General features: G+C 43.8%; 1 protein-coding gene and 1 long non-coding RNA gene across 2 annotated transcripts; one reads left to right on the forward strand and one right to left on the reverse strand.

The window, feature by feature from the left end:
• Positions 1-5,786: 5,786 nt before the first annotated feature.
• Positions 5,787-119,631, reverse strand: LOC132510683 (protoheme IX farnesyltransferase, mitochondrial). The gene is made up of 7 exons (XM_060132873.1): positions 119,028-119,631; positions 113,560-113,693; positions 111,518-111,839; positions 97,103-97,227; positions 41,048-41,118; positions 19,935-20,167; positions 5,787-7,625 (listed from the first exon to the last, which is right to left on the reverse strand). Exons 1-7 carry the CDS (start codon positions 119,629-119,631, stop codon positions 7,222-7,224), a joined length of 1,893 nt encoding a protein of 630 aa, XP_059988856.1. The 3' UTR covers positions 5,787-7,221.
• Positions 119,199-120,382, forward strand: LOC132510685 (uncharacterized). The gene is made up of 2 exons (XR_009537392.1): positions 119,199-119,288; positions 119,568-120,382. It is a non-coding gene; the product is annotated as an uncharacterized LOC132510685 (long non-coding RNA).
• The last annotated feature ends 23,797 nt before the right edge of the window (positions 120,383-144,179 follow it).

Here is a 144,179-nt window from a genome sequence, read left to right on the forward strand (position 1 = left end):
TTCCTGAGAAAACGGAAGTGTCTTCTAAGAAGCACTTTACTTGGAGAAGAAAGGTGCTGAGGCAAATGCTCTTGACAGGAGCTAACTTAGCTCTGAGGGTGGCTCTGCCACCCTGAAGAGGGTGCTGGGCTGGGAAGTCCTGGGGGTGCGGCTGACTTGGCGTAAAGAGCAGGTAGTAAAACGCCCTGGGTTTTCACCTTGTTAATGGTCTTGTAATAAGTGGACCTTCACCCGGGTCTGTATATAAAGGAGGTCCTTCCTTACGATGAGTCGGGGACCACAGGTGTCAGGCGGTCAGGAGAGGCTTATCGTGGTGATGGGCAGTGGCATCTGAGGGTCCGCATAGCCGCTGGGCACTGCCTTTGCTGGGACCCCTTTCCCAGCGCCTCTCCTGGGCCCACTCCCTCATGGCCCTGACCACAAGGCCTCTCCGAGGACCAAACTATGGGGTGGCCAAAAAGCTCACGTGGGGCTTGCCAGAACATGTGACGAAAACCTCGAAGGGACTTTTTGGCCAACCCAGTACAGTGTAATTCCCCTTTGTCCACCCTCGTCTCACCGAGTTCCTCAAACCTTCATGGTGGGAGGGGACGGCTGCGTCCCGCACGCGGGCTGATCCATGTGAACCAGGCCGAGTGGGTCAGGAATCAGCACAAACCCTACATCAGGCCAAACAGGGCCAGCATCTCAATGTCCACTTTCTTTTCCTTTAGGTTTGAACAAGCAGCTGGCTGCAGTCACCCAGTGGCCCACCGAGGAGGCAACCAGTTACCGGGGGCTTTTGTTTTCTTCTCAAGATATCCCAGGCAGGAAGACAGGGGGGGTTGTGTTTTTCACTTCTGCACCCCAGCACCTCACTCGAGGTAAGTAGTAAACAAGTATTTGTGAATAAAGGAATAAATAATTGTTTAAGGGGTGTCTGCTTCTTAAGGGGAGAGAGCCTGCCAAGAGTGGTGACAACAGCAAGTGGAGAGAGATTCTGCCGCCTGGATCGAGCCGTGCCTGATCTCAGCTGGCTGAAATGCGCTAGCCTTTCTCCAGCCAGTGACGTTACAGATGGCTTTCTGGAGCTGATGGGTGACGATGCTTTGCCCCCAGAGTTGGTTTCTTATTTTGAAACACATTGCATTGGAGGGGAAAGAGGCCGAGGACCTCGAAGGTGCAGAGCTAGACCCCCGTTTCCTGTAGGACGTCGGAACGTCGGTCAGAGGACACGTGACACTGTGTCTAGGGCTCCAAGTGAGGAGAAGCTTTCATGGCGCGAGACAGTTCGGGTGCAAGCTGGGACCCCACCGTCTGGAAACAGATACCTCTCTTAATGAAGGAAGAGATTTCAGCAAAACATAAAAAGCATGATGCCAAACGAGGAGGTGAACCACCAAGAAAAAAAAAAAAAAAGTTAATACTATGAATGAAGGACTTGGAAGACAAGCTCTGAGGTCCAACCCACAAAATAAAAGAAGTTATTTGCACAGTACTGCCATGAATCTATACACCTTTTAAGTTTTTTTAATCTTTTAAAATTTTATTTTATTTAGTTTTTAAATTTTTGGCCATGCTGCACAGCTTGCGTGATCTTAGTTCCCCCACCAGGGATTGAACACAGGCCCCTCGGCAGTGAGAGCCCGGAGTCCCAACCACTGGCGCCAGAGAGTTCCCTACACACCTTTAAAATGTATTCAGATATTTTGATTTTGCAATAGTCTTTCTAATTTTGTTATTCGTTTCTCATGTACCATCATGTCCTTTTTAACGTCCCTCTTTTATTTTTTGTTATTTTATCTTTTCAGCAGAGTTGCCTCCCGGCCAATTAGTTTTGTGGCCAAAGTACCTAGAAGCGGAGGACTTTGGGGAAGAAGCTGGAATGCGCCTTCCACTCCCTCTCTGAGAACTCTCCAGAGAGTAAGCTCCTGGGGGTCGCGGCCGAAGCTGGGTTTGTCCCTTTGTCCCACACCAGGCCCGGCTCACGGCACGTGGACGGTCACTTGCTCAGCGGATGACAGAGGGGCAGGTGCCTCTCCCCTCACTGACGCTTTGTTTGGTTTGTGTCAGTCTGTTTGTTGAGGGTGGGAAGGGTGGAGGGCGGTGTTTGTGTTAGCCCAGCTAATGCTCCCAGGATTGTTCGTCTTGTCACCTGGCCCCTCTTTAGGTGTTTGGGGTAGGGTTACTCAGCAAAGCACCCTGCTCTGTCTCCTCCAAAGTTTCCTCTGCTCCCCTCCCCTCCCCCTCCTGCCCATCCCCAGCTCTGTTCTGGGCTTTGCTTTAGAGAGAGGAGCTGTCGGGTAGGAGCTGTCTGCTGAGGACACACTGGCTTTTACCAAGACCCTGGCACTCCATCTTCACCCCCGGCCTGGCCGACCTGCCGTCTCGCACTTGGGATTCTCCCCCTCTTGGCTTCCACTTCCTAGGCAGCCCCCCAGCTTATGCGCCAGGTCGGGGTCCCATTCCTTTAAGCTAACCTGGATGCACGGGCTGGCTCTCACCCGCCGGAGGTGGGTGACGATTAAGGAAGAAGATGGAGCTAGACACTAGATTCTCTGCTAATGCATTTGAAAAAGCAAAAAGAGAGAGCAAGAAAAATCGTGGCCAAGAAGCCGACTTGACTAAGAACTCCTTGCTGCTTCGTCGTTGAGCCAAGACAGCCCTGAAGCCACAGGAAAGAGCGAAAATGTACCACACTTCGGAAAACAAAGACCGAGTAACATCAGGAAGGAACGATAGTCATCATCTTGGCTCGACCCTGGCTGTTTCCTTCACAAGACAGGTCGAGAGCTGCGTCTGCCCTGGATTCAGTCACATGGGGCGTGTGCCCTACTCACCCCCCCACCCCGTGCTGGTCCCAGTGGAGCCGAGACAAGTGTCGCTCCGGCCCCAGCACCTGCCCTACAGCCACCCACTCATTCCTTTGCTCACTGACGGAGCACCCGCCTCATGGTCACTCCCAAGTCCCTTCTATTCTGCGTGCCCGTGGATCCAGCAATGAGCAGCAGACGCTTCTGCCTTACTGGGCTTAGGCTCTGATGGTGGGGCAGGGAGATGGTGCATGGACAGGTAACACCTGCAGGCTGCACACTGACAGGTGCCCTGGGAGACACAGCAGGAACGGTGGGGGGGATGGTCTGAAGTCAGAGAAGGGAGATTCCAGAAACAAGAGAAGCTGCGGGTGCTGGTCTGGAAGCGGGGGTGGGGGTGGGGCTCTGGTCGGTGCAGCCCCGGACTGTCCTGCGGGTGGGGTGGGAACGGGGACTGTCCCAGCAGTGGGATAAGGACGGTTTACAAGCCATTTTCTCTCACAAAACCGCCTGTTATAAACAGCTTTCCGAATCAGTTCCTTCTTGATCCCAGGCTAAGAGACCCTGTCCTTCTGACCACAGGGGCCTCTCGTAGCCCAGATGGGGTTATTCACTCAAAAAGCACTTACTGAGGGACTTCCCTGGTGGCGCAGTGGTTAAGCATCTGCCTGCCAATGCAGGAGACACGGGTTCGAGCCCTGGTCCGGGAAGATCCCACATGCCACAGAGCAACTAAGCCCGCGAGCCACAACTACTGAGCCCACGTGCCACAACTACTGAAGCCCGCACACCTAGAGCCCGTGCTCCGCAACAAGAGAAGCCACCGCAATGAGAAGCCCATGCACCGCAACGAAGAGTAGCCCCCTCTCGCCCCAACTATAGAAAGCCTGCATGCAGCAGTGAAGACCCAATGCAGCCAAAAATAAAAAAAATAATAATAATTTTTAAAAAGCACTTACTGAGCACCTACTCTGGGCCAAGCATTGCTCTAGACACTGGGGAAAAAGTGCCGTGCAGCAGCAGTCAAGTCGATTGTTGGACCCTGTTTGTTTTCCACTTGCTTTTTATTTAGTTGCCTGTCAGTTGACACCATTGATCCTACAAGACGGATGGAGAAAACGTGCCCCGGACACGAAGAGCTTTGTGGACGATCGCTAGCTGGCCGATGATTCCAGAGAAAAAGCAAGGCAACATCCCAACCCAGTTCGTCTTTAAGTCAAAATCTCTTGGGCTGTGAGTATGTCATTAGAAAGGTCAAGAGAGCATTTCCCGAAAACCTTTCTCCCCTGAGTCCCTCCTGCCGTCAGTTACAAGTGTCCTGCAGTAACAGGAGTGTGCTGGGGAGGGGGGGTGGGTGGAGGTCAGAGGACGGAGACCCTGACTCCAACTGAACTCAGAGAAGTGAGTCTCCCATCACACCTGCGTCAGCAAGCAGAAAAACCTTTGCTCTGGTCCCAGCACTGCCATGGGGCAGAGAAGTGCTGAGTCCTAGCTATTTTCTTAACAAGGCAAAAGGAGTGAGGGTGGACTGAGAAAAAATACACGGTCAGAGGGAAATTCAACTCCGTACATCCGCAGAGCAAAGCAGTTTCCGACAGCCTTGTTTTTTCCCTCTAGCATCAGGGCACGGGGCACTCAAAGTGTATTTAAAGTTTTTTTTTTTTTTTTAACATCTTTATTGGGGTATAATTGCTTTACAATGGTGTGTTAGTTTCTGCTTTATAACAAAGTGAATCAGTCATACATGAAGTGCAACAAAGGTGTTTTGATTGGGCAAGACAGACCCTATTTTTATGTCTGAAAACACAAACCAATCCTGGGAAGAGGCAACGAACAGCATCCCCCTCACTGTCGGCCTACAGAGACAGACCCTTTGGTGAAATTTGGTTTTATCCTCAACGGATACAGTGGTTTTACTAAAAGGAAGTTGGTACAATTTTCCCAGAGTCAGAAGGAATAGCGTGTTAAGAATCATGTTTCTTAAAAAGCTAAATAAGGAAACTGGACATGACCCCTTTCCTTGTCATTAGTTTGCCATATTATGAAATAAAGTCCAAGTGCAATCCCGTTTCAAAGCACAGGCGTCTGCTCCTACCCGTGTGGCCCCCCTCCTGAGTCAGGGCCCCCAGCTTGAGTCCTGTCCTTGCAGCCACTGGCCTGACAGGCTGAGTGAAACTCTGCAGATCAGGTCCAGACAGTGCGTCCCAGGCTGGGCTCCTGACATGGCCAGGGAATCACCAGGATGAGCAAACTCAGACCCTCCTGTCTTTAACCTTGGGTCCCTGGGAGGTCCTCTGCACATGCTCGTGCCTCCCCAGTGGGGTGACAGGATTTCCCAGAGACCTGCCGAGGGATGCTTGAAACACACGGGCTTCACTGTGAGGGAAATGCTACTGGTCATTGGCCAGGGTCAGAACACCCAGCTGTGGAGGTGAAGCCCCGGGACGTCAGGAGCCCAGGTGACCGAGCAGCTGTCTGGGCTCTAGGGCTGAGGGGGTCATGGGAGCGTGAATTCCACGTTCCCGCAGGGATGAAGGGACAGGGGTCTGGGGAGGTGGTGGTCTGAGCACAGGCTAGCCCCGGGGAGGTGTGAGAAGCAGCACGGTGGTGGGGTGGGGGTGGGGGTGGCAGTGAGGGGTTCCTGTGGAAGGTTCTCATCCTGGGGTCTGAGCACCAAGGAGCTGAGACGTCATTGGTGGTGCAGACTGCACACTGGGCACACGGGGAACGACAAGTCAGGAGGTCAGAGAGGCCCCAAGGACCATTTCTAGGGTGATGGTTCTGAAGGGAGGGGAAGGGAGAGACTAGGTGATCCAGAGCAGAGGGTGGGTGTCAGGCGGATTCTCTCGGGAGCGCAGCATGCTTGCTTCCACCCCCTCAATGAGAAACATCTCCGGGTGGGACATTCTGCTCTCCTCCCAGCTCATGAAAGTGAGGCAAGTGTTATTGGTTCCACCAGGAACCGGAGATGGAGTGGAATGACGCCACACACACTATGGTTCAAGGTGCTGGTTTATTGCAGCAGGAAGAGAACCGACTCGCTTTACAAATCCGAGGGCTGTGGATGTCCCCACCAGACACACTCATGCCAGTTCCCACAGGGCCACCTGGATGCAGCCAGGAGGTGATGTTTCAGTTAAGCAGAGACAGAACTCAGATGCTACCCGCAATCGCTTTGGAAGGTTTTGAGAGAACAGGCATATTGCAGGCACTGCTTAAGTGTTGCCTAAATTCCCAGATGGATTCCTTCCGGGGCACTGAGTGACTAAAGTATCCTGTTCAGCTTCAAGACCTTCGGGCAAATGGACAGACAGCGGACAAGCAGGTGGGTGTGGGGGCTGAGGAGGCTGCTGGTGACGGAAGCCACCCCTGTCTGCGGGGACCCATGCGCCTCCCAGGACCATTAGGCATCCCCATCCGGAGTCCGGCTCCTGCTTCCGGCTCTCCAAGCCACTGGACGTGTGGAGGCTAATTTCTGAATTTAGAAGATAGCAGGATGGAAATGTGTTCCTCACTAAAGGGACAAGAATGTGAGCTATGTGGGCCGGCGGGCCCCTTTCTGATTTCCCTTCTCACTCAGCCTTGAGCCGAGCTGATGACCGCAGCAGTGACTAACGAGGACGAGATGGATCAGAGCCGGAGGGATTTCTAGTTTTAAGTCTAGCATGACCCTTCCAGAAAGAAACGCTCTGACACCTCTGATATTTTAAAGTGAACTTTAAAGATGCCTTTGATTCCTTGGAGTTTCTGAAATGCTGATACGTGATAGGGTGGGCGGTGGGTGGTCCAGTCTGAGATTCCCCAGACAACCGTTTGGAATTCCTCCCGCAGAGGCTGGGCAGCAGCATGTCCTTGGCGTTCTGTTATCGTCTGAGGGAAAATGAGGCTGAGGATGTGTGTGGGACAGAGGAAGGTGGACCCGGGGGCCCTGGCTCATTCACAGGAAGGGGGGCTGCGACTGGCAGCCTGCATTTCTTCTGACAGCCGGCGAGGGACCAGAGGCCACGGAACCACGGAACCAGAGTGCGAGTGTGCACCTCGTCCGGCCACCCCGGTCGGCAGCTGGGGAGTGTGTGTGGAGGGGCTAAGAAAGGAAGGTGCGCTTGCACTTCTACCCGAGGGAGAGGACAAAGTGGGTGGGGTTAGAGGAAGAGCTCTGTAAAGACCCTCAAAGAGAAATGCGCTGCTCACGTAAAACTGCGGAGCCAACCCAATTCTTATTTGGGGAGCATTTTGGATATCACCGCGGAAAGAGTTGTCGAGTGATCACCGAGCACCAAATTAGTTTACAATCTTGTTCTCAACACAGCGACTTCTCTCCTGGTGCTTTGGAATTACCAAAATATCCTTGCCTAACAGCAAAGGGGGAAAAAAAAACCCTGTGCGTCTCCCTGGATGATTTTTGCTCCTCCCCACACGCCGGTCGCCGTCAACTCTGCGGCCCGCCCGCGTCGCCCTGCGCAGCCGGCCTCTTGCAGGTCAGCATCAGCAGCAGGAAAAGGGGCAGATGCCAGAGGCTGCAGAAGAACAGCTTCCGGGAGCTCTTCCGGTCTGCGTCCCTGTAGAACCGAAAGCTGAGGTAGGAAATGTACAGGTTGATGGGGAGGGCGATGACGGGGAAGGTCCACGTGGTGACGTCCAGGGCGGGGGCCGCGGCGGACATGGCGACCAAGGCCAGGCAGTGGCGCAGGGCGACGCGCCGGCACAGGTCCGGGTGGGTGACCGACATCATGCAGTATCCGCCCCGGGAGTAGTCTTCGCGGAGGCTCCAGCTCAGCGCGTTGAAATGAGGAAACTGCCAGGAGTAGAGGATTCCTCCCAAAAGACACGCTCCTGCACAGAGGTTTGGGGAAGCAAGACACGCCGTCATCAGAGATCTGCAGAGGCACCCTTTCCGACAGCTGCCGGCCCTGGCGGCGCGCTCCCACCCCGCAAGCCAGACTCCCTCGGGTCCTCGCGCGTCTGCGCGTCCCTCTCTGCTCAGAGATGGAGGTGGGCGGGGGCGGGAGGCTTCCCACAAGGCTGAGCACCTGTGGCACCTGACCGCCCCCCGCCCCCTGCGGTGCCAACACCGCGACAACAAAGGGGGTCACGTTCAGGGGCGGCCCAGTCCCAGAGGGCCTTCTGGGTCGGGCTTTTAGCTCTGTTTCCAGCAGCCGGCTCGCGAGTGAGGGGCTTGGGCAGCGAGGTGGAAGGCCGCTCCGGGCAGGTGGCAGCTCCCCGCTCAGCACCGACAGAACCGCAGTCCTTATGGGCGGCACCGGGGACGCGGGGGCAGCAGGCGGGGCGCACGGCCCGCACCGCAGGGAGGGCGGGGGACTCCCCAGCGCAACCTGAATACGCAGAGCGGCACAGGGGCAGAGGCTCTGCTGCTTCTCAGAACAGGTGAACACCTGAGCACCCTTTCTCCGGAACTGGATCTTCCCCCCAACACGGTGGGGTGAAGGCTGCCAGTTACTGAGTGCCTCCTTCTAACAAAGACTTCTACAGTCACCTCACTTAATCTGACTGCAGGACTTGAGGCAGGTTTTATAATCCTCATTAAGCGAACGAATCAGATGATGCTAAGTTCTCCAACAAGAGGTGAAGGAGGAACTCAGCGGGAGCCCGTCTGATTGCAGCCCCGGCTCCCCCGCGGCACTGGGCCGGGTCTCCGGAAGGGGCTGCAGCCATTCCTGAGCGGACGGTTCATCCCTCCTCTCCTCACACAGGGCGTGTTCCCCGAGCGCCCACTGAGAGGCGAGCGCGGCCTAGGCACCACGGAAGCAGCGTGAGCGCCAAGCCACGTGGGCCGAGTTCCCCCAGAGCCGCGCATCCAGAGGCCCGCGGCGGCTGTGCAGAAGCATGTGCACGGGGGACGCAGGGCACCGGTGCGCAGCGCACGGAGGCGCAGCGCATGGAGCGGAGCAGACGTCTAAAGGAGGACGTCTGCGCCCAGAGAGGAGTGACCAGGCCAGTGCGGTAATCAAGGCCCCCGGGCAGGAGAAGGGCAGTCACAGCATGACAAGAAGACTAGGGCGTGTGTTAGGATCCACAGAGCTGTACGTCAGAACAACAAGGTCGATTTTACTGTATGATAATTTAAAAAGTAAATTAAAATAAAGAAGGCAGGCATGTGTCTGGAGTGCAGAGAGCAGCGGGGCCAGGTTCCAGGATCAGCCAGAGGGACGGGCAGGGCCACCCGCCCCCGCTCTGCAGGCGGCGCCAAGGACTGTTCCATCCTAGAAGCAGCAGAAAGCCATGGAGGGGACTTAACGCGTGAGAGTGCACATGTGCGTGTGGCGAGAGGGGCTGAGGAAAGGGGCCCTGGTGAAAGGACACACTGGAGGGGCCCAGGCAGCTCTGGACGGATCACTCGGGAGAGGAGAGGAGAGGAGAGATGAGGGGAGTGAGGATCGGGGCGGTGATGACGCAGCAGGAGAGATGGGCCTGAGAGGGACCAAGGAGGCAAAGGTGACAGGACGTGAGTGCAGAGAAGGGAGGGAGGTGTCGGGAGCGATTCCTGGGCCCAGGGGTGCCCAGAGATCTCGCGCCCTAGAGGACACACCCGGAAGCCGTGCAGGGCAGCTCCTAAGGGTAACTCTGGTGTGTTCGGTCTGACACGCCCTTGGGATATCCACACGGCAAGTCGTGAGGAGGGTCTGGGCTGTGATGCGTCCCCCACGGGGTGAGCCAACTATCCTGTCACTACCTGTTTCCTTTCCCCTCCGGGATGTGAACTCCGTGAGGGTTTGTTCCTCTTTTTTTCATCTCCAGAGAGAAGTGCTGCATACCATGGGGCAAAGGGTCCTCCAGCCCAGCCCCGGAGCCCATGTGCACAGAGAACTGCTCCACAAAAGCCATTCCCAAGACCCCCGTTTCCAGCACTGACGTGTAAACCTTAGGACCTTCTACTGCCCCTGCTTCCTTCCTCCTCAGAGGGTCCCGGACGCGCTGACTCACTCGGGGTTCCCAGTGTCTCAGACCCCCACCTGCCTCTGGGGCCCCTGATCCGAGAACTGGGAGGTTGAGGACCCACTGGAACCCACCCTGGGAAGCACTGTGCTGCAGGGGGCTTGAGCATGTGCACCCACTGTCCTATCTTAGATGGTGATGCAGATCTGCTGAGCCCCTCGTCTGTGGGAATGTGCAGAAAAACAGGGCGGGGTCTGGGGCGGCGATTGCTAACACAGGACCCTCAGCAGGAGAGAACACAGATCACTGAGAGTCCTCCAGAGAGTAAGTGTGGGCTCCAAGTCCTGCCGCGCACCTGCCGGAGAGGCTCAGAGGAAGGAAGCTGCTCTTCACTTTGGATCTTTATTTGTGAGTCAACCGACTCCTCGTCAGCCTTCCAATCCAGGGGGAAAATAACAAAGACTTGCCCTTGGGGTCCCTGTTTTGGTAGGGTGGCTGTCAAATCCCCTGCAGACCATTTTAACCCTGTCTATAACGAGCACATATATACATCTTCATTCATGTAGACACATTCCAATTTGAACAGCAAAAGCAGCAGCTACTGGGACTCCCCTGGTGTCCAGTGGTTAAGACTCTGCGCTTCCACTGCAGGGGACGCAGGGTCGATCCCTGGCTGGGGACCTAAGATCCCGCATGCCGTGGGGCCAGAGAAAAAAAAAAAGAAGCAGCTACTATTTGTTGAATCTGGTGGCAAACAGAGGACGGTGTCAGCCACCCACCAGGTACGACCCTGGAGGCCAGAGAGGCAGCGGCCAAAGCGACAGAGCCCTGCACGGGGTCCAGCGGGAGGCGCACACGACGCAGGCGACACTGACGGCTGCTACTCAGAGAATCAAAAGAGGGCGGCAGGATGGGCGACCTGGGAGTGACTGCTCAGGGAAGGCGTCCCCAAAGGTGGTGTGTGAGCCACGTCTCAACTGCACTGATCCTGGGAAGAGTCACTCGTTGTGTCTCTGGGAGACGTGCAGGCTGTGGGGAGGCATGGGGAGTGAGGAGACAGCCAGCAAGGGCAGGGCCGGGTCTCAGGGTACCTGCACACCCGATGGGGAGGGGCATCTCCCCCAGAGCAGCGGAGAGCAGGGAGGGGGGACAGGCGGCAGAGACCACCGAGGGGACAGGTGGTTGGGGGGCACTGGAGTGGCACACACTGATGCCTTTTCCTCCGGGGGGGACCCGCACGGTTCATGGTGGAGACGTGAAGGTTCTCTCTGTGGCCGTATTAGGTTTGCCCAGCAGACATCCATCCCCACGAAGGCCTGGAGGCTTGTAGGCAGGCCCGCGGAGGGGAGTCACGTCCATGCTCTCCTGTTCCCGGCACCTTTCTACGGGCACAGCTGCTCTCACCTCATAGATGAGAGATTAAGTAACTTGCCCAAGGCTATTCAGCACCCCGGCACCGTGTACCAGCACCTTCTCCTAGAAAGTTGTTGCCGAACAGTAACAAGGGACTGCCAGGTGGTCGTCAGAAGGCCAGTGGAGCAGAGCAGAGGAGGGCTTGCTGGAAGGAGAAATCCCATGTATTAAGATAAGAGTGCTGGTGCCTTAAAAAACAAACAACCAAGGTTGTTCAATTACAAACACACAGGTAATATTTTTCTTGACAGTGAGCACCCTTGGGGAATTAGCCAAGACAGAAGGGAAGGGGGCAGCACCCAGGTACAAGTGAAGTGGAAAACAGACCGACAGAAGGAGACTTCTTCGTATTCCGATGGCAAAATAGAGCCATCTCTGGATGTCAGAGGGGCCAGCACAGAGGAGGCAGTGTGACTGCTTCTCGGGGCACCAGGCCACTCGGAGGCTTTGAACGCAGCCCTAGCCCAGGGGAGCCGACAAGACCAAGCTGTGTCCCCAGAAGAATGGCATCAGGGCTCACGTAGAGACGGGGGAGGGGATGGGTAGGTCAGGGCTCAGGAGCTGTTTTGCTCTTGCAATGGCTGAGAAAGAGCCAATTCAGCCAGGAAACCAGGCTCGAAACGGTTAAGACATCAGGCTCCCACGTGGAATCTTGTCTTTCTCAAAAGCCCTCTTTTTTCCCGTGCCAATTGGAGTATTCTGTTTTGCTCAATACACGTTTTTAGTTACGCTTCTCCTTCAAATAACATAATTTTAAAAAAATCACTTTCGTAAGAGTGGCATGCTGCTTTCTCTGGGAGAGGAAATTGGGTGGGGGTTTGGGTCATGTCACAGATGAAAGAGCTTTAGAAATCACAGCTTAGCCTTCAAGGAGTGTAATCAGAAAACCCCACCCCACACAGCTCTCCTCGATGGGCTGCAAGGCCTCGGCTCCGTAAAAGATGTAAAACAAATGACTGTCTCCATCAAGATAAGGCGAGCTAGAACAGGAAGGCTGGAATTAGTCCAGGGGCCTTGGGGGAACCCACCTTCCTCTTGGGGGGAACATAAAGCCCTCGGTTTCCTGACTCAAAGGCTTCACCTCAGCCTCACCCCCACGAAGCAGTCTGTTTTCACTGGGCCCATGGTCTGTGACAACAAATATTTACTGTTTGCCCACTACAGGGCAGGCACGGTCTACTCTCAAGGCCTCTGCTGGAGTCTGGCCAGGGACAGAGACAACACACAAGGGGTCACAGCCCAGGAATGTCACCTTCGGTGCAGGGCTTCAGGGGAGCACACAGGAGCAAGACCTCAGTCGGCCCTGGAGAGGTCAGGGAAGGCTTCCTGGAAGAAGTGATATGTAAACTGAGATTCAATGATGGTCTCTGAGGTTCAATCCATTCACACAAGCCGTGCGTTTCCTCCTTCTCTGCAATGTGTTTTCTCATTTTCCTACCGGTCTGCAGAATCTTCATACATACTTGATTTAATCGTATCCAGAAGAAATGTCTGCTTCCTTTCTTTTAATCAAATATCTGTTGGTCTATGAATACACAGGATACGGAAACTTGTGAGGTAGTTGGCGTATCTGTGCGAACGGACTCTCCAGAGGACAGCAACTTCCTGAGATCATGATGCCATGATCCCAGCTTGGAGGCAACTCCAGAGAAGGGCCAGGTGTCAGCGGCCTTACTTCCTTCCCTCCACACACAGAAAACAGAGGTGAGCTCGTCGACTGTGCTGTGTGTGGCCAGCTGAGGGGAACCCTTATCTTCTGGCACCCTCTCCGATTAGGGGGACTCCTTAGGTGAGGCAAGGCCAGCCAGTGTCTTCCCAGTGACTCTCGGAAAATACTCTCGGAACATCTCCCAAGCATCTCTACGCCACACCGGCAGGTGGAGACCCTCACCCTTGTCCCCTCTGCTCAGGTCCGTAGCGTACTTCCATCATTTTGTTGGCAAACAAAGCCAAGGCAATCCCAGCCAATGGCTTCCCAACAGGGTGGAGACAAAAATCTCCAAGTTGGAGCTCTGACTCTGTATGGGCTCTTCCAAAACACACTCCTCTGGAATGGAGCTCAGTGGTTTCAGCTTGCTTTCTCTGCTGCCTGGCGGGCTTACGTTCAACCCTTCCCACCCCGACCCCAACCATTCACTGCCCTTCGCTGCCGACGCAGGTCCAGCAAAGCCTGGGCTGGGCTCGGGCAGTCCTCCCTCCGCGGACAGTGGGCTCCCTCTCTCCACGTGGCCCTCAGCAGCTTTGGGGTGTCGTGCTCATGTAAACTGGGGCTGGCTGGGGGAGCACAGCCAAGTCCAAAGCTTCATGGTCAGCAGTTTCAAAGCCCTTCTTTTGAGGGTGAACACAGAGGCGCCTGTGGGACAGGTCAGCCTCCCCCATGTGATGAAATTCCATGGTGCCGTAGAGAAAGGGAAGAGGACGGGGGCCAGTTCATCAACTGCATGGCGACAAAGGGGAGATGAAAAGTCCCCTGGAAATAGGAAATAGAGTCGGCAATGGCCGCCTGCCCTTGAAGAATGCTCTGGCAGTGACTGGGGAATGATGAAGAGGCACGGCGAGGAGAAGGGATGCTCTCCCTGCCTCCCTCCACGGTCCACTCCGCACGGTCCCAGCCCCGCTGTCCACGCCCCACCGTCCATGCGGAGCCGCCCGAGATTTCATTTGAAGCACAGTCGGGGGAAGAGGCAGCACAAAGCCCTGACTCTGAGCAAGGTGACCCCTCCCCTCCTATTCCCCCCGCTCCCCTGGGGGCTCCGAGCCTCTGTGGGTGCTCTAGGAAACTCACCTGCTCCCCACTCGCCAGCTCACACTTGAAGGTCTGTCCGTTTATCACCCGAGCATGAATCTGTTTGTTGAACAGAACTGACTAAATGTGCACTGCGGGCCAGGCCTCACCTACTGTGGTCCAGCTCCTGTGATCCTGCCCAGCTACGCGACCCGGGGGTGACAAGGCTGGGCCTTTTTGTGCCAAACGGTCGCCAATTACACCGCCGACCTCCGGCTCGCTGCGTGTTTCTCATATGCTCCTTCTGACTTTTGTTTCTTCGTCTTTGAAGACAAGAGGGCTCTAAATATCGTTTGGTTTGCTAATATTCCTGTAATGTCTCTTGGTCACTCTGTCTTTAGAAATGTCATTTATCTTAATCAATCTCAAGCTCTAAGACTAGTTATGGAAAAATCGCACACAAAAGGAATTTACTCGTTTTCGAGTTCGATCTCAAAGTGAGGCAGTGTTTTAAAGGAAATCTTCAAAAGGGCTTGGGTTCAACAGTGCCTGGTACTCGTTAGCCCTCAATAAATATTTGTGGAATGAATGAGTGAGTAAATTCTATTCTACCTTCCCATCCCAGAATAAAGGAGGTAAATAAAGTGAAACGGTATTTAACATTTTGTCGTTTACCAGCTGAGGCTAAAAAAACTCATTCTCTTTTTGTTACTAGAACCATCCATCTGTCAAATGTCACTTCCTGATAAGAGTCCGTCTCTGAGTCCTCATTTGTAACTGAATGTTGGCTGACATAATTAATGTTGACCACACAACAACAACTGAATTACAAATCAAAGGCCATTTACAAATCTCTTCAAGGCAGTCACCAGAAGCATGCCCTAAGACCGGGGATTTATTCAAATATAGGAAAGACCCAAGACCGGGGATTTATTCAAATATAGGAAAATAACAAAACAGAATCTGAGCCTTTTTAAGAAATGGGGGTGATGGGAAGAGAGGTGGCTTTGGCATGGGAGAGGGGAAGGGACTTTAACCCGAAGCCTTCGGGATAAACTAGACCGTCTCTGGAGGTGAACGCTGTTGAGAGGCTACCATGTGCGGCTCCAGGCCGGGCCAAGCAGGAGCATCTGCTGTCGGGCACTTATCCGCGGTGTGCCCCCCACCCCCACGCCCTCCCCCGGGCGTGCAGGTCACTTGTCTCCTTGCTGGCCACTGCCTGCAGAATCAAACCAAGCACTTCCGTTCCTAAGGCAGCGAGCTGGCTGCACCATGGGCCAGCCCTCTTATTGGGCCTGCCTGAGTTTTAGTGGCTAAGCATTTTTAATGTTTTCTGCTAACAGCAGTTAAGCTCCCCCGTCCCCCCCCCAAAAAAAAGCAAAGTAATTAGGCAGGTGGGAGGAAAGGTCTAAGCCTGGGTCTCAGAGGAGAATGGACACAGGAGAAAATTCCACTGCACTGATCACCTCTATTGACACAAAAAGCGCTTTTAGGGCTGGGCCCTGGCTGGGGCTGGCACCCGCTGAAACAAAAATTCCACTGGGAGACAAGAGCTAGCTGTTCACAGTTCTTTGTGCAGCTACAAAGCAGCAAACACCAAGAACACCTAATGTTTGTTTAGCTTTTACAATTTCCATCCGCTAGTCTGTTTGTCTTCACCTCACCCCTCCCCCTGCCCACCAATCCGGCCTCACTCGCCCACCCACACTGAGCTGGATTCTGAAGGGTCACATCAAGCACAGGCTTTGGACCCACACCACTGGGGCATCTAGAACAGCGAGAAATTCTTTTCCACTAGTGGTAAAAACAAACAAACAAAACCAACAACAACAATAATGTTGTGGGGAAAAGAAATCAGAACCCCATGGCTGTCTTATGTTTCACGTCTTTACTGGAGGCGGGAAGGCAGCACCATCTCTTCCGTGCTTGGTGCCCTGGAGGTCTTGATTGGCCCCGTGGCCACTACAAAAACCACAGAAAGATCTAGATGCTAAGAAGGGTGCTTCCGAACACTGCATTTCTTCACTCTGTCGGCCGTCTGGGAAGCACACAGTTTTCTGTAGCTACAAATCTGGTATCTTTCCTCCCATCCAGAGTCAGTTCCTTCGAGGCAGGACCCTGAAGGTGAGGCTTCAGGATCCCCATCACACACGGCCCCGAGCTGCTGCCCCCCAATCGTAACCAATGTCCACCAAGCCCCAGGAAAGGGCTTCAGCCCAAGTCCACCTGGTCAGGGGGACGGCGACTGAAATGAAGGCCGGGGCTGGTATGCGGCGTCCTGAGGCGGAGGCACGGATCTCGGTCTGTGTAGACTTGTATGCCTACCAACCCCTGTGCACACACTTTCCGTTTCTTGGAAAGCCCTTTCCCTCCTCAACTAAACGGGCCGCGACTTAACTCAGAAGTCACTCGGCTCCGAAGTCTCCCTGGACCGATTTGGGGGCCAATTTAAGAGAGCCCGGAGCCCCCGCTAAAGCTCTCTGCTCAGGGAAATACTTGATCAACGGCCTGCCTCTCCCTGAAGACTCTGAGACATGAGACACAAGTGAGAACCGGGACTGGGTTTAAGTGACCCTGTATCTCTCAGGGCCCCGCATGCAGTGGCGGCTGGGGGGACGGTTCGGGAAGGCGCGAGCCGAGTGGGCCTCTGTCACCTCTGTCACCCACCTCCCCCTCCCTCCCCAGCAGCAAGCTCGACAGAGTTTTCCAAACACTTCTCTCCTCATGACTGCTCCACAGTGACCAGTTTTTGGAGGTTTAAAGACAAGATGGTTTGGAGATACCACAGAAGAAAGGAAACATTGCTGGCTGTTTTTTCTCAGAAGGGCTCCTTCAAACAAACACGTCCCCAAAGATAAGAACCCAGAAGAGATACAACCACCTCGGTAAATAGTACAGATGACACTGTTAGCGCATCTCTGATAATACCATCTGCCAAGCCCTTGGCCCAAATCCCTCGGTATTTCCAGGGCATTCTAACAGTAAGAGCGCTCGCTGGTTCTGCCTTTTCAGATTGGCGGTTCTCAAACGTAGTCCCTGGACCAGGGGTATCAGCATCACGTGGGAACTTGTTAGAAATGCAGACTCTCAGGCACCTCCCCAGACCCACTGAGTCAGAAACTTTGGGGGAAGGGCCCAGGATCCTGAGTTTTAACAAGCCCTCCATCCAGGTGATTGATATGCACTAAAGTTTGAGCACCATCGTGTTGGACTTTGGCTAGCGGCTGCCACAGTACAAAGTGCAGTTCTAGAAGATGATAAAACTATATAAAATCATAGCTGACTTAGTCCCTAAAATCCAGGAATAAAAATCTTTCAACTACATTCTCTCAGATTCTGCCTTATTTCTTTGAGTCATTTCCTTCTGTACTCATAGGTGATGCTCAATATATACCTGGCAATTGACCTTGGAATACCTTAGAGTTTTTTCATCTTTAAAACGGAAGCTACTTATTCACTGTTTCATTCATCCATTATTTCATTTACTCAATTCATTCAAAGATCTACTGCTTAGCTCAAGTTGGCTCTACCTATCAAATTAATGTCTTGAAACTTTTGAAGCAATTGCAAGCATTATTTAAAGTAGCATTCCTCTTTCTGTATAAACCTCACAAGGCTTTGGGTGTGTGATTTGATCTGTGGTAATTAAGGATTCTGGGGGCAGTAAACCATGTTGTCATTGTGCGCCCCACAATGCACCTTCAAGATTTATACAAAAGGGGTATAATAGAAATCAATCACAACAACTGCAAAAGGACCTTCTTCTTGTGGCTTTACAAACCTTTCAGGCTGCTCTGCTTTACACCAGGGTCAGTTCAGGTAGATGAAGGGTCTCGTTTCTCAAGACAAACGTGCAATTTTCAGGCCGCTACCTATAAAAGGTACAGCCTGGCCCTGAGCTGTTCCTCATTAATGAGTTTGTATACAAACAATTAACTTTGGATTGCAGAAATACTATACCTCAAATTAAAAAAAAAAATTAAATATGCCCATTAGCATTTTAGCCAGATCCGGACTGTGGCTGAACAAATAAGGGCTCCACCTGGATGTCCGTCCTAAGTGGGAGGACCTGAAAAGCTTCTCTCTCTGGCCTCCAGGGAGGCAGCTCGAACACATGCTGAAGCCCAAGCTCTTCGCAGGAAACTGCCAGGGGCCTCCAGCCTTCAGCAAGAACCTGGGTCCGAGGACCCTGCATGACAAAGGTGACTGAGTTCTCCACGGCCCTGGACTGGACAGCCCTCACATACCTCCAAGCGATACCTGTCCCTGGGGCTGTCACACTTGGCCCTGACCCTGGCCCTGGCTGGGATTCCCTGGACAGAAAAGGTAGTTTCTGGTGCCTTGTTCCTTGTGACAGGTTTGAGGAAACTGAACAGGGCTGTGTCCATCCGGCAGGCAGGTGGCTTGGAGCAGGCATCCGAGGGCTTAGGCAGGAGGACGTGGATGGGAACAGAGCACACAGTGCGGGGCGGGCGGGGAGGCAGAGCCTGGGAGCGACCTGCTTGCTTTCCAGTGTCTGGGCGATGACTGGAAAGGCCTGGAGGGCACAGCAGGGGGAGGCTAGCTGGGTCAAGGGTGGGGATCCAGGCTGAACTGAACAGCAGGAATCTGACCAGGAGGTTTGGCAGTGCCCAGGTGGGCTCTTTAAATTTACAACTGAAAACCGGGGGTGGAGGGTGGGGGCGGGAGCTCATTCGTCATCTGGTCCAGGGATGCCAGAGCCCTGCTTTCCCTCCCACTTCCCTCACCCAAGACACAGATCGCTGATGGACCCAGTGCCTTCCCTCTAAGCCGGGAGGCATCTCCCTGTCCCAAAACAACAGCCAGGGAACAATCGGGAACTGCTCAGACTCTGCCAATGAATCAAATCTCACGACCTTCCTTCATCTGTACTAATTAACACCAGCTTTACGATTGAGGGAGATTCAATAACAAGTCAGCAAATCCTCACAACAGCTCCATGAGAAGGGTCTTTCCAGTCCCAGGTGGGAGGCGAGGAGACACCGCGTAAGGAGGTCAAGTTTGGTTCTGAAGGGCAGCCAGCTAAGGGCGGGCGCGCCCCAAACCCAAGCCCCCTCCCCCAGGGCCAAGCCCTTCACCGATGGGCTGACGCCGTCTCCCGCTCGCAGGAGACTGGCTTCAGGCTCATCACAGAACAAACAGGCACATACGTTTCAGAATATTACATTCGCAGATTCATGAAACGCCAACATTTACAGGATATTAAAGCCACTGTAAGAGACAATCCTGGTAAAGGTGCGATCACCTCTGTAAGCTTCCAAATGGGAACGTGAGAGCTTTTACGAAAACGTTTCAGAAACGTGGCTTCTAGGGCAACGGTTTATGGCCAACAGCCTTTTGATCGCTCATGTGAAAAATATGTACTTACATATATTGCAGGAAACCTCACCACTTCCTTCCTAAGCGTCGGTGAAAAACAATAATTACTTGACTAATTAGACTGTGAAACTTCCCTTACAGATGGTAAAAAGGAGCTATTTTCACCCCACAAATTTACTTGTGATATCCCAGCCAAAAAACTGGAGGAATGTTTCAATGGTTTTATTGTAGACAGCATGAAAAATGTAAGCAAATCATATAAAAATAAATTAGAAACTAATGAAAATAGTCTGTCCTCTCCTAAGAGGGGAAAATAGTCTGGTTCTGGGGGAGCGAAGAGCTGGTGCAGGAGGCCTGCTGACGAGGCAGCATCCGCTGTGCCCGGGCCGGCCCTGATACCCACTCCAGGATCGGGACCGACCCCACATAGCACCAGGCCTGCCTTGGCTCCTGACTTTCAGGTGCTTTCTTCTCATTCTACCTGTTGCCCTTTGTTTTCTCTCAGCCCTTCCCTACTGGTGAGAGCATCTGTTCACCCAGACGCCAGGCTGACACGGTCTCCCTGCAGCTCTACACTCGATACTTCCAACGGCCACAACCGCACACGTGCCAAAGGATTGGTACTGAATAGAACGGCATCTACCACCAAGTACCGCAGCTCAGGGAAGGAAGTGGCCTCTGACCAGCGGTGTTAGCGCATGGAAGAGCCCCTGAGCTCGCGGGGCCAGCACCCAGGCCCCGGGTCTGTGGAGAGACGCTGAGACACTCACCAGCATCCAGGCTGCCCGTGGCCGCGGTCCAGCCCATGAGGGGAGGGATGGCCCCCACGACGGCTCCCACCCACGTGTTGGCGATGCTGATCCTCTTGAGCGGGGTGTAGCAGCAGGTGTACAGGAAAATGTTGAAGAGCCCCAGAGCTCCCGTGAGTGGGTTTACGCCCCAGGTCAGAAGGGCAACTCCCGGAACTGCACAGCAAGTGGCAAAGGACACAGCTAGCAACGGGCTGGAAGAGAGAGAGCAGGGGACACAGAGCCATCACTTTCAGCTCCAGGCAATCACGACGTGGGGCACAGGTACAGGGAAGCGAGCTGGGGGGCGGTGCTGGCCTGGCTTCTGCCCTGAACCAGGACATCCTCTGGATGACATTTACAACGAGAAGGGACTGGCTTGCAGGAGCTCGGGCTGCTCCTCCTGGCTTTGCCAGCTGGGACTAACAAAGTGAAGAGAGTGGAGGCCGCCGAGGCCCGGATTCAACAGGAGGCCCTGCCCCACCTCCCAGGCCGCAGGATGTCCCGGCCTCCCTGTCCTTATCTGAGCAGCAGTGACCGCCCCCTCCTCCCAGGGCTGACGCGAGGGCTGCCCAACAAGGCACCTGCTTTGCACACGGTTCTGTTGCACAGCTGGTGGGAAGTTAAGTGATCGTGACAGATGAACCCTTCGGAACCCAGGATTTAGGATTTGGGCAAAAACCAGTATCTTACTTCTGGAAGCAGTTCTGTCCATTTACTTATTCTTTATTTAAAAACATCACCCAGTTAGTACTAATGCGTAAGGACAGTGTGTCTGAGTACCACTATGTGTAATAAATTACAGGCTCAGCACAGCACCAGCTCTGGGCCAGCAATGAGACACCAGGGGCCGCCCGCGGTGATCACGCTGCCCGGCCGAACCGTGGTTTATGGACACACAGTCTTCAAAAGAGGCGGCACAACGCCCTATATGTAAATTGTCAGATAAAAGTCTACAGCGCTAAAGATGACCGCAAGCCTGGTTCTCAACAGAGCCTACTTTATACAGTGGACTTCCTGGGGCCTCTTGTGAAAGGCTTTTCGAAAGTGTGGATAAACTGCATCTACTAGTCCCTGCCCATCTGCATGTTTCTTTCCTCCCCTGAAGAAACCTAAGGAGGGCGCTTGAGCCTGTCTCCTCCTTGGAGAAGCCACGGCTCACTCGCAGGCCCCAGCAGGTGCCCATGGGGACACAGGAGTCATGGGTGCAGCTCCGAGGGGGCTCTGGTTTTAGGGAGGCCGGCTCGCGTCCCTACAGGCACGCGTGTGGGTGCGGCCATGTCCCTGACACTGCCTGCCTGTCCCTTAAGGAAAAGACAAGATGCGGGGGGGGGGGGCGAGGAGCCCCCAACCCCTCAACAGACATCCTTCCCTCTTACTATGAGTGATGGATACCTTCATCTTGACTTCTTCCTCCCATTTTCTCTCTCATTTTTAAAGGTAAACGCTCCAGTTTTGCTCTTGTGTAATCCCCTCCCTGTCTGTCTTTCACCTTCTCCCTCCACTGAGCCACATCCTCACGTCAACGGCCTTGTTCACATTTCTCCAAGGTCTGACCATCCCCTCCAAACCCAACTAGCCTTGACTTCCCCATCCCTCCCTCTGCTATCGGCCCCAACTCTCTCCCTCACACCTACTGAAGCAGATTTCTCTCTGCTGTGACCTGGATAAACACCATGTGATACACACCATGTGACCTGGACCACCTAACTTCCCTGTAGAGCAGACACACTGTTTTCCAGGGGCACGGGGAGGAAGACGCCTGGGGTCACCTCTCACATTGGTCCAGAAAGTGGAACTGAAACGGCTGAGAAGCAGTGCAAAAATTGTAACTGCTGTTCTTCTTTCAATCAGGTACTTTATAGCTTATAAGAACAGATTTTTTTTTCCCTATGGGACTCTGAAAAGCTAGTTTTATTTGGGTGGAAGAAAAATGTGGCTCATAAACATTTTTATTTTTCCTGAATTGGACCTTGTGGGAAGAAAAAAAGGCTGTTCACTCCTTCTCCAAGGACTGTGGAAGCCAGTTGGATTCAAAGGTATTAGTGTTGTAAAAAGCCCTTTTACAAAAGTGCACGTGAACTTAATTTATTGAGATAGGCGATTTTACGTGGAAGTTTAGTTTCTGACCCTTGTCGGAATCACAGAAAATCATGAGACTCAAGTTTGGTGTTTAAATCCGTGCTCAGGGGCACGAATGAAAATTGGGTAGGTTGACAAACCATGTAAACAAAAATGAGGATGTCCACCCTGGTAGGGATAAGCACTCTCAGCGCCCAGACACGCAGGGAACCCATTTCCTTCCTGGTCCAAGGAGCCTGGGGTCGGCTCATGTTGTGGGTAAAAGTGCCCCAATGACTAATTCTGTTAAGTTTATACTCCTGTGCTTTATTTTTCATAAACATATATGTTTATCAACAGAGGAATGGATAAAGATGTGGTACTTATATACAATGGAATGTTACTCAGCCATAAAAAAGAACAAAATAATGCCCTTTGCAGCAACATGGATGGAACTAGAGATTGTCATACTGAGTGAAGTTAAGTCTGACAGAGAAAGACAAATATCATATGATACCACTTATATGTGGAATGTATAGTCACAGATGTAGAAAACAAACATAGTTACCAGAGGATAAGGGGGGGAGGGGTAAATCAGGAGACTGGGATTGACATATACACACTACTATATATAAAATAGATAACTAATAAGAACCTACTGTATAGCACAGGGACCTCTACTCAATACTCTGTAATGGCCTATATGGGAAAAGAACCTAAAAAAAGAGTGGATAGTTGTATATGAATAACTGATTCACTTTGCTGTATACCTGAAACTAACACAACATTGTAAATCAACTATACTCTGATAAAAATTTTTAAAAAATAAAATTAAGGGGCTTCCCTGGTGGCGCAGTGGTTGAGAGTCCACCTGTCGATGCAGGGGACACCGGTTCGTGCCCCGGTCCGGGAGGATCCCACATGCCGTGGAGCGGCTGGGCCCGTGGGCCATGGCCGCTGAGCCTGCGCATCCGGAGCCTGTGCTCCGCAGTGGGAGAGGCCACAACAGTGAGAGGCCTGTGTACTGAAAAATAAATAAATAAAATAAAATAAAATAAAATTTTAAAAAAATTTAAAAAGTACTTACTCTCCCCCCTACGTTTGAGGAAAGGAGGGAGAGAGGGCGGAAAAAAACCCATAAAAGTAACATGTTCATTTCCAAAAATTTGGAAGGACAGAAAATCACACAAAATATTCTAAATTAGCTTTTCAAAGAAACATTGGTTTATAGCTTTCTAGACTTTTTTTTTTTTTTTTTTTTTGCGGTACGCGGGCCTCTCACTGTTGTGACCTCTCCCGTTGCGGAGCACAGGCTCCGGACACGCAGGCTCAGCGGCCATGGCCCACGGGCCCAGCCGCTCCGCGGCATGTGGGATCTTCCCGGACCGGGGCACGAACCCATGTCCCCTGCATCGGCAGGCGAACTCTCAACCACTGTGCCACCAGGGAAGCCCTCTAGCCTTTTTCCAATGATACATCTACTTTAAAAATAACTGAGAACGGGGACTTCCCTGGTGGTGCAGTGGTTAAGAATCTGCCTGCCAATGCAGGGGACACGGGTTCGAGTCCTGGTCCAGGAAGATGCCACTTGCCACAGAGCAACTAAGCCCGTGCGCCACAACTACTGAGCCTGTGCTCTAGAGCCCGCGTGCCACAACTACTGAAGCCTGCACGCCACAACTACTGAAGCCTGAGTGCCTAGAGCTCGTGCTCCGCAACAAGAGAAGCCACCGCAATGAGAAGCCCACGCACCTCAATGAAGAGCAGCCCCTGCTCGCCACAACTAGATAAAGCCCACGTGCAGCAACAAAGACCCAATACAGCCAAAAATGAAGAAAGAAAGAATTACTTTGCTTGGCTCTTTAAAACAAACAAACTGAGAACACAATGAATTGTGGTTTTGTTGCTTATTCTATTTTCAATATATCTTAATAATTTCCCTATGCAGTTAAGAATTATTTCACACCATTATCATTAATAGTTACATAGTGGTCTATTCCGTGGATATACCGCAATTAATTCAATCAATATGTCTTTTTGGACACAGCATTTTTCCAGTTTTTAATTAGAAATAATGTTGGGATGAATACCTCATAGACAGGTCGTTGTTCACAGCTCTGACTATAATACATTCTGAGGATAAGTTCCCAGATCACTGAGTCAGATGACATGAACATTTTTAGGGGTTTTGACTTGTACCCCAGCCTGTACTCGAGAGTTTATACTAGTTTACACTCCAACCAGCAGTATATGAGAAAGCCTATTCCCAGAACCTGTATCAACACTGGGCACGGCGGCATTGAAAACAAAACAAAAATGAACAAAGTCAGACAAGTTTACTGAGATAGATAGTATTATCCCCATTTTACAGATGAGAAACTGAGACTCGGAACCAGGACCTGTACTCGCGTTTCCTTGCGGGCTCATTCAGGTAACCCGGGGTTCACCCTCTAACTGGTACGTGGAGGGCACTGGTCTAATACCATTTACTGACGCTCTCACTTCTGGGGGCTGCAGGGGGCTGGGAGGTTGGGGTCTTCAGCTGGGAGCAGCCTCCTGTGTGCTCACAGCTCCTTCAGTTCACCCCACTGCCCACGTGGCCTAACTTCCTATGCATTCCCTGATGTGGAAATGACTGGGAAGCACTCCATTTCTTTGAAACAAAGGACAGACCTGGGATGTAACACGGTGAGCAAGACAGACATGGTCCTCATGCTGGGGGTGCTTATTCCACAGTGGGCGACAGTGAAACAGGTGGAACAGTCAAGTGAGGGGCGAGCCTTCCGGGAGCAGGAACCCAGTGTGGGCGGAGGTGTGGAGCAGACACGGGAAGTTCGGGGGATGTTGAAGCCAAACCCAACCCAAACGGATGGGAGGCAGGCAAAGGGCGGGGCAGCGTGCTTTGGGGGCCAGAGAGCACAGGTAGGGAGGGCCGTGGGGAGGTCTCTGGGCAGATGCAGAGTCCACGAAGTTCCCTCTGGGAACTTGTTAGGAACCCAGGTGATCTGGAGACCCGCCGCTACACTATCACCAACGTGACTACCTGGCCTGCGTCTGGCCGAGCTGACGCAGGCTGAGCTGACAGAACCCTGCACCCTTGTTCTGCTTCCAGTGCTGACTGTGCTGGCCTGGTAAGTGGCCCACTTTCACTTGTCTTTACATAAATGTCACTGCAGTGGAAAGCACTCAGCGCTGTGAACTAGATCTGTCATCAGCTAACGCAGGAACTCAGCTGTATCCCTCAACCCCTCTGTTCCAAAGACCTTGAATCTAACCTAGTCATGTGGCTTAACGTGTTCTGGCCACTGAAAGGGCAGGATGAAGCAAGTGTGGCAACGTCTTGATAACTGTTGACTCTGGGTGATGGGTGTCCTGGGGTTCAGTGTGCTCTCTCTACCATTGTGTCCCATGGAACGTTTCACAACAAAAATGTTTCCGAAAATGCTTTGATACTCTTTATTCATATTATCATTCTGGTTTCTGTATATGGCATAACTAAGCATGTTGTACAGGAATCAGGTGGTTCCGAGTTCTCTCAAGAGAACTCTGATGTAAACTATCTACATAAAAGTGGGCGGATTATTTAACCTCTCTGGTCCTTAGTTTCCTCAACTGTAAAGTAAGGGTTGTATTAGGACTCTTTTGATGGCAAGATTGCAACCCGAGTCAAACTGGCTTACACATAAGGCTCGGTAACAAGACTACTGGGAAGGCCGGGGTTTCACCCCATGGAGCTATGGGACCTGGAGCAAATTATTTAACCTGCTGGCCTCAGTTCCTTCATCTGGGAAGTGGGAGACACTTACGCCACAGAATTGCTTATGAATTAAATGCAATAATGTAAATAAAGCACTTAAGAGTGCTCACTCAAGGTGTTCATTCATTATTCATTCAAATCTCTCACTGCCTACACAGCCAGCCGCTACACTGGGTGTGGGTACAGCAGCCCTGAACAAGACAGAGAGCAGAGTTTAGTCTAGAAAGGAAGACAGACATTAAACAAACACAAGTACTATGAACTCTCAAGTTGCAACATCAGCTACAAGAAAAAGAACAGGTGATACGAAACAGTTATTAAATAGAGGACTTATTTAAATAGAGCTGGAGGTAGAGGCTGATAAACTTGCAATAAATTGTTTCCCGATTTATTTTTTCAAAATTATAAAGATGTAACGGATATATACTAGAATATGAAAACGCATGTATATATACTCAAGAATGTCAGTTCTTAATCATAAATTATAAATGTATGATGGCTGTGAAGCATGTTTCTAATAATAACAATTAAAATGGCAGAATATTTCTATCTCTAATTATAACTTTAAATTCAGAATTTAATTTTATTACAGCAAATTACAAACAAATAAACCAGAACCAGGAGAAACTGGGTTGATCACCTGCAAAACATTTTTAAAATAAATTTATTTATTTATTTATTTTTGGCTGCGTTGTGTCTTCGTTGTTGTGCGCGGGCTTTCTCTGCGGCGAGCGGGCTTCTCATTGTGGTGGCTTCTCTTGTCGCGGAGCACGGGGTCTAGGTGTGCGGGCTTCAGGAGTTGTGGCGCACGGGGTCTAGGTGTGTGGGCTTCAGGAGTTGTGGCGCACGGGCTTAGTTGCGGGCTTAGTTGCTCCGCGGCATGTGGGATCTTCCCGGACCAGGGCTCGAACCCGTGTTCCCTGCATTGGCAGGCGGGTTCTTAACACTGTGCCACCAGGGAAGCCCCCAAACATTTTTTTTTAAAAATGTGTGCTTACACGTCTACCACAGTAGCTGTCATGGCTTTTATTAAGAACCGAGGAGTTATCTCTGTGAGTGGATGTTGCTGGAGTGAATTTATAAAGGAAAGATCAGAAAAGCAGGGGAACAGGGTGTGATACTGCTGCAAAACATTCCTCATTGTCAATAAAACAGAAAAAACAATGTGTGAATAAGGAAAACAGCACTACTTGATGGGGGCGGGGAATGGTGGCAGGAAAAGATCTAGCAATTTTCTTGAGCTAAGAAATATTCTTTTGTATCCCTTCACTCACTCATGCAAATAGGTTCGCGGCTCATGCTGAGGGTGGAATGATGATTTATTTCCAAACTCACATCCAAAACTGAATTACATTTTAAATTGAGAGATCTTTCTACTGAGCACCAGCGTGAGGTCTTTCTACTTGTGCCTTTCCTGGCCAAGGCTACCGTGGAAAGAAACTAAGAGATACGAGTGGGAGGGGGATTTGTCAACACATTTCTATGAATTATTTATTCCTCCCATAAAATCTAGTATTTCTTTGTTTACTAAGGACCAATCCTTAGTAGCTCTATCAAAGTGGAATCTATAGAAATTAGGAACAAATGAGAAAATACAAGCTTTAATATGATACCTACTTATTACACTTAAATGTAATTTAAATTACCTGACTTTTAAATAATTTACTGGAGAAATGTGGCCTTTCTGTTTAAGTGATGTGTCAGAGAGGTCTATGAAATGTTATATTAAATCAAGAAGGCTTTATATTTTAAGCAGCTCTGCAGGTAATTGGTTTAGACAAAAACGAATCTCATACTTCTTGGTCATTTTTCCAGAATAAATGATTTTTAAATTGTAAAACGAAATTCCCTTTCTTCAAAAACAAAAGAAAACTCAAAACCTTAATCAAACCAAGCCAATTTAACTTTAATTTCCTACATAAATCCCACATTTGAGCTCTGACCTGAGTTTTTGGGAAAAGTGTTCACAAATAACTGTTTTGAAAATATCTCTTCAGAACCTGATTTAGGAGTTTTCTATTTCTGAACAAGTCTGAAGTTACAGATACTGGAAGGTAGCAGGGGACTGATGTAAATTTAGAATTTAAGGAATATGTGATGACAATGAGGACACAAAACATACTTTAAAAGGAAATTAGTTACAGCAAGTTTTGAAAGACTATCAGTTACATATAAAATGATGGTAACCTGCTTCAGGAAAAAATTAAATTTGACAACATGTTTAAGAGAAATGCAAGAATAAGTATGTATTTCTGGCATGATTATATTCAAAATATGGGGACTGTGGTACTACATTAAGTAAAACTTTAAGGAGGAAAACAAAGCAGGTCTGAGCTGAATGAGTTTTTGAAAACTGACTGAAGAATCTTATTAATCTAGGGGGAAGATAAGAAAGATAGGTTAGGGGAAAAAAAAAACAAAAAACACTCAAAGGAACACTGGCCCGCTGTTGACCTCTCAGATTCAGCCTTCTAACTCAGGGAGGAAGTGAATGGTTACCTCTTGAATGACGCTCCATCGATTCAGCTCAAATTAAGAATATGTTATTTGTACGAAGACTCTGGAATTTTCAAAGAGAAGATTCCTATTGTTCGATCTCCTCCATGAAAAGCAAGTTTCTAGTGTAGTGGTCCAATCTCAGTGTTTTCTCACATCCTTGAGGGCGGGACCACCTATGGAATTCCTCCATTACCCCCAGGCCCTGGGGAGGAACACCTAGGCCTGCCTAGGTGGGAGACACATACTTTTCCTTTTTCCTGGTTGAGCCAGATGGTTTAATTCTGACCCCCTCCCTTTTTAATTTATAGGAATCTATTAAAAAAAAGCAGCTTTGTTCACTTACATAAACTTAGGGTCAGTGAATTGTTAGGAGTCTTTGAAAAGCTTTAATAAAACACAATTTATAAAAAATGAAGCTAGGAAATAAAGCTATCCATCCCTACAGCTCTGGAGACTCCTGGGAGCTGCATGCACGTGCAGCTACTTGGACATGAGGGTGCAGATGTGGGAGGTTGCATCTCCTGCACCGCCTGGGACCGGAGCCTTTGGTCCACAGGTCCAAACAGTGTTTGCAAACATGGACATCTGTAGGGACCAGGCTGGCAATGTGAAGCGTAAAGTGGGCGGACTTAAGAAAAAACAGGAGGCGTGATGACTGTGGGAACTGCTGGTCAGGTTGCGCTGGCAGATTCCACGTGGGAGCGAGCCAAAGAAGCCTAGAAATCTGTGGGTTTATGTGCAAAGTCTCTATTTTTAAACGCTGGCAACTGCAGAAAAGCAGTGCACCAAACAAAAAAGTGCCTCCTCGGGATCTGGTCTGGTGGCTGCTGTTCTGCAGTCTGTGGTCTAGGTGGACGGTCTCTGCTGTCGAGTGCGTGCAGCTCCTCTGCCCCAGCGACCCCACACCCTGCCCCCAGCGACACTTCTCTTATCTTTGGTGTGGCCATTTCTTACTCATCCTCCAAATTCAGCCTTGACATCCGAACACGTCCCCCAAGAACATCTTCCCTCACCCCTCTCCTCCCTGTTGGCCCCCCATGGGTGGTCCACGTGCCCTCTGCTGTCACAGCACTTCTTGGTCTCATGCTAACCTCCTCTGCTGCCTTGTCTACCCATCCCCGACGTACACTTTTTCAGTGCGACTCTGTACCATTCATCTTTACATGCCCTGTACCTAAGGCTGGGGCCCAAAATGTTGGCTGAAACAAACCTTTACAAACCAGGCAAAAGAGAGAACACGATCTTAAGACTACTGCTCCCGTAACAGCAGTCAATGGGAGTAGCATTTGATGGTGTCGAGTCTTTTCACATCATCATCTTATTTGAAAAGGGAGGAAATAAAGTGATAGGACATTAGACCAAATGACTCCAGGTTATTAGTAAAAGGTCCTATGACTTATTTCCCACGTGACTGCAAGGTACTGGCTATGTCGCTACGATACGATAGTTACTCTGTATATTCATGTTTCTTACAATATCTAAGTATTGTCTGGTTATACAAAGGGGCCTGGGGGCTGAAGGATTCCTCCATCCCCATGACTGCTGTCAACAAATGCTCACAACTCACGATGCTTTCATAAATGCTTTCTTTTTTTTTTCTTATGACAATGAGAGAAAAGCATGTTAACGTTCAGAAAACTCCCGTGTTCCTCTCATAGAGCCACTGTGATGACTTGTCACAATGACGTGCACACAGGCCTTTTGCTGGTTCTTCCTAGTATGTTTCATACGTTGAATGATTTTATTTTAAGGATAAAGTTCTGTTTGTTAGCACCACTATTATTAAGTTGAGACCAAATCTGTTCTTCCTGCCACTCCAAATGACTGGTTAACACTAAAAAAAAAGAAATTTCTACACTTATAAAATGTTTATGTTCTTATTACATTCGCATTATATACACAACGAGAGACTAATCGTAACCACCCAGAAGCTCTGCAGAGCTTCCCCAGGGCCGGCTACGTGTCTACTAGACCAGCGTGACGGGGGGGAATGAATAACACTCCCAGGTCCCCTGCAGCCTGCAAGATGTTTACATTTGCTTAACTGCTTACTGGTAAAACCTTCAGTAAATGTGAAAAATGTCTCCTGTAAATCCCTATAATACTTCAGCTAAACCCCGTTCTTTAAGTTAATAATGCCAACTAAACAATCCATTAATTTCACTCCGAAAACTCAATCTTCATCATTCATTTCAAAACCAGGTATGGGCTGCCCCCAATTCCAAGTGCTCTGATTTATCCTCTCTGAATCACCTTCCACTCTGCTCTTATCGCTGTCTCTCCGGCTCACAGCCCACACCTCAAGCTTACCAGTTATGGAGCACTCTCATCGGAGCCATTAAGTTGGGAAAACTAATGCTGACATGTAGTCTTTCCCTGTCAACATGACCGAGCTGGAAAATGGATAATTCAAAGGAGACGGAATCAAAATAAAAAAGAAGGCCCAGCCCATGCCTGACTTTTTCAGGAAGCTTTCACTGCCCAGCTGGTCCTTATCCGAATCTCCCCTTTCTGACCTCCCAGAGACCTTCTTGTCTGTACCAATTCATTTATTTCCGTCAACACATGTTCATAGGCTGCCCCGTCTTGTCTGCTAAGCATTTTATGCATTTGGCTAATTTTTCCACCCAGATTATAAGCCTTTTGAGCATGATAACAATAAAACTGACAGTGCTGCTTCCATTCTAGATAATCAATAAATTTTTGATGAATTAAACAAGGGAAGTATGTAACTCTAAAATATAGACAAGATACATTTGGCCTTGACATTCTTAAAAAAGATTAAATTTAATTAGGGTAGACCATGAAAAAAGGTTATTACTTAAAAAAAATATATAAGCTATGTTAGAAATTTAAGTCTGAAGGACTTCAACTCAGAGAAAGATGTATCCCTCTGTCCTCTTTGAAAACAAACAGGAGAGTGAACAGAAAACAGAAAGCTCCAACTCTGACAGAACCAGGAAACCCTCCTAGAGAAGAGCGCCAGATACAGGAGGACAATGAGAGCACACACAGGTCTGTGCCTTGAGGCAAACAGTGAACGTCTAACCTCAGAAGGTCTTCCGGAGGCTCTGCCTACAGGTCACAGAAGGGATCTGACACCAAGTGGGTGCTCTTGGGGTGGGGAGGTGGGCCCCAGTTAGAAGGTGACCAAGTAGAATGAGGCCGAGGGTGGCTCAAGCTGTTGGAAAGCAGCCCTGGAGGCGTGGCCTTGTGCTCTCTGTGCCCTGAATCCGCGCCCCCGCCCCGCTTAACTGCCCCCACAAGCCTTGCCCTTGGCCCAGGGCGCTGGACCAGAACTCGGGCCAGCAAGGCTTCTCACACTGGGCCTGGGAACTGGGACAGAGGACTCGGCCGGAAGACCTGGGGGCCAAGGCTGAGGGTTCCATGTCTATGATGAGTCAGTTTAAGTGGAATTGGGACCTGAAGACCCAACAGGCAGAGAGGAATGAGGTGGAAGCGCAGAGAGCAGCAGCCTCGACACGGGGTGGGAGGGCTGAGGGGTGCCATGCGTTCCGGAAGTCTGGCTGTAAAAAGAGAAGAAAAGCCAGATGGAGGGGCTGATTTAACACTCATCTCTGTGGCAGAAGGACCACTTGTCCAAATATTAAGTCAGAAGGAAAGGCCCTGATGGGGCAGAGGGCCTGGGAGGCCCAGGGAGCCTCTAGGCCAGGCACCCACGCTCTGCAAGCTGCCCTCTAGGGCTGGAGCTTGGGGCCCAGAAGGCAGAAACGGGGCCCCAGCCGCCAAAAACAAGTGTTAGATGCTGACAGCGAAAACCTGTGCAAAAGCACCTGGTCTCATCCTCCTCGGAAGAAACGAGGGCTGTCTCAGGAGGAACTACTGAGGACATTCACTTTAACCACTCATCATCTGCCCTCCCCTCGGCCACCCGAGAACTACGAAATCCGTTTTATCCAATTAGGACCAATGTTGCAAGTAAATACAGAGCTTCATCACACAGAGGGCATTCAAGGACACTGGATACGCATGTGACATGTAAGTGGCAGGCAGGAAGGAAGTTACTGGTGAGAATACAAAACAGCAGAAAAACGGGGGGCCCAGAGGTCTCAAATTCCTTCTTGGTTTTGCCTCGCTCAATCCCGAGTCATCCAGGCTCCCAGAGCCGTGGTCCCCTGGGCGGTGCTGCGGCTGTGCCGACAGCCTCAGGGGCACAGATGCAGGGGTGTGGCCCACAGTTAACAGAGGTCAAGTCTGCAGGGAAGAGCCAGTCCTGGAGGTAAGACAGCGCCATCTGACCCCTGCAGCCCCTCTCCAGACGTTCTCAGAGGCAGACGCTGAGCTCTTTACCAAACACACCGAGACTCCGCGACCAGCGGTGTGCGTAAGGCATGCACCTAAGTGACGTGGGGACAACATACTCAAGTTCACCAAGTGGCCCCCGAGCCATTAAAGACTCTGATAAGTAATTCCACCATAAAGGCCCCGGAGCTGGAGTAGAAAGCAGAAAGCCATGGGGTCAAGTGTCTCCACAGGAAACAGAAGCTGCAAAGGATGTCGCCAGCAACCACCTGCAATTACTGTGAGCCGCAGTGCCCGCTAGACGAGACCACCGGAGTAACTCATAACTGGGTCCCTGAAAGAGTTAAGATGAATTCAAACATGCCATCTAAATATAAAAATGCCTTTTGTTTCCACTAGTGAAAAAGACATAAGAAGCAGTCCCAAATGGCTGACACTTCTTTTTTTCAACTGTAAAAATTTTAGACACACAGAATTGGTATTTTATGTAGGTAACCAACAGATAATTAAAAGTGCTGTCCTCTGTATCCTCCTTGGGAAAATGAAGTAAATAATAATGCAATTTCATAGATTTTTATGGTCATCAAATGGCATTTTAGCTGTAAAGATTTTTTTCCTTTGATCCTCAAAAAAATTAGAGAAAATTTCTATGGCCTAAGATGTAAGGGGTGTATTTTTACTGTAATTGACTTTCAAAAATAGCCAATTATCTTACTATGCCTTGTTTATTTTATTTTTTTTAATATTTATTTTTGGCTGCGTTGGGTCTTTGTTGCTGCGTGCGGACTTTCTCTAGTTGCAGCGAGCGGGGGCTACTCTTCATTGCGGTGCGCGGGCTTCTCATTGCAGTGGCTTCTCTTGCTGCGGAGCACGGGCTCTAAGCACCCGGGTTTCAGTGGTTGTGGCACATGGGCTCAGTAGTTGTGGCTCGCGGGCTTAGTTGCTCCGCGGCATGTGGGATCTTCCCGGACCAGGGCTCGAACCCGTGTCCCCTGCATTGGCAGGCGGATTCTTACACTGCACCACCAGGGAAGTCCTGCCTTGTTTATTAAATATGTATTCAGTGTCACCTTCTCCAATATCTGAAGCAACAGAGACAAACTGCAGCTCAGCAAGAAGAAAGGCAACAGCATGAAGCCTGGCGAGCGACACCTTGGGAGGACTGGGTGCATTTCCCTTTCTTGAGACACAACTGAGCTGCAGTTCATTCACCCTGTGTCGGTCAGCCCTAAGGTGGAAATATATTCTACTCAAAATCATCCTTCCTGACCCGCCGAAGTCAACCATAAAGTACATGCAAGCTTATCTATGTACAAATCTGGAAAATAATGACTAAGTCCACTGAAGTTTGAGAAGCGCTGAGTTAAATTAAAAGAGAGAAGAAAAGAAAAGTCTATATTTAGGTGGCTGGGTGCTCAGAGCATCTGCCTTTGAGACGACTCTCGGCAGAGGGGCGGTGGAGAACTCTACAGGGTTCTGCTTCCCTGTAGGGCGTATGCCCTTCGGTCTTAAGGGCGACTGAGAAGGCATGGATTTCTGCCGCGGTGGTGGGGCTGTGAGGCCGCGCCCTCTCTGGGCTTGTGCCCTAGTGCCTGCCTCGCTTCTCTGCCTGACAATGAACCTGTGGTACTGGTACAGAGGGCTGCAGAATTCAAGCAAAGTGAGAGGTCGAGAGCAGACGGGTTACAGCTCAGGGAAGGGGTGTTAAGATGTCAGACTTCTCTGCCTGGCCTGGTCTCACTGGGGGTGGGTCTGCGGGGCAGCTCAAGCTGTCACCCCGGAAGTGCAACTCCTAGAGTTGGTTTTTGTCTATTGACCTTGTATCTCGTGCACTTCCTAAATTCACTTAACTAGTTCTAGCAGCTTTTTTGTCAATTCCTCTGAATTTTCCAGGTAAACAATCGTATTTGTCTGTTTCATTTCTTCCTTCCCAACAGGGATGACCTCTGTTTCCTCCTGCCTTGCGGACCAGTGAGTCAGGAGCTCCAGAACAACGTGGACAGCGCTCCACTTCCTCCAGGAGGCCCTCACAGCTCAGCCGGCAGGCACATTTGCCTCGCCCTCCTCCCCAGCTTTCCTTCCCTACTATTCTCCTCCAGGAACCCTTCACACTAAGCCCAGCCCGGTCACCTGTCTTCATCCTGAAACACGTATTTGCACTCCTGCTCTGCTCCTCTGCTGGCCACGCCCATCCTGCCTGGCTTGCTTCTCCACCTACCAAAGTCAAGTTGTCCTCCAAGGTCCGCAAGCTCCCTCTAACCTTCGGCCTCACTTTCTCTCATTAATTCTCCACTCCCGTCCTTCTCGTCACCTGATGTCACATGTCATTCACTCCTCGGTGTCTGTACTTCCCTCGCCTGGAGGTCATTTCCACTTCTCTAACGTCTATCTGTCCGTCCACCCACCTACCCATCCCTCATTCAGCACCAAGAGATCTGCCACTGCCACACGTGATGGCGAGCAAGAATGCTCCATGACGTCCGGGGTTTTTGTCTGTTCTGTTGTCTGCTGTGTCACAGCATTAAAAATCATGCCTGGTGCATATTAGGCCCTCAGGATATTCGTGTTATATAAATAATCCTATGCAGTGGACATAAACAGATGGAAGACTCAGTCTTCGTCTTGGAAGAGCCCACAACATGGTAGTGGAAGACGCCCAAGGACAGGTGTGTAGTGTGCTGAGTGGTGCAGTGGCAGACACAAGCACAAAGAACAAGACAGCCACCAAGACCAAAGCCCAGCTCCCCGTTACTGGAGTGTGGACAGAGCGATCCGTCCGGGGGCAGCCCCGCTTGGCTGAAGACCTACCCGGGCATGGAAGGGCAAGGCTAGCACAGCTGGCAGGGCTCAGAGAAAGCAGGGCATTTTGGTGGAAAACGCAGCAATTCCACTTAGTGACAATACAACATAAAAGCGTGAATAAAAAGGAGAACAGAGGGATGAGGCTGGAAGGACTAGAAAGGACCAGACTCTGAAAGGCCTTGTATAACATAGTAAAGAATTTAAAACACATTTTTTCCCCAAATATGTTTGGAAGACCCCAAAAAGTTTTAAGCCAGACACGAGTGTGATGCTTATCTGCCAGCTGAGTGGAAGATGGATGGAGAGGGGTGAGTGAGAAAGCAGAGATGGCGGCTGGGGCACTGCTGTAATTACCCCACAAAACGGAGGATGGTCAAAGGGCAGACGCCAGGGCGATCCAGGTGGTGGAAAAGACACAATATGTTGAATAGTCAGATGAAGGGGATAAGAGAAAAGAGAAAGTCTAGAATGAGTTCCAGGTGCCTGACTTTAGAATGTAAATTAACAAGCATAGAAGGAAAAAAGACAGACTTGGGAGAGAAAATGATGAGCTTACGGAATGTGAGATGCCTCAGGGCACCCAGAAGAGAATTTCAAAGGGTCCAGGCTCGGAAGAGGAGTCTGGGCTGTGGGCACAGCAGTGTGGAGGGCAGCACCTCAGGGGAGAAGTGAGATGGGAAGAGGACCAGTGACAGGGCCCAGACGGGGGAGGGAGGGGCAGAAAGGAGAGCCGGAGGCCCCATGCCTACTCACCCTTCGGTCCTCAGCTCCAAGACCCCACTCCCTGATGGTCGCCCTGACCTCCTCGGTCTGGGTCAGGTTCTCTGCGCTCCCACCTCCCCTGGGCACCCCCCAGCACAGGTTCTACCGCTACCCCTCCAGTGTCTGGCGTGGGGTCTGTCTGGTTGGCAGGTGTATTCAAAAATTACATTTGTTGAGTGAGCTGTACCTTGGACAGCACTTAGGGTCCTCATGCTTGTGTGCCCCGCTCTCTCCAATGGGATTCCACGAATGGAGCCCATGTCATTTGCCTCTTCGTCACTCTAGCAACCAGCACATCCTCTAAGGGACGACATCCTCCATAAATGCGTCCTGATAATGACAGGATGAATGAAGCATTCACTAACCTGCCACTGGCTGGACCAACTTAACCGTGAAAATGGAAGCATGCACTTTCATCTTCTGAGTTCCCTTATCTGCCAAGTGTTTTGCTTCCTTTTCCCCATCCCTTGAAACGAATCTGAATTTCTTTTTTATGTTATTGCCTGGTAAGTATGAAAATATTTGTATTTCAAAGCAGATTTGGAAAAAGATGAAAGTTCTGCAAACAACTCTACGTTCCTCTGGAGTGTCAAACCCACTCCCCAACAATGCACTTCAGTTTACATGGTTTTATCGATCTTACGTTGTCCCCCCAACAACGCTATGAGATGAACAAGGTAGGAGATACGATCTCACCCTGCACGTGAGGAAGTGGTGGTGTGGGAAGAGCCATTCACTGACTCGCCCAGGCTCAGTGAGTGAGATAACGTTTTTTCCTAGACTGCAATGACCACACGAAGAAGATCTGAAGACTGAGATGTTTTCTATTACATACAGTTTTTAAAGATTGCTAATTCACTTTTTCTGATTAAGTTAAAATTGGATTATACCAAATCTGCCTTTTTTCTGAAAAACTGAATGAGTCTTTAAATTCTATAGTGCTTTACAATTTTCAAAAGTTTCACACAGATGTTTTCATTATTTCCTAACGCTATGGGATTATACGACCTTCTTGATAAGAACGTCAGCTCCTCTGACGTCTACCTTCACTCTTGCCTTTGAGTCTGCAGATTCAACCTCCTCAGTGGGTTTCCTCACCAGCAAGGTGAGTTCTCGGGAATGTTCTTTGTCTGAGAATGAAAGGGAGCTCTAAGCCCAAGTCCCCCCCGCACAGCGATGACCAGAGCCATGACAGTCTGGCCAGGAATGTCCAAACAAGTCAGCTGACCTTATTTATCTTTTCCAATTTATAAGACATAAAGATATTGAGAGTCACTGAATAAAAAGCTATTTAAAGGGGTCGGTATGACAATGCCTACCTGCAAACTGATTTAGGTACATCGTACTTTCCATTTATGCTCTTTCTTCTCTTCGAGGCAAAATAAACAATTGGAATTTGTGTGAAACAGCCTTAAAAGTAAGGGAATTCTGTGAACATCACAACTGTCACCGTCACTCCCTTCATGTAGGTGGCATTTGGTCAACACTCAAGCTGGACACTGTTGACAGGGAGAGGGGACACCTCCCACAATTCTGCTGGGACAACAGGTATAAAGCAGGCCCGTCCTGGGTAAGCTGGGAGGACGGGCCCCTTGACTTCAGCCCACACGACGGTCACACTTGTGGCAGAGTGCTGTCCCCGAGCATCTCTGGTCATGGCCCTCACCTGGGACGCACTCACACAGGCAGCTCCTCTCTTCTTTCTTTTCACCATGTCGGTTTAACCCTGGGTCAGGCTGAAGGGCCAGTGAGTCCATTCCCCTCCCCGCTCATGTCGAGGCCACGCATGCACTCGCCGTGGGTCCCAATGGGAGCTGGTGCTTGGTGTCCTGTCTCTGGCTTGTACCCAGCGATGCCTTTGAAATCCATGATTTGCCGCCGCTACAGAAGTCACTGAGGCCGCTCCTCTAATATCATCCAAGTGCCCCTTCTTTCTTACTTTTTAAGAACTAAGAGGCAGAAGATTGGTCTCCCTGGAGTGGTGTTTTCTTCTCATGGACAGAGAGACTTTTACAGAGAGTTATGTGCAGCTGTTAGGAACTCAGGGTGTGGAGTCAAGTGGCCGAGGCCAAATTTATTCATCGTACTTGGATCCCCAGTTTTCTCACGTGAATACTGGGAGGAATTTAAAAGCATCTACCTGGGCTTCCCTGGTGGCACAGTGGTTGGGGGTCCGCCTGCCAATGCAGGGGACGCGGGTTCGAGCCCCGGCCCGGGAAGATCCCACATGCCGCGGAGCGGCTGGGCCCGTGAGCCATGGCTGCTGAGCCTGCGCGTCCAGAGCCTGTGCTCCGCAACGGGAGAGGCCACAACAGTGAGAGGCCCACGTACCGCCAAAAAAAAAAAAAAAAAAAAAAAAAAAAGCATCTACCTCACAGTGCTATAGTGAGACTTAAATATAAATAACGCGTATAATGCTTTTCATTATGATGTAAGTGTGGTTTCACCAGGAAATGTAGAATGACATTTACAGTTCAACCTTATTAACTATGTGAATTTGATATGCTTTTCTTGTGATCTTACCATTTATCCCCATTCTATTTTCTGTAACCCCGACTTTCTTTACATATTTCTCTACTTTACTAATAGTCTTATGAAGCCTCTAATCCTTTCTGGAATAAAGAATAAAATAAGTAAGCAAGAAGGCACTATTTCCTCTGCCAGCTCCGAACCCTCCCTGTCGTGTTTTTCTAGAAGGGAAGCCACCTAGGAGCGCAGAGAAGGCAGCCAGGCACATGCAAACTGCACCGACGGTGCACACAAGCGAAGAGCTCCTTCAGGGAGCTCCCCCAGGTCCTCGAGAGCTCTCAGAACGACCAGTCCAGGCATGTGCTTCTTTCCTTCAGGAGTGCTATATTACTTTAACTCCCTAGAATAGAATTTAGTTCACTTAAACAAAAATTTTCAAAAAAATCTGCAATCACTTGAAAAAGATAATGAAAATAAACGTCTACAGTATGTCTGTCAAATGGATACAACCAAGCTATGGACAAAGGCTGTCATCAGCAAAAGACCTTTAAGGATTTCTTCCCCAGATTCACTTCACCGTTGCCCGTCAACAATGACAGGGATCACACTTTACCTGCCAAATTGTGACTAAGTCTACAAGGTTGTGCAGATTCATACAGGCCCAGATCAAATGGGACAGTAAACACCAAAAGAGAATTTCAGAGCAAACTGGCTAGGCTTTGGACTTAAGGCCCAATAGCCGTTATGAATGGGAGAGCCACCAAAGCTGAGAGATAAATGTCAGTGGTCGTCTACAAGACTTTCTACTATACCCCTATGGCCACTCATTTATAAAATATCTGTGTAGAAGAAAATGATTTACTGAATTATAGTAAACACTAAATGGCAAGATAGTAAGTCTTCAGTTTTAAAACTATGATTCTCAATGCCAGATTTTGCCACAGACTCATAACAGCTCCTTGTACCTATTTAATAGAATACATCCTAGCTAGAAAAATAAGTCTGAGTCTAGATTTTTCAGGCCTATAATTTGCCCTCTAGAAGAGCAATTACGGTTTATTATCATAAATGAGATTCTGCCTCGGTCATCTTGCAAACAAAAGATAAGTTCCAAGTCTATCAAGACTAATAATCTCGTACTGTAGCCTCTTCCTTTAACGCAAGGGCACTGCCAACACCAGCCACCAATGCCGTGATGCTCCTCCCTCCTGGATGTACTGAGAGACTGTGCTTTCCTGGGCGCGAGGAAGTGAGCACGCTGGGCGAAGTAAGACGAGCTACGAGAAGAATGACGGCCTGTATCTGATGACCATGCCATGCCTAATGGCTGTTTGCTGGGCTTATCCCGTTTCCTTGGTCCTAAAGGAGTATGATTTCACTGAGGAAAAAAGCCTGGACAGAAATTCCAAGCAAGTAGGAAGGCACCAGTGATTTCAGCAGTGGCAGGAGCATCGTTTAGCTTTTGAGATGGGTTACGGGGCTTACGTGTGCCCTCTAAAACGACTTTACTCAAGTCAAAGTGCTTCTGACACTTTCTAAACACAAAGACAGCAGAGAGCTGCACCAGATCTCACAAAGGGAAATAAAGGATCAGTCAGATATGAGGTTTCTGTCCTTAGGTGTTTTCATCTGGATCTACTGCCCTTTTCAATAGTTAGGTTCATTTAAGAACTGGATGGCTGAAAGCAGCAAATACTAAAAATTGCGTTTACACAGACATCTGACTGCATCTGAACTTGCTTCCTTTATTGTTTTGCTTGATATGTATGATTATTTGATCCACGGTGTTACGCCAATGAATCTGAAGCTCTGTGAGGGCTCCGCCGGGACAGGTGGACAGGGGTTTCTCTGACTTATAACAGTCATGCAGTATGAACCACTGGTCCTTTCTATTCTTCTCGCCTGTGCTGGCTATTAGACTTTAAAAAATATTTTAAAATGCCGGTTTCGAGGCCTCCAGGAAGTAAAATGTTTAATTATTAACCGTTAGTGGTATTAAAATATTTATATGCCTTTTAGTTCTACTTAGTTGAATTTGGTGGAGAGGAGAGTAAAGGACGCAGTGCTTTACTTGGGGTCTAACGGTGCTCTCAGCTCATCTGAAAACATAAGGATTCAGACATAGCTTGCTGCTGAGACCCGGTATGGATCTGTCTGAAATCACCTGTGTTAATGGAATGTTTTTACCTTTAGCCACTACGAGCAAAACAAGCCCACATCTCAAAACCGAGTCTAATAAGGAAAACTATCGCGTCAGTTATTCCCACGGCAAAACTGCCCATCTCAGATCCATTCTGAGCTCTGAGCCCCGCATTCTGGTTAGAGTTGGAGAGCACTACATATCCCCCTCCCCGTATGTCCCTTTGGGGGTGGGGTGTTCTTTTCACTTTACAACTCAAGGCAAAATACTGGGAAATGATTCAGGATGGACAAGCAAATGAATGTTCTGTAACATGGAGGAGACTGACATTCATGATTTTACCTGATCTGTCCACGAACCAGAGGTCTGTTCTTTGTCCTATTCATGTTTGAATCAAATGGAACCTCAAAAAACTGCAAAAAGATTGAAAACAAAACAAAACATTAAATACAGTGTGAAACAATTATTCTCTCCTGCTTTAATGCTACAGTTTTTTTTTCCACAGTAAATTTCATTTTAATTTTGATACTACAAACTCATACTCTTGGTACTCTTTAGAGAAAAATTCTCTGGGAGAGACACATTTTAAAAAATATATGCACTAATTATCAGGAACATGCACAGTTCTACTTTTACCCACTTTGAAAACCACGTGTTAAACACACAGTTGCATTCCTCAAAGCCAATGTTTCAGCTTTAGAGCATTAGTGCTGTCCACAATTTCAGAACTTTTCGCACATCCCAAAGCCTGTGAATTAACCAAGAACCAGATGACACAGGAAATGGGCTACTAGAGCCAAGGCCAGGTCTGAAGGGAATAAGATGCCAGACGAAACCGTACACAAGTGATGAGGTTACACTGAGACTAAGGCCACATGCCCCTCTGCCTGGGACAGCTCTCCTGTACACCCGAGACCAGGGTGTCACACCTGTCACTGTCTTATGAACACAGCGAAGTGCTCGGGGGATGGAGACTTAGGTGGCTTCTAGGTCTGAGGCTGCAGGAAATACTTAGTGTCTGGAGCCTTAAGAGTTTCCTCAGCAGCAAATGAGAACAGTTGCTCTCACCTACCGACGTCGGGCAGTGTGTGACGACACTGCTGCCATGCAGGCCGAGAGCTGCCGCTTCTCCCCCACACCTGCACCCGTCCACAAGACTCCCAGCCCCTCACAAACCCGACCCTTACTTCAAGACTAAGGTCCGGTTTAATTGAAGCCTGAACCTCTGACCTGATGTGATCCCCTCCTCCTTTCAATCCCCATGGCACCTGCCTGAACCACTTGGAAATGTGGCTGCACCTGAGGTGAAATCGAAATGCTGCAAATACAACAATCACTTGTCAAGAATTACAGAATTTAAAAGGTGATAAGTCTGTTTCTGATTTCACATGATAGCAGTGTCACTCTAGTTGGTAAATGAAAATACAGACTGTCCATTTTTTGGTTCAATCTTTTTTTTTTAACTTTACTGAGGTCCACATGATATACAATAAACTGCATGTATTTAAAATATATGATTTGGTTAAGTTTTGACATCTGTACACACCCCTGAAGCTATCACCACATGAAGACACCGCACGCAACTATCTTCCCAAAAGCTCGGTCATGCCCCCTTGCAGTTCCTCTCCCCCACCCTCCTGTCCACACCTCATCCTTAGGCAGACACGGAACTACTCTGTGCCCCTACAGACTATTTGCATTTTCTAGACTTTTACGTAAATGGAATCAAATAATATGCCCTCTCTTTGTCTGGATTTTTTTTCACGTGGCATAATTATTTTGAGATTCATCCTATCACTGAGTGTATCAATAGGTCATTCCTTTTTACTGTTAATATTCCATGACATGGTAATACCACAATCTGTACATCCATTCACTTGTTGCATATTTAGGTTGTTTCCGGGTTTTACCTATTACGAAAAAGCTGCGATGAACATCTGTGTATAAGTCGCTGCATGAACACATGCTTTTATTTCTCATAGGTAAACACACTGGAGTGAGTCATCGAGGAGATGCATGTTGAAACTACTCAGGAAACTGTTCCACGAGGTGGATTGCCACGTTACCTTCCTGCCCCCAGAGTATAAGAGGTCCAGTCCCAGAGCCTCTAAGAACTAAGCTTTGGGTCATCTCTTGTGGCAAGGAACTACAGCCGTCCAAGGACAAAGGGCACACGGACTGGCCAGCAGAAGAAGGTAGTTATAAACACCAGCTACAACCCTACGACCAGTTGCAGAAACAAGGAATGTAATAGTTCTGAGTATTTTCTCCTTGTTTTACTATAAATATGTTTGTATATATAAACCACATTTTTTATTTGTCTCCCATTCTCCTACCACTGAATATATGCTGATAATATTTATTCTCATGCCTCAGTATTGAAGTTACACAGGATCAGCTGGAAGAGAAGTGAACATTCCCCCAGAGATGAATAAAGGGACTTTGCCTCCTCTTTCAGGGAGTGGATCAGTGAACTGTTGGTTGTAAGGAGAATTTCATCATGTTCAGTGTACACACAACTTTTTGCTATCACCTTATCTGGAAGTATGACTGAAGGGTGTATCCAAGCGCCAGGCCGACAACGACGAGCTGTGATGGGTCTGTGCCACGTTGATTTAGCTCACCGGGAACCATGCTGCCTGGAACGCCCTCTCCCCACAGCTGTAGCTTAGGGGCAGCCACGGAAGCACACATGAGATCTGGAAGGTGGGAATGCAGGAGCGGCCATGTTTACACTTGCAAAACTAGTGTGAGGTCTGGCTCTACTGCGGCTCACAGGTGGCAGCTGGGATCCGTTGGCTCACCTTGCTGGCCTGGAGCGGCACGGGGCCCGCAGCTGCCCCCCGAGCTTGTCCACGTCTCGTGGTCCTGGGCCAAGTCTGTGTGCTGTTCCATGGTCAAGTGCATGCTCTCCTGCAGGTCAACCTGCATCATCAAAGGTGCAGGCTTGGAAGCGGCAGGAAACAGACACGTGGTCCAGTCTTTTCTCATGCACTTCTGCTCCTCCTTGCGGATTCCGGGTCACTCCTGCTCTCCTCTGCTTTCCTCAGGCCTGGCACCAGGTACAGGGGCAAGAGGCTTACGGGACTGCATCACATCCATGGTCCCACCAGGCCTAATCCCTTATATCTCTCAAGTGGTTCCAACATCCTGATCAAACCTTAACTGATACAGGCCTCTTCTCTAATACTTTCAACAGGGCTGCTGTTTAAAAGTAGTTAACTGTCCAGTATGACCATCTTATGATCTCAATGACAGGCTTCCTGAGATATGTGAATATCCCATCCTTAATGTTAAAGAGAACTACGCAAATAGGCACTCAATAAATAATTTATTAAATAAACCATCACTGCAAGTAAGTATATTTGTAGACTGAATTACATGTTGAAACGATTTACAATTTATAAGTGTTAAAAATTCTTTGAATGTGTTCAAGTTACACATAATTAAAATGTTCCGTCTGTCACATTCCCTCCCTTCCCCAATATTCAAACACATTCTATAAGTATTTGACCTATTAATTTAATTTCACAGGACTAATGAGGATTCCAATTACAAATCATGTTATTTAAATGCTGGTAAGGTGTTATCCAATATAACACAGAAACTCTTGTATAAATAACTATCTTGGCAGTTCTCAAGTCTCTGTGCGCGCACAAACACACACACTTAGTTCAGGAATTCTAATGAATGGTTTCATCTGGATGAAAAAAGATGTTATATTTTCTCTGTTTCTGGCAAGTCAGCCATCCAAAGATGGGAACTGAGGTCTAGAACACAGCAACTGAACTGCAGGGTGCCAAAACTTGGCAGTAGCTTCTGACTCCCACGAACGCTCAAATTTATCAGGACAAGCGACATCTGGGTAGAAATACCACGCTGACCAAGACTTCTGGTTCATTCCAGCGAGGGCCAGACAATTCCTCCAAGCACATTATGCTGCTTTACGCTGTTTTTCATGCGTTTCCTATAATGCCTTTCAGTGAGGCTCACTGCTTTGGTTTAGCTATTGAAACCACATTCCCAAAACGTAAAGCAGCGGTGACACAGATGAGAAATTTAAACACTTTAGAACACATAGCTGGCTTGATAATCTACTCACATTTTTCCCCTGTGCTTTGCAATTTTTTCATAATGTTATTATCATTTCAGTTGGCTCCAACTACGTCCGAAGCAGAGAAGTAAAACTGCTACAACTTGTGTTGAAAATAAAATACAAATGTTGTCTTACCAACCCTTAGAACACAGTTCGGCCCGCCTTTTCATATACCCTCGCTGCTTCGAATAACACCCCCAGTGATACGCTTCGGTGAACACACTTGGACAGCCGCTCAACCCAGGCCTGTCCTCTCGGGCCCTTCCTTTAGAAGGCTCTAGTCATTAGGTCTCAAATGGCCATGTCACGCAGTACTTTACCCCACGCCTGGACACAGTGACTGGTTTACTGAGTGGTATCGGATTCAAACAGAGTCTTTCCTGGGGATTTTACAAACCAAAAGCCCAGGAAGGTATGTCCTCCCTTCTCTTGGGTTGCCTGTGGCCACGGAACAGGAGAAAGGGAAGTGGAGGAGAGGCCCAACACTGATTCCTTGGGTCAAGTTACCTCCAAGGCTCCACCTCCGCCCTTTCCAGTTGAAGCCAACACCATATGGGTCCGGGCCTCTTAGTTCCAACGTCCCAATACAGGAAAGGCTGTAAGAACTTCAAACATCAGAGCAGTGCATTGCCCAGGAGTGAATAATACTTGCTTTTCCTTCAGCAAACAACTTATTTTCTGTCTATGTTCATTTCCAAAAGAAGTTTTTCTCTCAGTCTCTTTCCCTCATAAAAATCCGTCGTTCTTCTGGAATTCTTTTCATTTAAAATTTCCCCTTTAATCCCGGCTCCCCACCCCACCAGCCTCCACTGGTGACACTCCTCCTAGTTTCTTGCCCCCCCAGCTATCATATGAGCTGTTATGTGAGTCAGGCTCTTGGGGCTGCAAATGGTAGAAACACAACCCAAACAGTTCAAAGCAAAAATGGGGTTTAATTTCTTACTACAGGGCTGTGCCTGCTTTTAGGAATTACTGGGTCCAGTGCCAAATGTGCTGTCATGATTCTGGCTCTTTCCGTCTCTCACATCTACCCCGAGCACTCCTGCATGCAGGCGCCTTCCAGGAAGCAGGCAAAATGGCACGGGCAGCCCTAGACTCTCATCCTCCTGGTGACCCTAGCAGAAAGTTTATTGCCTGATACCTCCAGAAGAAAAGTCCAGAACCACCATGGCCATGAATCCTCACAGCTAGGTGATGATGCGACTAGCCTGTGACCACGGGGAGGGTGCAGGTGGAGAGACACAGTGATACTGTATCGCCCTCAAATCGTGAGTGTTATTTTCTCGATAGGAAAGGACAATTCTATTACCAGAAGAAAATGGGAAGATGTTAGGCAGACGGATGCAGTGAAATTATTTCTAACTCACTGTAAAGCTAACGGCCCCAAATCATTTCATCTCACGTCATACCTATAAAATAACTTGCCTACGTTACTCCTAGTTTAAGTATCTGAAAGGCATTAATCATTATAAACATAGTAAATAATTTATATTAATCTTTGTCTCATAATCAGTTTGGGGATCAATAGTTCTATTTAACAGAGTAGTAAATGGATTACTTTTTCCTCCTTGTAATCACATGAAGATATGGGTCACTATTACACCAATGGGTAAATATTTATTAGATTCCTAATATCAGATTTGTGCTTTTCTATTATACCATGCTTTTATATTAGTAATTATTATTACTCCAGAGAGATGCTGCTCAGATATAAAATATACTTATTAGCCCTTCTAACGATAACAACATACTTACCACACTACTGAATTTTGTAAGCTAAACACAGACACCAAAAGCAGGTCGAAATATAACTTGGCCCTAGTGATGAACTTCCTATTCCTATTTTGATTAATTACACGCTATGCAAAAAGTAGATGTGTTCTAGAGATGTCTGCAAGTCAGGCTCAGGAAATATTGACTTTGATAACGACGTGCAACTTTTTCTTCCCCTATGCTAAATAATGGGGGCAACGTTCTTCTAAAGACTCAAAGGAAAAACAAACGTGTGAACCCTGTCGGAGTTTGTTTTTCCATCCATCTTCTCAAAGCTGTCAACAAGTGTTTGTCATTCCAGTATGGCTCACAGCCTCCCAGGTCCAAGATAATGTCTCAATCGGTCTCAGTCCAAGTTAAAAGGGATGTTAACAAAAATAAATAAATAAAGCACCAGGAGAGGCACCTTATCCAGCAGGGTTCCACATACCATTACTTTCAGCTTACAAATCAGTTAAGATACGCGGTCAGCCATGGCTCTTTGGTTGTTACCAGTGTTCCACAGCCATACCAAGAATAAACAAATTAAGTGAGACTCGCTGTTCCCATTGATTTTTCCCCACGAGGTATTTGAAATAAGGTGTGTGTGTGCTCAACGTGGTGCTGGGGTAATGTTCTCCTCCAAACATGCTACTCAGGCCGTCGCTCATTAAGCTGTATTTTAAGGCTTCGCCCTAAAAGGTCACCCAGCACTTATCAGGGGCCTGAAGTACCATATCCTATAAGTAAAAGAAAACTCAGAAAGTTGCACTGGTTTTGACGAGCTTCAGAAATGGTGTTATAGGTCACCCTTTCTCCTGCCAGAGGGAACTCAATTTGTAACACTGCTTTCTGAAAAGAGATGGAAGGAAAACACAGCAAAATATTTACAAGATCTGGGTAGAGAGATGTGGGGTGAGTATTCTTTTTGTATTTTATAATTGTCTATAAAGACCATGTATGTTCTACTTAGGAAAAAGAAAAAGTAATAAAAATTTTTACCTAAATGATACAAATATAAAATCTGGACAGACCTTCGTTAGGTTAACTAATAAAGAATAACTAAACTTATCTAGTAGAAAGCCAATATCAATGGAGCCTTAGTCAATTAGAATCCTTTTTTTCCCCCAGAAAGAACCACAGGATAAAATGTTGATCCTAAATATTTCTCAAGGACACCCATTTCCCTCCATCCCTGGTGCCACTCCTTTAACTCAGGCGACCATTTTATTTTGCCTAGATTACAGCGACTCCCCACACTTCCTATCTGCATTATTGATTACCCCTATCAATTTCTCACACAGCAGCCAACACGATCTTTTCAGGTACAGACCTGATCATGTTAGTTCCCAGCCTAAAACTCTTCATGGCTACCCGCTGCCCAGGGAATAAAGTCCAGGCACTCACGTGGCACAGAAAGCCCTTCACAGAAGCTCCGGCCCCTCTACCTCCCGGGGCCTCATCTTCTCTCGCCCCTGATTGCTCCCCTCTAAGGGTCAGAACCTCCTGTCAGGTCCGCAGGGACCCTTCGCGGTAGCTGTGCCGCATCTATCATTAGCGCAGAGCTGACTCACTGGTCTGCCATACATTCTGCTTCTCGTGTGTGCCTCAGCAGTGGAGCTCTGCCCGAACAACCACCGACAGGACAAGAGGGTTCACTTCAAGTTCAGAGTCACCAGTTTCAAAGGGGGCTTGTACCACTCCCTGGTGAGCCCCCTGGACCTCTCTAGCCCACTGGCTCTGCTCCCCTTCACGGGAGGGTGGGGGGCGAGTTCAATCTGGTCCGCTCTCAACCGATGGGTGCAGCCTCCTCCTTCCCTCCACCTGGGTTGGCGACCCTGTTCCCTCCCACCTCCTATGAAACCTAGTCCATCAGGCACCCCTTTTCTCCACAGCATGGTGTCTTTTAGCTGGATCTTTCCCACCCCCACCTCAACATGCTTAGTTTTCTCCCAAGCCCACACATCTCCCCGTGTCGTCAGCAGACTTGAGCACCAGGTTAGCATTTGGAAGAGAGAGGACGTGGTCTCTGCTCCTACCACACATGAAGTTCGGGCCCCTCATCTTAGCCAGCACGGTCAACAGCAGGAGGTGTCCGCGGCGAGGTTAAGAACCCTCCAGAGATCTCGCAATAAGCTCCAAGGGATTTCTATTCTAACACCTGCCAAGGACCATAATTCCATCTTTGCAAAAACCATTTTTAAAACAGGTAATTCTGAAGGCCAGTTTTGAAGAACAATAAGGAAATGCATTAAAGTCCACTAAAGGCGACTAATATGAACAGACTATTTAGATTTCGATTTGTTTTTTCAAACCCAACTTTTTAAAACTTGGGTCTCACAGATTAAAGGAACCTTTCCTCAACTAGTGCTACTTCATCCTAATCTAATGGGGACAAAAGACTAGCAAATTAATAAAGTCGTGTGGATCCCTCCACAACTATAAAAAAACAGGCATGCTTACTGAAACCATTAATGGTGATAAACTAGCAATAATATGACAAGTCTGACCTCTGAAACAGTTCCCTAAAATACTACAAAGAGCTTAAATGCCCCCATTAAAAAAAAAAATAGAACATGAACATTTTAAAAGGCAAGAAATAAGTAAAATCACCTTTATCTGGGATCCATGGCAGAAGAACGAAACGATACTCGAAAAGAAAAGGTTATACCACAAGGTGAGCAGTAAAACTGGCAGATCTACAGAGATTCAGCTGCTGCTCTGATACACATCTGGTCCCATCGGGGCGGGGGTGGGAGCTACAGAAATCATTAAGCCATCGGAGATGTTCCAAACAAAGAAACTGTAAAATTCTTAACTATAAAGCAAAGGAAACACACTTAATCCCTCAGGGGTTGCAGTATGTATTTCAACTGGGTGATCCCCTCCCTCGTGAGGACACGTCGATACACCAAAACCTGGAGTAACACAAAACCTCCCCTGTCGGCATGTGCCCGGAGCCAGCCTGCGCCGGCACCCCGGCCCCTCGGCCCCTGTTGGTTTAATCGTCGCGTTACTCTACACACCCAGGAGGGGGCGGCAGAGAGGAGGAGGCTGGGGGAATGGGGGGAAAAATGTCTCACTCATTCTGCCGATCAGAGAATAAATACCTTAAAAATATAGTTACGCAGGCCTTCTGTAAATGTTCAATAACGTGTTGGAAGATTAACACATTTCTTCTAAGATTACGGTTTATTTTTGAACTTCAGATCCTATACGGCTGCAAAGGGAAATGATTCGTCTTCTGAGGAGACACCAACTACCTACTTACTTACTATGTTATCTTAAGCAAAGTGACTCGAAACCGCTCTTTAATGACCCCATTCCCTTCTGTCTCTGAGATTCTGTGATGGGGGTACAATTATAGTGCATTTTAACTTTAGTAAAATTTTTCTGCTGCCTATTTTCCCCTACAATCCTCAGTCTCTTACTGATTACCTAAAATTATTTTTAAATAACCTTTTGAAAGTCGTCGTGCTGAAAGCAGGTGTATTACAAAATGAGCTTCTTTAGGAACTTAAGTGAAAAAGAAAAAAACTGGAATGGTGAATAAAAACAATGACTATTACATCAAAACAATAAAATAATAATGGAAATAATACTTGAATCAAAAAATAAAATAGCACATAAAATATATTGGGGCATTCTCAAAGGCTTAAGAAGGGAACACAGGTGTTATATAAGTAGTCATTAAGTGGAATACTTCCGACAGCCTTTTATAATTGTTTCTGTTCCTATATTCCCACTGCTTTCCTTTCAACCTGATTACTGGACATGCCTTGATTCTGTGTCTGATATATTCAGAATATGCATCTGAGCATAGAGTTGGGCCTACAGAGAAGGACCTACAGTTCCTTCACTGAAACACAGGAAATGGCGGAAAATTCTTTTGGTAGGGCAAGACATATGTCATGGGCAAGGGAAGGATACTGGGAAATTTCCCAGAACTGAGAAAAGTTTAAGTATATAACTTCTTTCCTGAGAAGCCAAACAAAAACCTGTGCCATGTTATAAGCATGGTTACCGTGTTCTGAGAGTGTAACACGTGCATTGACCACCTTACAGAACGATGCCGAAGTAACACAGTGGTTGATCCACGGAAGAAAAGCTTTCCATCCACACACACAATATTTTCAGTCTTCCTGTTAAAAGCAAACCGGGAAGAAATGTTTCCTTTTCTAAGATATGTGGATAAAAATTCCAAATTACTTGGAGTTTCTAGGAGAGGAAAGATATAATAGGGTTCTGACGTTCACTTTGAGTTTTTCAATGGGAACTTTTTTAAAGTTTTAAATTTAATTAATTAAAAATGACATAAAGAGAACTTAAATATTTCTAACTTTTCTGTCAAATATCAATATAATCCCAGAAAACAGGCAAACATTTAAAAATGCCTATGAATTACAGTAAGTGATATGTGACTGTGAACTTATTAGTATGATCATGCAGCTTAGGTGAATGGCTAAGCTATTTATTTGGTCATCAAATCCCAATACTTAAAGAATTGCAACCGATTACATCTCCACGTAGTTTCTGTCAGCATCACAGTTTTTTGCCTCAGAGGCAATTCTTAGAATATATACGATTTTCTGTGTTTGCACAACTATCCGTGTAAAGTAGCAATCTAGTTTTCTAAAAAATATGAGTTAAACGGACAGCATTAATGTCTTAATGAAATACTTCCACACAGAAAAGGTTCTAATTTTAACGACCACCTTTCTTAACCAGTTTTAATTTTTTTTTTTTAATTTTAATTTTTTTGGCTGCGCCTCACGGCTTGCAGGATCTCAGTTCCCCGACCAGGGATCAAACCCGAGCCCCCAGCAGTGGAAGCCCGGTGTCCTAACCACTGGACCGCCAGGGAATTCCCCTCCAGTTTCCTTTTAAATACACTAATGGGAGGGCAGGCTTTCAAAGAGATGCAAGTACTCCCTTTCTTACTGTTGGTGACAGGAGACAGTGAAAGCAGCAGAAGGAAGCCTCCACACTGAGGATGGGTAAAAAAGCAAATGAGGAGCTGGCACCAGGTTAAACTCTAGATGGTACCCAGAGTCAGATTTTACGGACAAAACATGTAAGAACTTATTTGAGTGCACGTCTAATCAGAGATTTTACTTTAGAAATACCAAGTGGACCACCGTTCTCCTATATTTAAAAAAAGCCTTCCAGGGGCTTCCCTGGTGATGCAGTGGTTGAGAGTCCGCCTGCCGATGCAGGGGACACGGGTTCGTGCCCCGGTCCGGGAAGATCCCACATGCCGCGGAGCGGCTGGGCCCGTGAGCCATGGCCGCTGAGCCTGCGCGTCCAGAGCCTGTGCTCCGCAACGGGAGAGGCCACAACAGTGAGAGGCCCGCGTACCGCAAAAAAAAAAAAAAAAAAGCCTTCCAGATCATGTACTAGTCTCTCTTCTGTGAAGCAGAGAAACCCTGAATTTATGTGCCAGGAAAACAGTAAGTAACTACCACTCCCACAAGCAGCCATAGCAGACAGAAAGGCAAACAGACTTATAATTAAATCTGTAATGATGAAAAACAATGTTGCGTAATGAATGTCTTTATAAAAACACAGTCGGCCGAACTACCTAACCATTAAGACATTTATTTCAGTTTATCCGTTGACAGTGACTTTTATTCCATAACGAGATGTGACTAAAATACTTCTCATTCTTTAAAAGACAGTCTTTACAGGTATAATACAAATTAATAAGACAAGTCACACTGGGAAGAGGGGTTTGGGACTTTGTCAACTGATCTTTAACAGATAAATTAGCACTATAACTTATATATAATTAGGCTTAAAAATCCCAGACAATATCCACATATGAATTCTTGAAAGAATATATGAGGAACAGCAATAAAGCAGAGTCTAGTTTATACTAGTATAATTTTTCAAAATGACAGCTCTTATAATTAAATATATTTGAGAGCATATGTACCTTAAAAATATATAAATGAGAATATAGACCTCATTTTATTTATCATAATGTGATGACTTAAAAATTAATTCTATTAAAAGTTTTTTTAAAAAGAAAACTACCACCACAAATCAAGATTTTGAAAGCTAATGCAACCAAGAAATCAGATGTAACATTGCAATTAAATGAACAGGCTCGCTGAAGATTTACTGACCACATATTACATGATATTTAATAATCTAAATTTTGTATTGCTTCATAACAAGTCAATGAGATTACTATTAAGGATATAAAATGCCTGAAATTAACAAAAACAGGAATATGAAAATAAGAATATATTATTTCAATATCATTTACAAAAGAAAACATTCTTATGAAGGGCAGTAAGGAACTCTAAATTTAATGAGCTTAGTTTGTTTCTAATAAATTCCACTTCTGGAACTACATATCAAGGAAATGATATAGAAGTATAGGAGAAAACTACATGATAAAAATTTAAAACGTCTGCTGCAGGGTTGCTTTTAACAGATAAACACTGGAAGAGCACTAAAGGAACGGTTACAATGTGGTAAGACACCTTAATGGAACATCAGGCAGTCATTAAAGATGATAATTAAGACTAATAATCTGGGAAAATGCTTCAAACACTAATAATATAGTTTATAGTTTATAATTTGTTCAGAGTGGTGGGTCTATGGATTTTTGCTCTCTTTTTCAATTTTGTTTTATTATAATAATGAGAAAAATAATAAGCACAAGGAGTAAATTAAACAGATAGATGTGGCTACATTTAAAGAAAGATTTGCAGATGTTCTGGGAGTATTTTTAAAAATTAAATGTTACATTACATTTTCCAAACCACATTAGATCTTTTAGGTTTTCCAAAACACATTAGAAATGTAAAAGTTTCATCACAAACGCTTTTGAAGGTTAGTTTGAGGGAGAAAGGCCCTTATAAACATGGCAGGTCAAGCAGACTTAAGAGAAGAGGCTTCTTTTAGAAAAGGTTTCTTCACTTTTAAGAAGTCCTCAAACCTATATTTTCCATAGCTTTATTTGTTTATTCATGGCTGTAGCTCGCTAAGGCCATATTTCTCAGAAGTTTTGTTTTAATTTTACTATTATAGCATACTCTGATTTGCTCAAGAATTTACAGACATTTATTAGTCCAGCAAGCTTAGGACTACCAGCTGAAACCATTTCTGATACTAAATATTGGAGGTTACAGAGGGTTTCTTCCACGTAGAAGGCCTCAAGTGTGCACATCTGTAGTTTTTCCACTTTGAGCTGTGATGCTGATGAACAAAATACCTAAGTTTGCAATCACTATGCAATTTTGTTTTACTGCTAAAAAATCCACTGACTTAGACATTACAAAAATATAAAGCTAGGTTATTTCATTTGAAACTGTCTTATGAAACCTTAAATAATAAAATTGTAAAACCTTTTATTTTGATCAGCTTTTTACTTGAAAGACAGTGCACATTCTCAGCTATGGATTTAGTAATGAAGGAAATATATTTCCCATGAGGTGACCAGCAAATTTGCTATGCATAAAATAATTGATGGATTCTGGCTAATATTGTGAGGGTTCATTCAAATGTTAGCTTCTCACAATAACCAGTCACAACTTGAAGCAGGTGAAAATCTATAGTTAGTTTCATGACTAAATGAATGTAACGGACAAGCAAACACAGAAGAGCAATGGGAAAATGCCTTCTTAATACTGATGAGGCTACAGCAATGCACTGACTTATTCTGAACAAATCAGGAATAAGTACCGCTATTAGCTATTACTCACCGAGGGTTTACTATTCCCACGCCTGGGCTCAGTGTTTTGTGTATTAAGCCTTATCTCCTGTAGGTAGGTATTACCATTATCTTCATTTGAAAGTCGAGATAACTGAAACCCAGACAAGTAATTAACCAGGGTAGTAAGGCTTGTATTTGAACCTGGGCTGCCTGAGTCCCTGTGCTCAATCATGGCCCTACACGCCACCCGGCACAGGAGGCTTGAGCGTGAGACATGGCTGGGATGAGGATGCTCTGAGGGGCTGTGAGATGGAGACCCTGGCCCCAGATCACAGCCCAGCTCGGGAGATAAGATACTTAATTTATAAAATAATAAGAGGCAGCATGATAAGATTCACAGAGATGCAGACGAAAACTGCCAAAAATAAGGTTCAGGGGTATAATAATATAAAGAATATGTTTCGGGGCTTCCCCGGTGGCGCAGTGGTTGAGAGTCCGCCTGCCGATGCAGGGGACACAGGTTTGTGCCCTGGCCGCGGAGTGGCTGGGCCCATGAGCCATGGCCTCTGAGCCTGCGCGTCTGGAACCTGTGCTCCGCAACGGGAGAGGCCACAGCAGTGAGAGGCCCGCGTACCGCAATAATAATAATAATAATATGTTTCAAATGATTTTATTTTTTTCCAAAAGAACCACTGACATGCTTAACTGCAGTGGAAACACAAAGTATTGGACACAATTCCAATATCCAACAATATGGGCTTAGTTAATGTAAATTTTGCTTTATTTGTATAATGGCATAATATACAAAATGTTTAAAACCTTTTAAAAGCAAATGATATTGAGTGACTTGGGAAGTTCATGATTCGGTATTAAGAGAAAAAAATAAAATTATGACATGCCATATACAGTATAGTGCCTATCTGTGTATGTGTATTGAAAAAGATTGGGCAAGAGCTATAAACCAATATATTATAACTGAGGGATGCTATTCCCTCTCTAAGGAAATTTTATTCATGAGTGTCCCTTTAATGATCATCACCGTATGAAATATTTGAAAGAATACTTCAAGAACATTTTGGTATTAAAGAGCTCTGATAACAATCACAAAACTAATTGTAAATCTGCATGGAGAAAAACAACATAGAAATATAAGCAATTTGTCTAAGGCATGCCGATGAATCTCGATATAAACTGCATTTGACAACTGAAAATAGCAGTGATTTCCCGATACCGAATTGAAGAGATACCCACTCCACCCCAGCTCCCGGAATGTCAGGACTCAAATCCCTCTGTCCTTTTGACACCCCAGAGAGTGTCCTTTCCAGTCTATCTTAATGCTGTTTATTTTTTCTCCGTTCACCCATTTATTTTAAAGTGATTTGTTTTAGAAAGTTCTTACAGTCTGTAGATAAGCATGCGTCAGAATCCTAACCAGTCTTTTAACACTACCCTTAAGATTTTCTGTATGAAAACATTAAATATATAATAACTCATAGGGAGAATTATTTTTATTCTCCTTATCTTGGTTCAGTGTTTTAAAAGAAGTGTAAATATTTGTTTACTTTCACTTTATATACATTCATTTCCAAAAGGAAAATTACTAGGTTAAAAGCTATAAATACTTTTGGATCTACCACTCAGACATATACATATCGTATTCACTATAATAATCTAATATTTGTTTCATAACACTCACAAACTTACCGTGTCATTAAATGCTATTTGGAAATGTGACTTTTATGATGTTCATAGCATGCCATTATATGGATAAGACATAATTTAACGGAGCCCATTTCTGTATGCTGAAATTATGTCTAACGAATTTTAATACATAAGATACATGCACGTATTTTGATACTTTAAAACATTTCTAGAAATGGAATTGCTGGGTTGAAGGGAATGTACATTTTTAACAATTTTAAACTATACTTCCAAAATTTCCCTCCAGAAAGACTGTCCCAATTTACATTCTCAACAGCCTGAGAGGGCCTGCCTTCCAGCATCCTCACCAGCATTAGGTAAAACAATTAAAAAAAAAAACAAAAAAAACCCTAAAACATCTTTACTCATTTAATTTCTCATTGATTTAAAAAAAGATTTCTCATTGACTTAAAAAAAAGATTTCAACATAGGATGTAAACTAAACCTTACAACTTTACAAAAAGTCTTAAGTTAATAAAGCGTTGATTGTTAAAATGAAGTCATCAGCACATGCAAATATCTGTATGAACAGACTACAGTCATGCATGTTTTTCTGTCTCCTTTCACTATAATTAATTCCAAACACTGTGAATCAAGGTAGAGTTCTTGTTCTGCTAACCTCATAAATAAGATAATCACAAAAAAGAACACCCCAGCAAAAAATGTATTTTGAAGGAGGAGATTCACTCTAAGTTTTGACATGCACATATCAAAAAAACAAATTAAGTACAGCATTTAAACATCAAGAGTCTCAACTGGGCTTTATGGTGAGAAATCTCCTATAACATCAGTATGGTGCAGACAAGCCAGCAGCAAAAAAGGGGGTTAAGCAAACTGGTAATGAAGGAAAGCAAATCTAGACTTTTGGGTTAAGTAGCAAGAAAAACATCTAAAAAAAGGTATATATAATTCCCCAGCTTTTCCTTAAAAGGACGCTTATTACTCAGAGGTCAAGTGAATAAGTCACACCTCATTTTTCTGTCATCTCTGAGAAAGAAAACGATGCACACAAACTAATTTTCTAGATTAATGAAGTAATTTTCTATTTTGAATAGCCAAGTATTTATAAAATGAAAATCAGTTTTGGATGGAAATGTTTCTAAAATTTCTCCTGTTTCTGAGCTTTCAGAACAATTTACTGAGCCTCATCTGACCTCGTTTGCAATGACTCAGGATGCTTGCCTTCACAGGAGATTGCTCGAACTCCTAAGCTTTTAAAAATAAATCACCTTTATTTTTCTTTGTTTTGTTTTACGCCAGCGTTTTCTTCCTCTTTACCTTCATCTCGAATCCTTATTACTTTTAATTTTCTGTCATTACTTAAAAAAAAAGACTAGACGGGGGCGGGGGTGGGGGGTGGTAGGAGAGGACAACCAACCGAACTACTTGATTAAATGCAATCATCAAAGGCAGCGCTTTTAGGGTGTTTGTTCCTCAATCTCTATTCCAAGCCCTTTACTGTGCAAATGCCTTTGCTTCTCTAGGTTTGAAAAAGGATTTCAACTGGAGGACAGAGGTGTGACTGACTTGCAATACTGAAATCTAACCGTTTCAATATGGTTGAAATATGGTGAAGATGGTCAAACGGTACAAATGTCCAGTTATAAAAAAAATAAATCTGGTGATGTGGTGTACAGCATGGTGACTATAGTTAATAACACTGTATGTAGATTTAACAGTTGCTAAGAGAGTAGACCTTAAAAATTCTCATCACAAGAGTAACAAATTTGTAACTGTATGGTGATCATTTCATAATATATATAAATAGCAAATCATTATGTTGTACACCTGAAACTAATATAATGTTACATGTCAATTATAACTCAGTTTAAAAAAAATCTAAAAATTCTAATAGATTCAGTAATAAGACTATGAAAAACAGTAATTCCATATTTGAACAAAAATTTAGAAAATGAAGATGATGTTCTCTATACACATTTAGAGAAAAACATAAACATTCTATTGCTTCTACAATATAATGCTAGAAAGGCTCCATGTCTAGTACAGTGTTTTTCAAAGTGCGGTTCAGGGGCCAAGTGCATCAGAATCCTCTGCGGTACTTAATTACAAATGCAGATCCCTGGGCCCCGCCCCTGACCTTCTAAAACGAAGAACATCTAGGAGTGGGGACTGGAGCCTGCCTTTTCCATCAGCTCTGCAGGTGAGTCTTTATATCCATAAAATTTCAGAACTACTAACCTAGAATCTAAAGCCAGTGGCGTGCTTGCCACATGCTAACACACTTTTGTTCCCAACAAAATAGCTGCATGAGCTCCAAAGAAATTTTACCATTACGATAATGGTTAATTACCAAAATTATTCAAAGATTTCAACTTCTGATTTTTAAAAAAAATCAAAGTAAAATGTGTCAACAGAACCAATAAACTAAACTGTGAAGGAAAACAAAGACCACTCCACGTAAAATCTGCAAGAGGCAACTATTCGCAAATGAACAGCTTTACAGCATGGATCTTTGTGCCCAGAAGGTAATAACAAAGATCTCATCATATATACATTAGGTTAATTTTAAAGATAATTTTTATATGTATAGTTATGCACAGTTGTTCTTTATTCAGAATGAAAGAAAAAACATAGTGCTATGCTTTGGCCTTGTGGACAGACTCAAAAAGCATTTTGAAAACACGAAGGCGAGTTGGTATCCTGGCGATGATGTCATGTGATGTTTTTGCAAGACGCTACCACAGAGAGGAACTGGGTGCAGGGTATATGAGACCCCTCTGTATCATTTCTCACAACTGCATGTGAGTCTCTGATGATCTCAAAATAAACAGTTTAATTAAAAAAAAAAAAAAACCTCCAAAGGCACTGATTTTACCCAGGTCTGGTCAAAGAACTACCGCTTTGGAAGGCATACTTTCTGCTACTGAAGTTCAGTGGCAATGCTGGCTTTATTAGCTTATTAAGCTAGCTGATTTCAAAATTCTCTCCGAAAGTGTACTACACCACACATATTCCTTGGGAACAGGGTTAATTTCCTTTTTATGTGCTTGTGATCCCTTCTTAGAGGTGAAACCATCTGTGTCCCACATATAAAGCAAAATTAGGCATCTTACAGTCATTCTGTGCCTCTGAAACCCTATCTGACAGAGGCGATGCTTTTCATCTTCCAATATGAGCAACCATTAAGGTAATTCTAAGACCCAGTTAATATGTTCCAGAAAACAGACATTTTCTAACACGTAAGTTGTTTACTAAAGCCAACAGATACTGTAACTTTGTATTTTTATCTCGATTTTCTTTAAGAGCACGTTAACAAGCATGTAAGCATATCATCAATAATATTCCCAAAGGTCACAAGTGTCAGAGACAACTCGATGAAACGTGAAAAACTATACTCTTTAAAGATCTAGATGGAATGGATTGTGAAGAATCATTACTTTTTTCCTTCAGACACTAACATTCGTTGAATTTGAAGACATTATGCGGTCTGCATCACGAAGCCTTTTAGTTACAAGTAACTGAAAAACTGTTATTAATATTTATTGTGTAGAAAGGAATTCTTTAACACCAAAGCAAAGAACCGAAGAGAGCTCAGAGACACTGGCTCAAAGAACCGCCGTGAACACCGGGGTTCCTCTCTGTAAAAGTCACGTCATTCAGCATCTAGGTTATTAACATGCTCACAAAAAGAAAAGATTTCTGTATGGTAACACAGAGTCTCACTTACGTCCCATAAAGTCAATGCAGACTAAAACTTCACTAATTAAGACTGTACTAGAATTAATGAAAAATCTGAATTACTAATTTTTCTTAAAAAGGATGTTTCCTTCCTTGATTTCAATTATGATAAAGGTTTCATGAATTTAAAACTTTACTTAATTAGTCATTTTTTTCATCACCCATACTAGAGTCAGGATGAAACTGATTTCCATTTAGAAAACTTTTTCATTCTACAGAATACCATTTCGTAGTTTTAACAATATTTGGTGTTGGTAGTGACAGCAGGCATTTAAAATGCTTGATAACCAACTGTTTAAGTATCTTCAAATATATTTTGTCAAGTACTCTGTATTACACAATGGGTATAATTACAAATCATGTTTGTTAATTCAATGAATTACACCATTAGCTACAATGGGGGCATATAAACATAGACACAGTGCCCACACTCAAAGATTACTCTTAATAAGAAGAAACTCTTCAAGAACTTTATTATTCTGATTTAATTTGAAAAATAATACTGGATTTCTTCAGAAATATTCCATAATTTGAACCTTTCACAAATCCAGCTAGTACAAATTAGTGTAATTTAACTGCGGCTACAGTAATACAGATTAATGGATAACCAGAGGTCCCCTTAAAGCTTCCTTTAATGTATGAGTCACAAAAGTAATTTATTAACAATTCCTTTATTTAGTCCTAAATATGCATTTGTAAAATATTTCTAATTATTTTTAAAAATACATTCAACAAACTACAGTTATTACATTTTTGATTTTTTGTTTTCACGGAAAGTACAAAAGTAAACTGCAGCCCAATCCAACTCAATGAATACAGTCTAATTACTGAAATACTAAGTTTTAAAGTTTTACTCCATCATTTCTAATAAAGAAAACTAGTGAATAAATGGCTTATTTTTAATAAACTGCAGGGAAATTCTAGGAAAGTTTTTCAAATTCACATTAACCCAAGCTTCATCTGGTCCCTGTGTAAAGAACTTCACAAGCATCACACATCCCCTCAATAAAGAAGCTACAAGAGTTACCACATTACAAATTTTTAACTTAAAATGTTCAACAAAATCTCCAACTGACTGAACTGTACTGTTTTCTTTAGGAATTAAATAAATCTAAAAGAAACTAAACTCAAAATCAGAACGGTTAAAAAGTTCTAATGACACAATTCTTTCAACATTAGATTATTAAATTTCTATAGTAACAGTGCATAATTTTTCTCTAATACTACCCGAAGATTTTTTATGCTATGATTTAGCATCAGCATAGGCAGAGAATAAGTAAAAATAACCAGGATTATTCTTTGATATAGTTTCTTAGCACGACAAATTTCTTTTTCTTCTTCTCAAATAATTTAATAGGTTAGAGGTTAAAATACATGGATATCCCACAGAAAATTTAACACTTTATCAAAAACTGTTCTACAATAGGCCAATGTAATTGTCAGATGGGAAAAAATACATAAAATTTTATTTTTTAAGATTAGGAGAACATTATGGTTAGAAAATTTTTAAAAAGCAAACTTTTATGCTCAGATACTATGACCACCATTCATTAAAGTGCTTATAAACCCAACGTGAGAGAAAGCAGAGAATCAAGCTAACGCATATTTAGTAATACAAGGATCATACCTCCATGTTGTTTAAAACTGATATATCAGTTGTTTTACTTCATATAAAACTTTTTCAGGTGAATGGATTTCACCATCTACACTTATTCTCCTTCGGAATTTAAAATAACAAAATTACAGAACCTGGTTTCATATACGCATCTTAGGCACAAGTGATTGAACAGCTGTGGAAATCTACGTCTCAAATATCAAAAATTCCTGATATAATAAAATGGTGTAAACTTAAACCATCCATTTCTAATCCAATTACTTTATCTCCTCATCTCATCTGCAATGATTTCATGATGTTTGGATAAGGAATGATGTGGCATTTTGTTCATGATTAAATTCTAACGTAGAATGTAGAAATATTATGGAAAGGGAAACCCAAACAAAAGCAAGTTCAAGTATTTTTAACATAACCATAAATGATGAAAATGTATAGATCACTAAGGAAATATCTACTTAGAAGGAAGTCATAAACAATTCATTTGTTCATCATTTTATCATTTAATCCCCCAGTTTTTTTAGTTGGAAAATGCTCTGAATGAAAGGGACTTTGTCAAAAAGCTACTGGCTTTGGTTTCAGAATCTCCTTCCTAATTACTCTACTCACCTGATGAATGCCAAGATTGCAACACACAAATCAGCATTCTTTATTATACTGAGTCTGTCCATCTAACACTCCTGTGCATTTGCTACTATCACAAGGTAACAATATAGGCTGTCGTATAATAATTTTAAGGGAAAAATCTGTTTCATAATTTTTTAATAGTACTGCTTTCTAAATTACTGCCATTAGAATATTAGAATATTTGAAATGGAATGTTATCTGTTTTATTTGCTGCATCCAGCGTATTTTATGGTATAATGTGATCACGCGGTCACATTCAGTGACCTAAAACTATCCCACTGAGCAAAGCCGGGGCCCTTCTCTCAGTGAAAATGAGCTGAGAATTGGAGCTTCCCCTTCCTACTCCCTTGATTTTTGCTAAGGGGTCCTGCCAGACATGGTGGCAGTTTTAATGTCTCCCTAGCACCCCAAGAGGGGAGGAAAGGCAGAGGCAGAGGACCTCCCGTGGATGGAGGAAATCAGGCCGGGGAACAGAAAGGAAACACAAGCTAAGTCAGGGCTTTCTGCGTCTCTTCTAACTGATCCCCAGGCTCTATGACAGGCTACCCATACCTGCCTCCCAGAGCTGCTGTAAGGGTTACGGAACCGCACGGGTGCAGCATCTTTGCCTGGCATGTGCTACGTGCTTCCTTATTCCCACCCTTGCAACCGGCATTCAACAGTTTCTTAGTTTGAATCAACCTATTCCCATGGAACGTTTGAAATTTCTCCACCTCACAGACTTATGAATAAATTACCTTTAAACAGCGTTTCACAGCTTACATAATGCTTTCACATACGTTATTTCACTTGAAAGTGTTTTTTCATAGACACAACCTTAGGTAAAATGAGATGGGTAGGTCTGTGCCACTTTTTGCCTCTGTGTATCATATCCTGTTTGGTTGTTCTAGATTTTCTCTTGGGCTAAGATTTAACTGCATGAAACTGAGGTCTTTTGGCTACAGAGACTGTTGATGCAAACTTCTAACCACAACATGTAAGTGATACATAGCAGGGGCCATTCAAAATACTTAACCACCAATAGAGCATGGGCCTGGGGCTAATCCGAAGAGACGTTGCCCCCCCCCCCGCCCCGCTCTCACCCCTGCTCTGATGTCTATGGAGTCTTGGGCGCTGGGTGGGTGGCTGCCTGACTTACCAACCCATAGGTTAACAGCCAGCATCTCCTGACTAGCAGCCCTGCATGTAGGTTTTTATCCTCGTGTTTAAAGTGGACCGTTTAGGTCCAGTGGTATAGACTCTGCACTTCCACCGCATGGGGTGTGGGTTCGATCCCTGGTCAGGGAACTAAGATCCCCCATGCTGCGTGGCACGGCCAAAAAATTTTTTAAATAAATAAATAAATAAAGTGGACCGTTGGGCTATATGGGGGGATGCTAGAATGGGCCCCGAGAACTCATTCTTCTAATCTCATGTACTGTCTTCAACTCCCTAGATGTCCCTTCTTGTACATTATACATGTTCGATGCCCCTAAAAATGGTCTTCTGTGATATAAACACTTGTACATCAGCTGACAAGTAAAATATCTGAGCTATCACAAAGTGTGGTTTTCTACCTCCTCACATTTGAGTTTAGCTGCGCTATTTTTGTCTCAACCATAGTATTAGCGAAATTATTTAAATATTTTACTGAGTCTTCTCTCATATTTACAAAATGAGTAGAAAACAGAAAATGGAAAGCATAGGGACTAGTGATCAGAGAAACTGAAGAGGAAAACCTGCGCCTAAAGCTTGTGCCCTCTGGCTTTTATTTATTGGATTAAGCCGGGAGATGGTGTATTTGACGGTGAAGAAGATGTTCAAAATTTTAAAGCACTGAGAAAATTTTGGACATAGAGTACTGAAGATCATGTTTAATTAGGAACTGGAACTAAGACTTCAAAGATAATCTTAAACTGGACGGGAGTATTCAGAACCCCTAACAACAAGGAAATTGATCTGTTTATACCTGTATATTTAATATATAAAGCAGCTTTCTTAGGCTTTAAAAACCAGTTTCATGCTTTGTTTTCTAATTATAAAATCAGAAAAAAAAAGAAAAATAAAAGATAAACCATAGTACTGATACTCACATACAAAGTTAATATATTTTTATCTCTATCTCCCTACATATTTCTCTGAATATGCTCTTTCACTTAACATTATAGAGTGAACATCATTTGTGTTAAAAAAATTATATATATATATATATATATATATATATATATATATACACACATACACACACACACATACATACACAAATAGATCTACCTCATCACCTATAATGACTGCAGAGTATTTCTTTCACTGGACAAATCAAGATGTATTTAAACAATCTCCTTTTAGTTTTTCTTGAGCAGCTTTTTGGTTCTTCTTCTAAATTACAGTAACTACTTAGAAATGCCTTTTGACTTTCTCTTCAATAAACTGCCCTTTTAAGACATCTATAAATCAATGGCCATTTGGCCCTTCATTTAAATGACTTGAATATATCCAAGCTACACATCACAATGAAAATCCAATTGTTCATTTACTCGAGAAGAATTTTATTAGGCATCTATTATGTGCTGCTGGGGATACGGTAGGGAACTAGGTTCCTGATCTAGGGGAACCACTAGTCAATGAGGGCACAACCAGAGACCAGCCACGGTGTGAGGGCTTTTCAAACACAGCCTAATTCGGGGGTTTTCACACAGTGTTTGAAGAACCCCAAAGTTCTGTGAAGGTCCCTGAAAAGTCTTCTGTTATAGGGAATGCTGGGGGAGAAGAGGAGCAAAGGAGGAGGGAAAGATGGGGGACAGGAAGAAGAGGAGAAAAGAAAGCTGCAAAGGAGACAGAGGGGAGCAAAGATGAAGATGACAACCAGGAAGATGGCCTGGAGGATGCGAGATGGCGAGACGGTGAGGACCACAGAGACGACGGCCAGGAAGACAAACGCGACGGTGAGGAAGACGGCAAAGGAGGAAGTTCTGAAACCAACTGACCTAGCTTAACCCTTAGGGAAAATTCTACAGGGTAGATGTTACAGGCTTCAGTTCCTGGATGAGAAAGCTGGGGTTCAGTGAGATTGCCTGGTGACAAAAATAGTACACCTAGTAAGTGGAGCGGGAATTTGACTCTGGGCCTGTTCTGCTCCCAAACTTCTGACCTTCACCAGGACATTATTTGATGGACTTTGTCTATTACAGATCAGTTGATCATTACAGAGGCAGTGACTGGGCTTCAAATCTTCCAATCATGATGGACATTACTCAGATTTTATCTTAAAGAGGCAAATCTACTTAGTAACAGTAATATATCTAGTGTCTTTCCTTGCAGAAATATTTTACAATTATGGGAGCAATGTCTTCCTAGGAAGGGAGGAATAATCCTGAGGGGGGCACAACACATTCACTCACATGATTCTTACTTCTTCCGTGTAATTTAATTGGGGACTAAAATCTCTCCACTTATGTCCAAAGGCTTTTACTTCCCTGACTTTTGTTGAAGCTGCAGACTGGCAGAGGTTGACTTCAGCACGTCCACTCCAGCCCCCCAGAGGAAGAGATGTGGGAAGATGCTGGGCTCACAGGTGTACACATGTGGGGTTAAGGAGTATCACAAGCTATAACTTATGCACGCTTCTTAATACGCGACTACAGTGTCTCCTGGACAAGTTGGTCCTTAGGCTGAAAAAGGAGAAGGAGGCTTACCACCTTTATTCTTCAATAAATAAAGAAAAAAACCGCCAAGCATATCTGGCTGTATTTTACACATACTCTTCCCGACCTTTTGCTTTCACGGCTCTGCAAAAGTGGGCTTTTCTGCAGGCGTGCTTCCCAAGTAAGGAGGTCTGTTTTTGTGGAGCACAAAGAACCTACATCTTCACATCTTTTGCTAAAGGGACGCATGGATTACAGTGCGATGAAGAAAATGATTGAGGTGATTATGAGTAGTTTTCTCAAGGGGCCTTAAAGAAACAGTGTAAAGGCAAACAAAAATATAGGAGGCTGAAAGAGCTGGTCTACCCACATAAGCCTAAATAAAAATAGCTCTCCTACATAACCACTGAGAGTAAGATCCTGGTAAAGATTACAAAAGATGCAGATACCACAGGAAGTTTTAAGCTGATTCAGACAGTATGTGTATAACTGGAAATCAAACAATGGAATTCAGGTAGGAGAAACTGAGAACTTGAGTTAATAGTTCTTCATGGCAAGGGGCTCATCAGCTGAGGAAAGGTTACATTATTTATACACCAATGCAGAAATATAAAGTACTATTTCATCAAAGGGAAGAAATTTCATTTCTGCAAACTACAACTGAAGCATAATGGACCTGGCAATCTCTTAAATCTAAAGAAAAAGATGTATTTTTACTAACGCAAAACGGGTGTTTTAAAAAAAAATAAATGTAGAAATACAGATTTTAGAAATGTACCTTGAGATATACTCTTCTTGAACACTTTTGTTTGGGTTCTGTACTCCTGCTGTAACTCGGCCCAGCTGTACAATCATAAATCCATCCATAATGTACTTAACTGCCCCCTCTCAAAGCACCCTCTCCCCTCCTCCACAAACCTTTTTATTTAATTATCTAAATATCTGAGGTGAAAGCATTTTTACAAGAAGTCACCACGCATGCAAAAAAAAAAATAGAGAATCCCTACTATATGCACACCCTATTTGGAGAATTCATAATTTGTATCATAAGTCATTCAATTTTAATGGTTTATTCTGACCAAAAGAATATTTGCAAAGAGTTACTTTCTATCCAGAAATATAAAATAGCATAAAAAGAACACAAGTATTATAATCAAGTCATAATTGAAAAAAAAGATATCTGATACTTAGTATTTTTTAAATTAATAACTGCAGGAACAGTTTATTGTCAAATAAGCATGTTCACAGCTAACATGTTGTCGCATAAGTATAGGACAAACTAAAAACAAAAAGATTACAGCTGAAAATGCAAATGCTCAAAATTGCAGCATTAAAATGTAGATGAAACAACACAATTTAAAATCCTTTCATGTTTTAATCTACTCATAAGCATATGAGTAGTTTTTCATATCTTTTTTTTAACTAAAAATTCAGTTCAGTGAAATTGCTTATTAAACTATTAGAGGTACCAAAAGAGCAAAATTAAACAGAAAATGTCTACACTGTAAAAAAAAAAAACAAAAAACGAAAAAAGATAAATCAGATTTATACACAGCATCTGCAACAAATTTGAGGTACTGGCTAGGGCTTCAAGATTCCATGCTATAATTTAAAAACCACACGCACACATACACACACACACAAGATTCAAATTACTATTAAAAATGCAACTTTTGAAAAAATTAAAAACACTTCTGAAGGTGGTGCTAACTTTGATGTGGCTGTGTTACCAGACTGTTTTGGTACCTGAGGGCAAAACAGCAACTTCTCAATAGCGTGTAATTAATAGAATAACAGCTAAGTGTGCAAAAAAAAAAAATTACTTTTTATTTTTAAGTATAGAATGACAGTAACAATATTAACAGTCTAAACGTAGGGCAAATGCATAAATTCTCAATGAAGCACACTCACACACATACAGTTTTTATTTAATAGAAGTCACTAGCTCAAATGCCTAGTTCTTAGTTTTGACTTACCTGAATTTAATAAGTAGAATGCATTTACTGCATTTGAATTTTTGTTCAATAATCTTAAAACTTCCTCTAGGGAGAGAAAATTTAAAGTGAGTATGGCTTATTTTTATTTATAAATGTTAATGCTTTACCTCAGAATATATCTTACCTCTCCCTCCTCACCACCAGTATGTAAATACATGAGAAAACTGAGGTAAGAATAATAAATAGCTGAAATACGCTTATTATGACAGAGCTGTCGCCAACCCCACTATAATGTCTCAGTGGTATAACTTTACTTAGTGGTAGCACCAGGAAAGTAGATACAGGAAGAACAGTCTTCAGAAAATAATCTATTCAAAACATTAAATTTATGAAAACATACACCTAGAGAAGTTGGTTTAGTAAAGAAAGCAAATAGCTTAAATTTACCATTGCTCCATCATCTACTTTAAAACCAACTCTCTTGAAAAGAGCTGAAGTTAATTCAAAAGTTATACCATAGTCTTGGTCAAATTAAACTATTTTCTTTCAAGATTATATTTCAAAGATTTAAATATGAAGCCTCGCACTTTCAGTCCTTTGCACCAGACGTGATTCTATTATTCAAGGAGAGATGAATTATAGTTATAACAATCTATCTCTTCTAAAGTTAAAAACAAGTCAGAAACCAAATCAATACGATTCAGCGTATTTCAGTAATGCTCATACTGATTAATACTTAAATATTTCCTTGTAATTTTAAACACTAATAAAACATTGCAGAGAACAAAAAATATATAGATGTTAATGCTGCAAAAGCTGGAGAGAATTAAACACGGAGTCACCAGAGGAACACTAGCAAGCTCACCCCATGGAATCACACCCCGTCGCATGTCTCCGCCCAACTCCACCCAGCGACACTCCCCTCCTCACACACACTCGCATACCAGTGAGCTTAACAAAGTCGATTTTCCTCAAAACAGTAAGACAGACAGAACTGTAACCACTTTCACCATTAAACACACTTGGTTCAATTAAATGGCTTGAAAAATGTATACTAATAAAAGTGTAGAATACCCTATTAACATATAAACACATCTATATAAAGTCTGAAAGTTGCAAAGAGAAAAAGAGTTACTTTCCGCTAATTAGCTGTGGTAACAGGATGTTTATTAAAGCTTGATTTATTTTTAAAATATACATTATACATCTTTAAAACGAGGAAGAGGATTATAGAAATCAAAAACTTTTAAACCTGTGTTTGAATGCCCTAATTCAAGAGTTTATACTGAACCTTTTATTCAATGGGCTGACTAAAGGAATTTAAGTTAGCGAGACCCAAATGGCTTAAGTTTAAATGGATACTGATGGAGAAGTAAACATTTGGGTACATTTTAAAATAAAGATGAAATGGTAAAGTGCCTTCAAACTAAACATATTTAAAATAATAAATAGAAAGTAATGAAAGATGCATCCTTATAAGGAATCAGAGGGAAAAAAAATCTCAGCAATGAATCAACACAAGTACCCCCTTATTAATTGCAGTGTTTTTTGTTAGAAGCATTTTTCTAATTGACACTGAATTAGCATTTACTACCCCAGAGAGAGTTCTCCGTGGCAAGCACTTTAATGGGGGTTGTCTGGTGGCTTCCGCTTGTATTAGAGGTGTAACAAAATAGATTTCGTGCACCGAGTTCGCTGCGGTGGTGCAGGCGGGCCCGGGAACGGCTTTCCTCCTCGCCCCCAGGACATGCTGGGCGTGGAGCTCTTGCCCTTGACTAATACATCAGGTCCTTTAAAACAATGCATTAATTATGCATTCGCTGCAAGTTCAGACACTGTGCTTAATATGATTAGTGCTGCTGTCTACCCGACTTAAGTACTGACATGTATTTTAAAGACTGAAAGTGAACTGGATGCCTTCAACTACCCAGAACATTCGCTGTGAAGTCTTCTCAGAGGCCTTACAATAAAGATGGAGACACACAGGCCTCAAGTCCTGACACCAGCAGGAGCCCTGGTTCGGTTCTTTAAACTCACAGGCATCCCGTTTGTAATCCGTGATCCAATTTGTTTACCTCCCCGGAGAGCTGCATTTTATCGTCTGGCTCTGAACGCTGGCCTATGAATATGTTTTAAATTTTACAGCGTGGTTTTCGGTATGGAAATAAAACTTTATTTTTCAATAGCCCAAATGTTTTTCTTTCAATGAACCTCTTTGGTCCAAGGCTAATTCAGCAAAGAATGACTTGAACACTGCGAAAATTACCAGTAGCGCCTGAAATCCAATTCTCGACGGTTTCAGGACTTTATTATATTTTTATTAGTAAGATGACAACGTGGAACAAGAAGGGCACGCTGTCACCTCCTATCAGCTGTAGGAGTGGCGCCTTCTGTTTTCAGCGCATGTTGAAAACTACGGCCTCCGTGAAACGTCTCAACTGGAGGTGACAGGATAAAAACATCCCTGTAGTTATTTTACTGATGTGCATTCATCAGTGACAACCTGTGTAAATACATCTTAAAGATGAAGTTCACGTTTCGTTGTTCACATTTCAGGGCGGAAGCAACCCAACCAGCATCTCCTAAATCAATTTGTCACCTGCTTTAACTGGCCATTTTCTACTGGATTTCAAATCAAAGTGAAAACTGATAACGCAATAGGAAGAAAAAATGAGATTTAAGTAATTCTACACGAAAAGGAACATTTCTAAAATTAAGAACACTTGTTTTAAGTATAACTTATAAACTGGTTCTGATTCAACATTAAACAAATAACCTCCAGCATTAGGCCACAGTCACATAATGAAAACACCCAACCCTCAGGAGCCTCCTAAGAGTGGGAAAGGAGACTCCATGCTTTGACAGATAAAGAAACCAAAGCAGAGAGAGGGGAGCCGGGGAGCGGAGCGACACCCAGGGCACAGAGGGTGCTCGGCACTGGACCACTGACGGCAAGACCGCGACAGGCCTTCCCCCCCAGCCACCCCCGTACGTATTCCCACAAGTAATCATCTAACAAGCGGGTGCTGTGAAATGAATACACCATCCTAATTATCAAGAGGCCCATTAACAAATTACATGTGCAACACAGACCGTGAGGGCACATGTCCACCAACAAAGGACAGCGGAACTGGCGGCAGCACCCAAACTCATGTTCTGAACGGAATGAGGAAAAATAATCAACTCTGGATTGTCCTATGGAAGTCTTAACTTCATAATTCTATGTTCATTGAAATTAGGGAAAACAACAACGGGAAACTGCTTGCAGAATACTCTTAGGATATGGCTCACTTCACTAAAACCATCCCTCACTTCTCCATCCTCGAAGGAATGGCAATGGCGTGTAATAAACGCTAAACACTAGTCTCTCTAAAGGGGTTGTCCCCCAATTCACAAATTTTGTGCCAAGTTCAAGAGATGAAGCGATTCCTTCTATGGCTACATAGCTGTCCGAGTCTAAGAGAGTGGTCACCCTGCAGTATTTGATGCAATAACTAACCTATTCACGGCTGAACTGAGCAGAAGACAAGAATCAGGTACCTGATTTATTCTTTAGAGACCCACTGTCACAGTGACAGGAGAGAGAGACGTGAAACCAACAGCATGCAATCGACTGTAACTGTTGTAAATACTGTATCTGCTTTTCAGTAACACTAACCAAGCCTAGTTTCACAGCTGGGTACCACTGATACACGGGGCACCAAAAAAGAAGAAAAGGGAAAAGCACTTGATACTGAAGGGAAAATGGTCCAAGTCCACACATCACATGGTTTGACTTAAAACAGACAGATTAAAGATACTGAAACGGCTCTGAACATACACTGCAGGCACCTGTTGCTCTCAGGCTGCCTGCCCCGCCTCACCCCTGTGAGCATGAGAACACTGGTCCCGCACAGAAAGCCCTGCTCACACCATCTCACGTTGCCTAACTCGGAGAAGAGCGGATTTATTTCTCAATTTCACAGTTTCTTTGGGATACATGATTTACATTAAAATGTAATACCAAATAGACCACAGAAATAACATTTACATTCTCTATCGAATGCCTTTCATTTTAAACTGCCTTCCTAATTTTATGATTTGTAAAAATTTTTCTTTTTAATCAGACAAATTAGTTTCGTATGCTTCCATCATGCTCTGGGCTACTTTATCCACACTAGGAAAAAGCCTGAGTTCTAAAAAAAGTTTTAATTTTCACAGCTCGTGCATCAATAATATTACCTATGTGAATCCATTCTATACTCAAATAGTCTTAAGAAAGTTACTGACTCAAGGCTGCTGAGAAGAGATCTACGATTTGGGGATCCAGATTCTTTATGATGAATTGTAAGCCTGCCGTGTAAAGAAAAGTTCAGAAGCCGTGGCTTCCCCAGATCAAAGGTTTACTGCATGAGCCAGGAGAAGAACCAATAGGTTCCGTGACAGAAGAAAAGCTAGAATTCTGAGTTTGAGCTCTGGCACCCAAGGCAGGGTGATTATTTAACTCTAAGCCTCAGTGTCCGGAGCAGTAGAGCGGTACTCATGTGGTGACCCCTGTTCCATGCACCTCAGGGAACTGCGGGGAAGATCAAAGACCTGGCTCAGGAAAGAGCTCTGTAAACTGTGAGGTACCCTCGAAACGCAAGGCACCGCAGTATCGTCCTCACTGCCAGCCTTCTCTCCACATCCGTCCCCCTGCACATCCTCTCCGGGGGCTGGATGGGCTTGGCTTCTGCTCTCAAGCCCTTTTGGAAGCAGGCAGACCCTGTGTAAAGGCAACTCCCCCAGAGGCAAGTGCTGGAAACCTTACCTCAGTTTCTTAGGATTCAGGGAGGATTTAGCAGGTTTCTGGCAGACACATACTCAGAAAAGATCTTAATTCAACGCAGTTTACTGAAGCAGCGGTCTCCTGGCCAGTGGACTGTCCAGCACTTGGCTTTCGTGAAGACTGAGAGGCCAGTCTCAGCCATCCCAGCACCGCCTGCCGCTTGGCAGGACTTCCCTCAGTTGGTCAAGGGCATTTTTCTTCCTCAGAGCATCCCCACAGCCACTGCCACCAACCAGGACTGCAGTCAGCCCTGTGCCTAGAAAATCTCCGACTGTGGGGTGAGGGGTGGGAAGCTAGAGCAGAGAGAGGTACGGCAAGGCTTAAGGTCAACACGCAGAAAACATCAGAGGAGCAGTCAGGCCCAGAAATCCACTGCTGGTGAAAGGGCAGCAAGAATCTGGGAACAGGTGCCTTGTGTGTTGATGTTTGGTCAAAGCAAGGTTAGGAATCTGGTGGGTAAGTCAGGGTCAGGGGAGAAGGGGCTCCAGAGTCAGATAAAACTGGAAGGACTTCCAGCTCTGCCATTTGGCCAAATAACCGGAGGCAACTCACTTAACTTCTCTGAGCAACCATTTTCTCATCTGTCCAACGGGGAAAGCAAGACCTAGCTAACAGTGTTGCTACGAAGATAAAATCAGATGATGTATGTAAAGTGATGCTATTATTAGCATCATTATGATTACGGTTATTTGCAGTGACTCACCGGGAGGCCCTGCAGGCCGCAAGCAGAAAAATATATATATTTAATATATATATTTGAATACGTATTTATTCAAAGTATAACCCATTTCGCTGGGAACCAGGGGACACAAGCACTTAGGGGTGGAGGGACGCCTGGGCAGACACAGGGGCAGAATCAGGGTGATCCCTGGCCTGTGGCATATGGCATTAATACTGTTTCAGCAGAGGCAGGAAACAACCCAATACAATCAATCCAGGAACAGATTAGACAGAAGATGGAAGCAGATTACTGGGAACACACCCGAATGGACAGAATCATGTGGAGTGAGGAAAGGAGCAGCCTCTAGCAGGCAACTTTTAGCCCTGTATTTACACTCTGATGATTGTGAGGTTCCTACTGGGAGATGAGTTTTCATAACAGTCCAAGCATACCCACACGCACACACCTCCCTTTACAGAAGCAGGCCTCTTACCATCTTACCCCATCCCGCCCTCAACAAATTGGACAACTGCCAATAAAAAATGTCTACCGAAAGAAAAATCAGCCAAAAAGAAGGATGTCAGCAGGCTAGGTTTATTCCCCACTGACATAGCCCACTGCCATCGGGTCAGCAACTAACAAGTTCATGGTCCCATAACCACCATACTGGAACTTCAGATGAGAACAAGAATGTGTAAGAAATGATCTTTAGGCAAGCAAATCTGTTTCACTTGTAATATAACCTAATTTTAACATTTGTGAAATTTCCATGTAGCAAAAGTTAGGGAACTAACTACTCAAAGAGATTTAAAGAGAAAATTTGGCATTTCTTATAATTTTCTTTCAATTTCATGAAAAAGCACTGCTAATCATTTACTCATAGTTAAAAGTTCAGGAAATAGTTAATCAAGTCCAGGAAGCACAGAGAGTCCCATACAGGATAAATCCAAGGAGAAATACGCCAAGACACATATTAATCAAACTGTCAAAAATTAAATACAAAGAAAACATATTAAAAGCAGCAAGGGAAAAACAACAAATAACACACAAGGGAATCCCCATAAGGTTAACAGCTGATCTTTCAGCAGAAACTCTGCAAGCCAGAAGGGAGTGGCAGGACATATTGAAAGTGTTGAAGGAGAAAAACCTGCAACCAAGATTACTCTACCCAGCAAGGATCTCATTCAGATTTGATGGAGAAATTAAAACCTTTACAGACAAGCAAAAGCTGAGAGAGTTCAGCACCACCAAACCAGCTCTACAACAACTGCTAAAGGAACTTCTCTAGGCAAGAAACACAAAAGAAGGAAAGGACCTACAATAACGAACCCAAAACAATTAAGAAAATGGGAATAGGAACACACATATCGATAATTACCTTAAATGTAAATGGACTAAATGCTCCCACCAAAAGACACAGATTGGCTGAATGGATACAAATCCTTACATCCAAAATTCCAAAGGAGAATTCTTAAATTTCTTCTTGGCTATTTAGTATAGAATAAACTTAAAATGTCATTTCTTCTTAAGAGTAGGCAAGTATTTTTCAGTTTCTATTTTTTCTAATTATATTCACTAGTTTGGGGTCCTTTAACAGGCGTGAACATCTGTTATTCCAAACAATAAAAATAATCAAGAAGTATTTAAAACTCAATCCAAGAAAAATATTTAACTTGAGATATTCTGCTTATTTTGTAGAAAAATTCTGGAATGTATGAGAGAGTGAGTCTGCTGGACCATCCTGTCTGTATACACATGGTTCAGAGCCAAGGCAGGAAGCACCCTTCCACTCTCACTACCTCTGTTCCAGCCTGTCTACCTCATAGATGCAAGGGACCACACGCCCATGTGAACTGGACTTAGAGAAGGGCCTCAAATCAGGCCTAATGAATTGAGAATCATGAAATATTTCTGTGCTCTAACTCTATATTCAGCCCATCTTTATACCATCCCTCAAATGAAGTGGCAACTTTAGAAAAGTATTGTTTTTAAAACTAGCAAATTCCAACAAAAGTTACACTGTATGTTTTTGTCAATTTAAAAATCTTTTGCTTTAGTTTTTTGTTGGACATGTAAGGCTATTAACACAGATGTTCTTTATTAGTTCTGTAATTTCAAAATAATCTGCAATATGAAATCAGGACTTCAAATGGTACACCAGAGTCAGAAACCACAAATTAAAGACATTTTGAAAGTATATCTCTTCTTTAGAGACATGGGCAAAAATAAATTTCTCTTTTGTAGTTAGTTCTCAAGATCGTATGGAGAATTCAGTGTACACAAACCTATACTAAGCATCTCATTCAGTCTATAATCTAAGATTTTAAGCTATGTTTTTATTTTTCCATGTAAAAAAAAGTTGAAAACAATTAACTTCTTAAATACTGGTAATCATAGTAGGTTGCACTAGTTGACTCTAAACTGTCATTATTTTAGCTAGCAAAACAGATAGCATCTTTGATCTGATCTGCATTAAAAATTCTCAATTTCAGAAAACTTACCCATTTTCTTTAGCCAGGCTTTTATTCTGGATACCTATCTGTCAATTCTTTAAATCCAAGATTAAATGCCACACCCCCTTACTCATCACTTCAAAGTCCAGAACAAATTCTCTTAAAACTACTTTAGCCTACATTGGCTTCTCTGTTCTTGATACTTCAGAGTTTGTCTCACACAATTTTTCACTCAGTTTCATCCTCCCTATATTTTTCTCGTTTCAGAAATGCAGTCTTTTCCTTTAAATTTCTAGCTCTTTGAGGTCAGAGACCCTATCTTATGTCTTCCTTAGTCTCCACAGTGTCTTATACAGTTCTAGACATATATTAAGTGCTCAATAAAGACTTGAATTTTTTAAAATTGCAATGATCCTTATTAATAAGAGAATACAATTATAATGTGGCAGGGTAAAGGAAATAATTGGGACAGTGATTCTCTGAATACAAATTAAGAAATATTTTAATCTGTTTAAGGATGTAACCGTTTTATTTTATTGAATAGTATAATTTCAACCAAAAGGGCATGGTTTAAATATTGCATAATAGCTCTCAATACTGTGATAATACATAAGTTTAATAAAACCTAAAAAGATACTTTTTTTTTAAAGAATGTATAAAGTTATATATGTACTCAGTTATCAGGTTCTTTGGAGTGGCCAAACAGATAAAAGAGAATATATAGTATTAGTAAAATACACTAAATAAACACTAATTCCAGGGGAATTGTTTATGGCCATTCCACATGTTTCTGGGGATAGGAGGATTATCAAGGTGTGAGTTGATACTCTGCTTAGAATATATCAACTAACGAGCTGCATTTTGATACGTTATCAAAGTAGCCTAATAACCTTACAAAATTAATATTTGTTACTGTCCTGGGAACCAAGATGTAAAGGTAAAGGAAAAGGAGGAATAAAGATATCTTGATGTGATTCCTAGGCAATAATGGTCACACAGGAACTCCGTTCTTTTCAGTATGTGTTTTTAAATTTATTAGTATTAAAAAAAAGTTTAGCTGTGCCTAGATATGTATACACTAAAAAAGTAAAGCCTATTCATTATAGTGTGTAATACAGGATATTTTGTCTATTGTAGACAAATACATAGTTGTAAATATACCATTGTTGTAATACATAGTTGTAAAATTCTAGTAATAAAGGAAATCAGTCAAGTTATGTAGTAAAAAAAAAAACAAAGTTCAGAAAACATATTTTCTCTGGATCACAGTCTTATTTATAATTGTATTACACTTCTCTTGATTCTCACTGGTTTTAAAATGTTAACCAAAGAAATTATGATAAAACTGTGATAAACTACCAACAGTAGGCTAGCATGGACTTGGGAAGATCACAGATGGCAGATACCAACTGGTTCAACAGGGTGACGGCGACCTCACTCCGGTGGCTGCCAGAGCATACCGAAGGCTTGGTGGTCTCGCATGTCCTAGGAGGAAGGGGACCCTGTCACAGAGTGGTGGTGTCACCCAGGCCGGCGGACACACTTGCACACTAAGAGTCAAGCTCAAGGTAAATTAATTTCTCAGAACGAAGGCCCTTTTTTTCTCAAATCCATTTCCGTATTATCACCATCATTTCTGAGTTCCTGTGTCCTACAGTCTCGCTGGGGCGGTGGTAACAATACCCTCACTGGTCACAGGCCTCTAGGCTTTTCCCACGTCAGCGACTCTCCTACTGAATCAGACCTGGACTCCCTCGCCTGGCGATTATGACACCTGACGTACGGCTCCTGTCTGTGGCCACGTGCCACTGGAGGCCCCTCCACACCACACACGTGCATGTCTGCCTGATGCCCTCCAGCTGCCCTGCTCAGGCTCAGCTTATTTCTTCGAACTGGATCCATCCTCTCCTCAACTTCAAATCCTGCACGGTCTACCAAGCTAAATGTGCTCCCTCCTCTAGAAGCCGGAGATAATCTTTCTTCTATGATATCCTATACAACTTTATTTCTCTTATTTATTTTCTACCTTCAACTGCAGTTACTTGTGTATATATCTATTTCCCACTAGGCTGTAAGAACAGAAATAATGTTTCATTTGCGTGTCTCGAATGCCACCACACGACACAGGCAGATACTATCGTTACCAAGAAATAACAAGATACCATTGTTACCAAGAAATCAAAACGTTAGGAAGGTGAAGTAATCTGCTCCAGTCACACCACTACTAACAGGCAAGACTCATACCTGTGTCCTTAGCCATCATACTACATAGCCTCCCTACTGCGTTATTTTCTCTTTCATGTTGATTACTAGGCTGCTTAAAGCTGAAATGCCTAAGTTTAAGACATGCATCCCTAAGCATTAACCTTGCTTCTGGCTTAAGTTTTTCAACTGGTCACTCTTTCTTCCTTGTCATGGTTCTCAGAAAGTGCCTGGGAATAAACATATAATTTTTAAAATGGACACTGACTACTCATAATAAAATTCAGATCATAAAGCCTGAAATCAAAGGTGAGATGAAATACAACTGGCTGAGGCAAACAAGATATAAAAAGAGAGCTGCAGAACAGGGACAAATAAATTAAAAATATAATTACAGAATTAAAATCAGCCCTAGCAATATTAAAGAAAAAAATCCACCCTGAAGGAGATTAAGCCAGTCCCAGGCAGAGCGAGCAGGACACATTCACCCAGACCACAGAAGGAAAGGACCAAGAGATGAAAGCACGGAGGAAGGAAATTCACGGTGGGGAAGGCAGACAACGGAGAAGGAAAACACAACCGACGCCTGCCGCCTGCACGGGACGACCAAGCGTTCCAAAGGTACGGATTCTCCGCATCATAATGTCTACTTCTAAGGATCTAAGCTGTGGAGATACAAAGCCATCGGGTGGAGAGACCAGGCCTGAACAAGCCTCGGGACACTGTGTCCCAGAGGGCGTGGCCGTCACTCACCATTTCCGTGTGAAGTTTCCCACACCCGCTGCCACCATTTCATCCTCTTCTATGGCTAGTCCTCTTTCCACCCTGGCCACCACGAACACCACGCCACGCAACTCCCGCAAGCACCGTACGCTTCTATTCCGTGGGAACGGCATCTTCTGGAATCCTGCCTCACTGTGGGCTCGTGACTTCCCACCCAGCGACTGTGGGAACAGCTCTTCCTGAACCCATCGCCCACGACCCCTCCCCACTCCCCCAGCAGACTGCCTTAGGATTCGGCCCGCATGGCCTCCGGCAGCTTTCTACACTGCTGACCACTCCCTCCCTCTTCATTATGCCCTCTGCTACCCTGCTACCCTGGTTTTCTCCTCCTCTGTCTCCCCAGTGTCCTCGGCAAGGGCATCCCCCTCCTCGTGCCATGAAACAGCACAGCTCCTCAAGGCTGGGCTCATTCGTGTCCACAGCTACAACCATCACCTCTGGGATGACTCTCAAATTTCCATCTGCAACACGTTCCTCTATTCTGACTTCCAGACCCATATATCCATCTGTCCACTTGTCATCTTCTCTTGGCTATAATGAAGGTACCTCAAACTCAACATGTCCAAAACTGAACTCATGAGTCTTCCATCAAACCTAGGTCCTCTTTGAGTGAATGGTATCACCATCCACCTAATCTCACAAGTTACACCCTAGGAGTCATCCTTGACAACTTCTCTCCCTCTTTCCTCGAGTGTGAATCAATCTGTAGGTGTTGTTCATTTTCTCTCTTAAATATCTCTCCGACTCACCCCCTCCGGCATCACTCTGGTCTAAGCCACCACCAGCTTTTCCCTAGAGAATGGCAAAGCCTCTTGACGGTTCTCGCCGTATCCATTCTGGCTTAAATACCAAATCTGATCAGGTGATCCCTCTAGAGATGCTAGAGCGTGACAATGGTTTCCAAATGCTCTTAGAAACCTTGCCGTGGCACGCACACCATCCGTGGCCTGCCCTCTGCCCTCCTCCCACGCGGCCTCCCTGCACTCAACAGCCCCCTTCCCATCTCTCTCCAGTGACAGCACCCCGAGCTGTCCTCAACCACGCTCCCTTCTGCCATGGGGCCTGTGCACGAATTAGCCACTCTGCCTAGAACGCTCTTCCCTCCCCCATTTCCCTGGGAAACTCTCACTCATCTTTCTCAGCTTGGGCATCGTTTCCGTCCCTCTCACAAACTCAGATAGTACCAGGCACCTCTCATCTGCAGAACTCACTAAAGCAATCCTGTAACTTTCAAATACAATTTGTGATCACTGAATTACTGTCTGCCTCCTCACTCCCCAGGTATCGGGGAGTTTCCTGGGAACTCCGTTGCCTAGTGACGGGTATATACAATAGACGCTCAGAGGAAGACAAAATAGTTGAAAACAAGTTGAATACCTGAACCAGTTGCTTCAATAAAGGCATAAATTACAAACTTACACAAAATATAGGAAGTGGGACCAGGGGATGTTATCTCAGGGCAGATGAAGAACCCAGAACTACCAGCGTTCGGTGGAAGGGAGACCCATACGCACTGTGGCAAAGCGTGAGGGCAGAGAGAAGGAGTAGCACCCACGCCTGCAGCTTCAAGCAAATACTGCACACCCTGCAGCGGTGCAGGGACTGTGGCTGGAGAGACCTCTGTGAGCTGAGTGGTGAATAGACGGGGAGTAACAGTGGGACCATCAAAACTTTCCCACAGAAACAGTGGAAACAGTACCAAGAGGCAGTAGAAAGTATGTTCGAAAAAATCCTACTAGTAAAAATAAAAGTAAGCTTTGGAAAGCATTTGCTTTTTACTCTCAATACCATAAAGAAGAACTAAAGGAAGACATAACAGCATACCTGTATGGGAAAAAAGAAAAAGCTTCCTGAGTACAGGCAGATATAACAGAAAAACAGGTGAGAAATGGGACCTGATTTTAAAGAAACTAAAAATCTAAGAGCTAAGAAAACCTAGGAATGAACATTCAAAAATGGGAGAAGGTCTAAATTTTAGAAATTACATTTACTAAGAATATAAAGTGTGAGCAAACTGGAAAAAAATCAGTGTATTTCTTTGATTCTTCTATGTGCTCTTCTCCCCTATATTCTAACCTTTCTGAAGCTGGGATTCATCTGCAGATTGGCTGGTCTATCTAGTGCTGTCTCCTGTTATATTTGCACCTTCCTGCCCTCCAGAGTTAGCAAATAGTCTTTAGGAGCTAGGAAATGCTTTTGGATAAGAAGGCTGAATACTGCAAAGATGTCTGTTTTCCACAAGTAAATTCACAGGTACAATGTAGTTCTAATGACAACCCAATGGGTTTTTTTCTTTTAAGAACTTCAAAACAAAGATTCTCAACTTCACCTGAAACAATAAACTGATGAGAAGCACCAAAAAAAGTCTTGAAGAAGAAGTGCACTGCAGGAGACATGCAACCTCAGACATCAAAGTACATTACAGAGATCAGCTTCTTAAAAGGGTGTGGTTCTAGAAACAACAGAATGAACAGATTAGTGAAACAAATAATCCAAATATAACAGAATGGTAGCTATTTTAAGAGTGGCAGTTCAAAATAATCCTGGGATGACAAGCTAACAATTCAGGACCATATTAAGTTAAATTACCACCTCATAACCTATTGTTTTTTTAAAGAATCCAAATATAGGTAGAAGGTAGAAGGTCTTTCTAATTACCCTTCGCAAGGGAGAAACCTCATAAAACAACAGATTTGAGTATTTTAAAAATGTAAGGCTTCCCTATACTCCAAAATAACATAAATAAAGGGCAATGTCAAGGAAAGGTTCGGAAAAATATTTGCAACAAATTATTAAACACACATAAAGCTCTTACATATCATTTGAAAAGAAAATGTCTTCATGCTAAAATAGACAAAAGACATGACAGAACAATCATAGCAATTAACCAACAAGAAAGTACAATGACTAATAAATACTTGTAATTAACACATTATGAACATAAGACTGGTTTCCTTTTCTCAAGACAAGATGAGCGAGATGAGAAAATGTGTTGACCAATGTGAAGAAACTGAACTTGGGGGGAGAGTGGCAGGATGTTCACAGGGGTCTGGGGAGTCCCTGGTGGGTTTTGAGTAGAGGAGGGATGTGATCTCACTTAACGTTTTAGAACGTCACTCTGGATGTCATGTTGAGAACAGGCTGAAGAAGCAGCAACCCCAGTGAGAGGCTATTCATAACCCAGGCAAGACACACCAGTGGTGGTGATGTGACGGTCCAACCATCCTCCTGTCACTCCTCATAACCTCTACAGCTAAGAGTGTGTGTGTGTGTGTGTGTGTGTGTGTGTGTGTGTGTGTGTCCAATCGGCATAATTTCCTGATGGACTGAATCTGGGGTTTGAGAGAAAACCAGGGGTCGTGGATGACTCCAAAGTCTCTGGTCTGAACAACCATCACACTGGATTGATTGACAGCAATGGAGATGGGCAGTCAGAGCAGGTTTACGGGGAAAGATGAGAAGTTCAGTTTTAGACATTACTTTTCCGGCATCTTACAGAAATCCAAGCAGAGCTGTTGAGTAGACAGCAGGGTATGTGAAGAGCCTGGGCTTCTGTATCTCCTATCTAATTTCTTCCTCTGGTAATGAGGTTTCTGTGAGGAAATGAATCACTGGAATATGTTTTCACTAATAGCTATTAGTTGTAAGCACAGAGAACACATAACTCATTCCATCCACACGTTTTGCAATACCAATTAATGAAGAATAATTTTTTAAAGTCTTCAAATGACAAAGATGAAATTAATAAACACTCTCATTTAGTACTGTATGAAAAAACCCACTGTGCTGTAATAAATAACTTTTACATTGTCATTAACTTAAGCTTGATTCTATCTGCTCCCTTCCTATTATTCAACTTTAATTCAACTTGTTTTATTATAATCTTAATGCTAATCCTTTCAAAGATGGCTAATAAGTTTCCAAGAGAATTTGTACAAACAACAGGATTATCCTCCTCTTTACCTTGTAAAATGTGGTTTTTTTAAATAACAGCTGTGATGAGGTTAGAATAACAAAGGCCCAGAGCAACAATGCTGATTTAGGCCCCTTTCACCACTGATCTACCTTATCACTTGAGGGCTCATTTTCTTATTCAACAGCCATTCAGTGAGTGCCGGGAATTAAGATAAACAAAATATGCCCTTGCAGCCAGAAAGGGGCTCAGAGGCTAGTGCACGTTCAGATATGCAAAACATAAAATGCAATCTAATAAACGGTGTCACAGAAAGCTACAGGGAATTATGAGATCAGGGCAGAATGCATCAAAATCCAAAAAAGGTTAAATTAAGCCCTAACATACAAGTTTATGGAAAACACATACTAAACAAATATTGATTAAAATGACCTGAGTGCAAAAGGTTAAATATAACTTAATAGGGGAATGTTTTTGTGCTACCACATACTAATCTCTAATGGCCATACTTAAGAATATCCACTTAAAGTGTTTTCTATCGAATAACTAAGAATTATATATGCTTATGATTGTAATTCTTTGATTGAATTACTTAACTCTGACATATGCCTCAAACACCTAGAGTGAACCTCTGTTAAATTCAATAAACAAGGAGCCCTTTAGACTGAGATGTCCCTAATGTCTCAGCAGCCTGCGTATGCAAAACAAAACCTAAGCCTGTAAATATCTCAGAGGTGAAGGAGTCAAAACCTAAGGACAGCCAAACACAAACAGCCAACCAGGTTCCCAAATAAGGCTCAAGCTACAGCCAATCAAATCATTTCCTGGCTTCGCTAGCCTCCTCTCTAGGAAAAGCCTTTTCCTTGGCTCCTGTCTTGGGAGCACCCCTAACCACTTCTGGTTTGGTGCTGCCCAGCCTGGACCAATTTTTGCTCGAAGAAACTTGAAAAATTTAAGATGCCTCAGTTTATCTTTTAACACCTCTTTACAGAGGATTACAGTGTTAATGTCACTTGCTGGCAGCTTGAGACAGTTTGTTGTAAAACATCAGTGGCATATCCAGAAACACGTCTTTGATCAATGAACTTTAAAAATGGACGCTGAATTTTTTACTGTTACACTCTCCTACGCAGACATTTAGAAAGCAAATTAAGAATTCTACATTCAGTGACTATTTAGGCTTCAATCTGACAGAAATTATAAAAGTAAGCATGCAAACAAGCATGACAACGAAAGTAAGAAAATGACATGTTTACATTGATTTGACTTTCTCTTCTTGCAAAAGCAACGGCGGATTAACTGGTTAATTCAAGTGATTTTGTTAAAAGTTCACGCAAATCGTTTAAAGCTATGCTTAGAAAGTAATAAAGATATTTAGAGTATCATACTTAATTTGTATGTGGACATTTGTGGGGGAAAACATGGGCTAATGAGGGAAAGGATGATTAAGACATGTGGATAACTATTTAAATACTTGAGCCAAGAAATGCACTAATACGGAATGGCACGAAATGTAAATTAACACAGGATCTGGTCTTTTAATTTGACAGCTGTTTGACAACTGCAAAATGGAAAACTGACCTCAGACAACTGCAAATAAATGAGAGACGATTAAGGCAAAGAATTTCACATGGAATGATACAATATCCATTGTAGTAACTCCTCACAGGGGGATAGATAAATGCAGGCTGGAATTTTTATTGTCTTTGAAGGTGCTGATACTCAACGGACTTAAATTGCACAGAGAGCTGTCTGTTACTCCGTTACAATTAACGGCACTTTCTGAAATGTAACCCCGTCACCATCGGTGATAAAATAATTGTAAACACATTTGAAATTTCCAGGTGTTTCTTGAAGCAATTTTCAGTTGGCCCTCCTTGACTTTCCCTTTTGTATGCTACAACAGTGCCATACCCCCTTTCTTAAATTTGGAAATAACGAGCTCTTCTATGGTACAGCTCGCGAAAACACACGTGTCCAGGAAAGGCAGCCGCTTCATCTCCAGCCTGAGATTCACCGGCTTGATTCTATCTAACTCACTGAGATATTTTGTGCTTCACTTTTCTTGGCATGATGAAAATAAGGGGAGAAAAGTACATTCCACCATTTAGTTGTGAAGAATTCTGTTTTCAGAAGGAAGATTCTTCTATGCTTTCTTCTTCTTAAAAAAATTTTGGTAAATGATAATATATAAATTGTGTGTCCTATTTCAAAGGCTAGACTTGGGGGTGGAGTCCTCAAGGAAAATTCAATCCACTGACAGGTTTTGTTTGGAATACACAGGGTTTCAAAAAATTGAGCCAACACTTCACACTGAAAACTCAGGAAATTTCACAGGAAAACCCAAGTGTCTAGCTTGTATTGAAAGACCGCAGGTTCCAGCTGCACGGGTTCTGCATTGATCTGGGCTGAGCACAGCAGCTGCTCCCTGGTCAGGGCACTCACCCTTCAGTTTATCAAGGCCACCACACAGCCCTCAAATGGCAAATAAAACACGGAAGGAAGAGACACCAAAGCATTTGTCTCTGAAGTGGAAAAAATCACTGTGGGTAACTGAGACGAATTCCCTGTGATCACGGAAAAGGTTAAAAAAAAAAATCTCACTTCTTAGGCTTGTCTATAATCACTTTCCAGCAAGACTGTTTCCTACAAACACAATTATAGTCCCAGGAACTAGGTAGCCTAAGGGGCTGGGGGGTGCACAGCTGGATCTGCCCCCAGGTAAGTCCCTCCTCACCCCAAGACGCAATCCACAGGAAGACCGGGGTGGATGACGAGGCCAAGCACAGGTTTCCAGTTTGCTTCTTCAGCATCAACGCACTGACTGTCTTCCTCACGGACGGGCTAGGCATCCCCTCTGTGTGCCCTGAACGCCTTAACCACTCACCACAGTTGTGATTTTACCTTTATCTGTGTCATTTTTTGATTGACATCCATTTCTCCCAGCAAACCATAAGCAACAGTCATCACTGACTCATTCACACGCTGAGCTCCTACTATGTGTCGGACCGTTTTCTAGGCCCTGCGGGAAGAGCAATAGATAAAACCAAGGTCAGAGGAGAGGGACAGGAGTGCAGAGTGTGGGCCTGCCCTTGGCTCAGGGCCGGAGAAACCTGAGTGGAAGTTGGAGCGAAGCCACGTGGACACCTGTGAGGAGGCAGTGGGCACGAAGACCCCCAGACTCTCGCCAGGAGCGTTACTGATGGGCTGGGGTGAGGGCAAAGAAGCCGCGTGGCTGGAGCTGGATGAGCAAGGCTGCCAGAGGGAGGAGAGCAGCACCCAGGCGGGGGGACTTGGGGTTTTACTCTGAGTCGATCCATCCACACGCCTCTGACATAACTTCCCTCTGTTTGTCCAAGATCTTTATTTTCCCATCACAGAAAACACCCAAAATGTTCACACCAGTCCCAGCCCACAGAGTGCAGCCTCTCTACTGTCCTCAAGTCCAGGCTGCCCTCTGCCCCCAGCCCCCATTCACTCTCACCTGGATGCCCACCGCCAGTTTTCTGGTACCAGCTCTCCACATTTTCGTTGTCTCTGTCTCCTGCTCGGATGCTGGCCCTACCCATCTCCACCTGGAGACGCCAAAAGCGCGGCAAACATTACCCGCCACCCCTCTCCCCCCAACTCCACGCCGCCAAATCCAGACTGCATTATTATTTCTTTGCCAAGACCTGCTCCTTCTTCTGTGTTCCCCACCTGGGCATCATGGGTGGATGGCACTCTATCCACCCACTCCCCCGTGTCAGAAATCTACCAGGTGTGTACACACCTTTCTTTTCTGCACTAGGACATCAAATTAACGATCAAGTCCTCTAACTTGGCATCTCTCCTAACGACGCCCCTTCAAGCTCTCATGAGCTCTACTTGTTATCTGAACCGGTCTGTCCTCAAGCTTGGCGTCCCAGAAAAGCTGAATCAATTTTTATAGAAAGAAAATCTCCCCATCTCCTTTCCTCAGTCAATAAATTCCTGTTAATAAGAAGTCATAATAATTAACATTGCCTGCCCGCCTTCTAAGTACCGGGCCCCTCTCTAAGAACTAACTGCGTCATTTACTTTCTCAACAACGTCCTCTGCTGAGACAGGTTCGGTCAACCGCCTGAGTCACAGGGCTCACGGGTGGCAGATACCGAACCTCCACCAGCAGCCTGGTCAGTGAGCCTGGGCTCGACCCTCAGCCTTCCTGGCCTCTCTGAGCGGCTCCCTTGCGCCAGAGAAACAGACAAGATCACTGCCCGCGCTGAGCTTACAATCAACCAATCACCCAAACGCATCCTTACAATCGTGAAAAGCGCCATGAAGGCACGCTGCCCAGGTGATGCAGGTGCTGCTAACGCTGCTGCACTGCCTGCTTCTATGTTCATCGCGTCCTCGTCCCTGCCTGGTGTTTTCTTGTTAAAATATTTATCGCCCACCTTTTGCTTTTCCACTTAAACTCCAACAGACAAGTGACCTTCCTGCTGCCAGCACCAAGCACAGTGCCTGGCAGGACACAGGCCTGCAGGAAGCGTCTGCTGAATGAATGACACTTCAGCTGTGATCCCGGCAGACTCCATGATCTAAGACGGGGACGTGGAAGGAGGTGGGGCTGGAGAGGAAACGGACCACGCAGTGTCCGTGGGTCAAAGTCAGCGCCTTCTTCTCCACCCTTAGAGTGCTTGAGAGCCGTTACAGGTGTGATGGCTTTATGACCACCCACCATGGTTGCCCAGCACCCACAGGGTAGTCCGGCTAGGCCAGCTGCGATGCCCCACCCCTGCTGAGGCCTTCGGCCGAATCTCACAGCACAGCCCCAACCAGGGCCTCAGTCTCCGGGTCTTTACTCATGACCTTCTCTCTGCCTGGAAAGTTCCCCTCTCACACGCATCTAGCTGGTAAACACCCACCTGACCTTTGGAGGCTCTGGTCCCTTCTTGGGGAAGCTCTCCTGCCCTCCAGAGGGGGCAATGACCACTCCCGGCCCCTTCCCTGTACACTGCCTGTATTCTTCCCCTATACTAGTGTGCTTTATTATTCCACTGTACTTATTTACACAACTGTCTTCCCTACCAGGCTAGGTGCTACTTCAGAGCAGGGACTGACCTTTTGATCACTGGCAAAAGGAGCCGATGAACGTGCGAGGATCCTTCCCGAAAATGACTTTCAGGAAGAGACGACCACCTGGTACTAGCATTTCCTACTACGTAACGGCACCCTGCTTTTTTGGTCACGGGCAAATCGGAGCCTCTCTCCAACAGGCGGGGGATGCCGGGGAGACTCCAACAGCCTCCCCCCTCCCTGCCTCGGCGATTTGGACTTGAACTCAGCAGAACAAACAAAACTCTGCGCGAGTGAAAGCCAGCCCAGTCACATCTTCCTGACTTTCAAAGGCATTAAAGCAAAGTCCTGAGGCCTGATTGTTCACCACATACTTACGGAAAGCATCATTTTTTAATGCGACCTGACTTTACTTAAGCCAGAGGCATTTGGGATGGCTAAATATCTCTCTGCTGAAAAACTTAAGAACGATTTTTCTTCTTCTGCAAAAACATGTTAGACTTTGAATCCGGGGACTGTCTAATTGTTCCAGGTTAACCACATGCTTATTTAAATAAGCAATTTTGCCATTCCGTCATTTACTCAAGAGCAAGTGAAAATCAAGGAGGGAATCCAGGCTCAGTCAAAAGTGTCCTTTACTAATACCCTAATTTACAAAATCCCCGAATATTCTGATAAGAACTGAGAATCTGGTCTTAAGATATTTTTAAATTCTTAACATCCCACGTCTTGTTTAATCCCCATTATTTTAAATTAGGAGTTGACAGCATTAGCTTTAGGAGAGAGATCTTTAGTCACGTATCTTGAGCAAGCTGTTTAAGGAAATTATACACAGCACCGTTTAATCCTTCGTATTAGTTCACCTAATAACAGCAATATGAACAGTAGCAATTTTCTAGATCATCAACCATATTTTTGCTAAAAGTGGTATCAGAATAACGTAATTTTACTCAGATATATTAATGAAAATGTTAGGATAATACACTAGACTTTTATTTCAGCCGTAGTTTTCTTTTTTATAAGCTAGCAGGTAAATATCTTCTAGGATTAAAGAAATCTCCGTTGGAATAAAAGCTAAAACTGCGTATTTTCTTAGTATTTTAAGGTTACACAGCATATTTTCAGGTATAAGGATACTCTATGTTACAAGTATACATAAATCTTATTAACTACCCAATTTTCTCTTTTGTTTCATCCTATCTTTACACTCCATCATTCAAATCCTTTAGAATTTCTTTGTTCCCCCTGTGATCACTGCTTCCAAGAGAAATCTGGCATAGGATCTGAAGGAAATGCCAGAGTGAAATTTTCCTTAAGATTAATCACACAGGTAAGTAATTTCCCCTTCTTACCAAACAATATTTTCTAAAACTTCTTGGAAATCGATAAGACAGGACTGGGTGGTCGTGAAAATGTGAATTTTAGGATTTACTTAATTACTTACATACAAATTTTAAAGGTCTAATACCTTGCCTAAAGCAGTATGGAGCTCCTTAACTGGTTAGAAATAGCAACAAACAAAGGATCCTCAAAAGTCGGTTTGCATTCAAGAGCACAGGTCTAACAAATCTGTTCCACTGTCCATCTCCGACAGCCTGATTCCTATTCTTATTCAAGTGTCTGGAAGTTCAGTATGGAATTCAGAGTCATCAAATGACTCCGATTTTAAAGTGAAAATACTAAAACATTGAAATTTTTCACGTGTTAAACACTAAGAGCAGCGACTAAGACAAAGAGAGTGTCAGTATGAGATGGCTTCCCAGGGTCAGTCCTCATGGTCAAGTTTGACATCAGTGTCATCAGTCAACCAAGAGTCAACCTCACCTAGAAAACAGTGGGGCAGGGAGGCTGGCTCCGAGCAGAGAACAAACAAGCTGAAGGGATTCAGATGAAAAGCTATCAGGAAAGGCAAAACATAACTGAAGACTTGGGGAAAAAAGAAAAGAAAAGAAAGATAATTTGGGAAAAACTCAGCCTGACTCCTGCTGGGTTCAGAAGACAGGGAGCCATCCAGGCAGGAAGCAAGTTTCTAAACCTCCCACATCACAGTCAATCACAACCCGCTGCCCAGAGACACAAGCCAAGAACCACAACTCCAAAAACCTACATTAGTATCACTTCCATTAATTCCATTATGTCTCAATTAAATTCCTGCTTTTGTGATTTATCAACTTTTTTCACCAGTACTTCTTAGATTTACCAGCACTGACTACGCAACTCCACGTGGCTATGAAGTGGCAGAGGACGAATAATGCCTGCTGAGCCCAAGTCACCACATATTCCAATACCACGTGCAGGTGTCACATGCTTGAAATAAATATATACGCATATTCACGCACATGCGTATATTACAGTTTGCAAGGCTAACCCAAGGCTCTTAGTACACTGAGGAAAATATCCCATTCTCTATATTATGACCCTAACTGGAGATAACTGGAGGGTAACCAGATTCTGAAAGTGGGCCAGAAACAGACCACACTTTTATATCAATAACAATAATAACATCTAACATTAATGGAGCACTTGGCTTCTACAGGGCGTAAGTGCTTCAAATCCTCCCTGTCTCACTAGAGACAGAGACATTGCCGGCCCATGACGGTTCCTTCACCTCCAGGGCTCCGCGGCAAGGATGCCAGTCAGCTGAGGGAAGGTGACTCATTCAGTGGGAACAGCCCTATTCCGAGTGGTGCCTGGACTAACACATTTCAAGCGAGGGGAAGAAGCAGTGAACTAGGGGCCCACGGCCCACAGATTCTGCTCTCAATTTGACCAGGTTCAGATGTGTGATCAAGTTTTTTCTTCTATAGCACTGGGACGATGCCACCTCAGAGTTGTTGTAAGAAGCAAACAAAATAATGGTCAGTTAAGGTGGCATGTAAATTATAAAATACTGTCTACGAATATATGTTCAAATTATCGTCATCTTTACATTTGCTGGCCAAACTTCACCTAGAGTTATGTGGTTATGAATTCCAATGCCAAACTCACTCTACTTAGACGGATCATGCTGGAGTAAGGAATCAAATGTAATTTAGGAACTATTTGGGGTTATATCAATGCAGGGAAAGAGACTCTGCATTGAAGACGCATTTTCTTTCTGACGTTGCTCAGTAATGCTCATCATTTGCCTTATATAAAAAACATATTTAGTTGGAGACTTCTTCCCACATGCTATTCGAAGACTCTGCAAAACTGATCTAGCGCAGTAGCTAATCTGAGTCATCTGACTAAGCCACAAGTTGCGGACTGCAGAAGCCTTGGAGTGAACGCAAGTTGCCCACCAGTTAAAACATCGACATCAAACAAATCACAACATTCAGAAGAAAAATACATTTCTCATATTGATTTTTCTTACACAGACGATATGTTCTATACATCACATCGCCAGTGTTCGCTGACATCAGCCTTCCTCCCCCAGAATACAACACCGAGTTTCCTAACCACTTCTGTTCAACATGGAAGATGAAAGTCAACTCCTATTGCTCAAGGCAGACTGCAGAGTCAAAACAAAAAAAAATCAGAGAAGGGGAAAACAGAGAAAGATGCTTTAGATATTAATCTCATATTCACTGAGAAAACAGGAAAATCTTTATCTGTCTCTCCTCTCACAGTTTAAAAGGCTGTGAATTTTCTTTTGCCCTACTCACCCTATAATTCAGAGCTCTTTATCCAAAGCTCTTCCTTTTTACCTTACTTCAGCCATGAAAAGTCTCTCAAGTACTGTCAGTATCAAACAAAGAACAGGTCTCTTCTTGACCCTATTTTATTCACACCTCTTGATCTCTTTCATTTCCTTTCATAAAAATTCTTCAACATTCTGATACACTAGATCCCAAAGATAACATGACCTTATCTCCTTTACCTCTCTAATTATAACCTACCTCTCAGATCTGAAACTCTACTTACGTTTTGTGCCTTTCTTGTAATTTTCTCCAAAATAAAGTCTCTGAGAACATCAATAGTTCTTCTTAGAGCTCAGTCTAGGTTATGAATTCATTCATCATTTATTTCATCTTTCAAAGGAGTCATTTTTTGAAATCCCATGAACATAGATTTAAACAAACAAGCTAATACTTACAAAATGCTTAGAACCTTACTTGGCAGCTGGTTAAGTGCGAAATAAGTGTCAGCTGCGACTACTGTTATTATGGAAATCTCTTATTACTCTCCCTGGCTTCCCCCATAAATATTCCTTTTTTTCCCAGTATGACTTCCTTTGGAATTTCACCCTCCTGGCCAGCTATATGCTGTGGGAAGAGGTGATGATGGTCAGACAAGATCAGTAAATCATAATCACTGGTCTCAAGGAGTTCAGCGTTCCCTAGGGATGAGCTACAGATGAATAATTTCACTGCAACACCACAAGAGCCTATTAACCACAGTTAGGAAGTGATAGACTGGGAGCACGGTCACAAGGAAGAAGGGACACTGAACTGTCACAGACAGGAGAGCAATGACCCATAGTTTGGAGGGATAAGGAGGCCGACTTTGGCTCAATAGGAGGAAGACATTTCGGATCATCAGGCTGCCCATCAATAGAGCCAGTTACCCTGAAAGTAAGTGGCAACTGTAGTATTCAGTATGCCAGGGATATTATAAAAATTAAAGAGATCCAACACAAAACGAGTCACCAAACTTCTTGAACAATCTACGAACAGCAGAGTAATAATGGAGGAAAATATTCTTGGTCTTATTTGCAGGCGCACACACAGCACCACAATTAGCCTGACAGTAGATCCAACACGTAACTACAGAGAGGGTGAAGGTGAGGCAAGCCAGTTGACCCGGGTCCAATCAGTGTACTTGGGAGTAGAAAAGCCAGAACCCAAGCCCAAATCATTTGATACAAAGATGCTTTTACCACACCACACTTATAGTGAAAGATGGAAGGCGTAGGTGGGCTATGAAGAGAGAGACACAGGATTTCTTGTCTAAACTGAGTTAAAGGGGCATTGTTAATAATTACACGAGGAACACCAGCATAAACCAGGCCACATGGTCACTCCAGCCATCAGTGGGCAGTTACGTAAGAAGAAAGGTGAGCCAGAGACTGCCCGAGGCAGGAGCTGTAGCCAGGATCTAGAGTGAAACCAAAAGTAGAAATCATCAAAGCCGTAGTTCTCAACCAAGTCCCCAAGCAACATTTGGCAACGTCTGAAGACATTTTCAGGCGTCACAACTAGGGGGTTGGTGCTAACAGCATCCAGTGGGCAAAGACCAGGGACCATGGGAAACACCCCAGGATGCACAGGACAAAGTTTTCCAGCCCAAAACAGTCAAGAGGGCCAAGACTAAGAAACCCTGTATTAAAAATTAAAAGATCTGACTGTATAAACATATGAAACATCTGCACTTCAAAAACAACCCCAAAAAACCGCAGAAAATATTCCGACCTTACGTGAGAAAAAATTAATCCAATCTACGTACTTCGAGACTTCTTAAACAAAGGCAAGCATCGGACAGCAAAATGGGCAAACAGAAATGGCAAATAAGCATTTAAACAGTCTCCCCAAATAAAAAACCACTCTACCTCCTGAGGAATCAAAACACTTTGAATTAAAAGGACACATCTAAGGTCACCTATAAACCCAGCATAGATTTTCCAATACGCAGCGTCAGTGATGAGCTGTCACACACTGCCAAGTGGAAGCGTAAGTTGATTTGAAGCAAACAAACAAAAAAAGACCTTCAGGGAAGAAATTAAGCTGTACTTAAAATACATATCTTTTTTAATTTTAACTTTTTATTTTGAAAACTATGTATCTTTTAATACAGGGGCACAATTCCAGGAATCTACCTAAAGAAATAGTTGTGGACATGTTCAAAGATTCAGCTACAAGAATTTCAGCTCAGCATTATTTATTTGGGCCAAAATTGAAAATCCCTAAAATGTCAAATAAGGAGAAACCAATTAAACAAATCATGGTATATCGATATAGGACTCTTAAAATCATGCTATATAGCAAATATCGACATGGAAAGACATTCATGACATACTACTTAAAAGAAAAAATATATAGAAAATATACATATTATATATATATCATTTCTGTGAGAAATTAATATGAAGGTATGTGCGTGAAAAAAAGTCTGCACAGTAATAACATAAATGACAATGGTAAGTGGTGGATCTATTTGGGTGCTGGGATACAAGCTACTAGAGCAGTGGATCTATTTGGGTGCTGGGATGCAAGATACGAGGGCAGGGATTTTTGCTTTTTCTCTGCTGTGACTCACACAAAACAGTGCCTGGCACAAGGGGACATAAAATAAAAAATGTTACTGTTATTTTTACTTACAGTTTCTCACTGATGTGCAATAAACACTTTACTTTCATCATAATTTTAAATGTTGCTTTTAAAAAGAATAATTCAACGGCAAAACAAAACGTTTTACAAACAGAAATGGAAATAATGCCACCTACCCCACAGGGTTGTACGGCTTAAGTAATAATTTATGTAAATACGCTTTGTAAACTCTAAAGCATTGTATGAATATTAGAAATTAATTATTCTGCTAAGATCATACATTCCAGCATTAAATCATTTTCATAAATGCTTTGGCTGGTAGCCTTTCTCTCAGCAATTTCACTTCCAGTATTTTGTCCTTTAAAAACAGAGGTGCGTGTGGCATTACTTGTAGAAGCAAAAAGTTGCAACCGTAGAGGATTGGCTGGGAAAGTTGTGGCACACCCATAAAATGGAATCACTGTTAAAATTCATCCTGTAGAAATGCACTTACTGACATACACTCTTGACCTTTATTAAAAAAATTCATATATGTGTAACATAAGTAAAATAATCCCCAATACAGCTTATTACTACAGTATCCGTTACGTCAAATAGCCAAGAGCTGTGATGATAATTTTCTGATAATTCTTATCTTTCAACTTGTTAATTCATTCTAATTGAATTTATTCAGCTTCTTCCTTTTGGTCTCTCGTTTTACAAGATTCAATCAGTCAAAGCCATCTATATAACATTTTATCTTCCAGTCGCTGAATTTTATGGATTGCTTTCATCCTTGGAAGGCATTCCCGCTTTCAAGCTGCCCTATGGCTTTAAATGAAGTATGCATATGGTTTACAAAACATGGGTGTAAAATTCCTTTTTATATTGTCATGTTAGTGGTTTCTTACATATACATGAATCTCTTTATGCATTAGTCAGGACTTCATAAATCAGAAGCTAAACCTCATTCTCCCTCCTTAAAAGAAATGTAAGAACTGTTTTCCAACGCTTTATTTTTCCTACTTTCACAAAGAGAGATCACAGAAGCAGGGTACGAAGAAGAAATCCTCAGAACTAAATGAATAACAGCTAAGAGAAGTATTAAAAAAATGTGAAATGCTACTTGAATCCTATTATAAACGTGATGGAAGGACATTTTCTCCCTATAGAACTCTATCAGAAGCTGGAGAATGTTCGGGCACACCAACCACACATCTGCATTCTTTCAGTTGAACACCAGCTCCCTCAAAAAGGCAGGAAGGGACTTCCCTGGCGGCCCAGTGGTTAAGATTCCATCCTTCCAATGCAGGGGGCGTAGGTTCGACGCCTGATCGGGGAACTAAGATCCTACATGCTGCGGGTCGCAGATAAAAAAAAGCAGGAAGCGCTTCCTTTTTGCCAAGGACTATTTCTTTCTTTATCTGCTGGTCAAAAACTCAGGCAAATTCTTGTGGCCTTGTGCTCTTCGTTCTGCTTACACTAAAGAAAAGCACTAATGAAAATCACCTCACATTCCCTTATTTTAATTTTATGAGACTGCTTAACAACACTAGAACTAAAATATTTCCAACGTTATTTAGAAAATACTGTAATTTAAGAAGCTAACTGATACCATAATAACCATGAAATTCGACAGCAGTGGAAACCATTGAGATTTTTAAGTAATTACAAGGCTTCCCAATGAAATCACAGTCCAAGGCAAGAGGAAGGAAGCAATGTGATGAATACAGTAAGATGAAATTATTCATGCGTCCAATAGCACTGATGAAGGGCGGACGCCACGCCCAACGCTGCTGCAGAGGGTGTGAGAAAGTTCCAGAAGAAGAGGAGGACGGCTGTGTGCGTGAGAGGTGGGCCAGGCGAGGAAACCAGCCTACGGAGGTGACAAACGGAAGCGACAGGCACTGCCACTTGTCAGCACAGAAAGAACCCCACCAGTTTAAAACCAACAGAACCCAACTCACCCCCTGCAGCAAACGTACTTCCTACAGACTGCGAACTAACATAGCCATCTAAACTCATTTAAACTTCTAAAATTTCTAAAACCTTGGTTTATGTTCAGCTTCCACATATTTCTGCCTAAATGTAAATCATTTATTTCCTCCAGATATTTCTTTGCTACAACTGAAGGGTTTTTCCCCGTGATGAATTCTTGAACCACCTTTTTCTTTCTGGTGGTGGTGGGAGCGGAGGCAGGCAGCTCCAACTCAAGGCCATTCTGTATTATCTTTTATAATATTGGGGCATTTCTGAACCATTTGATGCTTATTAGTTTCTTGTTGTTTTCTGAGTCTCCACACTTTTGTCTGAAGCCTCTATTTAAAAATCCGTGTAATTGAAACAGAAGACAGCAGTTAATATCCCAAGGATAAATGCAGTTCTTCAATTTTTAAAAGGAGCCTGAAAACTAGAATGTTTTCCTGGCTTAATCTTTTGACCCAGATTTACAATTACATAAAAGTAATAATTTAAAAACTATTTTGAAACCTAGACCCCAAAATAGCCACATAAATCCATTTTGCTTGTACTGCTTTTTATTCCAATTTTCATTAAAAACATGTTCATTGTGAAACCATGACCGTTCTCTTAGCCAGGGAATATGGGAGGGCAGCAAAGGGTAGGAGCAACTTGGAAGAGATGGCATCATGGTTTACAGGAGAGACAAAGGAGCAGGGCTGTCTGAACCTCACTGTAAGACTGTTTTGATGCTTAAAATTGTAACAGAAAATTAACTTCATTTGAAATAGATGGATGGATCCTTCTCCAAAAAGCTGGTAACACATTGTAAACACCACAATGATGTTCGGCATCACCGAATGAAAACACTCATGTTTTTCAGACTACCAACTCACGCATGCACTCAGCCAAGCTGTTTTCCTGCTGGTAACTTGGATGCCAGTTTTAAAACCGTGCCAACTCCTCTTGGGTGTTCTGGTGATGAAAATGACTTTCTTTACGTTTTAGCCAAGACTTTTCCACCACAGCATCTTATGAGAAAGCCACAAGGCTGGGGCACCCCACAATGACCAGGCGGAGGGAAAAAACTATTTTAGAGAATCACTTTGATGTTTAAAATAATACATAATAGGGAGGGGAAGATGCATTAAAAATAATGTGCTAATTAATTTTTTGATATATTCTGACTCCACACACCAAGTTTACTGAATACTGAATTTTTGATTTTTTTTTTTAAGCTGGATATGCTTGTTTAAAATACACTGTTTTGCATAGTGGTGGTTTAAAACGCAAACAAGTCAAACCAAAGAAAGAACAGCACATAATAATGTAAGCGCAGGGGAATGTACCTGAAGTGGGTAAGAGGAGAAAGTCTGACGGCCCTAAAACACTTCCTAACCCCGAATCCTGGTCATTTGAGGCAGATACTCTAACACTCTCTCCCCTGAAAATATGTGAAAACCTTTCCCCTCAATAGAAAAGACAAATTGATTCTGTGTCCCAGACCTTGTAGGACACAGGTTCACAGGACCTTCCCAGTTACAGGTGCAAGCCTGGAAGGTTTTTTTTTTTTTATGTGACAATATCATCATCTAAGAAGTAACAAAATTGTGATCCAGCTGAAAGGTGACACACTGACCTGATTGATGGAGTTGGCAGCGCAGGAAGCCAGGCCAGTTCCGACAAAAGTCAGCAGGAAGCAGGGCCAGTCAAAAGGTGCTGGGGCCAAGGCAAATCCGGCTGAGGTGGTGCTGACCACAAGGGCTGCAACACAGAAACAGAGCAGAGCTCGTCACCACGCAGGGCCAGACGGTAACGGCCAAGCAAGCCCCCTCCATGTGAAACAATTCACTACAACAACATGACCTGTAGGCTGATCTTTCATTAAAAAAAAAGTTTTACAAAACATTTTTCTGATTATAAAAACTATATGTGTTCACTATAGAAAAACGCCAATTTTCCTTTAACTCCATTACACTCAAAAGTGAAAAATAAGATAGGTATTTCAGATCCAGTCATTCACTTATTCACTCAACAAACATTTACTGCACACCTAACCCACAATCGGTACCGTGCTGGACATGAGGCATTGTTCTGAGCAGGTCAGGCTCTTTTTTGCCTCAAGGTCCTTGTACTTTTTGTTCCCTCTGCCTCTTCCCATAACTGGATCCTTCTCGCCCTTCAGATCTTGTCTTAAATATCACGTCTTAGGGAGAACTTCCCTGACCATCTCACGTGCGGGAGGCTCTCCCCAGGTACATCACCCTTCAATTTCCCTCCTGGTACTTGTCACACTCCAGCGCCTCCATGGAATATAAGCCCGTGGAGGCAGGAGCCCTAGCCATACCTACCTAGCAAGAGATGCGCAAAACTCAAGCAGCACCCTCCTTTGCGGAGGCTTGTCACTCTTTCCAGACATCACAACATCAACCGCTAAGCCTTACAACAGGCTGTGTTCTAGGATCAGTCATCTTGTTTTGCACAACTCAGCAGCCCTGAACATGGGTTCAGTGGCTCCTCACGTGTCACCCCATGTGTGGCGACAAGCCAGGACTGGGAGAAGAGTTCTCAACACCCAGGCTCCTTCCCAGCAGTACCCGAAGAACAAAGGGCCCATGGTGTCAATGCGGGAATTCAAAGGAAAAGAGACAGCAGGGTTCTCCCTCTCAAAGTGGAACTCAGTAAATTGCTTCTCTCCATAGAGTAAATCAGTTGAAATAATTCTTGACTCTATTTTGAGACCTTGAATCTTAGACCAAAAGTAGACTACTGGGCTTCCCTGGTGGCTCAGTGGTTAAGGATCCGCCTGCCAACACAGGGGACACATGTTCGAACCCTGGCCTGGGAAGATCCCACATGCCACGGAGCGGCTAAGCCCGTGCGCCACAACTACTGAGCCTGTGCTCTAGAGCCCGTGCACCACAACTACTGAGCTCGTGTGCCTAGAGCCCGTGCTCCACAACAAGAGAAGCCACCACAATGAGAAGCCCGCGCACTGCAACGAAGAGTAGCCGCCGCTCGCCGCAACTAGAGAAAGCCTGCATGCAGCAACGAAGACCCAACGCAGCCAAAAATAAACAAATAAATTTATTTTTAAAAAAGTAGACTACTTATAAACATCTATGGTAAGTTAAAAGAGTGTAGAAAATCCATGATAACTTTCTCAATATATAATTAGTAAAATCTAGAGTCACCAAAATAAAAAACAACTTTAGATGTCTCTAAATATCCAGGTCAATATTTTGTATTGTGATTTATAAATAAGTTTTAAAAATCAATTACCACCATAGTGGAAAAGATAGCAACATAGTCACTGAACTGTCAAGCTAAAAATACTGTAAAAAGAAAATTCACTTTGTTTAAAATTGAAAAGGGTATGCAGACACACAAAAGCAGTGTTTTTCTTTTTATCTGCCCCCAGAGCATGACTGGGTAATGGACAATAAACACAGAAAACACATCAAATTTTTGACTGATGGGTCAAGTGGTAAGTTGAGAAGAGACAGAAAACAGTTTACAAAAGAATGACAGAGAGAAAAGGACAATTTTTTTTTTTGGTTTTTGGTTTTTTTTTTTGTGGTACGCGGGCCTCTCACTGTTGGGGCCTCTCCCGTTGCGGAGCACAGGCTCCGGACGCGCAGGCTCAGCGGCCATGGCTCACAGGCCCAGCCGCTCCGCGGCATGTGGGATCTTCCCGGACCAGGGCACCACGAACCCATGTCCCCTGCATCGGCAGGCGGTCTCTCAACCACTGCGCCACCAGGGAAGCCCAGGACAACGTTTTAGTAAGACTTAGCAATGATTAAATTTACAAAATGGAAATACTGCCTCATTTAAAAATATACAAATTGTAAACGGTAATACACATTAAAAAATGTGTATTTTTTTATAATACAGGGGCCATTATTTTTTATAATACAGGGGCCAGTATTACTAAAAAGGAAGAAATCTGAATTTTGTAACACATTTCTAAAAAAAAGATCAAAAGCTAACAAAGAATGTATTTATACTTACTTCATCAAAGCAATTAATTTAAAGAAAGGAAAAGAAAATTGATAAATTGTAAAACTGACCAAAGCAATACTCTCACACAGCACTGCCACAATGGTAATTAAACTGTTCATTGATTTCCTGGGATTCATTACATGGAATCACTTTGCAGCACCAGGATCTCATTAACAGTGAATGTAATATATTCTTTCATTCACAGCACTTGAAATTATATTTTATTTGGTAATCTCATATTGTCCCTTCACAAATAAACATAAAATCAATGTTGCCAATGAAGTGTGACCCATCCAACAGAAGCCCAGAAGCGCTGTCCTGCAGGCCCAGGGGTGACTCTGGAGGTCCAAGGAAGAGGGATACCCCTATCCCGATGCACCCACTCCCACCTGCCCCTGGCTCGTGGGTGGAGGTCCAGCCCAGCCACAATCACCGCCATGCAGAGACTCAGCAGCCACCTAGGGAGGTGCATGGTGACAAAGGCAGCCCTGACACCTAGCACAGCTGCAGCTCTACCCACAACTCTTTTTGGAACCATCAGGCTGGACCTAAGACTGGTCAGGGCCACGTCCTCCCAGATGCCGTCGCTGACAAGGAGTGACCAGATGCGGTCTCTGGTCTGCCTGCCTCCTCCAGGGAGAAGCTCTCTATAATTAAAAACAGGTTGTTAGATTTTCAAACAGTCGCAAGCAGGCACACCCTGGCTGGCCTAGAAGAAAGCAAGCCTCCCCGTGTGAGCTACCTGAGGACCACATGGCAAAGAAGCCCAGGCGGCCGCTAGGAGCAGAGTGGTCCGGGGACCTCAGACGCAGAGATGCAAAGGTATGAGTTCTGCCAGCGGCCCCCGAGCCCCAGGGGAGAAGCACGGCCCCGGCCCACAGTGATTTCAGCCCAGGGGGACCCTGAGTGGAGGATCCGGCCAGGCCACACCTGGACTTCCGACCTTTAGGAACTACAAAGTAAGAACCTCGTGCTGTTTTAACCTGCAAAGTTTGTGGTATTATGGCTTGCAGTAAGAGAAAACGTGTGAAACTGTAACAAGGGTGGCACTTAAGGAAGACTAGACTTCAGGACACAGAGGACTGACCGGAGTGGGGGAAAGCTCGCTCAGGAACCATGCAAAGGCCACTGCAGGGAACCAGGTGGGCAGGGAGAGGACCTGGCAAGGGTGGCGATGGTGCAAACACAGGTGGCGTGAGGGATCTTAAGGCAGTGACACGGGCCTTCAATATGGAATAAGCGGAATGGGTACAAGCAGAGGAGCGAAACGCAATTCAGTGACTCCAAGAATAATAAAGCCCTAAAAGGTCAGAGGGAATTTAGGGTCAACTAGTCTCATCTCTGTCCTGATGGAGGAATGGACACTATCCCCGGATCTGGCAACAGGAAGCGGTTTCTCCCCAGGCAGCCCTGCACAGAAGGGCTCCAGCTGTCGGATGGGTCTCTCTCTCTCTCTCCCAGATCAAGTCAGGACGACTCCCTCTGGATAGAACCCTTGTCTCTGGAGCAACACCGAGTTAACCTCTCTTAGTACAACCTTCAATCATGCAAATGCCACTACCTACAGCCTCTGTCTCTCCAGGCGTACTGTCCACGGGACAGCCACGCGGAGCCTCCATGCTCCTGTCCACACTGAGGGACACCTTTTAGAGAAACACTGGTTTCTAGTATAACAAAAGCACTCAGCACAGTGCCTGGCAAGTAATAAGGACTTAATAAGCAGTGCTCTTGGTAATTATTAAAATGCGCTTCAAGATGATGTATTTTTCCAGCCACTATGCTTAGACTTAATATTTCAAAGTGGTGTCTTAAGGAACTCTGAGAAACAGCAAAACACTTCACACAAGCTCCACGCGCCTCTGTCTTAGAACGTCCAGGGGAGTGCCCGGAGTGCAGTCCTTAAGAAATGTGGACTAACCATGATAGTGATAAAAACAAGACCTACATTTGTGAAGCACTTTGCAATGCCAAAGTGCCTTTACATTTATTTAAATCCCGGAAACACTGCACTTATGGGAAGAAAACATGAGAACTTTCACTTATATTTGACTTCTCAACCCTCTCTTTTAAAACACACTTTGTATATCTTAAAATGAATATAATACATTGGTGTAAGAATACATGAATTTTACTTACAAGTAACTTTACATTTTTGTTATATATGACATATTTATATACAATAGCATAAACATTTTATAAATATACACACGTGCACTTAAAACTGTTTTACTGATAAAGTACACGACTAACAAACTTTGCAGAAGCTTGCTCTAAAATGAAAAGCAAGGCAAGCATTGGTGGGTATTACGTCTGATTTTATACACGGAGATCCAGGCGTCAACCAGCGGCAGTGAACTCAATCTACCGTCTAACCCAGAGTTACACGCTTTAGGCATAATATTTGGCTCTCTGTTTTATGGGATGTACTGTAGCAAGTACTCCAAAGACTCATTTTCAGAAGAAAATTCCGCTAAAGGAAGGGAAGATATACACACGCACCACCCAGCTGATGACAAAACCACCACCAGGCCAGCAGGGCTCGCAGGACACGGCGTCCCTGCGCATAACCCACGACGCCCCTGCAGCACGGGTCTCAAGGGGGACGGCCACAGGTCCCAAGGGGGACGGCCACAGGTCCCAGAGGAGGGAGCCCCGCGCTGCGGGGACGCCGCCTGCACGTCCTGCGTGCACGCGTAGCCAGGCTCCCCAGCTCCAGCTCACAGTGTGCTTTCCAGGGCAGCCGGGAGCCACTGAAGGGTTTCGCCTTTTCCAATAAGCAATAGGTTTTCCCGCAGCAGCAGCTTTGTCAGGAACGATTTTTTTTTTTTTTTTTTTGATAAAGGCTCAATACTCTGAGAACTGTTGGTCTCTGAGCATAAGCATAATGGAGGTGCTTTCTCTTCTGAGATCGTCATTTAGAAATAACTCTAACGATTATATTCACACACTGGTCATCTACATCCTGCTTTATCTCTGTCTTTCAAGGCCTCGCTATTTTTCAGCCCTGGCCCCAAAAGAATTAAGTGAAAAACAAAACTCCAATAAGTCAATTTGGATAGTTATCAACTCTGATAAAAGATCTGCTCAAAAGATTGAAACCACTGGCTAAATGAGAGTTTGAGATTCTCTATAGATTTCAAATTATCCTTGTGATCTATTACATCTCATTATCCTTGATAGCAGATACTATGCAATATTATAACCCAAATCCTACAAGCCTGTGATGAATCTCTTGAAAGCTCTTTTATGTACAAAGCTGCCCAAGAACAGGCGGTTAATGAATTTGTACGTGGTTTTGTTCACCGGTGCCTCCAAGCAATGGAATGTTTTTGTTAGCAGATCTCAAAGTTCAAAATTATACACCTTAATTCAGAGGCAAGAATTAAGTTTTTTCTGATTTTCAGACGAGCATGTATTTTTACTTGGTAGCTGTACTTAATGATTTCTTCCTCTCTCTTCATTTCTGTTAACACCGTAAGCTTCAAATGGTTCAATGTCTAATTTAAGAGTTTTTAGCCTCCACAGCTTGGCCGTGTTCCGCGACCGTCCCAACGGTTATCTTACCCACACGTGTACGGAGGAAGGTGGCGACTTCTACGTTTATTGTTATGTTCAGATGAAAAGTCAATTGATGAGAGACACGGTACTTTCTTCTCAGCTACATTAAAGCCTGTCAATCAGGGGGTAACTGATTACAAACCATAGCCACTTCTGGTTAAAAGATAAAGACTTTTTAGTGGAGATTTTTAATAACACAGCTGCAAAACTAAGAACTTGCCGGGCCTTCTAGTTTTCCCCTTTCTTTTTTTCATACTCAGTGACCAGAGCTGGTCTTAAAAATCCTAAAACCAAATTAAAACCCCTAACTTCAAATTTACTGAGCAACACTGTTACCAAAAGGAAACATTTAAGTACAGTCCCGAGGAAGCGCTGGGTTTGCACCCAAACGGCATTCAGAAAAGGAAGATGAAATTGCTATCAGGTCGGTGATACACATAAATAAAACACATAAATAAAAGCTGTTTATATCCAAGTTAATTATGCAACACCGAGTGAGGCCCTAAGAGTGTTCTTTCAATCACAGTTTTTCCTTGAACCATCAAAGATTTTCTACTTTGTCGTCCTATTTTTAGTTTTCCTTTTCAATAAAGAAATTTTTCTTTTCAATATACTTACTAACCAACACTTTACAACCTTTGTAACTAACTAAAAAACGTTTCCATAAAACTGATGCTTATCAAGCTTTTAAGAAGTAAAAACACTTTTTGAAAAATGAGTTTGGCAAGAAGAAACAGTTGAGCACTTTTCATTAAAATAACGAAGATTTTTCTCAGTTTCCTATCAATGACAACAGGTGAAGGTGACACTATACAAAGCAGACAGAGGAAATCTAGGGGCCCCAGGTCATCTAGTTCAAGTACAATACTTTTCAGTCACCACTAAACATTTCAACTATTATATCACAGTAAAATAATTATTTGTAATTAAAAGGCTAAGCTGTTCCAAATTCTACAAATGGTGGCAACAGAGTTCATTAGTTTTCTTTTTTTCCCATCGAGCTTCTGCTTTTTGAGCACCTATTATGGGCAGAACAGGAACGAGGCCCTGGCAATGCAACAAGGCAGGAAGATGGATGTGGTCCCAGGCCTCCTGGTGCCCACAGGCCGGAGAAGATTCAGACAAGCCAGCAGGCATGGCCACAGAGCGTGGGAGCATGTCAGAGGGTGCAGTTGCGGACGGATGCCGTGAGGGAGGTGAAGGGCTCCCGACCGAGTGCCCGCTCACACTGAGCTCAGAGGTGTGACCGAAGGCTGAGGAGGAGCTGGCCTGCGATGGGGAAGCGGGGAGACGTGACTGCGAGAGGCAGGGCGACGGCAAGGACAAGGCCGCAGGGTGACGGAGCGCCAGACAGACCTACCCTCCTCCCCTGCCTGTGTGAATACAGATAAAAAGCGGGCCCCTGTATTTTTTTTTTAGCAAATCACTGATATGTTAGCACTCCTCTTTTCATTCTTAACTTCTCAATTCACTATCCACCCCCTTAAGATATAAAAAAATAATGGTATTGAGCAAAAACTACTTTTAGTACTTAGAGATAACCCTGTAACATTCTTTTAAATTCACTTCTGTAAGTTTTTCGTTCCTTAATCTTAATAAATGAGATGCTACCATGTTTCGCTTTGAACTGGAAACCAAGCCCTTGATAATACCCCCAAGTGCTAATTAGGCACCTGGGCATTTCTGACCTGCAGGGTTGGGAAGCAATCGTCTCGTCTCCTCCAGAGATGCACTAACCCGCCCTCCACAGAGGAGGGAGGCCTGCTTGCGTTTGCAGAGTCTAAGAGGACTCCCAGGTGCCACGGTGATGGAGCCGTCCACTGATGGGGGGGAGGGTCGGGGGAACAGGCAGAGGGGAGAAGAGGCAATGACAGGTGAGAATTCAGATAAATTCGGTTTGCAGGAAGTTGCTGAGTTCCCACTTGATGAGAACTAAAGCTCTATTTTTTTCTGAAATGGAAAGCAAGGTAGTTTGCTGAGAATGAAGATGAGGTGGTACAGAGGTGGTGAATGAGTTCTCCAGGTAAGAAGAGCTCCTCAAATATGTTCTGGGGACCACGCCTACCAGGGCCCTCTGTTAAAATACAGATTCCTAGGCCCCATCCCAGACCTTGAGGGAAGGGGCTTATGGAGATGAAGCCCAGAAATCTGCATTATAACAAGCGATTCGAGGAGTTTCAGAACCACTAAAGATAGTGAAGTCCCCTAGGTCGATGATGGAATTTGGGGTGAGGAAGAAAACTTAGGATGCCAAAGCCTTCAGTGACTGTTAAATGCAACAAAGAAAGGAAAGAGGAAATTCCATGGGACCACCTGGCTCGTTCCCTTGTTTAGCTCAAGTTTCACTGTCAACCTAAAACCTACACTTGTCAAGGTAGTCTTGGGCTGGGTGGCCTTCCTCACTGTACAGTCCAGGGTTGACAACTCCCCAGCACAAACTAGGAGTCTCAAATGTGTATCTGATTATCAAGACGACAGGGAAAGACTGCCGACAGATGGCTACACGTCCACAACCACCACTGGGAAAGTGCATGTTGAGGTGGCAAAGCAGTCTTCATTTAAACACGTTACATGTGAAGTGCACGTGTGGTGTAGTCCCAGAGCAGACCTAGGGGTGCTGTTCTATTTTCTTTGGAAAACTGGGGGTGAAGAGGTGGGCAGCCCTGCATCCTCTTCCTGGGAGGGGATACACTGCATAATGAGACAGCCCGGTGGGTGCTATGAGAATACAGAGAAGCTGGATACCGACAGAGTTGACTAGGCTGGACTTCAGATGCTTTGGCTTTTTAAATGATAGAGGAAAGAATTTTTTACAACCTCCCTTTTAGCTGTAAAGCCATGCTGTACAGTCCTGGCCAATGAGATATAAGGAGACATTCCTATCAAAAGCTTCCCTTCCCAAGTAAAAAGGCAGCACGGCTTGAGGGCTCTTAGTTCCCTAACCAGGAATCGAACCCACATCCTCGGCAGTGAAAGTGTAGGATCCTAACCACTGGACCACCAGGGAAATCCCTAAAAAGGCCAAGTCTCATAAGGAGGCTTCTGCTTTTCTACACCATCCCCTTTCTTCATTCTTTCTGCCTGGAACATAACATGATGATGGGGGAGTGGCAGCTATCTTGTGGTCTTGAGGACAAAAGCCACAAGCTAATGACAACAGAGCAAAAAACAGCAGCCAGCTATGTAGACAACATCCTTGAGCACTAGTTCTGGGCTCCTAATTTCAGACTCAAGAGAGTAATAAACCTCTCTTGAGGTTTATTACAAAAGAGTAATAAACCCTTTATTTGCTTAAGTCACTGCTCTTCAAGTTTTCAGTTACATGGAGCTGAGCCCATTCTCAACTCATAGCTTTTTCTCCTTCTCTTCTTTAAAGTTGTCAATGTTTTTTTGAGAATGATTATCATCCACGTGAAATTTATCTCTACATTCTTCGAGCATCTACCACACCTCTTACACTTACAATCAATCCAAATAACATCAAACTGAATTTAAAACAATTATATCAATAGAAAACAGAATAGCCGAGATAAATGCATTTTTCATCTAACTTAGAACACTGGCTGAGGCATCTACGTGGCCCACTCCTACCAGAAACCAAATGAAATGATGGAATAAAAATGAAAATTGGAGAAAAACCTACATCAGCAATAAATTAAGTAAAGAGAGGATACTAAAACCCTCAAGAAATGTTTGTTAAATACAGTGCAGATGAGGTGAAATTGAAGACAGTTGCTGAGAGCTGACTTATTACTTTCACTATTTGAATAGTAGAAAATTAGACTACCTTAATACCAAGTGGGAAGAAAATGGATAAATATGGGAAATAAAGGCTATCTGACGGGACCCTGTCTTCCTGGCTGCTGTGGAGGGTGAGGGACCAGAAGCAGAGGCCAGGGTGGACCACGGCGACATGGACCCACTTCATGCAACAGCAGGACTGTCTGGAGGCAGCTGCATCACAGCTGGAGGGAGAGAAGAGCAGTCACACCAGAGAGAAAGCAGGGCCTGGCCCAGACGTACTTCTCACAGAGCCGAGGCAGAGATGAATCTGAGGACCTTAACCCAAAGAGCAAGCCCCACACCAACACTGCTCCTGCACAGCGGGTATGCCCAGCAGGCGGGGGCACAGGGGCAAAAGCTGGGCACAGACACACTGTGTGCTGAGCATGGAAGCGGATGGCACGAGAAACCAGACTTGGGAAAAAATAGGATGCTGGCTCTGTGGTTTCAAAAACACGTTGGAAAAACCTTTTCAGAGAAAAAGTTCCCTTGCTGGTTGCCTCTGTGTCTCCTTTGGGCCACAGGAATGTTTTACCAGTAATGGAAACTGAGAGCCTCTATCCTCAAGCTTAAAATGCAAGAGAAGTCCAACAACACCACGTCAAACTGGGTGGTAGGTTATCATGTGCTTTTGTGTCTTCAGACAACACTACTTATTAAAAGAGAAGGTCATCAAAAACAGGGTGAGCGCAGGGACACAAAAAGATATGCACAGAATCAGAATTTTTTAAAAAGTACAGAAAGCATTTACATTATGATCTTACTTTTGTTTAAAAAGCAAAAATATCTGAATGGCATGTATAGAAAAACATTCTAGAATACACCAAAATCATCAAAATGGTTATTATTTTGAGAGGGTAGACTTATAAGGAGATTCCATTCGTCTTACTTTTGCTTATCTATTTGTTCTAAAAGTAAACACATACTAATAAAAATACTGCTTTAACATTTAACAAGTATATAAATATTAAGGTATTTATTTCAAAATATATATTAAAATTTTAAAAATTAAAATTCTACTCAACTAATATTTTTATGAAAATGAGAAAAATCCTTTACGCAGTATCTCAGAGCTGATGATTACAGTACGTTGACTTTTAAAAACTACAAGCAATCTAAAATAAAATTGTATCCTCTATTCTTGTTGTTTTTTTTTTTTCCTTTTAATAAAAAGCAGCATTCTAGGTTCTAGGGGAAAAAAAATCTATACACTGACAGACTGTAGTTTATATCAGTTCCATGGACAGCCTAATCTATTGGTTCCAATAAACAATCTATTTTAGTATTCTGGTCTCAGAAAATGTGTTGTAGCTTTTCAGCACAGACATTATTCAGGAAAAAATTTCTGCTTTTTATTGACACATATTAAGTATAAACTCAGCTGAATCACCAAAGCTTCTTATGATCCTAATCCAAATAAAATTTCTTCACCCCAGTGTGGTCCTTGCAACAAACTCCAAAAACATATTGTAAATAGCTCAGCTGGCAAGAGAAACTCAAGGGAGACATATTATTACTTCTTTATAAACTCAGTCTTACTTCCTTTCACAGAAAAAAAAAAATCTTTAAATGGCATTATCTCCTGCAAACTTTGGCCCAGATCCTGGCATAAATGCCAAAGCATCATCCCACTGCCACCCTCTTATCCTACAAAGGAAATGCAAAGATGTCACTGTGTGGCTCTTCACTTAAATCTATAGTTAGTTATCCTCGGCGTATTTCAGCTATAAACAGAAGGAGGCAAAGAAAGGAAGACTAGTTCTCTAAAAGTGATCACTGACTCCCAGGTATTTCTGTCTCGGCTATCATCAGCCATAAACGAATTGCCCAAGATATTAAGAGTCCAAAAGAAATCAATTTATAGATACCAGGGATTTGCTTTAAAAAAAAAAAAATCCTGCTGACTCCAAGACGTGTGAATTCAAGTAATAAAATAAACAGGGAGGTAAGAGGTCAAATAAGAGGGTCGGGGTCACCCAAAGGGTGCTGCCTCTTTAAATGGAATAAGCAGAAGGAAATGACTTTAATTCAATTAGCTCGTCCAGAAGCCTGGGGCATGGAATATATAAAATGCTCCGAGGACAAATTTACTGCCCAGGGCTTTTCCATCTGTGGCTGCAGGGGAGGCTGCTGCTCTCTGCCCCCTCCGAGATGTATACCTCGCCTGTGCACATCTCTCCTGTGTGGTCCAGAGCCCCCAGATGGCTGCTCCCGTGCCAGTGGTGGCAAGGGCTGCTCTGGCTCACGGGAAGTAAGGCGCGAGCTCTCCCACATCCTCCAGGCCACTGGGGCTGGGCCTGGCCCTCTGCCTGTGCAACCCTTCCTTCACTTTCTCGAAGGGTGGTCCAGGACCACCGGCATCACATCATCTGCATGCGTGCCAAAATGCAGAGCTTTGGGTCCGGTCCCAGGCCTCTGGGAGTTGATCTCAGGGGACAGCAGAAGCCCCGTTTGAACACACGTGCCACGTATGCTCCTTAGCAACTGACACCTGGGGACTGGTAAGTCGACAAGCAACATAAATAGAGCACAACATGTACCATTAAAGAAGGGATGTAGTCATTGCTTTAGATTTCAGACACCATGTTTTAAATATCAAACCCTGCATCTGGAATGCCTATTCAGATATACAGCACTATAAGGTACAGAAAAGGAAAACCAATACAACATCTGGTATGAAGGGAAGGAAAATGTGCCCCCAGCCCCCCCCAAATGATCCTAAACCAGTTATTATCCTTTCCTATCTGTCCCTAAAGAAATAAGCATTATGAAACAAACTTGAAGACGTTATTTTAAATTAATAATTTAAAGTACCTCGTTTGAGACTCTAACAAGAAACATTGATAATTAGTTCCTGACTTTGCAGGCTGTCATCGCTGACTTCCTAACTGCCAAATAAAATAACTTCATAGCCAGGCATCTTAGGAGACCTCTACCATTTAAGTGTTGATCACTTCCTTTATGGACTGGCTTTCTTTTGGCTTCCGTGGCAAAGCCACTTCCTCTTTCCCTTCCTCTGACCATTTATTTCCTTGCAGACTCCATTATACACTCTGCGCAATCCTTAAAAGGGGACATGTCCCAAAGTCCTGTCCTTGGCCTTCTGCTCTGGTCACTCTACACTTGACCTCTGGCAACCCTGCTCACCACCACGGCTTCACAGTCAACCCTACACTGAAGACCGCTTGCTCTTCTGGCCCAGTGGTCTAGCTGAGCTCCTGTCCTTCACAGCCAGTGCCCACTGGACCTCTCCACCTGGATATGCCAGCAGCAACTCGAATTCTGTGTGTCCAAAACTGTTCTCCCCCCAAACCTGGTTCTCCCTTCATTGTTCACATTCTTAAGTCTCAACACAACCATTCATCCAGTCTTCCACAGCAGAAGGCCCCAAGTTGTCCTAGAGCAGGGGCAGCAAACTCAAGTGCCTGCAGGGGCACCCAGGTGACGAAGTTATTTTATTTATTTAAGAAACAAGTGTATAGGTCTTAACATGGTCTCTTCTACACAATTTGCAGATGTCACCCCATTTAAAACTCAGTATTGACCTAGGAAGTAGGTATCATTATTATCCCTACTTTACAGATGGGTAAACTGAGGCACGGAGATGTATGGAACTTGCTCAAGGTCACTCAACCAGTGAGAGAGAGGATTTGAGGGCAGGGACTCCAGCTCAGAGGTCACTACTCTACGTTCTCTCTCAGAACTGGGCCGCATGGAGGATAGCAAGGAGCACAGTGCCCAGGACCGGGGAAGGCTTGCTTCCCCTAATAGCAGTTAAGACTCCTTGTAAGTCTGTGTCCTAAACCTTCTATCTTATGGCCCCCAGCACTCCACCACGTCTACCTGAGGTTCTGTTCATTCCACTTCCTTAATATTTCTCTCTCTCTCTCTCTCCCCCCTTTTCTCCTTAACTCAGCCCCAAGTCATTTCTCAGTTGACCACCACTGATTTGCTTCCCATCATCCTTGCCTCTCACTAGTCCATGCTCTATAGCTGGGGTCAGCAAACTTTTTCTCTAAAGGGCCAGACAGGAAATATTCCAGGCTTTCCAGGACATAAGTTTTCTGTGGCAATGATTCAATTCTGCTGAGGTAGCATGACACCAGCACAGAACCAACGGCTATGGCTGTGTTCCAATAAAACTTTATTTACAAAATCAGACAGGCTTTGCTCAACAGTGTAGTCACCAGCTTTCTTCGCAGAGAAACAATCTACATTCCCACACATGTGGGACAATCCCAGAGGCCCTACAAGAAGCAAAGCACAACAGTGAGCTGGGAGTCCCAGGGCCCGTGTGTTCACTGCCCATCAAGCCCAGCAGTGCAGTCCTTCTTGTTTCCAGAACTGAAACGGAACACATTATCTTACTGCATCGTCACAGGGTAGTAGGTATGAACACACAAAAGACAAGGAAATAAGCAGGATAAATATTCTGTGTTAACTGCAAATAAAAGAGAGACCATTTTTAGTACAATATGTTTAGGGTAATACTATTTACTATTCTGCGTAAACAGAATTCCAAAAATTTGATTTCAAATCCCAATTAAGTTGAAGAGAGGAAAAGTACTAAGAGGGGACCCGTAGTTTCAAAATCATTCCTTTTGGGGCAATAACAAAATTAGCATTTTGTTTAACCAAAAAACAAACAAACAAAAAAAACCAAACCACTCTCAAGTAAGAATCTGACTAGACTGGAAAAACAAAGTACCTGTGAGTTTGATTTTGGACAGCCGAGCCAAAATTCCTGGCAAATCATCCACACGCAGCTTCATCTCTTTCCACTGCTTTTCTTCTTTTGTCTCTGTTCCCACAGCTATAGAGCCTTCAATTACTGGGGTGGGTTCGAGTTCTATTGATTCTTTTTCATTTGGCTTTCTGGACAGAGACAGGCTTGGGGGTGAAAGAGGTCTCATCTCGTATATTTCGGCTTTGGCCTCATCCAAAGATGCTTTTTCAAGGAAAGGAGATGCCACTGGTTCCGGCTTTGGTTTCATTTGCTGGTTGAAGCTTCTGTTCAGTTGTGTGACATACTGAATAAAAAAGGTACACGTTACTAGGAAACCAAGGCCCAAAATGCTCTTAAATGTTTATTCAGTAGCACCTTCCATCAGTCCAACTTGTAAAATACCTAAAAGATTTTCCTATACCTTTAAAAATACTCACTGAAGTAACTTGTGTTAGAGTGTTACATGGGAATCATTCTACTAAGAAATATGGAGAATACAATTAACTGGTTTTTCAAATTCTACGGCTTAGAAAATCCTAGGAATTTAAGTTCCTTGAAAGAAAGATAAATTTATTTCATATTCATCTCCCCCAGAATTTCCCTCCATGTAGTACCAGAAACTGGAGGTTGCATATTCCAAATACAATGAAAAAGTTTTCTATAATCAAGAGCCAAGGCAACCTGTAGACTTTCCATGTTCCCAGGTGAACAGTGCGTGCAGACGTACTCAGTGGGGGACACAACCCAGGGCTCAGTGACCTTAGGGCAGTGGGTGTGGGGAAAGAATTGGATTTTAGAGTCAGATCATCTCTATTACTTACTAGCAAAAGGAGTACCTATGACTAATATCCTTGAGGCACTTTACAGTTTTATATAACATATATCTTTAGAGTTTATCGAATATGTATCTCATCCAATGTTCTCAAAAGTTGTTAAAAAAGATGGATCATTATTAGTATCTCTCGCTTTAATTTTCAGATGAGGAAACCAAGGCTCGGAAATAAACTGACAGAGAAAAGAATCAACAACTAGTTACTTATAGATGCTCCTGGGACTTGGAGCAACCTATCCTGATAACTAGTTAAGCAATTTTTCATTACATCACAAAGACTTGAAATTACATATACTCATCTTAGAAAGGAGTTACAAACTCATGAATGAATTCAGAGCTCTGTTTACATAAAAAAGGCATTAAACATATTTGAGTTTCTCTTCTAAACATCCATTATCCTCGATCCCCAACTTTAAAAGTCTGAACATTTCTGGAAATTAAAATCTCTCATCAAAACAATGTGCTTCATTAAGATTTTAAAAGTTAAAGTGGGCATTTTAAGTTAAAAAAAAAAGGTGAGAGAAATGTCAAATAGGACTTCAGAGTATGAATTTGCTATTCTTTCCTGCTTGCACTGAAATCATGAGTTTTTAGCTGTCGTTTCTTCATCCTATGATTCTTTGCCATTTGAGAAAGTGGCAAATGTAAGTTACCACACTGCCGATACCACGAAGTCGACCTGGACAAAAGTCTACTGAGCTATATTACCAACGCCCACTGTAAAATGCCCAGCAAATCACAAACTCAATTTGTTTGAATCTGCTCAGAAAGGCATGTGTTTAAAAGACTTTTGAATACACTGCTGATGTTAGAAAACAGGAAGGTCACACGGTTAAAGCAATTATTTCTGTATTACTGATGTATTCACAGAACTTTAAAGAATTTAAAAAGTTGCATCATAACAGTTCAGCTTTTCCTAATTGTGGCCTAGTCAAAACATGCCAGCAGTTTTCAATCTTTTCCCAAACTTAATCAATAAGTTCAAGATCATACTTTAAAACTCAGACACCAGAATTATTCTGGTTTCAGTTAAGTATAAACAGAACAAGGGATTAAAGTTGTAGATAAACTTCAGACCACATGAAATAAAAGTCCTTTTCAAAGAGTACTTCTTAAAACTCTTCTTACAGTCCCCTCATACAGGGAAAGTAAAGGCAGGGAGCACAAAGTGAGGATGGTCTTCTCAACGTACCATGTGCCTGAGGAAGTTAAAGTGCTGAAATGTAACCCACTGTTGATTGACGTTCCTGAGAAGATGCAGGAACCTACGAGGTGACTCCTGCAAGGCTCTCCTTTCTAGATACCAGACACATCCTCCTACCCAGCCTGTAATAGAGAGGAAGGGGGAAAAATGTTAAAATCGTTAATACTTCTCACCAAGTGATGACTGGACCTACCCAGAAGCAGAGCCCACACCACGGTAAGCAACACATGAGTGATGGGTCAGAACTTTGAAATGACCTGATCCAGACCTGTGAATGAACGGTATTGATCAGCCCTGCTCACCGTTTAAGTGAGTGTAATTCTCCAGCAGGGCTAGGGAACACTTTCATCTCAGGATCATTAGGCTTTTATTATATCAAATGCTGAAATGACCAAACCATAGATCTTTTTAAGAATAAAATATAAGGCTTCCCTGGTGGCGCAGTGGTTAAGAATCCACCTGCCAATGCAGGGGACATGGGTTCAATCCCTGGTTCGGGAAGATCCCACATGCGGCGGAGCAACTAAGCCCATGTGCCACAACTACTGAGCCAGCGCTCCAGGGCCTGCGAGCCACAACTCCTGAGCTCACGAGCCACAACTCCTGAAGCCCAGGCGCCTAGAGCCTGTGCTCTGCAACAAGAGAAGCCACCGCAATGAGAAGCCCGCGCACCGCAACAAAGAGTAGCCCCCGCTCGCCACAACTGGAGAAAGCCCGCGCACAGCAACAAAGACCCAATGCAGCCAAAAATAAATTAATTAAATTTTTTTTTAATTTTTAAAAAAGAATAAAATATAAAACAATCAGTTCAGTCACTTTTTAAAAAGTATAAAATAAGAAGCAGAATTTTTCTCAATAAATAACAGTAAACTGGAAGATATGTTTCAGATTAATATTTTGGCCATGTCAGGTAAGCCAAGGAAAAGGGAGAGGAAATAGCTCTCAATAAAGTATGAGTCTATGAACCTAGTTAGGAAGAAGCTATTTTTGTTGTATCTGAATTTGGCTTTTAATCATTTCTCTCTAAACCTTCTCTCAAACATCAACAAATCCAATGCTTCCATGTAAGGCCTCATCCTGGGCAAGCCTTCAACAGGACCACAGCACAGACCCCCCCACACACCTTTCTTTTAAGTCTCTCCTTCCATGGCTTCCATGACCCTAAGGACCCCTGGTTCTCCACCGCCCGTAACTTATCAGTTCTCAGGTTCCTGCGGTGGCTCCTCTTGCTGTGTCAGCCACGTGAAGGCAGCTGTGTCGTTGCTGTTCTGAGCACTACATACTGTCTCTGAACAAACGTAATTCCAGGGTAATTGTTCATCTTCAACCCATTTCTAGAGTCACTACGCCTCTTTCCATCTGCTGAGTATCTCCACGTGGATGGGTTCTAGTACGTCTCTGAGAATGTTACTCTCACCCTTATCTTTACTCTGTTCCCTACTGCTGATAGAACCATCGCCTACTTGAGATTCTAGGACCACCTTGAACTCTTCCTTCATCACCTAATAATCATCAACTCCAGTCAACTCGGAAACACTGGTCAAATCTGTCCACTTCTTTCCCTGCCGCTGAGAGATACAGACCCTTGTCATCCCACACTTGGACTACGGTACAGGCGTGGGATTCAAGCCACTCGCCCTGACTTCGGTTAACTCTCTTTCCTCTCCAACCCAAGTCCCATAGAGCCAACGGTTTTCTTCTCAAGCCCGAAATACACATCACCTGCCCACACCTGTACCTATGACTCGCTGTCGCGGGCTCTGCACGGCACGCGCCACCATTCCAGGTCGTGCCTCTGCGCTGACGCTGCTTCCTCGCCGGCACGGTCCCGCCTCCACCCGCTGCCTGTACGCTGTTGAAGTCTCCTTCAGCTGCCCTATCACGTCACACTGTTTCTGTGTGGCACTTCTTTCTTTCTTTCTTTTTAAAGATTTTTTGTGATGTGGACCACTTTTAAAGTCGTTATTGAATTTTTTACAATATTGCCTCGTTTTATGTGTTGGCTCTTCAGCCGAGAGGCATGTGGGATCTTAGCTCCCCGACCAGGGCTGGAACCTGCACCCCCTGCATTGGAAGGCGGAGTCCCAACCACTGGACCGCCAGGGAAGTCACTTGTGGCACTTCTTAATGCAAATATTTCCATTTGTTTCTGCATCATGTTTTTCAGTTCCTCAGGGGTAGGGACTCTCCTTTCCTCACCTCCATTACAACAGCTAGCAGAGTGCCTTCCATATAAGAATGAGATGATGTCTGATGACTGGGTCACCCACATCGCTCACCTGGACTGTGGGAAGGAGAGCTATCACCACCCCTCAGTAAACATGGCAATTATCTTAGACTGGAGATAAGTCCCTTCTTCACTGGAATCATACTCTCAACCCTCAAGTAAGTATGAAACGCTTATTTTCCACATACATGAGAATATGTGTTGTCTGTATATAGGTACAGGAAGGAAGAGTAGTGTTGAAATCAGGCCACTGATTGAAATTTCCTTTGAATTCAGTCCTCTGATAGTAAGGGTCTGTTATCTATTTATTTGATGCTGCGTGTATTTCCTTTTTTGCCTTGACATTGTTCTTTGGGATAATACAATTTTCAGTATTAAAAGATTATGTCGAGAAGACATCAAGTTTTATTGTTCTGGGCCTTAATTTCAAAACGAGTTTTGAGTTCCATTGGTCCAATGAGAAATGCATGTTCCTGTGAGGAAAAGAACCACTTTGGAAAATATCTCTCAAGATTATGTGGGTTAAAACCGAGATTTTACGGGGGGGGGAAAAACAGCTAGGAAAACTGTACTTTCAAATGATGAAAAAAACACTTCATTTAGTCAAAACACGTCATATCTCTATGAGTCAGTGCCCAGAAATTTAAAGACATTTTGGTCCCATGTAAACAAATGTAGGTTTGAAGATACACATGGCTTATAATAGATGCATTAAAAATCTGGAAACAGGGCTTCCCTGGTGGCGCAGTGGTTGAGAGTCCGCCTGCCGATGCAGGGGACACGGGTTCGTGCCCCGGTCTGGGAGGATCCCACGTACCACAGAGCGGCTGGGCCCGTGGGTCATGGCCGTTGAGCCTGCGCTCCGCAACGGGAGAGGCCACGACAGTGAGAGGCCCGCGTACCGCAAAAAAAAAAAGAACAAAAAAAAAACCTGGAAACATATGATCTTATCCACTATTCATCATCAACACTGAGTCATGATCGTAGGGCTTTTAAAATGAAGTACACATGACTTCCCTGGTGGTGCAGTGGCTAAGAATCCACCTGCCAATGCAGGGCACACGGGTTCGAGCCCGGGTCCGGGAAGATCCCACATGCCATGGAGCAACTCTGCCCGTGCGCCACAACTACTGAGCCTGCGCTCTAGAGCCCGCGAGCCACAACTACTGAGCCCGTGTGCCACAGCTACTGAAGCCCACACGCCTTAGAGCCTGTGCTCCGCAACAAGAGAAGCCACCTCAATGAGAAGCCCGCACACTGCAATGAAGAGTAGCCCCCGCTCACTACAACTAGAGAAAGCCCGCGCGCAGCAACGAAGACCCAATGCAGCCAAAAATAAATTAATTAATTAATTAATTAATTAAGTTTTTTAAAAAAATGAAGTGCACAGATAAGAAGCTGAAAGGTCCTGAAAAGTTTTTAATGGCTATAAAATTCTTTGAAGCTTTAGAAGAACAATCAGGCATGACCCCTAGATACCTGATACAGTCCCTATTTACCCTTCTGCCACCTTCCCCCCATGCTGCTTCCATATCAAGCTCTTCCAGTGGATCTTCCAAGTGGATCATAGCAGGTTGCACAGACCACTTACTAGCAGATCTTTTGGCGATTATGTTCATAGCTTCAGGAAGCTAAGCTGTCTGTTAATTCCCCCCATACCTGCATCAGAAAGATGGGTCCAGCAACAAACCATGTGGACCATATGCAGTCCACTTACTGAACTGGGGAATTCTAAGTAGTCAGGTGGACTTGTCCTATAGGAAGCTGAAAATACAGAACTGAAAGGCAGAAAAGCAGCCAATCTTGAGGAACGCACACTGGAAAAACCTCCCTACAGAGGTAGTAATTCAAGCACTAAGAAAGGATGAGCTCTCTGAGAATGAGTGTCTAGGGTCAGGATCAAACATGCACAGTCGGGGATGGGAGAAGGCAACAAAGAAATTCAAAAAGAACTACAGACCCTTTAGATAAAATGTATCATTATGGAAAATCCCAGTCATACGCAATAGCAGAACACAATGAGCCCCCATCACTGATCCCCCAGCTTCAACAACTACCAAACCTCTGCCAATCTTTTTTCATCTATACACACTCCCACTTCTCACCCTCCTGCCCTCCTTTTGAACCAGAAGAGACCTTGGAGATCATCTAGTTGAACTGTCTCATTTAATAGTTGAACTGTCTCATTTAATAGGCCCAAAGGGAGTCCATCTACAACATGGGCCACCAGCAACACATTCGTGACCCATAAGTTATCATCCTAAACTACGGGGGGGAGGGGGGCAAAACAGTTCCCAACCTCCAGTTTAATAACTCCATCAGGAGAAATTTCATTCATTCACATGTAATTATTCAGCACCAACAGTGTACCCCCGGTACTGTGTCGGGCACTGGGGACACAGAGATGAACCAGAGAGATACCGTCCCTGCCTGCACAAGGTTCAATCTTCTAGTTAGGAGAAACACGTAATAAACCGGTTATAAATAAATAACTACAGACTGTGCTAACCATCATGAAAGAAACAGGGTGATGCAAGAACAGAGGGGCGGGGGGCTCTCCTTAGATAGGGTGGTCAGGCCTCTCTGAACAGGTAACATTTGAGCTGAAACCGAGCCAAGGGGCAGGAAAGTGCATCCCACTTTCAACATACAGCTGTGACAGGTCCTTGGCGTGGAAGGATTATATCAGGGACCACGCTAATGGAGAAAGACAAAAGTCTGGGGGTCAGGGGGTGGTTGTGGCCCGCTGTCCGTGGTGGTCATCATCTTTATCATCACCATCAGGACGCTTTATCCTGGAACAAGGCTTCCGGGTTGGGGGGTGGGGGAGAAAAGCACTTGCCCGGTCCTTCAAGCGGGACGTACGAGTAACTTACAAATGGCTAGGACCTAAGACTCTAATAAGCCCAGAGGCTCGTGGAGCCCCCAGGTTCTACTCCGTCCTCTCTCCCGCAGCCTCTAGTCTCTGAAAACTGAAAGAAGCACCAGACATCGCGCCCAGGGGTAGAAGGAGATGGAGACGGTGCGGACCACCGGGGCCCCAGTGCAAGACTAGACCCTAGCTCCGTGGCCTCTTCACGTCAGGCTACTCCAAAAGTCACTTCCCGCACTGGTGCCCCGCCGACCTCGCCAAGGGCTCCCAAGGTTGCAGGTAGGCGGAACCACGGCGTCACACGTGGCAAAAAGAAGAAAATTCCCCCAAGGTGGTGCCCGAGAACGGGCGCAGTACCTGTCATGACGCGCGAAGAAAGAGTATGCGGGGATGCGGCCATCACGCACAGGTCCGGTGGCCCCCCGTGGTCCCCGCGTCCTCTCTCCTCACCGGCTGCTGGGCGCCGCCATCTTCTTTTCCCCGCCCCCCGTGAGAGGAGCGGAAGCTTCCGGTTCGTCACTTCCGGCGGGCGGGACGCGGAAGTGGAGGGCTGTGGCCTGAGGGGCGTTGACAGGCCGCCCGGCTGGAGCGCGCTGGGCCGAGGACACGGGATCTGAGGTACCTTCGCGGGGCGTGAGGAGCGCGGGGCGGCGGATGCTTCCGAGGAAAGGCCGCGCGCGACGGCGGACCTACGCCTCCCGCCCCGAGGCCGGCATCCCTGGCCGGACCCGAGGGGCCTGGCGCTTGGGCAGGGCCGGCCGCGGGCTGCTTGCGGGCCGCTTGCAGTTATCTCCGGGATACTTTTGGGCCGCCGAGGCGCCGGGAGGAAATGGTTCTGGGGACGGTGCCCCCAGCTTCCAGCCCCATCGGTTACAGCTTTACCATATTCGCTGTCAGATGCGGGGAGCGACGCACGCGGGCTCCTGGCCCCTGAGCCACGCCGAGGAGTCGTCAGGAGCATCTCGGGACGAGGAAGGTGCGTGCAGAGTTTAAGGTTCCAGGCTCCGGAGTGACCTCTATATTCCTGGCTCCACCTTCTGGCCTCCTGACATGTTGAGCAAATGATCTAAGTCCCCCGAACCTCGGTTATGTCGCTGTGCGACGGGGATCATAATAGCATATGCCCCATAAGATGGTTGAGAGAATTAAATGATGTCTCTGCAGTGGGTACCCAGCCAGACTCCTGTCATGGCCAAGAACTGATAAGTTATCATTCGTGTCTGATTAGGAGGGCAGGTTTCAGCACTCCTCCTTTCTTCCGGTTTTGGTGTTGGAGTTCTGCAACTAACAGGAAAAAGGAAAAAGATTCGGCATTTGAAAGAGAAGAAATAGGTAACTGGGTTCTAGGAGGGTAATTTCTCTGTCTTCAGTGAGAAGGTGATAGGTGGTCATGTGGGTCATCTCGGCTAGCATTGCCGGGCACGGGGGTACCGAGAAGAATGAGACCCCCCGACTGTGTGAGAGCTGACACGGTACCAGTGGGGCGAGAGGGGTTGTCAGTTAGCAAGGTCAGTGTGATGGGGGTGATGTAGAAAGTGCTTCAGAAGCCCAGGTGAGGTAGCAGTTCTGTGTGGTTGGTCAGGGAAGGCTTCGGAGATTTAAACTTGGTGCTCAGTTGGAGGAACAGTGGATTTTTCCTGCAAACAAGGAAGGGAAAGGATATTCCCTGAAGAGGTAAACAGCATTAAATACTATGTTAAAAGTTTTCAAAACGCCTTGTAATTTTCCATGTGCTTTTTAGAAACGTTTGGTGTTGACATCCACAGGAAAAGGTAGCCTCTTTTGAATAACAAGTTAAGGCTCAAAGAGTTTTATTTGCCCAAAGTCACCTAGCTGCTGAGTTCCAGACTAAGACCAGAACCTCTGATACCTGTTACCACGTGATTTCCACCGTGCCTTATGGCCTTATTCACCCAAGCGTCTTGAAGAGTCACAGCCTCTGTGGTTTGTAAAACACAGAGAATTGCAACCTTGGCTGCCTGTCAGCATCACCTGTAGGGCTTTAAAAATTACAGATGCCTGAGCCACCTCCAGACCTATTAAATTAGAAGGGGTGGGGAATGGATGGAATGGACGTATAATTTTCTTTTTAAAGTATCACAGGTGATTTTGGTACACAGAACGGAGAATTACTAGATTCCAACTTTTTTTTCTTTTTTTGACAACACAGCTATGTCTAAAAGGTTGATTCACATGAGTGTTAATGTTTCATGTACTCCGAAAATATGAATTCCTGAGTTCTCTAGGTTTGTGATAGACAAGAAGTTTAATAGACATGTTCCTCCTTGGCCAACAGATTTTTCTCTTCATTTTCAGTTCTTTCCAAAAATGGGGGCAAGGTCAAGTACATGAATGAATGCATCAGTTTTTATTTATTGAGAGAAACCAGTCAGTGTCATATGGGAAAAAAGGCCTAAATGATGAATACCTTCTGATGAGATTGGTCAGGAAGTGCATTCATTTGTAATTAAGTTAGCCTATGTCAATAATCCCAAAGCATAGTCTCCTGAAAAGTAATCCCTGGAGATACTTCTGGGAGGAAGAGAATTCCACTGCCATGTGCAGTGAATTGGCTGCCTGTAGCTGCAAGGGAGGCTGAGAAAGCAGAGAGCAGGATTGTAGTGATGAGCTTAGACCAGTCACAATCCATCCCCCAGACATAGTGCTGTCTGGAATCAAACTAAGATGTTAAACTAAGAAAACAGTAGAGAATGGATTTTGGTTAAGCAGCTAAAAGGGTGTGCCACAGTTTTGTTGAACCTGTTGTTTCCAAACATTTTGGAAACAAACCCTTTTGTGAAATACCCTGAAAACTTGGGAAGTGCCAGCCTCTCTCACACACACAGCCAAACAAACAAACAGTTTGGGCTTGGACTATGTTTGTGTTGACAGTTTTCACATATTCTAAGGTGAATAGACTTCCTGATTTGGAACGATCTTACTTCATTTGACTTACTTTTCCTGGACAGGTTTCCTTAGAAAACGCCATATACAAGCTCTGCCCTTCAGTCACTGTAGATTAATAGGACATGTAGAGATGGGCCTCAACAGCCATATAACTGCGCCTTTTCATCTTATATCTTATATTTCATTCTCATATCTTATGGAAACTGAGGTCCAGAGAGGTTAAGTAATTTACTCTGAGTGATAGAACTTTGTCTCCAGACACCCAGGCCAGCATTTTTCCATCTCATTATATTGTCTTTCTTGTGCCTGACTTACCTGTGGCATCTTCACTAATGAAATTAAGTAGGGCTTCACAATTATATATATTTCTTTGACTTTGGATTTTTAAATTTTTACATTTCAAGTAAAATAAATATGTTTCTTAGATTTTTGTAGAATATGTTTTTAATTACCTGCTTATTTTGTTTAATATTGCTTATGACAAGAGACAAAGAATTAAAAGCATTATTTTTAGCTAAAAGCATAGTTTTAATTAGCCCACAGTTACTGAAAGTTGAGTTGTATTCAATTTTATGTTAATGTGGTCATTAACCACAGTTATCACTTGCATATGTATTTTTAAACAGTGATTCTGAATAACCAATGTAAAGTTTTGTACTTTGTCTCTTAAAACTAATGTTATCACGATTTACCTAGATAATGGCTTAGCACTCAGTTAAAAACCAAGCTACGCTCAACTCCCACTTTGTCCTGTAGTGGATTTGCTTCAGAATTTGAAAGGAGAACCTCAAAGTTTCTCCTTGCAGAGTCTGTACTGAATGCAATCTGCATTTTATTCCGTCTGATGTGACTTCTGAGTGGATGCTAACTCTCTCAAAGCCTTGGTGAATTTACTGCAGTAGATACAGACGTAGCTTCCTCCAGGCAAAATCCCAACCTAGTATGCAGGATGTAATCAGTTAGCACAGAATTATCCATCTGAAAGCAAAATAGATTTCAGAGCCCAAGGATAGGCAAAGGATCTGAATCGAGTTTTTCCAAAGAAGATATACAAATGGCCAATAAGTACATGAAAAGGTGGTCAACAGCATTAGCAGTCAGAGAAATAAGACTTAAAATCAAATTGGAAACCTGATGTGCTACTGCTGGGAATGTAAAATGGTGCAGCTGCCTTTGAAAACAGTTCGGCAGTTTTTCAAAAAGTTAAATAAAGGGCTGTCATATGACCCAGCAGTTCCACTCCTCGATGGAGAAATGAAGACATACTTACTCAACAATAGAAAGACAGGGTTCTTCCCCTGGTCCCATGATGTTGGGGGCAGGTGGTGACAAGACAGGCCTGGTTTGCTTCGTGCTTGAGGGAGGCCTCCCTCCTGCTGTGAAAAGGCCGATGCTCAGGCTCCTTCCAGTGAGCTGGGCTCCCACCAGATGTAGCTCTGCTCACCAGCGTCAGGGTCCCACATAAGTGTGTGTGTCCAGAGCCTCAGTGTGATAATAAACTGGCGTTTACCCACGCTTGTCCTCCTCTGGAGGCTTAGCAAAGGTGACCACTGCTACAGTAGGCAACTCAGGTGTGGGAAGCGTGGAGTATTTCAGGACCCTGCCTTTGGCCATGGCTTCATGGTGGTGATGCTGGGTCAAGTCAGGTCAGGAGACTGGTGTTAATTAGGCAGTCGAAAGGGTTAAAAAGAACTCTAAGTGTCACAGAGGCAGCAGCTTCAGAAAGCAGCCACCACCTCTGTAACTGGACGATGGGGAATGAGGTCAGGATTATTACAGCGTGGAAACCGAGAGGAGCAGGCACTGCTCTACCGATGCTGTGATCTCTGCGGGGGACTGACCGAGCTGGATCTAAAGGTGTTAGGAAAGCTGCACGTAGCCTCAGCCGCTGCTGCTGGGGTGAAGGAGCACTGGAGTGAGGTGCCCAGGGGCGCAGGCAGACGGGAAGCAGGTGGCAGGAGGGACCCCTGCCCTCTCCATCCTGCAGCATCACTGTCCCATCTTGGCAGAGCCGAGCGGTGAGAGAGCCTGCAGGAGTGTGGTTTGCAGACTCCCAGCTCCAGCACCACCAGGCACCGGATACAGGGTAAGTTTGGAGCCAGGACAGATAACTGCTGTGAGCTCTTAGGTGAACAGACGTTCCACTGTAAGTGTACAGATTAGGGTTTACAAATCAGCCTCCTATGAGCTTGAATAACCTAAATCAGTTCTTCAGATCTCTTAATAGTTCCTCCAAGGTGACCAGTAAGGATCCTGGTCCAAGGTCACTCCAGTCAGACATTACCCCTCAGCTGTAACCTTTTCCAGCTCTACACCCCAGGGCTGATTCCATCCAGGAGCTTGGTGACATCGTAAGTGGAAAGCGAAGTTCAGGAATGCAGGAAAATGAAACAGCCGCAGGGAAATGCACTCGAGCAAATTCTGTTCACTGCCGCGGCCTTCCACCTTCATTAATCAACAGGCCACGATTTTAAGGGAAGCAGTACCTTCAGCCCAGGAGGTGAGTTATGATGGCCTCCAGCCAAACAGAGCGATCTCAGCCACACTTGCCCAGAATTCCTGACAGCCAGAGAGGCCATGTGACCCAGTTCTGACTAGAGAGAGAGAAGGAGAAACCTGCAGACAAGTTTTCTAGGAAAAACTTCATTCACTACTGAAGGTGTGCAAAGGGCGGTGCTCTGGGCCTTTCCCTTCCTTTCATTCTCAGGAAGCAGGGCTGAAAGTGGAATTTCTGGCACTGAGGCAGCCGTTTCGCAATTGTGAAGTGATGAAGAAACATGCCAGGGAAGGTGGAGTAGGAAAAAGAGAGCCCAGATTCTAGATGAACTTGTTGGGCCCCTGCCCCTGCTCTGCTTAAGCTACTTTCCGGGTTTCCAGTTCGTCGCGTCCCTGATGGGACATTGAGGGGTAGGGCTGGGGAGCCGAGTGACCTGCACCAGAGCTTGCTGAGGAAGACGGCATGGAGAAGCAACCTAGATCACGCCAGACCGCTGAAACGCAGGCCGTGTCTAACAAGAATAACACAAACTCGACATGGTAGCTGTTTCCAATAGGATATAAACCCACAACGGTTTAAATAAAACAAATACAATATGCAGTTTTGTGCAGACTAGCTTCTTATCTTGTTGCTTGGCTGTTTACTATGCACCCAGTTCCTTTGCTGATGTCAAAATGTCCTGCTTCCCCACATCAGGAAAGTATCCCTTTTCTCGTTTCCTCCTCCTTGGAATCTTGAAGCCTCGTGAAGAATATGGTGGAATGCTCCAAGTGTAGCAGGAAACAAATCCTGTTGGCCACAACTGGTTGAGAAAATCATAACCCATAAAGAGCATCCCTAAACACCTCAACACACATTTTTTTATTAGCTACCAGGAACTCTTAAAAATGGTTCTTATATATTCTGGTAAGTGACCTGTCAGTGTTATAAAACTAGAGAATTCCAAGGTACAAGGAAATTTGCTAAATGCAAATTAATAAGAAGAATCCCAGCAAGGTTATTCTCAGAACAAAAATAATTAGCAAGCTACTAAGAAAGCATAAACATCAGATCTTTTCTAAAATTAGTTATTAGTTCCCATCTATGGATCTTCTTTCTCCCTGCATTTGTACCTTTAAGACAATTGATAACAGGAAATGAAGATGTTGATTTCTTTTTTGAAATAAGTATCAATGCATATTTGCAAAAATATGCCATTTCTTTAGCATTTACGGTGCATTAAGTGCTTTGTCATGACATCATTTACTTTTCTCCAGCACCAAGATGTGTGTCATTCCCATTTTCAGATGAAGAGCTGAGACCTTAAAAGATTTTAAAAGATTAAATAATTTTTCCAAGTTCACATAGCTAGGAAGTAAGTACCACAACTAGAATTTAAACCTGCCTGATTTACAAAGAATGTGTTCTTAATACTGGGCCGTCTCCCATATTTTATGTATTATAGAGTCCTCATTATCTGGCATTTTTTCATACTAGAATAGAGTTTCACATTTCATCAAACGAGTGAAGTTATTGTAGTCCGGCCTCAAAAAATTACTTGATTTTGCGTTTTCTGACTTGGGTTCAATTTCCTTTGACCTCAGTTTCTGGGTATGTAGAACAGGAATACTAATACCAGGTCCACCACTTCAATTACATTGCACTTTCAATACTTAATGAGAGTTCATGTCTGGACACCTTCAAATAATACTCATTCCGGAGACCTACCAAATCAAAAATCTTTGGGGGTGGGCCTGGGAATCCAGAGTTAAGCAAAATGACTTTATTATTTTTTAAAAATCACATAAGCTTTGTGTAAAATGTCAAGAGTACAGAAAAAGAAAGAAAGCATTCCCAAGAGAAAGGGTCCCCAAGGAAGATGGTGATGGTGATGGTGGTGATGGTGGCCATGATGATGATAGCAGCACAGACACCCCCTCTATTTCTTAGATTCTTCCTGTGTCCCAGAATTTACGTACCTTGTCTCATCTAATCACATTTCACCTTCGCAGCAACCTTACAGCTAACAGACGATTATCCACATTTATAGATAAAGTAATCGAAGCTCATAGTCTGAGAAATCTGTATTAGGTTCCTAGGACTGCAATAACAAAGTACCACAAACTGGGTGGCTTAAGACAACAGTTGTGTAGCATCCCCCAGTTATGGAGCCTGAAGTCTGAAATCAAGGTATCAGCAGCGCCATGGTCCCTCAGAAGCCTCTATGGAGCATCCTTCCTGCCTTTTCCAGCTTCTGAGAGACCCAGGCATTCAGTTCCCAGGCTGTGTCAGCCAAACTCCCATCTCTGCCTCAGACTTCACATGGCAGTCTTCCTTCTGTGTCTGTCTTCACAAGGCATTCTATGCTCTGTGTGTGTCTCTGTCCGAATTTCTCTCTTTTAAGGACATGAGTCTAATTGGATGAGTGCCCACCCTAAGGACTTCATCTTAATTTGATTACATCTGCAGAGATCCTATTTCCAAAGAAGCTGACATTCCCGGATCCTGGGGTACTTCAACATGTCTTTCTAGGGGACACAATTCAACCCATAACACTATCCAAGGATACAATGGCTAGTAAACTGCAGGACTGGATTTGAACCTGGGTGATGCTAGAGTCTGGCCCCGTGGCCATCAGCCACCACATATCCTGTCTCGGGAAGACACTCAGGGACGTTGTGCCGCAGTGCCTCGAGCAGGGGGAGGTGTAGTAAGTGGGGAGAAAAATCTTGCAACTGTTCAGGAATAATTTATTTACAAGAGAACAAAACTCGGTGAGTCTCCGACATTTCCTCTGCAACAGTTAGATGCCAAGTGACTCCACACAGTGTTCTGAGGGGGGAAAAGTTATGAGCTAAGAACCTTATACCCAGCAATTTCTCTTTCAGTGGGACAGGCGGGCGTTCTCAGAAATGCAAGGGCTCAGAAAATATTCCACGTGTTGAAAAACTATTTGAAGATACATTCCAGTGGTTCAGAGGGTTTGAGATTATAGAGACCAGAAAAAAATCTCAAAAATAATTTAGAAACCAACATAAGGATTGCCAGCTTTTAACTGTGTAAAGGCATTTATAACAAATCAAACTACCATCTAGTGTTCACATAATGGCTTCATAAAAGATTGATCATTTTAATGCCAAAAATATTAAAAGAATATAATCTGATAGTTACTTAAATGGAATAGTTTAGCTTTATGGAAAAAATATTTGTATTTAATATATTTTACCCCAGAGGAGCGAAGAACTTTTTCTGTAGATAAGATCTCACCCATGAATGGGTGTTTGAGAATCAGGAGCTCACAGGAACCTAAATAAGGACAAGTGAAAATGTGTTCTGGCTAGCATTCAGGATTTATGCCACTGGGGGGAAAATATGATTTGAAACTGACCATAATCATTTCCATCTTCTCAGGAAAGTTTCAGTGGGAAAATCAGTCTTTGCAGTTGCTACTCCCTTCCACATACAGAGGGTAGAAGGAAGGAGATAACTTATTCCCTCAGCTGACATCTGGGTTTCCACTTAGTCTTTCCAAGTTCTCATGAAAATATCCATGAAAGGACCACTAGTTTAAAATAATGGTTTGCATTCGCACATTTAATTACTTCTCCCTCCCCGATTCTCTATAAAAAGAACATGTCTCCATTTCAAACTGAGGGTTTGCCCATTTGGCTATAATTTCTGAGAATTTCTGCAAATTAGAGTACAGGTGAGGCCAGAGTGAGAGAAGAACCCATCAGTCTATGATTCATGACATATAAAGGGTGAGACTCATGTATGGAGAAAGAGGAGTGGCCGCCTAGCAAAATTCAACCAGAACCTCCCTCCCCAAACTCAGAGCCAGAGGGGCTGGGAGCCAGGACAAACAGAATCTGGAAGCCAGTGTATCAGGTAGAGACACAGAGGCTGCTTGAAGCGTTCAATCACACTTATACTTGGAATGAGTTCCGGGACTAAGTAAAGAAGGGCAGCGGTGAAGCTGGCTTAAAACTGAGGAAGTGGGTGTGAGTTGGGAAATCCTGCCCTGGAGCCTTTGCCCTAGAGCACTAGCTAAGGGTAAGCTAGAATGACAATCAGGAACAGAGACTTTGAGGCACCATGGTGAAGTTCTTCCCCCATATCTGTTCCCTTCCTCACCTGCTAGGCACACGGACCTTCTATATGGTATGAAGTAATACTATGGTAAATCAAATCACAATTTCCCTATCACAGTAACTACAGAGATATCAATCCGAAGACACACTGAATAAGAAATTTGCAACCTTTCCTAAGGGACTATACAGTGATAACAAGTCCTCAAATCTAAATGACTTGACACCAACAAAAGGGTTTACTTGCTCACTTAAAGCTTGATGCAAGCTGGGTGACTCGTCAAGGCTGCCATCCTCCAAGCAGTAACACAAAGATCCAGGCTGCTTCTGTGTTGTGGCTCCACCATTCTCAATATGTCCTGTATGGTCACCACCTTATCAAAGAAAGAGACTCGCGCGTACGCATCAAAAATGGCAAATGTCTTTTATACTCCCAATCCATTGCTCAGGACTAATCAAATGTCCCCAACATAACTGCAGTGCAAGGGCATCTGAGAAATGTAGGTAAGCAATGAAACATACGGGTATTACTCTGCCACAGGGACATAAAAGAAGACTTGGATAAAATGAAAGGCATACCATGCTTCTGTATCAGGAGAGGTAATATTGTAATGATGTTAATTCTCTCCAGTATAATATAGGGCTGTAACATAATCCTGACACAGCACTTAATAAAATAACCCCCGAGTTCTTCAGGAAGAATAAATGACCAAGAATAGCCAAGAAAAGTTAGAAAGTAAAGTGAATAAGGCAGGGCTGTCCACCAAGGTGTTAAAAGTATTGTGAAGCTCCAGTTGTTCAAATAATTTGGTGGTGCTTGCCCAAGAATAGATACCAAGATCATTGGAACAAAATGACAAGTCTAAGAACAGACCAAAGGGTATATACACACTTAGCATGTGTAGATAAGAGCAGCCTGCTAAATAAGTATGGAAAAGAATCTTTAGCTGAAGCATTTAGCATAGGGGCCACCGAATCAACACTTGGGAGGAATGTTAAGTCTGTACCTCACACTGAACTCCAAAATCTATTTCAGACGGACTGAAAAGTTTAAATGAGTTAATAGAGGGAAATAAAGGCTTGGGAAGGACCGTCTCAGCATGACTTAGGTCAAAGGATGCATAAAGATGCATGCGTTTTTCTTTTAACCTAAAAGTTTTAAACTTCTCTGTCCCAAACAACAGATCAAGCTAAAAGGCAATCAAAAATGAGGAAATCAACTGCATCATATATGACAGACAAGGGAGTACCACTATTAACCTGTGAACAGCTCTAGAGATAAATGATAAATACACAAAATTATATGAATGAAAAGACATGGGTTTTTTTTTGATAAACATAAAAATTTCAATATCATTAGGGTCAAAGTACAAATTCAGAAAAACTGGTATAGTCTTCTACCTACTGAATTGGCAAAGATTAAAAAAAGTGATAATTGGTGCTGTTAGGGTGCAGGGTGATAGGGAGTATACATTTGTATCCAGTTGGCCCTCCATATCCACGGGTTCCACATCCGTGGATCCAATCAACTTCAAATCAAAACTATGTTTGTTTAAATTCCAGAAAGTTCCTAAAAGCAAAACTTGAATTTGCTACACACCAGCAACTATTTACATAGCATGTACCTTGTATTAGAAGTAATCTAGAGATGATTTAAAGGATATGGTAAGATGTGCATAGGTCATATGCAAATACTACACCATTTTATATAAGGGACTTGAGCATCCATGGGTTTTGGAAGCTGTGGAGGTTCTGGAATCAGGCCGCTGTGGATACTGACAACTGCACTCTCTCCGGAGGGCAGTTTGTTAAAAGTCTCCAAAAGTTTCTACCTGGGCATTCTACTTCTAGGAATTTATTCTAAGGAAATAATAATACATTTGTAGAAATAATTATTTATTAAAATCATCATCCAATCTCAGTTTTAGGAGCAAAAGTTTGAAAACAACCTAAATGTTCAGTAATAATTCTCGGTAAATATCCAGTATGTCTTGACTGAATAAATTGTTTTATGTCCATATGCACAGACATTGTAAATATTGTTGTAAAGTTTGTTTATAGGCGTTAAGATGTTCATAGGCTATATTTGAATGAACAAAGCAAACTACCTACAGTATGTTCCTATTTTAATTTTTCAGAGTTTATATATGCCTTAAAAAATTCTAGAAACATGTTCAAAATTAACAGCAGTCACCTCTGGTTGATAGAATTAAGGCAATTTAAAATATTCTTTTTCATTCTCTGTATTTAAAAATATATGTATTCTACAATAAGTATGTCTCACTAAATTAAAAAATGGAGAAGGTGGAGGGAAAAAAAAAACTGTGAGACTCCCAGAGTGGCCACTGCCAGGGTCTGACGTGTGGATCAAAAAAAGAGAATGACTGTTGTGCCGTCATGGCTGCCTGAAAACACATATTTCAGAGTTGGCTGCATGCTTTCTGGTAGCTTTGTATTCCAAGGGCTGAGGTTTGCAAACAAGCTAAGCCAAGTACAGCGTGTGCCCCATCAGGTGGTTTTGGGAGCTCACCAGGGATGAGTAACGCTCGCTCATTTGCCTTTGGAGGAGTCCGTGCGGGGCGCCAAGGTGTTGACGGAACCTGCGCTGAGAGCAATGTTTATTTATATCTCCTCAACATCATTCACGGCTAAATCGGGGGCTTTCTCCGAATTTGCTCACAGTTTGCATTTGCAGTTCTCTCCACTGGTGATCCCTGGTTGGGTTTGGCTGGGCTTGAGCAAATGAAGAGGAACTGAGACGGTGAATGGGGCTGAGCGCTGTGATTCACGCGTGCTAGAGGCTCGGTTGCTTACACCATATGCGTTGGAGATGCTAAGGTCTCCAGACTTCTGCTTTGCACCTTGAGGACTAATTCACATCTGCACTGCTCATGCTAGAAGATGTTTTAAACTGTGTGACTCTCTGTGTGTGTGTAGCCAGTTGGGGTAGGGGGAGCCCTCATAATGTCCCAGTTAGGGGTGAGCCGTTTGTATCCATTGAATGTCTCTATGGAATGTGAACACTCATATAAGCCTCTGTTTATTATGGAAAATCTCAAATATATAAAAAGCAGAGAGTTGACCCTCCCCAAATAGGGGTACATATAATTGCATCAGCAATCATCAATGCATGGCCAATCTTATTTTCTTTATAATCCCACCACTGTCCTACCCCAACTATTAGACACTGCAAATGCCAGCAGCTATGGAGTTCAAGTTGGAAGTCTTCGAAACTCTTCTATATAATTTGTGAATTGTGGGGTGAGAGAGAATAGAGCAAAAGATTAGGGAGCCAGATAGACCTGACCTGAAGCAGGCTTGACCATTACAATTTGCTACTTGGTTGATCTTAGGCCACTTAAACTTTCTGATCCTCATCTGTGAAATGGGAACATAGTACATAGCTTGTAGGACAACTGCATTAAACCCATGGTGCAGTTAAAGTACCAAGCACCATTCTCTGTATCTAGCAGGTCCTTAATTGTTATTTTATTACTATTTCTACTTCTCTATCTAGAGTAGAAAACCTAAAGTATAGAAAGAGAAAGTCCTTCACAATATCAAAATTTCCAAACAGGCTGATAAATAACCGTTGTCCACTTGCTGAGGTCACTACTTAGGAATGAGTACCTTTTGAGAGTAAAATCTGTAACTGGCCATTGTCATTAGTGTGAGCTGCTGCCTTCTCACTGTAAAGGATAAATACGTACCAATTTTGTCCAAAATTTCACCAACATGGGCATGAACAAATGTTTTTAAATTCCCCCATTAGCTGACCCCTTGTTTGGGTCCAGTGCTAGAGATGCAAACAAGGTGATCGGTGTGCTTTCATGAGTCGGTGTCGATTAGCTTTTCAGCCTAAGTCATCATCCTGCTACCAAGGAAACGAAAACAGAGCAGGTCGGTTGTGATGGGAAGCTAGGGTGTTAGGGAAACGTGACGTCTGAGGAGCTACTTCTCAGGTGGTTGGACCTACAAAGTGAAACAAGTTGGGGTGAGTCAGGGGAGGCGGGGTGCTGGGACAGGACCTGGATGGAGTAGCCGGGAAAACGTGAGCGCATGAATCATCTGGATGGTGTCTGCGGAACAGGAAGAAAAGTCACCGAACTTGGAACTGGTGAGCACTGTGGACAGATGTCAATAGGCTCTCCAACCTGGTTCAGGTCTGTGTGAACTCAGCAAGGCCTTCCAGCTCAAATCAAGAGGAGTGAGTTTCGGAAAGTCAGTTAATTTCTTAACTGCTCTTTCCAATTAATTTCTGACCTGAGGCAAGTCACTCTGCCCTAATAAGTATTCTCCTTATCAGCTGGGCTTTGAAAAGTGGGTTTGTCTATCATGTGGAAAGGGTGTGCCTGTTAGTAACTGTGCTTTTGCAGTGGACACAGAAGTGGGCAGCTCAGGTCCCACTTCAAGGGAGCTCACAGCACCTTCCAGATCCAACTCAGCATTTGAGCTGAGACCACATTCTTTCTAGAAGGCCCCCAACCAATGACTGAGCATGAGATGAATCTAGGGCTTGGCCATCTCTGCCCAACGTGGGGCTCTTTCAGGGATCCCCATTGGATTAGCCTAAACCTTGTCAAATCCACATGACAATCTGAGGCTCTCCCTGGGAGAGCATCCTGCCTGCTCCAATAATCTGCCCTGAAGCCTAACTCAGTTCCTGAAGATCCACCTGACACACGTGGTATGGAAATAATTCAGAAATTACAAGGAACAACTATAACAGGATGATAGCAGACTTAAATCGTAGACGCTCAAGTTGCAAAAGTTTATGCCATACACAAAACAGCCGTATTTTTAAAAAAGACTTGGCACTGTGATAGTATTCTTTCATCCTGGAACTAACATTTCAGAGTTCTGGTTACAAGCCCATGTTTCCCTTAGCCAGGAGTTTCGTGACCAGTTAGACAATAACCACATCCCTTCCCAGCCTTCCTTCTGTTCTTTTCTGTCAGGTCCATGACCTTTTAATTTTTCCTTTTTGAAGTGTGCTTTTCTTTTTTTAAATTGAGGTATAGTTGATTTACAGTGTTTCAGGTATACAACAAAGTGATTCAGTAAAGTATGGTTTTCTTTAAGATTTTCAGAAAAAAGTTGTGTTTTGTTTTTTTTAAAGTGATGTCTTATATATTATCAAGACAAGAAAAGTCTCTGTTGAAGTCATCTGGATCCACACATCTTATTCATTATCCAGTTCAACTATTGGTCAACGCTTACTTACAGGGGTCCAGTACTGGCTAGGAATTACATTTTGGTTGCTGATAATGGTGTCCCAAATAAGGTGGTGTAGACAAGAGAAAGTGTAAAGAAATCCAAAACGTGATGGCTTTCTATCAACCAGGCTGTGTTAAACTACAAATCCCAGAATGACCTTTCCTGTGTATCTCCAGGTTGAGTGGGTCGCAGAGAGGTTCTCTGGGAGATTTGGAGATAGAAGGGCCATCACAGCCATTGTGTAGCTCATGCATGTTGTCATTACCTGCTGACTCACCTTATCACACAAAGAGGTGAGCCAGCACCTGGGCGCACAGTTGCTCCATTTTTTCTTGGATCCGCCTTCAGCTTCTCTGACACCTGCCCCTGGGCCAGGTGTACCCATTTAGCTCGGTGATGAAGATGCCCAGTTTCTAAAGGATATTCACACCACTAAGGTCAGAGGCAGTGAAATCTGACACTGGTTCAGTCTGTCTCCAGGGACTCCGGGTTGTGCTTGTGGGCCCTGCTTGTTCTCTTCCTCCTCATTTCCATCTTCCTCTCTCCACTGCCTGCAGCCTCCAGCATCAGCATCGGGTGCAAGGACAACAGCCTTACAGATTCTGCTTAACCTGCTCCTGCGATTGCCTAAGGTCCAGACTCTGTAACAGAACACACCCATCTAGGGATTCTGCTTCTCTGATGAGACCTTAGCTGATACGCAGAAGTGGACAGCCCAGTGTTGGAATGGAGGACACACCTTGTCTTTCAGTTCAGCCATCCTTACCACAAGTGCTTCCATCCTCAGGATCACAAGGTATAGCCACCATACTCTGGTCACTATTTCCTGTTCCTGGCAAAGAGGGGAAGAAGAGAAAGCCAAAAGGGGGTTTTCCTGGAAGCTCCATGTGTAGCCCTAACCTTGGGAACGTGAAGTCCTGACATCTAAACTACCTCTGTGCCTTCAAGGAATATGTGACTGAATAGAGTAGAACATTGGGTGTAGCATGGATTCCATGTAAATTGCAGATGAAATTCAGTGTCTAACAGTGATGTGAAGGATGAAAATAACTTATGCTGAGCTTTTTGTAAAGGGGAGGGTACACTTATATGGGGAAAGTTTTCTGGAAGAGGTCACTTTACACTCTGATTTCAAGAAGGTAAAGGATGTGGCATAGTGGAAAGGATAGAGGGAATTATACAAATATGGTGGAGTGAGAGGTGGGAGAAGTAAGAAAGTAAAAATAAAACATTTCTGATTTGAAACAGATTATGCATTTGGTGTTAATGACTGTGATTTGACTCAGGTACTTTAGATTTCAGGGTATATGTCTGAATCTGTGCACATATGAGATGTGCATTTTTGTGAAAGAGAAACTTAAATAATGTGTATTTTCCTTGTTTACCAGAAAGTTTTCTTTGTATAGTAGAGGCTTTTAAGTACAGAAAAAAAATCTATATTAGAAAAAAATGTGTCTCAATTAGGAAATGAACTTGATGACACTTCTTAGGACTTTTCCATGACTGTCCCCTTCAAATTATAACTAAGGTGAATTTGGTACAAATGCTGGAAAGCTGAAGAGAGTTTAGAAAAAGCCAAATAGGAAAATTTTTTTTCATTCATCACTTCCATCCATTGCTTTATAGAGAAGGTAGCTGGAGACCTTTATTTGCCATGCCTGCCTTTATTTACTAGGCTGCTGCTTATAAAATGGGTCAAATGTCCTATTTTGTTTTAATTTTGTCCTATTTTCATTTGAACTCAAACTAATTTGTTCATTAAAAATGAGAAGACGAACACGCTGAGCTTAGGTACCTTAAAGTATTTTAAGAATTGACAGAAAAATCAGTGCTTAATACAGATTATTATTTTATCAAGAAATTATGAAATATTTATACTGTTAGAAAACTTTGTCCAGAATGTACGACTTCAGTATATATCCATTATTGAGTGTCAGGAAAGTTTGAATTTGCTTAAGAACTCCTTAAAGATTGCTGTTGAGAATTATGCCATGAAAAAAAAATCAAACCAATAACCCCACCTTTTTCTAATGAACCACCTCATTTGCCAAGTTAAGAAATATAGAAATATGCACTTAGTGCTGATTTAACATATGATGTTACGTGGTATTAGAAATCTCTGTCTCAGAAATAAGTAATGGTACACAACTGGTCAGAAAGTGTAGCCGGTATGATTCTCAGGCCACAGATACAGGGAAGCAAGAAATGTATCCTCTTTGGTGTACTTTATTCCATTTTTTTCATAACCACTTATCTTCTAATCCAAACTTCTACAATGATGGAGGTAACTTAGCCAATTGTGGGTTCCTGGTCCTTATCACTGTGACTTAAAGGAAAAGTTCAACAAGTTCAAGAGCTAACAGGATAAATTGAAAAAAATTACTTGAAAAAATATATAAGAAATGCTGTTGATACAACTGGACATCCACATGTGAAAAAACGAATCTAGACACAGAATTTCCACCTTTCAAAAAATTAAGTCAGAATGGATCATAGAACTAAATGTAAAATGTACAGCTACACAACTCCTGGAAGATAACATAGGAGAAAATCTAGGTGATCTCGGGTTTGATAATAACTTCTTAGATACAACATCATTTAAAAGCTTCTGCTCTGCAAAAAAGACACTATGAAGACAATAAAGAGACAAACCACAATCTAGGAGAAAATCTTTGCAAAACACAAATCAGATAAAGGACCAGTATCCAACATGTATAAAGAACTCTTAAAATTGAATAATCAGAAAACCCATTAAAAATGGGCAAGAGAAAAAAATTTAAAAAAATAAAAATGGGCAAGAGATCTGAATGGATACCTTACCAGAGACGATATATGGATAGCAAATAAGCATGAGGAAAGATGTTCAACTTCATATGTCACAGGGGAAATATAAATTAAAACAATGAGATGCCACTACACACCTATTAGAATGGCCCCAAATCCAGAACACTGAAGATACCAGGTGCTGGTGAGGATGAGGAGCGACAGGAAGCCTTATTCTTTGCTACTGGGAATGTAAAATGATAGAGGCACTTTGGAAGACAGCTTCAAAGTGGAACTGACGGTTTCTTACAAAACTAAATATATTCTTACCGGATGATCCAGCGATTGTGCCCATTGGTATTTATACAAATGAGTTGAAAATTCATATCCACGTAAAAACCTGTTCACAGGTGTTTACAGAAGCCTTATTCATAATTGCCAAAACTTGGAAGCAACCAGGATGTCCTTTAGTAGGTTAACTGTGGTCCATCCAGACAATGGAATGTTATTCAGTACAAAAGAAGTGAGCTATCACCCATGCAAGACATGGAGGAGCCTTAAATGTGTATTACTAAGTGAAGAAACCAGTCTGAAGAGGTGACATACTGGATCCCAACCATATGACATTCTTGAAAAGGTAAAACTATGGAGACAATAAAAAGATCAAAGTTGCCAAAGGTTTGGGGAGTACAAGGAAAGAATAATACGTAGAGAACAGAGAGTTTTTAGGGAAATGAATCTATTATTCTGCAGGTTACCATAATGGTGACCTACATGTCATTATACATTATACATTTATCAAAATCTATAGAATATGTACCACTGAGAGACGGCCCTAATGTAAACTGTAGATTTAGTTAATGATAATGTATTGATATTGGCTCTTTTTTTTTTTCCTGCCTGCATTGGGATTTCGTTGCTGCATGCGTGCTTTCTCTAGTTGCAGCAAGCAGGGACTACTCTTCATTGTGGTGCACAGGCTTCTCATTGCAGTGGCTTCTCTTGTTGCAGAGCACGGGCCCTGGAGTGCGAGGGCTTCAGTGGTTGTGGCACGCGGGCTTAGTTGCTCCGCGGCATGTGGGACCTTCCTGGACCAGGGATCGAACCCATGTCCCCTGCATTGGCAGACGGATTCTTAACCACTGCACCACCAGGGAAGCCCCAATATTGGCTCGTTAATTGTCACAAATGACCATAGTAACTCAGGATGTTAATAATGGTAACTGGGGTAATTAGGAGAAGTGTGAGGAGCACAAGTGAACTCTACTTTCCTCTCAGTTTTTTCTGAAAACCTAAAGCTGCCCAAAAAAAGCCTATTAATTAATAATATGCCTAATATACCTATTAATTAAAAATATACCTAAGAGTTATAGAAGAGAGATTCTGAAGAGAAAATCGAGAAATCTCATATACACACAAAAATATTTCCAACAGGAAAGAAGGAGCAGTAAAGAGGAGCAATAATGAAAAAAATTATGCACGAGTTTTTTATGGGAGAAAGATTTACATATGTAAATCAAAGGACAAAATTAATATTAGGCGAACTGAATAAAAGTACACATACATTATCTGAATTAACATTCTAATTTCAAGGAATCTAAATATAATGGGAAAAAAATAAGCATATTTTTCCCCCACAAACATAAACACCAAAATAAAAGGAAGCAATTAAAACATAATTCTGCTGGAAAAAATGTAGCTCAAGTGTTTTAGATCAAGCCAGTATTTTGTATGTGCAAATGTGACAGACACTTTATTAGATATATTTGGGAATGCAGAAAATATGCCTCATATATGCCAGTCCTAAAAAAATAATGACCAGAAATGTCCTGCTCACTAGAAATGAGCCATAGCAGAGAATTGAAGAATAAGAGACTAATGCATAAAAGAATGGTGATGCATAATGAAAGCATAAAAATGTCAACAGTTAAGCGATCATTGTTACTAAGTTCAAAAAGCAATGTAAATTTTTTAAAAAAACCTAATTCTTGAAAGAGACTACATCATATGTCATGAAGCATTTACAAGTACCAATCAGATTAGAGGACACAAACATTTTAATAAATTCCAAATCACAGGAATTATACAGGCACAAAATGCAGCAATAACACTTTAAAATGTGTTAACACTAGTATAAACACACACACACACACACACAAAAACTTCGTGGCCCTTTACAACTTTCCTAAATAACTCAAGGCAAGGAAGAAATCAAAACAGCAATTTTAGACTATTTAGAAAATAATGGTTCCTGAACCAAGATGGCGGAGTAGAAGGATGTGCTCTCACTCCCTCTTGCGAGAACACCAGAATCACAACTAACTGCTGAACAGTCATTGACAGGAAGACAGTGGAACTCACCAAAAAAGATGCCCCACATCCAAAGACAAAGGAGAAGCCACAATGAGATGGTAGGAGGGGCGCAATCACAATAAAATCAAAACCCATAGCTGCTGGGTGGGTGACTCACAAACTGGAGAACACTTATCCCACAGAAAGCCACCCACTGGAGTGAAGGTTCTGAGCCCCACGTCAGGCTTCCGAACCTGGGGGTCTGGCAATGGGAGGAGGAATTCCTAGAGAATCACACTTTAAAGTCTAGTGGGATTTGATTGCAGGACTTCGACAGGACTGGGGAAAACAGAGACTCCACTCCTGGAGGAACACACAAAGTAGTGTGCACATCGGGACGCAGCAGAAGGAGCAGTGACCCCATAGGATGCTGAACCAGATCTACCTGCTAGTGTTGGAGGGTCTCCTGCAGAGGTGGGGGGCAGCTGTGGCTCACTGTGACAACAAGGACACTGGCAGCAGAAGTTCTGGGAAGTACTCCTTGGCATGAGCCCTCTCAGAGTCCGCCATTAGCCCCACCAAAGGGCCCGGGTAGGCTCCAGTGTTGGGTTGCCTCAGGCCAAACAACCAACAGGGAAGGAACCCAGCCCCACCCATCAGCAGTCAAGCTGATTAAAGTTTTACTGAGCTCTGCCCACCAGAGCAACAGCCAGCTCTACCCACCACCGGTCCCTCCCATCAGGAAACTTGCACAAGCCTCTTAGATAGCCTCATCCACCAGAGGGCAGACAGCAGAAGCAAGAAGAACTACAGTCCTGCAGCCTGTGGAACAAAAACCACATTCACAGAAAGATAGACAAGATGAAAAGGCAGAGGGCTATGTAGCAGATGAAGGAACAAGATAAAACCCCAGAAAAACAACTTAATGAAGTGGAGATAGGCAACCTTCCAGAAAAATAATTCAGAATAATGATGGTGAAGATGATCCAGGACCTTGGAAAAACAATGGAGGCAAAGATCAAGAAGATGCAAGGAATGTTTAACAAAGACTTAGAAGAATTAAAGGACAAACAAACAGAGATGAACAATACAATAACTGAAATGAAAACTACACTAGAAGGAATCAACAGCAAAATAACTGAGGCAGAAGAACGGATAAGTGACCTGGAAGACAGAATGGTGGAATTCACTGCTATGGAACAGAATAAAGAAAAAAGAATGGAAAGAAATGAAGACAGCCTAAGAGACCTCTGGGACAACATTAAACACAACAAAAATCACATTATAGGGGTGTCAGAAGGAGAAGAGGGAGAGAAAGGACCCAAGAAAACATTTGAAGAGATTATAGTCAAAAACTTCCCTAACATGGGAAAGGAAATAGCCACCCAGTCCAGGAAGTGCAGAGAGTCCCATACAGGATAAACCCGAGGAGAAGCACGCCAAGACACAAAGTATTCAAATTGGCAAAAACTAAAAGCAAAGAAAAATTATTGAAAGCAGCAAGAGAAAAACGACAAATAACATACAAAGGGACTCCCATAAGGTTAACAGCTGATTTCTCAGCAGAAACTCTACAAGCCAGAAAGGAGTGGCACGATATATTTAAAGTAATGAAAGGGAAGAACCTACAACCAAGATTACTCTACCCAGCAAGAATCTCATTCAGATTCAAGGGAGAAATCAGAAGCTTTACAGACAAGCAAAAGCTAACAGAATTCAGCACCACCAAACCACCTCTACAACAAATGCTAAGGGAACTTCTCTAAGTGGGAAACACAAGAGAAGAAAAGGACCTACAAAAATAAACCCAAAACAATTAATAAAATGGCAATAGGAACATACATATTGATAATTACTTTAAACGTGAATGGATTAAATGCCCCAACCAAAAGACACAGGCTCACTGAATGGATACAAAAACAACACCCATATATACGCTGTCTACAAGAGGCCCACTTCAGACCTAGGGACACATTCAGACTGAAAGTGAGGGGATGGAAAAAGATATTCCATGTAAATGGAAATCAAAAGAAAGCTGGAGTAGCAATACTCATACCAGATAAAATAGACTTTAAAATAAAGAATGTTACAAGAGACAAGGAAGGACACTACATAATGATCAAGGGATCAATCCAAGAAGAAGATATAACAATTATAAATATATATGCACCCAACATAGGAGCACCTCAATACATAAGGCAACTGCTAACAGCTATAAAAGAGGAAATCGACAGTAACACAATAATAGTGGGGGACCTAAACACCTCACCTACACCAGTGGACAGATCATCCAAAATGAAAATAAATAAGGAAACATAAAGCTTTAAATGACACAATAGACCAGATAGATTTAATTGATATTTATAGGACATTCCATCCAAAAACAGCAGATTACACTTTCTTCTCAAGTGCACATGGAACATTCTCCAGGATAGATCACATCCTGGGTCACAAATCAAGCCTCAGTAAACTTAAGAAAATTGAAACCATATCAAGCATCTTTTCTGACCACAACACTCTGAGATTAGAAATGAATTACAGGGAAAAAAACGTAAAACACAAACACATGGAGGCTAAACAATACGTTACTAAATAACCAAGAGATCACTGAAGAAATCAAAGAGGAAATGAAAAAATACCTAGAGACAAATGACAATGAAAACATGACGATCCAAAACCTACGGGATTCAGCAAAAGCAGTTCTAAGTGGGAACTTTATAGCTATACAAGTCTACCTCAAGAAACAAGAAAAATCTCAAATAAACAATCTAACCTTACACCTAAAGGAATTAGAGAAAGAAGAACCAACAAAACCCAAAGTTAGCAGAAGGAAAGAAATCATAAAGATCAGAGCAGAAATAAATGAAATAGAAAAAAAGAAAACATAGTAAAGATCAATAAAACTAAAAGCTGGTTCTTTGAGAAGATAAACAAAATTGATAAACCATTAGCCAGACTCATCAAGAAAAAGAGGGAGAGGGCTCAAATCAAAAAAAATTAGAAATGAAAAAGGAGAAGTTACAACACACACCGCAGAAATACAAAGCATCCTAAGAGACTACTACAAGCAACTCTATGCCAATAAAATGGACAACCTGGAAGAAATGGACAAATTCTTAGAAAGGTATAACCTTCCAAGACTGAACCAGGAAGAAATAGAAAGTATGAACAGACCAATCACAAGTAATGAAATTAAAACTGTTATTAAAAATCTTCCAACAAACAAAAGTCCAAGACCAGATGGCTTCACAGGTGAATTCTATCAAACATTTACAGAAGAGCTAACCCCCATCCTTGTCAAACTCTTCCAAAAAATTGTAGAGAAAGGAACACTCCCAAACTCATTGTATGAGGCCACCATCACCCTGATACCAAAACCAGACAAAGATACTACAAAAAAAGAAAATTACAGACCAATATCAGTGATGAATATAGATGCAAAAATCCTCAACAAAATACTAGCAAACAGAATCCAGCAACACATTAACAGGATCATACAGCATGATCAAGTGGGATTTATCCCAAGGATGCAAGGATTCTTCAATATATGCAAATCAATCAATGTGATACACCATATTAACAAGTTGAAGAAAAAAACCCATATGATCATCTCAATAGATGCAGAAAAAACTTTCAACAAAATTCAACACCCATTTATGATAAAAACTCTCCAGAAAGTGGGCATAGAGGGAACCTACCTCAATATAATAAGGGCCATATACAACAAACCCACAGCAAACATCATTCTCAATGGTGGAAAACTGAAAGCATTTCCTCTAAGATCAGGAACAAGACAAGGATGTCCACCCTCGCCACTATTATTCAACATAGTTTTGGAAGTCCTAACCATGGCAATCAGAGAAGAAAAAGAAATAAAAGGAATACAAATCGGAAAAGAAGAAGTAAAACTGTCACTCTTTGCAGATGACATGATACTGTATATAGAGAATCCTAAAGATGCCACCAGAAAACTACTAGCGCTAATCAATGAATTTGGTAAAGTTGCAGGATACAAAATTAACACACAGAAATCTCTTGCATTCCTATATACTAATGATGAAAAATCTGAAAGAGAAATTAAGGAAACGCTCCCATTTACCATTGCAACAAAGAGAATAAAATACCTAGGAATAAACCTACCTAGGGAGACAAAACACCTGTATGCAGAAAACTATAAGACACTGATGAAAGAAATTTAAAGATGATACCAACAGATGGAGAGATATACCATGTTCTTGGACTGGAAGAATCAATATTATGAAAATGACTATACTACCCAAAGCAATCTACAGATTCATTGCAATCCCTAGCAAATTACCAATGGTATTTTTCACAGAACTAGAACAAAAAATCTTAAAATTTGTATGGAGACACAAAAGACCCTGAATAGCCAAAGCAGTCTTGTGGGAAAAAAGCGGAGCTGGAGGAATCAGACTCCCTGACTTCAGACTATCCTACAAAGCTACATTAATCAAGACAATACGGTATTGGCACAAAAACAGAAATATAGATCAATGGAACAAGATAGAAAGCCCAGAGATAAACCCACACACCTATGGTCAACTAATCTATGACAAAGGAGGCAAGGATATACAATGGAGAAAAGACAGTCTCTTCAATAAGTGGTGCTGGGAAAACTGGGCAGCTACATGTAAAAGAATGAGATTAGAACACTCCCTAACACCATACACAAAAATAAACTCAAAATCGATTAGAGACCTAAATGTAAGACCAGACACTATCAAATTCTTAGAGGAAAACATAGGAAGAACACTCTTTGACATAAATCACAGCAGGATCTTTTTTGATCCACCTCCTAGAGTAATGGAAATAAAAACAAAAATAAACAAATGGGACCTAATGAAACTTCAAAGCTTTTGCACAGCAAAGGAAACCATAAACAAGACGAAAAGACAACCCTCAGAATGGGAGAAAATATTTGCAAACAAGTCAACGGACAAAGGATTAATCTCCAAAATATATAAACAGCTCATGCAGCTCAATATTAAAAAAACAAACAACCCAATCCAAAAATGGGCAGAAGACCTAAATAGACATTTCTCCAAAGAAGACCTACAGGTGGCCAAGAAGCACATGAAAAGCTGCTCAACATCACTAATTATTAGAGAAATGCAAATCAAAACTACAGTGAGGTATTACCTCACACCAGTTAGAATGGGCATCATCAGAAAATCTACAAACAACAAATGCTGGAGAGGGTGTGGAGAAAAGGGAACCCTCTTGCACTGTTGGTGGGAATGTAAATTGATACAGCCACTATGGAGAACAGTATGGAGGTTCCTTAAGAAACTAAAAATAGAATTACCATATGACCCTGCAATCCCTCTTACATATACCCAGAGAAAACCATAATCCAGAAAGACACATGCACGCCAATGTTCATAGCAGCACTATTTACAATAGCCAGGTCATGGAACCAACCTAAATGCCCATCAACAGATGAATGGATAAAGAAGATGTGGTACATGTATACAATGGAATATTATTCAGCCATCAAATGGAACAAAATTGGGTCATTTGTAGAGATGTGGATGGATCTAGAGACTGTCATACAGAGTGAAGTAAGTTAGAAAGAGAAAAACAAATATCGTATATTAACGCATATATGTTGAACTTAGAAAAATGGTACAGATGAACCGGTTTGCTGGGCAGGAATTGAGACACAGATGTAGAGAACAAACGTATGGACACCAAGCGGGGAAAGCCGCGGGGGGGTTGGGGATGGTGGTGTGCTGAATTGGACGA

Source organism: Lagenorhynchus albirostris, chromosome 20, assembly GCF_949774975.1.
Source record: "Lagenorhynchus albirostris chromosome 20, mLagAlb1.1, whole genome shotgun sequence".
In the NCBI taxonomy this organism is placed as follows: Eukaryota; Metazoa; Chordata; class Mammalia; order Artiodactyla; family Delphinidae; genus Lagenorhynchus; species Lagenorhynchus albirostris.

Bases quoted from the DNA above. Each gene is read 5' to 3' on its own strand.
- LOC132510683 (XM_060132873.1), bottom strand. From the start codon at position 119,631: ATGCTCCTGACGACTCCTCGGCGTGGCTCAGGGGCCAGGAGCCCGCGT. The intron at 111,840-113,559 runs GTACGTTGAGAA...TTTTTTATTCAG, and splicing joins TTAACTTCCTCAGGCACATG to TATGTCACACAACTGAACAG. The intron at 7,626-19,934 runs GTGAGTGTCTCA...ACCTCTGTGCAG, and splicing joins CACGGGCAGCCTGGATGCTG to GAGCGTGTCTTTTGGGAGGA.